At 32.5% G+C, this 144179-nt stretch overlaps 6 protein-coding genes, 1 long non-coding RNA gene and 1 pseudogene across 7 annotated transcripts; 6 read left to right on the top strand and 2 right to left on the bottom strand.

The window, feature by feature from the left end:
* Positions 1-38106: 38106 nt before the first annotated feature.
* Positions 38107-39515, top strand: LOC135128879 (odorant receptor 94a-like). Its single transcript, XM_064055954.1, has 6 exons — positions 38107-38632; positions 38687-38885; positions 38948-39047; positions 39100-39204; positions 39256-39411; positions 39468-39515. The coding sequence occupies exons 1-6, from the start codon at positions 38107-38109 to the stop codon at positions 39513-39515; spliced, it is 1134 nt and encodes a 377-aa protein (XP_063912024.1).
* Positions 39516-81131: 41616 nt separating this feature from the next.
* On the top strand, positions 81132-82647 carry LOC135128877 (odorant receptor 94b-like; annotated as a pseudogene).
* A 516-nt stretch (positions 82648-83163) lies between these two features.
* LOC135128615 (uncharacterized) lies at positions 83164-96257 on the top strand. Its single transcript, XM_064055541.1, has 3 exons — positions 83164-83315; positions 87921-87962; positions 88014-96257. The coding sequence occupies exons 1-3, from the start codon at positions 83307-83309 to the stop codon at positions 95199-95201; spliced, it is 7239 nt and encodes a 2412-aa protein (XP_063911611.1). The 5' UTR covers positions 83164-83306; the 3' UTR covers positions 95202-96257.
* LOC135128876 (uncharacterized) lies at positions 95836-101669 on the bottom strand. Its single transcript, XM_064055953.1, has 5 exons — positions 101661-101669; positions 99912-100130; positions 99100-99488; positions 98823-99042; positions 95836-95931 (listed from the first exon to the last, which is right to left on the bottom strand). Exons 1-5 carry the CDS (start codon positions 101667-101669, stop codon positions 95836-95838), a joined length of 933 nt encoding a protein of 310 aa, XP_063912023.1.
* Positions 101670-103288: 1619 nt separating this feature from the next.
* LOC135129015 (odorant receptor Or1-like) lies at positions 103289-104962 on the top strand. Its single transcript, XM_064056099.1, has 6 exons — positions 103289-104049; positions 104107-104299; positions 104356-104455; positions 104505-104609; positions 104663-104818; positions 104877-104962. Exons 1-6 carry the CDS (start codon positions 103524-103526, stop codon positions 104922-104924), a joined length of 1128 nt encoding a protein of 375 aa, XP_063912169.1. The 5' UTR covers positions 103289-103523; the 3' UTR covers positions 104925-104962.
* Positions 104963-111254: 6292 nt separating this feature from the next.
* LOC135128875 (odorant receptor Or1-like) lies at positions 111255-112826 on the top strand. Its single transcript, XM_064055952.1, has 7 exons — positions 111255-111348; positions 111403-111786; positions 111835-112036; positions 112091-112190; positions 112244-112348; positions 112403-112558; positions 112620-112826. Exons 1-7 carry the CDS (start codon positions 111255-111257, stop codon positions 112665-112667), a joined length of 1089 nt encoding a protein of 362 aa, XP_063912022.1. The 3' UTR covers positions 112668-112826.
* Positions 112827-119284: 6458 nt separating this feature from the next.
* Positions 119285-120588, top strand: LOC135128874 (odorant receptor 22c-like). Its single transcript, XM_064055951.1, has 5 exons — positions 119285-119813; positions 119862-120063; positions 120162-120216; positions 120267-120371; positions 120421-120588. The coding sequence occupies exons 1-5, from the start codon at positions 119285-119287 to the stop codon at positions 120586-120588; spliced, it is 1059 nt and encodes a 352-aa protein (XP_063912021.1).
* An 11063-nt stretch (positions 120589-131651) lies between these two features.
* LOC135129016 (uncharacterized) lies at positions 131652-132914 on the bottom strand. The gene is made up of 3 exons (XR_010280493.1): positions 132893-132914; positions 132634-132772; positions 131652-131812 (listed from the first exon to the last, which is right to left on the bottom strand). It is a non-coding gene; the product is annotated as an uncharacterized LOC135129016 (long non-coding RNA).
* Between the last annotated feature and the right edge of the window lie 11265 nt (positions 132915-144179).

The following is a 144179-nucleotide window of genomic DNA, read 5'->3' as shown; positions in this document are numbered from 1 at the left end:
TCGTTTTTTCCTGTACAAATGAAAAAGTCTAAACTTAACTAAATAAATAACGTTACCGAACTCTAGAAAAATGTTTCTACAAAGAAGAAAGTGTGTCAATATCAGCAAGCGATCCAAAGGTAAAATGTTTTGTTATAAATTAATCTATTAACATTTTATTTGTTGTTACATTTGTTCATGAATATCAAGACTGGTTTTCGTCTGTGGTGTTAAGTCAGTTTGGAGGAAGTAATTTTGTGATTGGAATACTTTGTTTCCAAATCAACAAAGTGAGCTATAACTTAAATGGTTTATTTTTTTAATAATGTTGAATGATTTCGTTGTGATTTTTTCCCAAATATTTTTTTTTTGTTACTACGGAACGCTGTTTCTATTTTTGTAGAACAAAGGTCTGTTAGATGCTGTCTATACGACTCGATGATATTGTTACGTTGATCCGTGAATAAAATCGGCGTGGGTAAAACTCAACAATTTATTTCTTACTAAGTCGAATTTACACGACTAACTATTACAGCGATTATGCATAAAATAATTCCGGCGCAACTTGTCACAGTTTTCTCGACACTCGCTGGACTCGACTTGCCTGAATGATAATCGTTCCCGTCTTTCTGGAATCCATCGCGACTTCCGCTTCCAGGCCTTTCTCTAGCGAGCGCCAGCCGCTGTCATCGATGAGTCATCTCTGTATACACTAGAAAATTACGACATTCAGTGTCAAAAAGCTCTGATTAAGCTTGTCAGAAGCCGATGGTTGTTATAGCAGGCAAAATTTGTTCGTTATCTCTTGACGCATTTACGGCATAAAAGTGACACTTTTGCAGCGTTGTTTTAGATTTTCAGGAGAGCTTATTTTCTACTGGCTCTTCTGAACAGTTATTAAGAAACCAATAGTATTTATTTTAGTATAGTTTAAATAAGAAATGTAGTATAAGAACAAATTAAAATTTTAATTTACCCGAAATTGTTGCGTACTGCATTATGACGTCCTAAGTATCTGGCTTTGTTGTCAAATAATCCAAAAATAATAATATAAATCGTTATTAGTAAATTTTATGGAGTTTTAATACGACCAAATTTGTTAGTTTTTGTTACTATAGACAAAAAAATATTGTTGTCTTTGTTTTATAGTATCTATTTATTGTGTTCATTTGTTGCGTTCTAAAGGAAACAATTATATTTTCAATTATTGTACAATATTTTAATTGTTTCTGGCTTTCCACTGAGAACACGACATCTGAAGAAGTTTTGTTTTTTTTAATTAGCTCCTATATATTTAAATTGTGCTACGTCTTCTTATCCGAACACTCTGCTTTTGTAACTAGGTAGTAGTACAACGTACTCTTCCACAATTTTCAAAATGATCATATCCTCTGAATAATGATCCAGTTAGATATAAAAGTTACTACAATTCCACAAATAAATTGTGCGCACATAAAATCGTGCGGAAAATAGTTTTCAAGATTTATCGTGGACCTTATGCATTAGTAATCCATTCTATCTAAATTATAGATGCATATATTTGCACATTTGCAACAGTCTTTCTTTGGACATTTATCTATTTAAATAAATAAGAGTGTTCGGATGACAAGATGCTGTACTATGAAACAGGTTAAACGATTTTGTTGCGACTAAATTCAGGGAGTGTGATTATTTTGAAAATTGTTTGTGGAAATAAGAACTATAATTGATTTCCAACATCGACAATTTCAGTAAACTATTTTGGCCTAACATTGTTTTCTAAAAGTACAACAAAGGCGTTTAAGAGTTTTGAAAAATTTTGAATGTTAGGAAATTATGCTAAGTGAGACATGTTAAACCTAAACAAGTCAAATAAGCTTTACGCAACGACAGAAAGACAGACTTTTACGACTAAGGTGTATTATTTGTGATTACTCAAAATTAAAAACTCATTTAGGTGTGGTCTCCGTTTCCCACACATTATTCTTAGCAATCTTCGGAAAGTCAAGGGAAAAACAGAGTTCACTCCCCAGCAAATTGTTTTTATTATTAGCACAACTCTCTTCTAGTACATGTATCATACATAATTTAATAACCGACGTTTTGAAAAAAAATTTCCCTGGAAACATCAATAAAATTAAAGGTTAGGAGTAATCTAAATTGCAAAATTACATATGCTCGATGTACGTTTTCTTATTACTTAGAGGATTTTCTTCCAATAAATATTTCATACGTAATTTTATAATAACGTTTGATATTACATTCGCTTTGAAAATAAAAAGAAGCTAAATTATAAAAGAACATACACGTACAATATTCCTCAGTTCCGCTCTCAACATGAAAGGTGTTGCATATTTGTGTTTCAGTCTCAACATAACTGTGTTGAAATTTATCGGTGTTTATTCCATAGAAAATCATAAAATTTTACATAAAGTATACGGCTATACCACATATGTTGTGACAATGCTCCCCGTGGCAATTTTTTCGTCAGTTCACTTTATGTATTTTTCAAATCTTACCGACTTTGAAGCTAACGACTTTGTGATGGTGGCTATGATAGGTTTCACGATTAAATTTTTGCCGTGTCTGATGAAACGAAACGAAATTAAAAAGTGCATTCATTATTTTGACCATTTCGACCGCAGTTTAAGAAGAGTCGAGCACAAGAAAATTATCGAAGAATGCATTTCGACTTGTCGAAGAAACGCAAATGTCTACTTTATGGGTTGCGTTGTGGTTCTAGGTGGTTTTTCTGGAGAACTACTTATGAATCTGGAAGAGTTACCTTTCAACATGTGGTTGCCGAATTTTGTACGAGAAAACCCATTCTGGTTTTATACAGTGCAGTTCCTCATTTTATCAGGTATTAGATTAGATTCGTTGTTCTTAATTTGTAATGTGTTGATTTAACATTACAGATATTATTTATTCAGGAGTGTTTTGTGGTTCGATTGATACTTTAATGTGCGGACTGTGTTATCGTGCCTCAGCTGAAATACGAGTTTTAAAACAAAGTTTGCAAGATAATGATGAGCTGATTTTTCTGTGTGAAGATAAAGCAGCAGAGTCTGGAAGAATGTTTTCAGAAATAAAAAAGTGTATACGCCATCACCAACTGATTCAAAAGTAGCGTGGTACATTTTAATTACGAACAATTTTATTTATTAATTTTAAATTGTAGCTTTGTAAAATTCTACGAAGAGTGTTTTTCAATGGTCTTGTTTACTCAGATCATGGAAAGCAGCCTAATAATTGCGTTTCTCTGTTTTCAACTCAACACAGTGCTAAAATCCGTAAAACAACGTCTGTACAAAAGTTTTCGTAATAAGATAAAATTTGACCGACTTTCGTTTCAGAAATTAAGACAAAACTTTGGTTACAGACGTTGAAAATATTACTTAACTGATCTATTATTTTCAGATGACAATGGATCTTAATTTTTATACATTCGTGAATGATTTAATTCTGCAAATTTTTCAAATATTGTTCTACTGTTATTATGGAACTCTGCTTATGGAAGAGGTTGTAAACACAAAAATCAAATCTTGACGTAAGATGTTCGTTTGTAGAGTCAAACCCTACCTGATGCTATCTACATGAGTCGTTGGTACGAGTACGACATCCAGTGCAGGAAAGCCCTTATCCTTTTGATGGAGGGTTCGAAGAAACCTATGATTATTACTGCAGGAAAATTGCTGCAGTTAACACTTGAAACATTTACACTGGTAAATTAATAAAAATATTTTTACAATCACTTTGATACAATCCTACTTGGTTTCAGATTTTAAAAAGATCTTACTCTTTCTTAGCGGTCCTGGAGAGCTTTTAACCGACTTTAGGTATTTAGAATAAGCTCATACTTATCATATCAAAACTCGTAAGTAATGTGTTTTAACTGTGAATAATCGATAGTATAAAACTAAATGTGATTATCCTGTTGAATTGTTTTTGGTAAAGTCACATTCGATTTAAAGTCTTCAGCAACTCCAAGTGTTTCAACGAATTGGCAACACCTTCGCAGAATCTTCTATACAGGCTGAGTCACTAAACGCGCCCTATTTTTTATAATCAGGGTTGATTGTTTTTGAAACTTTTTACTGTTTTAAAGGACACACCGACAATAAAATAAAGAGAGAAAAAATAGTGTAAGGTGATGAAATATGAAGTGAAAATTTTAATCTTTTTTATGAACACTCCCTATATTAAAATTTAATTTAATTGTTACCAGAACAGAACTTGTAAAATAATGTTATTGAGAGATTTTTTTTGTGGTCGAAAAGAAAACACTTTGTAGGGTTGAAAATAATATAATTGTATGTCAATTTTAGCCTCCGGCTTTTGTACCATTACTAATAATGAACGACAGCTTGAGGACTCCAAACTTAGTGACTCATCCTGTATATGTGGAATGTTTTTTCTTAAGTACATTATACATAACACATTGTTCAGTTATAAATTTCAACAAATTTTTACAGTCTTTTGGTCTTATCTAATAAATCTTGTATGTTATAGATTGTGAAAGCTGAAGATTTATTTCGACTATTGTTTTACTATACGCTTACATTTTGACAAATTTATTGCATGTAGAATTTTTAGTCATAAATAAACAATGTGAACATTGCTTTATGTTTTTATCATTGATGTCTCAACAATATTTGTTTTATAACTCCTAAACATTTTTCAAGAATTTGTTGGGTTTGTGACAAAATACACAGTGACTTCGTAAATTCTGCAACTGTGAAAAAGTTTTGAGGAGTAGTTTTGAACGAAACTTCCGAACTCAAGCTTTTATTAGATATTTTAACGCAAAACAAAACTAGATTTAGAAAATAACAGAAACATTGTGATAGCCCAAACATCCCGCCTTAAATTGACACTTGAAAAAGTTTGAAAAGCCCGCGGAAATTTCAAAAATTCAAAATTTGGCCTTCGCTGTGAAAGCCTGACAAAATGGAACCTACGTTGTGTTTTTTTTTTGTGACGGAATGCGTTCAAATTCTACCGCACTTTCCACGGTCTTTTTCCAGAGTGGGGCAACGTTAGATTGATTTAACTGCCGTAAATGAACTATTAGCAATCTTCTCTGAGGAATTAAGAAGAGTTATAATGTAATAAGCATCTAGAAACTTATTCATAACTTTGTAAACAAAGGGTGACTAAGTAAATTTCATGAAATCTCCTAGTAGACGCTGGATCTAAATAAATACCTGATTGTTGAACTGTGTTAGATCTAGTTAACGTTAAACTCCTAACATGAACGGTGCATTTACAAACAATAAAACAAATTTACACACGTGTTAGCGATGGTCGAAAATTCAGTTATTTCCGCTTGGAAAAAAACCGCACGAATTAGCTACGCCTGTTGGGGAAACGCGATTTCGCGCCCCTCTTAATTTTTTCTCAGCGCGAGATTTTAATTAAAATTCGGCCACCACAACATATTGGCTTAAATAACGCACTAGTTTTAATAAATGTTTACAGAAATATACAGGGTGAGTCATTTAGAAATATAAAAAGGACCAAAGTTGTAAGGTTCTACACTCCAAAATTATTTTTAACTATACAGAGTGTATATTTTTACTTACTGCAATTGAACTCTTCTTAGGTTTTGTAGTTCCAGTTTATTTTATGTTAATCCAATTTTCTTGATTTTTTTGGCAATGGATGCTCTCACAAAAAAATCAATAACCAGGGCGATTTTTAAAAAATCTGTGTTATACCATTTCGTAGTCAGATAAAGAAAATTAAACAATTTGTAGTGGTTTGTGGTAGCAATTAAATCAAATATTAATATACAGAGTGTTTATAAAAAATGTTTCAATTGAGTTTTCAAATATCGATATTCCAATTTTTTTCAAACAGAACACCCTATATTTTATTACTTCGACTTATTGTATTTTGGTGGTCTTCTTTTGCTGAGTATTTTCTATATTTAAAGGTTAGTTACTATGTTTTTAAGTTCTTTAAGAAACCAATCTACATATAGAACAATGAAGACACAACACAGAGTAACATGCAATAACAAAATACAGGGTGTTTCATTTTGAAAAACTGAAATTTGAAGTTAAAAAAATTTAAGAGTATAGTCGTCGAAGAACCGTACAACTATGATCTGTGATTTTTCTGTGTCTCTAATATAATTAATGACATATCGAGGACAGTGCGCTTAGTGACTCACCCTGTGTACGAAAGTGAAATAAATTTTGCTGTTCATGTTTACCACTACGTAAATATTGTAACTAATTACTAAACATTTAGTCTCTTTTTTATGATAAGAATTATACTAAAAATTGAGGTTTTAATATCGTCTTCAAAAGCATTGCATCTGACTACCGTTATCACGTTTAATAATAACCCTCTATGACTAAGAAAATTCTTTCATTTAGGGAAAAGGAATGAAAATTTTATTAGTTTTCGCTGCACCGTTTTTAACGACACTGAAATCGAATTACGATCGTTTGATCTTACTTTGATGTAAAATTAATGTAAATCAAGTGAAACTTTCCGTGGCTAAGAATTCAAAACGATTAAGGAACATATAAGGCCTATGAATGGTATCAAATTGTTTAGTTACCTTCCCAAATGGAAAGAGGTGCAGAGTACAGTTTCAGTCTCAACATAACTGTCTTAAAAATTGTAGGTTTTTATCCTGTAGACAGTTACAAAGTGGTGCATAAAATGTACGCTTGTCTTCTATATGCTTTGGTATTGATCCCAGTAGCAATTTTCAGTGTGCTTCACTTCGTTTTTGCTGAAGATTTGACCGACTTTAAATACAACGATTTTATAATGGTAGCTATGGTATTTTATGCGTTTAAATTTTTTCCGTGGTTGGTACAAAGCAATAAATTTAAACACTGCATTCACTACTTCGACGATCTTCGCTACGTTGTAGAACAACAACACGAGAAAACTGTTAAAGAATGTAGTGGTATTTGTAGACGAAATTCGCAAATTTTCTTTGCAAGTTGTTTGGCTGCGGTTATTGGTTTTGTTGGTCAAGCTTTCATGAATCTGGAAGAATTACCCTTGAACGTATGGGTGCCGACATTTGTAAGAGAAAAACCACTTTACTTTGGTTTTATACGTTTTTTGCTCTTATTGGGTGGTTTATTTTTAATTTTTGTTGCAACGCATTAATTTATTTATTATTTGTAGTTGGTGTGTATGCAGCATTAGCAACTGGAACCATAGATCCTTTAATAAGTGGATTGTGTTATCATGCGACGGCGCAGATACAGATTCTTAAAAACAAATTACAGCACCTTGATAGCGATATGAGTGAAAGTTTGTCATCTAGCGGGTTAACAAAGTTTGGACAAATATTTCGACAACTAAAAAAGTGTATCCGACATCACCAAGCCATTCAAAAGTGAAGTATTTTATAATAAATTAAAATTTTACCAAGCATTTCATTTGTTGTTTAGGTTTGTACAAGAATATCAAGATTGTTTTTCGTCAGTGGTGTTTAGTCAGTTTGCTGGAAGTAGTCTGGTGATAGGAATACTTTGCTTCCAAATGAGTAAAGTAAGTACGGTATAATTGAAACTAAAAATACTCCCGTAAGTAAGTACAATATTTTTCAGGTCACAGTTGGTGTTAGTTTTTTTATAATGGTGAATGATTTGGGTGTTGCATTTTTCCAAATACTTTTTTATTGTTACTACGGGACGCTGCTTGTTGAAGAGGTAGCCAAAGAAAAATTAAAAAGTTTAATACTGGTATTTTTTAATTTTCCAGAACAATAGTCTGTCGAATGCTATCTATATATATGAGTCGCTGGTATGAATATGATATTCAGTGCCGAAAAGCTCTTATCATGTTGATGGAAGGTTCCAAGAAACCGATGACTCTTACAGCTGGGAAACTGTTTCCTTTATCTCTTGAAACATTTACAACGGTACGTCAACGAAAATGACACTTTTGCAGCGTTATTGTCACACTTGTTTCAGATTTTGAGAAGAGCTTACTCCCTAGTGGCAGTTTTGAAAAGTTACTAACACTCAAGTGATGTTTATTTCAGTACAAGGACATATTAACATTTTTATTTGTCTGTAGTTCTATAAATAATGTAAGTAAGTGATTCAACAGGTGAATATCGTCAAAAATTAAATAAATTTTACCCAAAAAATATTTTCTTTGTGATTATGTACCCAACAGAAAATTATTAAATCTTTGATGGAACCAAGAAACATCCGTATTTTTTTATTTACCTACAACAGTGTCGACCTAATGATCATCTACAACCTTACGTCTCCCAGTGGTTTATTAATATTAACATTTTTTAAATTTGTTTGAGCTTAGAACTGAAAAACGTGTTTAAAATAAAAAATATAAAACAAGAAAGTTGGGTTTATTATAATACTTTAAACGATGCCTGCAGAACATCATGCAAATTTCAAATTTCTATCATTAGCAATTTGAGCTGGACGTTGCAAGGCCAGTCGTGACATTACCTTTTATATATATATATATATATATATACATATATATACATTATACTTACAGTTCTGCTTCAAAATTTATATCTTACATACAGTTTGACATCACAACTACAGTTCTACATCATGAGGCGAAAGTATATATATATTATACTAACAGTTTTGCATCACGAAACAAATTACGAGTTTACATTTTGGCTTCATCTACACGTTAGCCCCACCCATAACTTCCGGTACTTCCGGTCCATCTTCTCAGCTGTAATACTGGTTGCAGATCATGAAACATGGTTTGTACACGGGCCGAGAGATCAAGCGAAATTAAAAATAAAATAAATAAGTACCTAGATAGAGAGAGATAGGTAAATAATTCACGCATTATAACTTCCGGTCAGCAGCTAAAAGAAAAGCACCACAACTTATTTTAATGCAATTTCGAATCATTATATCAGAATCTGAATTAATTCAGCGGTATCACGAAGATATCAGTTTTATGACTGAGAAAATATTATTTTCTCGTTTTCCTTCGTAGTTTAGTGGAAGTAATATTATCTAAGACAGATTTTGTTACGAGAAGTAATACTTTAAATATGTATTATGAAGAATTTGTATTAAACTTGAGTCCGTTGTAAATTTATATTTTATCAACATACAAAAAGCATAGTTGATAAGGAAGTAAGGAACCGATTTTATTTACAGTTTCGAATCATGATTCAAAACTGTTAAAAATAATTTTAGTCTAGAATCCTCAAATTACTGTACAACTATGGCCTTTTAATTTTTTTCTGTCTCTAAAAATTAATGAGAAATCGAGGACCGCGTGCTTAGTGACTCGCTCTCTACAATGCATATTTGATAAAGATTTAAAGATATTTTTAATAAAATTTTGAAACATGGCTCGAAATTGGGATATAGCAGTTTTAAATTGTTGAATATTTTTGTTTATCTAAGTATTGTCCAAATTGTTGTGCAATAATGGTATTCACATGTGCTATAAGGATTTTGGATCGCTTTTGCCTCTGGTAGATATGAAATAATTTATTCAAGTCATATTAGTTAAAAAAATAGATTTCGTAACACGTAAAAGTGACATATACACTTTTGATAAAGATTCAAAGATATTTTTTATACAATTTCGAAACGGAGAAATAACAATTTAAAATTGTTGAAGTTTTTTTTGTCTAAGTAGTGTTCAAACTCTTATACAATTCACTTAGTTATTAAGATTTTGGTTCTATAAATGGTGAATTATCATTACTTCGCTTTGAATCGCTGGTTGATATGAAATAAAATACTTGGAGCATATTTGTTAATAATGATAGCTTTCGTAACAAGATGGAATAAGAACACATGAAAAATTAAATTTGGATTAAAGATAAGTCCATTGTACAAATCTCTGTTACATGAGAGTATCTAATTCATATTTGATAAAGATTTATATATTCTTTTAATATCTTTTCGAATCATGATTCGAAACTGATGAACAACAATTTTAAGTTTCCATGTTTTTTTCCTAAAAATTCTACATACAAACTGTTACACAAAACTAGTATTCACCACTATTGTAAAACTATAGGTTTTTGATAGCGAATTCCCATTACTTCGCTTTCAGTATCTGATAGATATGGTATAATTTACCCAGAGTATACTTATTTATTATAAAGGATAGATTTCGCAAGAATATATTACAAGAACACTTGAACAGAGAATTATAAGTTAAAGATGAATAAAAAATTCAAACTTTTAATAAATGTTTGATAAAAAATCACAAACACTTTCGAATCATGAGTCGAAACAAAAAAATAACAATTTTACAATGATTGTTCTTCTTGCATAACAATTGTGCAAACTGTAATGCAAAACTAGTAGGTATTCATCACTGTTTTTTATTTTATTTTTTTAGTCGGTGCATACGTTTTAGAAAACAATAGATTTCGCAACAAGATGTAAGGATACATGAAAAAAGAAATGTAGGTTAAAGTCTACTATGGAAACTTCTGTTGTAAAGGCATGAATCTATAAATGCATATTTGATAAAGATTCATACATATTTTTTTTAAACAATTTCGAATCATGGCTCGAAACGGAAGAACAACTTTAAATTTTGTTGTTTTTTCTTTATCTAAAACTTGTTTAGATTGTTATTCAAAACAAGTATTCACGATTTTTGCAAATGTGTTAGTTTGGTAATTGGTGAATGAGCATTCGCCTGCAGCCATTGGTAGATGTGATACAAATTACCTGCAGTATATTATAATATATTATGGTATAGTTATTTTACAATTAATATATCATAAGAGTACATAAAAGGAAAATTATGTGCTAAAAAATAGTTCTATTGTTCAAACCTCCCTTACTCTTACTTACTCTTAATGTTTAATGCATATTTGATAAAGATTCGTATGCATTTATTTAATACAGTTTCGAATCATGACTCGAAACGGAGGAATAATAATTTTACATTGTTATACATATTTTTTGCGCAAATATTCTTCAAACTGTTACGCAAAATTGCTATTCACCTGAGTTCTAAAGATTGTGGTTCTATGACTGGTGAATGACCATTACTTGGTCTTCGGCTTCTGGTAGATATGAAATAATTTACCTAAAGCATATTTATTAGAAACAGACAAATTTCCCAACAAGATGTGATAAGGGCACACGAAAATCGAAGTATGGATTAAAGATGAGTCTTTATGCAAATTGCTTTTCTATTAGAACATGTAATGAAGAGTTGATAAAGATTAACATATATTTTTTTAAATACAGTTTCGAATCATGACTCGAAACTGAAAAACAAGAACTTTAGATTTCGATGTCTTCCTTGTCCAACAATTGTGTAGAATCTTATCTAAAACTAGTTTTCAGCAATATTGTAAAGCTATTTGTTTCATGTCTGACAAATACCATTACTTCGCCTTCAGCCTGTGATGGATATGAAACAATTTAGCTGGAGTATGTTTATTAGAAAACGATAAATTTTCCAACAAGATGTCAGAAGGACACATCAAATGAAAAACATGGAATAAAAAAAAAATTTATTGTGCAAACCTCTGTTGCATTAGGAAATCCAATCCAATATTTTAACACACATTCGAAACAGAAAAAAAAAAATTACTAGTTACAAGAATTGTAAAAACTGTAATGCAAAACTAGTATTCACAACTGTTTGTGAAACTATGTCTTTGGCTGGCGAATTACCATTACTTCACCTTCAGTGTCTGAGGGATTGATATAATTTATTCAGAGCATACGATTTATAAAACAATAAATTTTGCAAGAAGATGTCATAAGAACACATGAAAAAGGAAATGTGGGTTATAAATGAGTCTAGAGCAAAAACTTCTGTTGTACCAGAATATGTAATGCATATTTGATAAAGATTGATACATATTTTCTTAAACCAGTTTCGAATCATGACTCGAAACAGAAGAACAACAATTTTAAATTTTGTTTTTTTTTTTACCCAAAAATTGTTTAGAATGTTATGCAAAACTAGTGTTTACGACTTTTTTCAATAGGTTTCGTGTAAAAATCTCTTTTACATCAGAATGTATAACGCATATTTGATAAAGATTCGTATGCATTTATTTAATACAGTTTCGAATCATGACTCGAAACGGAGGAATAATAATTTTACATTGTTATACATATCTTTTGCGCAAATATTCTTCAAACTGTTACGCAAAATTGCTATTCACCTGAGTTCTAAAGATTGTGGTTCTATGACTGGTGAATGACCATTACTTGGTCTTCAGCTTCTGGTAGATATGAAATAATTTACCTAAAGCATATTTATTAGAAACAGACAAATTTCCCAACAAGATGTGATAAGGACACACGAAAATAGAAGTATGGATTAAAGATGAGTCTTTATGCAAATTGCTTTTCTATTAGAACATGTAATGCAGAGTTGATAAAGATTAACATATATTTTTTTAAATACAGTTTCGAATCATGACTCCAAACTGAAAAACAAGAACTTTAGATTTCGATGTCTTCCTTGTCCAACAATTGTGTAGAATCTTCTCTAAAACTAGTTTTCAGCAATATTGTGAAGCTATTTGTTTAATGTCTGACAAATACCATTACTTCGCCTTCAGCCTGTGATGGATATGAAACGATTTAGCTGGAGTATGTTTATTAGAAAACGATAAATTTCCCAACAAGATGTGATAAGGACACACGAAAATAGAAGTATGGATTAAAGATGAGTCTTTATGCAAATTGCTTTTCTATTAGAACATGTAATGCAGAGTTGATAAAGATTAACATATATTTTTTTAAATACAGTTTCGAATCATGACTCCAAACTGAAAAACAAGAACTTTAGATTTCGATGTCTTCCTTGTCCAACAATTGTGTAGAATCTTATCTAAAACTAGTTTTCAGCAATATTGTAAAGCTATTTGTTTAATGTCTGACAAATACCATTACTTCGCCTTCAGCCTGTGATGGATATGAAACGATTTAGCTGGAGTATGTTTATTAGAAAACGATAAATTTCCTAACAAGATGTGATAAGGACACACGAAAATAGAAGTATGGATTAAAGATGAGTCTTTATGCAAATTGCTTTTCTATTAGAACATGTAATGCAGAGTTGATAAAGATTAACATATATTTTTTTAAATACAGTTTCGAATCATGACTCCAAACTGAAAAACAAGAACTTTAGATTTCGATGTCTTCCTTGTCCAACAATTGTGTAGAATCTTATCTAAAACTAGTTTTCAGCAATATTGTGAAGCTATTTGTTTAATGTCTGACAAATACCATTACTTCGCCTTCAGCCTGTGATGGATATGAAACGATTTAGCTGGAGTATGTTTATTAGAAAACGATAAATTTCCCAACAAGATGTGATAAGGACACACGAAAATAGAAGTATGGATTAAAGATGAGTCTTTATGCAAATTGCTTTTCTATTAGAACATGTAATGCAGAGTTGATAAAGATTAACATATATTTTTTTAAATACAGTTTCGAATCATGACTCCAAACTGAAAAACAAGAACTTTAGATTTCGATGTCTTCCTTGTCCAACAATTGTGTAGAATCTTATCTAAAACTAGTTTTCAGCAATATTGTAAAGCTATTTGTTTAATGTCTGACAAATACCATTACTTCGCCTTCAGCCTGTGATGGATATGAAACGATTTAGCTGGAGTATGTTTATTAGAAAACGATAAATTTCCTAACAAGATGTGATAAGGACACACGAAAATAGAAGTATGGATTAAAGATGAGTCTTTATGCAAATTGCTTTTCTATTAGAACATGTAATGCAGAGTTGATAAAGATTAACATATATTTTTTTAAATACAGTTTCGAATCATGACTCCAAACTGAAAAACAAGAACTTTAGATTTCGATGTCTTCCTTGTCCAACAATTGTGTAGAATCTTATCTAAAACTAGTTTTCAGCAATATTGTAAAGCTATTTGTTTAATGTCTGACAAATACCATTACTTCGCCTTCAGCCTGTGATGGATATGAAACAATTTAGCTGGAGTATGTTTATTAGAAAACGATAAATTTTCCAACAAGATGTCAGAAGGACACATCAAATGAAAAACATCGAATAAAAAAAAAATTATTGTGCAAACCTCTGTTGCATCAGGAAATCCAATCCAATATTTTAACACACTTTCGAAACAGAAAAAAAATTTACTAGTTACAAGAATTGTAAAAACTGTAATGCAAAACTAGTATTCACAACTGTTTGTGAAACTATGTCTTTGGCTGGCGAATTACCATTACTTCACCTTCAGTGTCTGAGGGATTGATATAATTTATTCAGAGCATACGATTTATAAAACAATAAATTTTGCAAGAAGATGTCATAAGAACACATGAAAAAGGAAATGTGGGTTATAAATGAGTCTAGAGCAAAAACTTCTGTTGTACCAGAATATGTAATGCATATTTGATAAAGATTGATACATATTTTCTTAAACCAGTTTCGAATCATGACTCGAAACAGAAGAACAACAATTTTAAATTTTGTTTTTTTTTACCTAAAAATTGTTTAGAATGTTATGCAAAACTAGTGTCTACGACTTTTTTCAATAGGTTTCGTGTAAAAATCTCTTTTACATCAGAATGTATAACGCATATTTGATAAAGATTCGTATGCATTTATTTAACACAGTTTCGAATCATGACTCGAAACGGAGGAATAATAATTTTACATTGTTATACATATCTTTTGCGCAAATATTCTTCAAACTGTTACGCAAAATTGCTATTCACCTGAGTTCTAAAGATTGTGGTTCTATGACTGGTGAATGACCATTACTTGGTCTTCAGCTTCTGGTAGATATGAAATAATTTACCTAAAGCATATTTATTAGAAACAGACAAATTTCCCAACAAGATGTGATAAGGACACACGAAAATAGAAGTATGGATTAAAGATGAGTCTTTATGCAAATTGCTTTTCTATCAGAACATGTAATGCAGAGTTGATAAAGATTGACATATATTTTTTTAAATACAGTTTCGAATCATGACTCGAAACTGAAAAACAAGAACTTTAGATTTCGATGTCTTCCTTGTCCAACAATTGTGTAGAATCTTATCTAAAACTAGTTTTCAGCAATATTGTAAAGCTATTTGTTTAATGTCTGACAAATACCATTACTTCGCCTTCAGCCTGTGATGGATATGAAACGATTTAGCTGGAGTATGTTTATTAGAAAACGATAAATTTTCCAACAAGATGTCAGAAGGACACATCAAATGAAAAACATGGAATAAAAAAATAAATTTATTGTGCAAACCTCTGTTGCATCAGGAAATCCAATCCAATATTTTAACACACTTTCGAAACAGAAAAAAAATTTACTAGTTACAAGAATTGTAAAAACTATAATGCAAAACTAGTATTCACAACTGTTGTGAAACTATGTCTTTGGCTGGCGAATTACCATTACTTCACCTTCAGCGTCTGAGGGATTGATATAATTTATTCAGAGCATACGATTTATAAAACAATAAATTTTGCAAGAAGATGTCATAAGAACACATGAAAAAGGAAATGTGGGTTATAAATGAGTCTAGAGTAAAAACTTCTGTTGTACCAGAATATGTAATGCATATTTGATAAAGATTGATACATATTTTCTTAAACCAGTTTCGAATCATGACTCGAAACAGAAGAACAATTTTAAATTTTGTTTTTTTTTTACCTAAAAATTGTTTAGAATGTTATGCAAAACTAGTGTTCACGGCTTTTGTCAATCTGTTGCTTTCGTAACTGGTGAATGAGCATTACCTCGCCTGCAGAAATGTCATAAGACTCATAGGAATATGACATGACATGACATGACATGAATAAAGAAATGTTGGTTACAAATGAGTCTACTATGGAAATTTCCGTTGAGGCAAAATATATAATGCATATTTGATAAAGATTCATACATACATTTTTAAACCAATTTCGAATAATGGTTCGAAACAGAAGAACAGCAATTTTAAACTTTGTTGTTTTTTTTTTAACTAAAAATTGTTTAGAATGCAAAACTAGTGTTCTTTGCTTTTGCAAATCTGTTGGTTTCATAATTGAAGAATGAGCATTACCTCGCCTGCAGCCGCTGGTAGATATGAAACAATTTACTTGCAATATATTATAATATAGATATTATAGTTTTTGATAAGAATCAGAGGCAGTGAATTGTAAAAGAACAATATATTAGTAAGAAACAGAATTTAGCAGTTCACCCGTTACATCTTCTTTCTACAACGGACCATATATCAGAGAGGGAAGTAATTTCATTGGTGCCGATCACAGGGCATCCTTACACCAGTTACTTATTACTAAAGTTCCTAAATACAGAAATTCAAATTGTGGCGCCAAACATGCACCTGTCAACACCCTCCCACAATTTGATTTTTCATAACCTTAAATAATATTTACATGTCATTTTATCGTTAACAGTTAACCTTAAAATTAAGACAAACAAAAAGAAACGTAATTGCGTTTACCGCGGCCTAACACCTATTTTTGTACAAAGTTTACTAAATTGATTCGTTCCCAGCGCCTTAGTAAGGATGTCGGCCTTCTGATCTTCGGATGGGATGTATCGAACATCAATGGTTTTGTTCTGGTACAAATCTCTCAAAAAGTTGTACTTCACGTCAATGTGTTTCAGACGTTGGTGTTCCCACTTGCACAAAGTATGAATACAGGACTGATTATCTTCGTACACTACAATTGGTTCTTCCACATGTATGCCTAAATCTCTCGCAATATTTCTCAACCACAGGAGTTCAGTAGTGGCAGTTGCTAGGGCTACATACTCAGCCTCCGTAGATGATAGGGCGACAGTGGTCTGTTTCTTGGTTGCCCAACAAACGATGGCTCCAAAAACTTCAATTAGGAAGCCTGAGGTGGACTTCCGGTCTGCTCCTCCTGCCCAGTCGGATTCTGCATAACAGGTTAATGGTGGTCTCCCTTCTTTTGGGTAGAAGAGACCATGATCTGCTGTACCTTGGAGATATCGCAGAATGACAACGTTTTGGATTACTTTGGAATCGGCTGTAGAAATTTATCGCAGCACTGATGTCGGGTCTGGTGTTTAGCATGAGGAACATGAGACTTCCAATTAACTCTCGATAGGGCTTCTCTGGAACAGATTCATTTTCTCCACCGTCATCTCCAGGTTTTATTACCATGGGAGTCCTTACTGCTTTGCACTCTTCCATCCCGAATTTCTTCAGTATTTGTCGAGTGTACACTTGCTGGCTCAGGAACATACCGTCATCAGATCGATTTATTTCAATGCCCAGAAACATTCGCAGTTTTCCAAGATCTGTCATGTTAAACTCTTCTTTAAGTTTTTCCTTAACAGTAATCAGAGATTCATAGTCGTTTGCCGCGAGGATAATGTCATCAACATACAGAAGAAGATAAATTTCATTCTGGTCAGTCTTCTTCATATAAAGGCACTTGTCGTTCTCTGACCTTTTAAACGACAGCTTCTTTATGTAGTCGTCAAAACGTGAATTCCACGCGCGAGGGGCTTGCTTCAACCCATACAGGGATTTTTGTAACTTGCACACTGAGTTTGAGGCAGTGTTGAGTCCTGGGGGAGGTTTCATATAGATTTCTTCATCAATGTAGCCATGTAGGAAAGCATTTTTCACATCGAGTTGTTCAGCCACTAAACCCTTTTCATTTATTAGTGACAACAATATTCTCACAGTGTTCAGACGAGCTACTGGCGCATACGTCTCGCCATAATCAAGACCTGGTCGCTGGGAGCAACCTTTAACGACCAGCCTTGCTTTATATTTGCCTAAACTTCCAAGCCCATTTTGTTTTATTTTGAACACCCATTTGCAGTCTATTGCTCTTTTTCCTTCAGGTAATTTTTCAAGTGTCCATGTTTCATTTTTCAATAGTGATGTCATTTCTTCACTAACTGCTTTGTACCAGCTCTCAGAGTCAGGTCTTCCTTGGATGTCGTCATATGTCAGTGGTACATCATCAACGGATGCACCCAGGGCAACTGTGGAAGTATCGTAGTCTTCCAAATACTTTGGTGTAGTTTTCTTCCTGCTACTGTGTCTACGTTCAGTTTCTGATGTTTCTTCGAAATCTTCAGTGGCTTGCTCCATGTCTTCCTCAATAGTTTCTTGTGCAACTTCTTCGATTTTTTCTTCAGGCTTCTGTTCTTCATAGAATGTTGGTTCTTCGGCTGCAGACTTCGTTTCATCAAATGTAATATCTCTACCAAAAACAACACGTTTTTCTTCTGAGCACCAGAGCCGATAGCCATTTGAACAATATCCTAGCATGAAGCAGGTTCTGGTCCTAGAGTCTAGCTTCCCCTTTATGAGTTCGTTTGGCAGTCGTAAATATGCTATACATCCAAACACTCTAAGTTTGTTCAAATTAGGCTTCTTACCGTACCATAGCTCTGCAGGCACTTGATCTTTTAAGGCTAAAGTTGGAGACCTATTTATTAGATACGCTGCTGTTAAGATGGCTTCAGTCCACAAGTATTTTTCCATCTTAGAACCAAGTAGCATACATCTCGCCTTTTCCATCAGAGTGCGGTTCATTCTCTCCGCTACTCCGTTTTGTTGTGGAGTGTATCTAATGGTTAATTCGTACTGAATGCCTCTGTTCTTGAAATATTTAATCATTTCGCTTGAAAGATATTCTCGCCCATTGTCACATCGAAATCTGCTTATTTTTCTTTCAAAGTGGCTGTTGACCATGGCTTCATATTCTTTGAAACGTTCGAAGACCTCAGACTTTGCATTGAGCAGATAAACTACTACTACAAAACTTACTTAGGTCATGTTAAGTTTTCTAATAGGAACCAGGTTGGTATTTTAAAAATCAATTCCAGTTTATTTTATCGTACAGAACAAAAAAATTACGGAATTATAACAACATACAATCAGTATACAATAAAACAATTGGTCGAAGTTACTTGGACAGAACTGCTTCGCACCTGAACTACAAGTGCAGCAATGCTAAAAATTTGAATTTATTTAAAGTGAAAACTCAAGACGAATTTATACATCACAATTGCAGGAATATCTTATTTTATAAAATTAAAAAAATATATTATAAATTTTGGATATGACATACACAATCATACCATTGGTGGTGAGGGTGATTAATCAAATTTTGGTTAGCATTTTGTCATAAATACATGATAATCCCAATATACATACTAAATTTGACAACAATCGGTCTAGTAGTTTCGGAAAAGAACTGTCTAATAGAAATCGACTAGAAAGACAGACAACCGGACGGGTAGACAGATAGACGGCAGACAAACGAAAACGGAAGACCACTTTTTTTCATGCACTAGGGGTCATGAACCGTGGAGAAAACATGAAAGTGGCAAGTGGCCTCATAAAGTCGATTACTATACTTCTTTATCTTATGCTCAGAAAGTAAAATGTATGTTAAGTTCATTACATATTGCTTTGCAAACAATTATTTTGGCACATGGCCTTCTGACAAGCAATATGTAACAAATTGAATGTTTTTATATTATAATATTTTGTTCTTTACGATAAACAAAATTCAGATTGATTTATAAAATGTTAGACTAATCTTATCCAAATTTCATTTAAAAATGTCTCCTAACAATTTACTAACACGACTCAAATTTTTAGCACGTAAATCTCTATGCTAGCGTTAAAAAAATGCACAGTAAAAACGACTAGTAAAAACTCAACAACTTAAATAATGTATTACAACTATAGCGTAATGTGCATAATAGCAATTTTTCTTGGCATACAACCAACTGTACAGATATTTTTGAAATACAGTACTGATTCCAAACGGTCTTGTACACTTTGAAATCACAAAGCCGGAACTAAATAAATTTGCTTCCGTGAACCCAAACTGTGAGTATCATGTATATATATATATATATAAATTAAAAGTATATTTTTAATAAACATTATTTAAACTATTTACTGTTTACATTTTTTTATACATGTATATTAAATATATTAGAAGTCAGTATCGGTCAAATTCCACTAATTCACGCAATCTACAGCTTCACTTGGGACAGAGTTATCAGAGGTGCAAGAAATTGCGGCTCTCTGCGTGATCCGCTCGTCGTTCCTCGGCTTCGTAGAAGAAAAGTGAGAGGTTTGAGTTGATTACTACAAGTTTCTTGTTGTGGAAATAAGTCTACACATACTAAAAAAAAACAGGTAAAATGTAGCCCCGCCCACCCGCCCTATCTCAATTGTTATGATCTTTTTTATTCGTCGTGGGACAAGGGGACGGAGTTTAACTGCAAAAATGTTATTTCTCCATGAGAAATTAAACACTTGTTTTTGAGTATCGTGTTGTTCAAAGAATACTACGTATATTAAGAAAAAATAAAGTCAAAATTTCATTCGTTGGCAGACCTAGGGGCGGAGCCAAATTGCACAATCCATATTTTCTTACAAATATTTACTATTTTAAACGTGTTTTAAGTTTCTAAGAATTAAAAAAAACATCACAACTGAGATGGTGTGAGTGGGTGGGGTTAATATTTTACCTTTTCTTCTTAATATACATAGTTTTTGTTGAACAACACGATTTCTCATTTTTAATTTCTTGTAAAGAAGTAAGTATTGTGCAGTTAAGCTCCGTCCCCTTGGTTCACGGCGAATAAAAAAAATCATCACAATTGAGATAGGGCGGGTGGGCGGGCTTACATTTTGCCTCTTTGTTTTACTATGTGTAGACTTCTTTTCACAACATGAAACTTAAAACATCCTTAAAATGGAAAATTTGTGTAAGGTAATATCGATTCTGCAATAGACTCTTCCCCAAAAAGGCAAAATGTATACCTCGCCCACCAACCCTATCTTCTGATTCGTCGTGCGACAAGGGGAGGAGCTTAATTGCAAAATCCTTAGTTCGCTGTACGAAATAAAAAACATGTTTTTGAGTATCGTGTTGTTCACAGAATACTATGTATATTAATAAATAACAAGCCAAACATTAAGCACCAGCCATATCCAACCCAAGCTCAATTGTGATGAATTTTTCATTCGTTGTCAGACCGAGGGGCGGAGCCTAATTGCAAAATCGATACCTTCCTACAAAAATTTACCGTTTTAAACATTTTCGTGCCTCCACCGCCCCCCCTTTACGCCGCCACTGGAGTTATACATGAAACATCACAGTTATATTTTTATTATATTTATGATATGTAACAAAATTATAAAAAGTTTACATGACGTTAGAAAATAATGTTGCATTACAGTTATATAACACGAGTGTAGCGTGATGTTATGTAGCAGCTATAAAATAAAATTGCTATAAGTTTTCCATAATCGTCCAATCAGTTCTGGCAATTTCTGGGATTAAAACTAGAACAATTTGTTGTGGATTTGTAGGCACTTTTTTCAAAAATTCAGTTTTTCAAAATAAAAATTTTGATTTTTCTCCTTCGAAAATTACCTGAAAACACATTTTTATAGATTACAACCTCCAGAAGTTACATTCGGTTTCATTTCTTAGAAAATAGAAGTAGCTAGAATTGAAGTTGAATATTTCGGAATTCTTCCTTCAGTACCATAAACATCCTATATTTTTCCAAACAGGGAGTCAAAATCTATAACAGAATTTTTTCAGTATTTCCCCTTATGAAAATTTCAACCATTTTTGACCACGTTCGAACATTACCTAATGTTTTTTTTTTTGTAGATTTCGAAGTCCAGAAGTTACATTTGGTCCCATTTCTTAGATAAATCCTACCATTTCTCCAGAATCGTCCCATGAAATAAATTTAACATTTCTAAAATCCCGTTGCGGTATATTTTTCAAATCAGTACGTCGAAATCTACATCCCAGAATCTTTTGTTGATTTGTAGGCAGTTTTTCCAAAAGTTCAGTTTTGGATATTCGCCATACTTATATGAAAATTTTGACCTTTTTTCAACTTTCGAAAATTACCTAAATACATTTTTTGTACATTTCGACCCCAAGAAATTATATTCGGTCTTATTTCTTCGAAGACACCTATTTATTTTACCACAGATTAAATTCTCTACGATACCTTAAGTTATTGTTTAGAACATATTTCAGAACATTTAAAAAAAAAATTGTATAAGCACTTACCTAAAGAATTTGTCTGAAATTTAATTACTTCCTTCACGCCCATAATTTACGTTAAATTAAAAAAAAATATTTTTTGTATTGAATGCATATTATTATTTCATATTTATCATCTAATTAACATGTAATTAATTTTTCGTTATTATTTATCTATTTGTAGTGCGAATGTGAACATGAGGTTATTTTAAAACAATGAAGATTTTTTTTTCATAGTTCTTCAACATTACCATCAACCTTCTAAAACAACCGTAACTTTTTGTGATAATAAATTTCCATTTAAGGAAACTTAATGAAAATTTGATTAGTGTTGACAGAACCCTCTTTGAGTTAAATTTTTTACTTAATTCGATTACAGTCGGTTTAATCTTACTTTGATGCAAAATTAATGAGCTAAAGAAAGTTCGTTTGAAACAGAATCTATCCACTAGGTATATAAGTAAAATAAAAATGAACTAAAGAAGGAAAATATGAAATTGAAAGAACATGTAGTAAAACAGAAGGACAGCTTAGAAAAGCTGGAAAGCGAGATAAGGATTATGAGACAACAATGGAAAAAATACGTAAGTAAAATAGTGAAACAGATGAAGCAAGAAGAAAAGGCAAATAGAACGAAGGAAGAAATAGAGCCGTTTTGGTAAAGCTGGTGATAGTAAGTTCAAGACAAAAAAATTTGTTTAAAGGACTAGGACATATGGATGGATGAAAATTAATTGAAGAATATTCAAGAAGAAACGCTACAATTAATAATGTATCTGAAAGAAGCAAAAACGAAGAACACTTATGGTACAATAAATTGATAATAAATCACGAAGTGTATACAATGAAAGAAACAGGGCAAGACAAGCAAAAAACAAATTAAAAAAAAAGGAAAAATAGGAAAACTTAAAAATAACAGTATTCAATAGGTCACCAGAAGAAGATATCGTGCAAAATCACATAAAGAAGATAAGGTGACGAATCAGACTACGAAAATAAATGCGAATAAGGAGAACGAAAAAAAAAACTGGTGAGGGAATAAATAAGTGTCACGTGGCGATGACTATGTGGAATACAAGAGGAATAAAGGGAAAAGACATGGAAATAAAGAAAGAGATGAACGAAGCGAAGGTGGATATATTTATTAGAAACAAAAAAATGCTAATTTAAAAACATTTTCACAAAAAATGTTTTTTTAATTTATTTAAATTTTTATTTTACTATAAAATTGAGAAAAAAATATTTATTGTAAAGTGGAAATTGAATTCTATTTTGACAAGCGGTAGAATATAAGATTTTAAATAATATCAAAAGTAGCCCACCCATCCATATTCCATTTTGATCACTCATTTTATTGGCTCTGAGACGGAAGTTCGATTTTATATTTACACATAATACAATCTAGGATTATACATTGTTTTAATAAAATTTTGCTTATAAGATATTGCTTCCTTATTGTAGAAAAAAGTCAAAATTAGCCCCGCCCACCCACCCGTTCTCTCATTTTTGTCTTTTGAAATAGGAACTAAATCTTATAGCATATAGTATAACAAAAACGTTACGACAATCTACCGAATAATTAACTCCGCCAACCCACGACGCCTCCATTTCGATGATTTATTTGATGCGGTGTGAATGAAAGGTGGATCTTTTACTGAGCAGAAATAAAATCGTTACAATGAGAACAATGTGAGTGGGTGGGACTAGTATCTGCTAAGATAAGACAAATTTTGGCAGATGATACAGCCTCTAAGAAACTAGAGGGTGGGTGGGCGGGGCTAATACTTGCTATGATAAGACTGAACAATATTATGGGTAGTTACTAGAATGAAGTGCTTGCTTATAAGACTGTAGAGAATGACTAAACTCAACCCCGCCCACCGCCTTTTTTCCATTTCATCAACTTCTTTTATTGCCTAGAGAATGGGAATTGAATTCGTTGACCACCGGTAAAATTGAAGATTTAAAACAAAGTTAAAAGTGGTGCCGCCCACCCACCCCTATTCCACTTTGGTCATACATTTTATTAGCTCTGAGACAGAAGTGCGATTCTATATTGGCAAATAATAGAATCTAGACTGACATTCTTTTGTTAATAAAATTTTATTTTTTACTAATTTTTTTACAAAAACTACTTTGCCGCAAATATACATAATGAGGTACAATAATTATAAACTGCGCCCCTCCTCTTTTCCGAAGTGATTTATTAAGGTGGAGCTTTTGCAAGTGGGAGGAGCATCTTTGTCGATACTTCGTTTAACAATTTATCTGTTTTCTCACCAACAGTTTAACGGATTTTATTAAGATTCTAATAAAATAATAACTTGATATCAATTAATAATATTAAGAGTAAACACCAGAATGAAGAGGAGGTGGGTGGGTGGGGCTATCCTCTGTTCTCTCATTTTTTCTTCTCTGAAATAAGAAATAAATCTTATAACAAAAAAAGTTATGATTAGCGCTTTTTTTCTTTTTTTAAAAGCCTACCTTCTTCTATTTTCAAATCCCACTAGACAGAAGAATATAATTAGCCCCGCCCAGCCATCCCGCCTCTATTCCAGTGATTTATTGAACAGAAATAACATTAGTCGTTACAGAACGAGAATAGCGCGGGTGGGCGGGGCTAGTAGTTGCTAAGATAAGACTAATTTTGACAAATGACAGTCTCTAAAAAACTAGGGGGCGGGCGGGGCTAGTACTAAATCGCAAGTCATCACATTTTACAGGATTTATTTGGCAAACTTTTGGAATGACGTCATCAATTTTTGAGGGGATCAACAGATATAGATACTTTGATTAAAGATTCACGATGCTTACGATAATTTTAACGTCTCTAAGATTTCAAAGTGTTCGATTTTGTAGTTCCAGATTTAAACAATAAAATAAATTGTCCCATTCATTAATTTTTTTGAGTCACCCTGTATAAGCAGTTTTCACATTTTCGATATGCGGCAAAATTTTGAGGCGAAGGTTTAGATTTAGCTTGTTTACGCAAATTTTAAAACATGTGCAAGGTTTCGGAGCATTCGGTTTTGCAGTTTCAAAGTTAAATTAAAAAGTGTTATGCAATTGTGATTTTTTTTTAGAAGAATTTGGATACCTGGGGTAAACACTCTACACAGGCTTATAAACTGCGAGTGAGGCAGTATGTTATTATAAAATTTAATTAAAATTGACTATTGTAAATTTTAAGAATGACGTTATCGCATGGTGGTGGAGTTGATTAGACAAAATTTGAAAACAATCGGTCTGGTAGTTTAGATGATTATCTATCTAATAATAACAGACACAGACGCGGACAGACGGGAGACGACAGACAGACGGAAACGAGAGACCTACGCTTTTGTATTCTAGGGAGCATGAAACGTAGGGAAAACATAAAGTAGGAGTCGCCCGCTCGGGAAAGTAAAAAGGAGAAGGTTCGAATTGTAAAAATATACGATAAAGTATACGAAAGAATTATAGAAAAAGCGGCAGAAAGGAAAGATATGAATAGGTATTACAAAGATTTACCAATTAACACTTACATATAAATTTTATTCAATAATGCCATCTTTTTGTGGACATCCCCAAGCATCAATTCAGTGGCACACATTTTGTGTAACAATAAATATACAAATCAGGAAAACAATCATAAAACAGCTTCTTTTCAGTACTTTCAGAATTGGCGCAGTTAATTGTTAGTTAAAATTATGTAAAAATTTGAGTAAAATATGAAACGGGTTCAATATTTTAAAAAGAAATTTTTTTTGAAAGCTCAAAATATTTAGATTTGAATACTACGTGCTGTGGATTTATTTTTGTTAAAATATCTCCGAATCTGGTTTCGTGCTTTTCGCCAATTCGTGCTAAAATAAAGGACAAGGAAATTTAATAAGGGAAAAATATTAATTACTTACCCCTTTAGATTACACCATTTCAAAATAGAGAGTTTGCTAGCAAAATCTGACTAAATATGCCTTAGGAAAAAATTATTCGTGTTCCTTAATAAAATTCAAAATGAACTGAAATTAATGTACTTAGTTAAATTAAACAATAAGTAGAACCTTATTTCAGTAGTTCATTGTGATGCTTTAAACATCCTTTTGGAAAATATCACTACCAAGGAGGATTCTTAACAGACTCAAATCCAGTAAATTGTTAGCTATACACCAGCAGGAAAGCGCTAAAATTATTACTTCTAATGCTACTAATTTTTACAAAGACATACCTTTACCAACACGGAGACCAACATAATATGTGGAGTAATAATTTATTGAACTGGAGGCAGCAAAATAGATATAGGCAAATCCACGTCGAAAAATCATACTAACTTGACAACAATGTGGGCAACACACTCGTAGTACAAACACTGAAATTTGGCGTTATTTGACATAGCGCCACACTATTTTATTGAAATTGTTTCATTCTTACCTTGAGATTCAAATTTAACAACTATGTTGAAGTAACCCATGCAATATTTAGTTCGGCCACTCTTTCCAATAAAAGGCAATAACTTCAAAACAAAGCATATCGTTTCGCACAAATATAGAACTTGTGTCATCTCATAACATTTTCGGATCCACATTTCCACAACCACCAGAATAATAACCATCACCACCATCAATATCATTTTTATGTAAATGTTAAAACTTTGCTTCTTTGAATTTTCCATCGATACGCGAGTTAGTTTTATCTACTGCCACACTGCTCTGAGAAAATAGTCAACTCTTGGGGGTTTTTATATTATTGTGCAGTGTATGCATCGTTGCAGTTGCATTTTTCTCTGTAATTAAAATGAGTTAAATGAATTTTTAATCAAAGAGAAGATTGGTAGACATCAGGGATATTAACTGTGATCAATTTTAAAAGAATAATCTTTAGATAATTACTGAGCGGCGCAACAAAGAGATTAATATTATATTATTTTCTGGTATAAAAATTTTCAAAGAAACGTATTTATTTAGTTGCATCAGGGTGCCCGATCTGAATGCAAAAATTTACATTTGTGGAGTTCAGTGTGTAAATTAAATTTTAGGTGAAATTTAACAGTTAGAACTTGATGAATCAAACAAAGAAAGCGTAACATAAACTAAATTCAATGAAACGGAGTTTTAAGGTGAAAATTGGAAAAAAGAGCTAAAACTTGGGTTCCAAGTTTCAGGTATGTTTTACACTTACATTTATTTGTCAAGAAGTCTTTGCCAGGTGTGGAATTGTTCTTCAGTGTATCCATAGAACACCTAAAAAATAAAATCTTTCTCTGTCTTCTCAAACATATTTGCATAAAATTATTGTACATCGTGTAGTAAAAATTTTACACTGGTTTTACCAGTTTTAAATATGGCAAATTTGAATTTGTCATTAAAAATCCATTAAGGCCAAAATTCAAGTTACATTTTTTACAGACTTATCAAAATTAAAACATAATATAGCAAAATTAACACAGTATTACGTTTTTATGAAAATATGAATTATCATAAATTTCTGCAGGTATGTAATAAGAATGCAATTTGACGAAATTGTACAAATGGTCTTCCGTTATTTAATTGACTTTGTTTAGGACATTGTCAAGTTGTTTAATATAATTTAACTAAATTAGGAGCTTTGTGGAACGTAAGTATTTTATTATTTCACACTTTCTACGAAATAAGAATTTATTTATGAAAGATAATTTTATTTTTTATATAGTACATTAGACAGTAACATAGTGTATACATAATTAAACTAATCTAACGTTATGTAACAGTGTATTGAAATTTTCCATTTTCTTCATTTTTGCGTGTCTTTGATGAGTGGACTCTGGTTTCGATCGCACGATTCCCCAACACTCGATTTCTGCGGTCGGTCAACACGAATTTCCGAATTACGACGGTAAGAAGAGGCAGAAACGTTAAACAGGCACAATTTTAAGGAAAGCACAAAAACCAGACGTAGATTTCGGTAACATAAATATTTGAATAGAAAATTTTTCAGTGCGAGAAAACTGATTTTTTACTTACAGTCGTTTTTTCCCACATTTATCAATCACACTAGGGTCACTAGGAGAGGTTTTTCGTTACTGAAAACACTGTAATGGTAATAAATGGCTATATATTCAGAAGCCGGATCAATCACACGTACTTCCGTCGGCAACAGAACGGGAAATATCCCCGACCCACCCCAACCGCGCAACTCGATTCGATCGTCTCACCCTAATATGTGCAACCAGCAATTATTAAACACGGAGAAAAAACCGGAACATTCTTTCTGTGGTTGTTTATATTAAGAAAAAAATTCTCGTAAAACAATGAATCGATCGAATTCATGAGCATCCAGACTAGAGTGCAATGAAACTAAAACAGAACCAATCAAAACACGTAAAAATACCGACAAACGATCGCTGAAGAATTATTACAAAATAAATTCTAATTTTTGTCCCTTAATCAGTCTTTGATTTTCTACCAAACACATTTATAAAAAGCCTAAATAGCATACAGAGTTTTGACAAAATTTTATTTTTACAATCAGCCGTTTTTCCACAGTGACATTAACGATTTTTTTAAATGGTAACTCTAATTTTTTTTTCTGATTCTGGTAGATTTTTATTGTGGTGAAATGATGGTAGAAAAAGGTGGGTATCTTATGAAAGCATCGACCATTTGGCACAAGAGTAGGACTTGGTATTATCCGTTCAATGGTATCTTGGTGACATAAATGCCCATTTCGATTCGAATTCGGTTCTTGGGATGCTCCCAATCGTTTGGAGATTTGAGATTTTAACACAAAAAATCAAGGGCCATTAAATCTGTTCTTCTGTAAATAATTTGATAACAAATTTGTAGAAATCTTTTGAACTTTTAGTGTTTAATTTTTTATGAATTTGAAAAAATCTTGAGTGCCGCGGTGTTTTTTTTTTTAATTGGGGGGAAAATTCTAACCTGACCTGTTTTTGAGTTAATTTTGAGACCCAGGTTTTTTTCGGAAAAATTTAAAACAAACTTGAGGCTCTAGGTATTTCTGTTTGGAAAGACTTGAAAGTGCTTTGAAGCCTCTAGTATCTTTTCTTATAATTTATGTTATTTGCCAAAATCAGCCTTACCTTAGCAGGTACTAGCGGCGCCCACCCACCCTATCTTTTCTTACAGAGTCTCTCATTAGCTAAAATCAGTCTTAACTTAGCAGCTGCTAGCCCCGCCTACCCATCCTCTCTTTTCTTAGAGGGTACGTCATTTGCAAAAATCTGTTTTATTTTAAGGGGTGTCTCTGTCTCATTTGCTGAAATCAGTATTATCTTAGCAGGTACTAACCCCGCCCGCCCACCCTCCCTATTTTTAGACGATACCTCATTTGCCATAATCGATCTTACTTTACCAGCTATTAGCCCCGCCCACCTACTCTCTATTTTTCAGTTTTATTTGGATATCCTATTTTCTGCTTTCACGGTTGCTTTAGTTGAGATGTAGTTCAGCGACACAAGTAAATTTTTTGGAAAGTGGCCAACAAAATTTCCAGAGGTCTTTGTTTATTTAATTCATTACAATGTTGCAGCTGATTCTAAGTTTTTTTTGTTAATTCGACTTTATATGCTAGACAGTGCAGACGTTATTTGCAGAATGCATTAAGTTACCGATTTAGTTCCATAATTCACAGTTGGTACATCTATAGCATATTTCAAGACAAAATGGTAGGAATTTTTGTTGAAATGAAGCCGAAAACAATTTCTGGATATGGGAATTATTTTAATTCTCGAAATTTATTAGGATTTACTTGAAAATTTGAACTTTTGGTAATGTTACCAAAAAGATAAACAAAAAAATGAGACAACATGAATTTTAACGAATTGAATGGAAAAACTGTAAAAAATTCAAAAACTGTCATACTTTATTTTGGCGATTTTGGAAAAATGGTTCGAATTTTTGAAAAAACGTGGTGGAAAACAACTTCTGCATTTCTAAATCAATAACATATCTTTTAATAATTTTCGAAAATACTAGAGAAAAAGTAAAAAAACAAAAATTCAAGGGGGGTTTTGGAAAAACTGAAATTTTGGCGAAGTTGCCTAAAAATTCGGTTTCAAGTTGAAACTTTTGAAAATTCCAAAAATTCACATATTTTATTTTGGCGAGTCAGGAAAGGAATCCTTGGAAAATGTAGCCGGAAGCAACTTCTGTAGTTCACAAACAATAATGACTTGTGGTTTATTATATTCAAAAATACTCGAAAAAAAGTCAAAAATTTCAAAATAAAAAATTAAACTTTTGATGAGGTTGCCCAAAAATAATGCACAAAAAAAAATTACTACAGATTTCGAAGAGCTGAATCAAAAACATAATTTGTTGATGGTCCCGGATTAAGATTTTCGAAATATTCGATTTCAAATTGACGTTTTTTAAAAATTCCAAAAATTGCCGCATTTTATTTTGGCGATTCAGAAAAATAGGGTATGAAGTTTTGAAAAAAATACTTTAGTGATTTTTTAAAGGTGCTTGGGAAAAGTCTAGTCTAAAATAGAATTTTTGACAAAGTTATCTGAAAATCCGCACACAACTTGGTGAAGGTTTCGAACACTGACATTAGAAAGATTCGGTTACTTTGAAAATTCCCAAAATTGACATGTTCTGTTTTGGCGAGTCAGGAAACATTATAGGAATTTTTGAAGAAATGTAGCCGAACAACGTCTGCAGTTCAAAATCAATAATGGCATGTCTTCTGATAATTTTCGAAAATGCTCGAGAAACAGTCAAACATTTCAAAGGGAAAAATTGAACTTTTGGTGAGGTAGGCCAAAAACACACAAAAAAATAAGACAAATTTCGGAAAGCTGAATCAAAAAACATAGTACATGGTACATTTAAAAAAAAAATCCTAATTATTGCCGCTTCTTTTGGTGATTCTGAAAAAAAAGGCACCAAGTTTTGAAAAAAATGAAGCCAAAAACAAATCTGGAATTCGAAATAAAAAAAAAATATTTTAGTAATTTTTTGAAAGGGGTTGGGAAAGGTCAAAGCCAAAAAAAAAGGACATTCGAAAAAGTTGTTTAAAAACCGCGGAAAAGAACTTTTACAAAAAATGATCAAAATTTAGAAACATTACGAACTTACTTATAAGCACAAGGCAAGAATTTTGTACATCTTCTCTGGTGTTCAGTTGGTAATGCTTTAATGGATTTCTCTTTTGTTGGTTTTGTTTTCGTTTATAATTTATAAATATCCTGTTAAATGTTTTTTTTTGGTATATTTATAAATGAAAAATGACAGCTTGTTTTATTAATAATAATGGTTGTTATGCTTATTGCCTTAAAAAAATAAAAGGTGGGTTTCAGTCATCATAGTTACTAACAAATCAGAAAGTAAGCCGGAGGTATTGACGCATTATGCGTGCAGTGTTGCCAATTTTACTTTTATAAAATGACGTTTTTTTCGTAATCTACAACATAAAGCATTTTTTTATTATTTTTTGGGACTTTCAAAACTCCCGTACATAACGTACTGAAGAGTTAATCTGCCATTTCACAGACACCCGGTTAGTATTATTATTATTAGTATTTCATTACATGTTGATTTTGTCAGCACAAAATATTGTTATTTAAAAACTCACTTTATCTATATTGTAATAGTTCATATGGTTCTATTTTAACTTATAGGGACCGTCATTAAAAAAATAAAATTCGCAAAATTAAATTTTATAATTTTCCTAAGAATCTGTATTCGTTCGCAGGTACCTCAGGAGCGTCCAAATAACTTTAGGTAATTTCTTTTGTTATGACCACGTAGATACTCTTTTGTTGAACAAACGAAACTCATATTTTGGATACCATGGCTTCAATAGGTTAAAATCCCTCATCTCTTCCCAGTAAAAATCGAATTTTTGTTGTTCCAAATGTAATAGCACTTTACAAAACAAACAATTTAAAAAATCCTTGATGACGTAACTGCAGGACTTTTCGAAAAAACATCAATTAACGTAATTATGAATTTTGTGCGGATCTTTATCAACACTTTATATAAATAACAACTGTTCACAAGTAAACCACTAACATAAAATTATTAAAAAATTTATAATCAATGAAAAAGGTATGAAGTTGCTTTTGCGAGTAAAATTTCAAACATGTTTTTCTACGAGCATTCTGTAAAATTGGAGATAATAATATATCCTTGAAATAAAAAGATTTTTAATTTTTAATCTGAGAGACTGATGAAAACTTTCCAACAACACAAATTATTATAATTATTCTTTAATAGCGATTTTTTTAACCATTAAATTATCAAAATTAACGTTGTTCTTCATCATTTTTTATAAAGCTGGTTAATTAAGCTACTAATCACATGGATTTATTACATAATTTAAAATATGTTTATTATCACTTTGAATGTGTTGTATTCACAATCTCATACACCATAATTATAATCTTTTTCACCACAAAAATCTGAAAATAGAGTTATTAATTCATATTACACTATTAAAAAAAACATAGATACCATCTTATATGTAACTTATACTTATACTATACCAGTATTTTAACAGTACATTTCAGTGCTTTAGGGCCAATAGTAACAATTATAACTGCTTCTTGTACAATAAACTCCTGACTAAAAATTCCGTTTGGGGAAACGCACTGAAAATTTTATTAGTGTTCACTGAACCCTCCTTTAATGAAACTTTTTCTTAATTAAATTACAGACCGTTCATTTTTCCTTTGATCTAAAATTAATACCTGAAAGTCCACCTTGAAGAAAAATTAAACGTAAATCAGCAGCTATAAAAGTTACACGAATTGGTATCATCCTGTAGTCAAATCACAATGGAAACAATCGCAGGACGTAGTTTTAGTCTCAGTATAACTGTGCTAAAGCTCGTTGGTTTTTATCCTTCTAATAACCATAAGCTGTTACATAAATTGTACGGAGTTATTTTATACATCGTGGCCATGATTCCTATAACAATTATGGGTTTACTTCATTTTGCGTTGATGACTGATTTGGCCGACTTTAAATCGAACGACTTCATTATGGTTGCGATTATTTTCTACACGTTTAAGTTGCCTCCGTGTTTGATGAACAGAAACAAAATTAAAGATTGCATTCACTATTTCGACGAGAATTATTCCAGTGTGGTGGAAGAAGAACATAAAAAAATTATGGACGAATGTGTTACTATTTGTCGGAGAAATTTTAAAATTTTCTTCGTTACTTGTATGTTGGCCGCACTTGGTTTTCTGATACAGTCGCTTCTAAATCTGGAGCAGTTGCCACTAAATGTGTGGCTACCAAAATCAGCCAGAGAGAACCCAGTGTATTTTCACTTCGTTCGATTTTTGATTCATTTCGGTAAGTGAAATATTTTTTTTGCAAGAAATTTACTGCTTTATTTTCAGTTATTTTCTACATTGGATTAGCATGTGGTACAATTGACCCTTTAATTGCGGGATTGTGTCATCAAGCGACAGCTCAGATTCAAATTCTCAAAGAAAATTTGCAGTGTCTCGGCAGAGATGTCAAATTTTCTTCGACTAGAAAGACGTTAATTAGTTCTGAGAAAATTTTTCAAAGAATCAAAAAATGCGTTCAACATCACGAAGTAATCCTCAAGTATTATTATTTACTAACAGTATTATTTCCATGATAATTTTATTTTTTAGTTTTGTACACGAATACCAACACTGTTTTTCCTTCATCATGTTTTGTCAGTTGGCAGGGAGCAGTCTTGTGATTGGACTGACTTGCTTTCAAATGAGCAGGGTTTGTAAAGTTTTCAAGCTTAAATCCGGTTTGTGTAAAACCTTTCTTTCAGATGAAGGGTGGCGTTGGTTTTATATTACTGGTGAATGACTTAGGGGCGTTATTTTTTCAAATATTTTATTACTGTTACTACGGAACGCTGCTTATTGAAGAGGTTGGAAACGACGATATTAGAAAAAATAATGCAACATTTTTTGTAGAGTGATGGTCTGTCGAGTGCGATTTACTTGAGTAGTTGGTACGAATGTGATATTCAGTGTCAAAAAGCACTTTCTGTTTTGATGGAACATTCGAAGCAACCGATTGTGGTAACTGCGGGAAAATTATTTCCTTTGTCTCTTGATACATTTACTACGGTAGGTGTATAATTAAATTATCTTGGCAATGTTAATTTAATACTGTTTTAGATTTTAAAAAGGGCTTACTCTCTTTTAGCAGTGTTGAATAATTATTAAATAAGTGATATATTTAGACAGACTTTTTAACTTCATAATTTTTTTTTTATAATTATACCACTTATTTTTGATTTGCGAACTTTTAATGTAACATTTATAAAAAAGAATAGGAATTGGTAATTTAAGAGGAATTTTTCTAAACGTTAATTCTGCATCCAAAAATAGTTTTGTAATACATTTTTATCACTGTTTTTAAATTATTTTTAAGAAAATAAATTATTGCTTTTTATTGTTTTCTTTTATTTAGAATCGAAAAAAACCTGTCTGTGTTAATTGCGAAATAGTCAGCTGTTGTTCACTATTTTTTTTTTAGCTTCATATAATAAAGTTAAAGATGTACGTTGCTAAATGGGGTTTGACAATTGCTAGATTTGCTTAGCGAAATTTTAAAATGACGTAATAAAATTTCTGGTGGGAATGGACGGATAAACTTTGGTTAACGTCTTAATAGATAAGATAAGACCGATTTTCATTTTTAGATTTTAATTACTACTTGGTATATCAAATTTAATAAATAATTTTTGGGTTAGGTAGCCTTAAATTGCCAACTTTTCTTGTTTCCGAAAGTATTTATATATATTTTTTAATTTTAAAAGTACATACTTATAAAAAAAACTAGTTCTTATTTTCATTTTTTTCGTAAAAATTAGAAATAATTGACCCATTGTGGTGACCAAATGTGAATTAAAATTTCGCACTGGAAAAGAAAAACAACGGCGCGAAATCGCATTTGAATAATTTGTATTAAAAAAATTTTTTGGCTTTTCGTCCTTCGTCCTTCGTCCTTTATCATTCATCTTGTACAATCGTCCTTGATCCTTCGTCCTTGATCTTTCGTCTTTCGTCCTTTTCGTCCTTTTCGACCTTCGTCCTTTTCGATCTTCGTCCCTTCCGTCCTTTTCGTCCTTTTCATCCTTTGTCTTCTGTTCTTCGACCTTCGTCCTTCGTTCTTATCGTCCTTTTCATCCTTCGTCATTTTCGTTCTACGTCCTTCGTCTTTCGTTCTTCGTCCTTTTCAGCCTTTGTCCTTCGTCCTTTTCCTCTTTCGTCCTTTACCCTTTTCGTTGTTCGTGTTTCATCCTTCTTAATTTTCATTTTTAGTCCTTCGTCCTGCGTCCTTCGTCCTTTCCGTCCTCGTCGTTCTTTTCGTCCTTCGTCCTTTTCGTCCTTCGTCCTTTTCGTCCTTCGTCCTTTTCTTCCTTCATCCTTTTCGTCCTTCGTCGTTTTCGTCCTTTTGGTCCTTCGTCCTTTTCGTCCTTCGTCTTTCGTCTTTCGTCCTTACCGTAGTTCCTCCTTTTCGTCCGTTTCGACCTTCGTCCTTTTCAACCTTCGTCCTTTTTGTTCTTTGTCCTTCATCCTTTTCGTCCTACGTCCTTTTAGTCTTTCGTCCCTCGTCCTTTGTCCTTTTTGTCCTTGGTCCTTCGTCCTTCGTCCTTTTCGTCCTTCGTCCTTCTCGTCCTTTTCGCCCTTCGTCCTTCGTGTTTCATCCTCTTCTTAATTTTCATTTTTCGTCCTTCGTCCTTCGTCTTTTCGTCCTTCGTCCTTTTCGTCCCCCGTCCTTTGTCCTTCGTCTTTCGTCTTTTTCGTCCTTCGTGCTTTTCGTCTTTCGTCTTTCGTCCTTTTCCTCCTTTTCATCCTTCGTCCTTTTCGTCCTTCGTCCTTCGTTTTTCGTTCTCTTCTTCCTTTTCGTTTTTCTTCCCTCGTCCTTAGTCCTTCTTCCTTCAACCTTCGTCCTTCTTGTCCTTTTCGTCCTTCGTTTTTCGTCCTCGGTCCTTCGTCCTTCGTCCATCGTCCTCCGTCCTTCGTCCCTCGTCCTCCGTCCTTCGTCCCTCGTCCTCCGTCCTTCGTCCCTCGTCCTCCGTCCTTCGTCCTTCGTCCATCGTCCTTCGTCTTTCGTCCTTTTCGTCCTTCGTCCTTTACGTCCTTCGTTCTTTTCATCCTTCTTGTCCTTTTCGTCCTTCATCCTTTTCGTCCTTTTTGTCCTACGTCCTTCGTCCTTCGTCCTTTTCGTCTTTCATATTTCGTCCTTTTCGTCCTTAGTCTTTTTCGTCCTTCGTAATTTTCGTCCTTTTCGTCCCTCGTCTTCCGTTCTTCGTCCTTCGTCCTTCGTTCTTTTCGTCCTTTTCATCCTTCGACCTCTTCGTCCTTTCGTCTTTCATCCTTTTCGTGCTTCGTTCTTTGCGACCTTCGTCCTTCGTTCTATAGATGGACATAGGGGAGTATGGGTACGTATAGACGGTTGTACAAGAATATAGAAGAATATGTGGACGAATGTAGAAAAGTATATATATAGAAGGATATACAAAAATCTAGACCGATATAGAAGGATGTACAAAACATGACAGAGTATGGACGATTATGGAAAAATATAGATGGATATGGTAGAATATAGACCGATATAAAAGAATATATGTAGACGGATATATTTCCACATTTTACCGTTAGTAAATTCAAGAAATTCGTTACGAAATTCTTGAAATTATACTTTTCAAGTTTTCTTGTGTTTTATAGCGTTTCTGGCACCCAATGTGACCGATGATACCAAAGAAAGTTTCAAAGTTTAGACAGAAGTCTCATTTTTGCCAAGTTTTATGAGTTTAGAAGTATATGTCTACTTTTTTAACGATTCTTATAGTCATGACGCACTTATAAACAACTTAAGAATAATATAAATATGTAGATTGATATAGAAAAACATAGACGGATACAGAAGTGCTTTGTAAAGAAGAACACATACTTGCTTCACTGAAAACCTTCTACACGGTAAGACAGAGTGACCGGATAAGTAATTAAATTAAAAAAAAATAATTTGTATTAGTAAATTAATTAGTGAAGATTTCAATTACCGATGATATCTGTCGAATTATTTCTGAAAACATAAAAATACATATTTTGACTTTCAAAATTATACACCGTGAACAAAATATGCTTAAAATTGGACAGAAATCCGCTCGTAGACGTCAAACATATGAATCTAGGACGGTAAATCTCTAAATTAATTGTACAGCTGAAATACTATGCGAAGAACACGTTGACTCACCACAGTGTCACTTACGCGTGATTAATGATGTATCGCTTGTGATTTGAAATGGGAGCAATCTAAAACAGATTTTGGATTTTTCAGAACTGTTCTTTAAATGTGGAAAAACTGAATTACGAAAAACGAATTTTCTTAGCAAAATAAAAATAGAAAATTTGCAGAATGAATTTTTAATTTTTTTACTGGTCCTATTTTTGAATTGTTTATTTCATTGAAATTAATCAGTTCTAAAATTCTTTAACAATCTTAATATGTCTGACAAGATCTAGCTAATCGTCAGTTCTGAAATAATAGCCAGTGTAACTCAGTTATGTTTACGTAAAATATTGATGACATGGTTGAGAATCTAGGTCGAAACACAGATTTAAGTTGTGAATTAGATTTAATTTATTAAAAAGTGCTCACTTACACTAATTACCATAGGTGTGAAATAATTTCAATCAGAAGACGTACGAAAACATAAAATTTAAAACACGTTACGTGACATTCCCTGAGTGTTTAGAACAAACTGCACAAAACAGATTTCAACAACAATTGATTTTATTCAATTATTCACCAATTCACTCGCATGTACTCGTATTCTCGAACACCACATCAGCTTTGCTTTAACAGCACACTGAAATTACTAAACATAAAAAAAGCAACTACTAATTAAGCCCTCTGTAACTAAAAACAGCCCACAGTTGCATGTTTAATTCTTACCTTTGCGGCTTTGATGCTATTACATACCAGCACAGAAACCGCCTGAAAATTTTATTAGCATCCATTGAAGTCTTTTTTTAATTGAAAGTCAGTCGATTCGACTCGAATCACGTTCGTGTTTTTAGAGACTTTGATGTAAAATTAATGTAATTGAGGGGAACGCAGTTGAATTAAAAAAAAATTCAATGAGCGAGTTATATAAGGTACGTGCTTGCAACCAGTCATTTAGTTCCCAGTGAAAATGGAAAAAGTGGCGGCGTATAGTTTCAGTCTTAACATACGTGTGATGAAAGTCATCGGACTTTATCCATCCAATAGTCATCAGAGTTTACATAAAATCTACGCTCACGTTATTTATATTTTAGCGATGATTCCGGCGACGACTTTGGGTTTGCTGCACTTCGTGTTTACTGAAGATATTACCAATTTTACTTACAACGACTTTATAATGGTTGCTATGGTGTTCTACACGTTCAAATTTCTCCCGTTTGTGAAAAATAGTGCTCAGATTAAAAACTGTATTCACTACTTCGACGATCCGTTCTACACCGTGGTTCAAGAAAAACACAGAGAAATTGTCGAAGAATGTGTGGATGTTTGTCGCAGGAACTCCAAAGTTTTTTTTGTGGGGTGTATTGCGGGTTTGACCGGATTTATTGGACAAGCTGTCTTGAATCTGGAGCAGTTGCCACTGAATGTCTGGATACCCAAATTTGTGAAAGAGAGAGCCCTTTGTTACCATATTGTACATTTTCTGGTTATGTTGGGTAAGAACAATTTTTAAATTTTAGGTGGAAATTACTTTTAAACTTTATTTTCAGGTGCCGTATATGCAGTCCTGGCATGTGGCACAATTGACCCTTTAATAGGTGGATTGGTCCATCAAGCTGCTGCCCAAGTCCAAGTTCTGAAAGAAAATTTACAACATCTGGATGCTCAAGTCCACAACGAATCCGTTAAATATGAAGCAGTTTATTTTCAGCTGAAAAACTGTGTTCAGCGTCATCAAAAAATTCTCAAGTAACGTATACATGTATTTATAATTATGTAAAATTTTTAATTTTAGTCAATTTTTCGTTTAGTTTTGTCAAAGAATACCAGGAGTGTTTTTCGCCTGTGGTGTTTAGTCAGTTTGCAGGAAGTAGTCTGGTAATCGGTCTTCTGTGTTTCCAAATTAGCAAGGTATTAATTTTTGTATTTTTGTGCTTATTTGTAGCAATAATTGGTGTTTCAGTTGTTAACTATCGATGTTACTGCCCTCATTATGATGAACTATCTTAGTGTGTTGTTCTTTCAAATATTTTTTTACTGTTACTACGGAACGCTGCTCATTGAGGAGGTGGTTTTCAATTAAAGGTAACATATGTGTGTTAAGTTTAATTATTTTTAGAGTAAGACTTTACCGAATGCTGTTTATATGAGTAAATGGTACGAGTGCAGCATCGGTGCCCAAAAAGCTCTAGGTATTTTGATGGAGAGGTCCCAGAAACCCATGGTTGTGACTGCTGGAAAATTATTCGACTTGTCTCTTGTAACATTCACAACGGTATAGTCCAACTAAAAATATTCTTGTAGTTAGTAGTTTATTATTTCTTTTTTTAGATTTTACGACGAGCGTATTCATTGTTGGCTGTTTTAAAGAACTATTAGTCCAAGTGTAGTATATAATAGAAGCAAAAATGGGTATTTATTGTAAAATAGTTTAGACTATTTTAAATGTCACAATAAAAATGTAAAGTTGCAAGTATATCAACAACAATTTGTATTCTCTTTAAATATTGCCGTCTAAATTTTGTAAATTTTTTTTGTTGGGAATGTACTGTGCCTGTGATAAACAAACGGTAGTTAAGTAAGATGTTTGTTTTTTTTTTTAATTTATTATTATATCATTTATTACTAAAAACTTTTTTTAAATTATTAAAAAAAAAAAAAGAAAACGGTGTTTTGAAAACATCAACAATATGGTCTTTTTTTTGGATCACAATCTAGGACAAAAATACAACTCAAATGCGCCATTTTTATCTAATAAATAAATAAAATAAATTGGTTCATTAAATAAATTTTAAGTCGGTCATTCGGTTCAAGTAAGTTATAAATTTTTGTAAAGGATAAACCAATATTCTTAAAGCCTATGCAAAATTTCAAAATAGTAAAATTTTGTCACAAAAATTTGATTTTTTCCAAAAACTTACGAAAACTAGGTTGAAATTTAAACCAGACAACAGGCAGACGAAAACGGGAAATCTATTGTTTCATATACCATATCATCAAAGAAAAGGTCCTTAAAGAATCTTGCGTCTTTATTTTGATCTCGGCGACCACGGGTGTTTTGATTTTCAAACAGTTTAAAAGAATCTAGGAGACTCCTATTGTTTTGTCTTCGAAAAAGTTTAAAAAAATCTTGGCTCTATATTTTGAAAAAAATTAAAGGTTCTCAAAGGCCTCTAGTATTTGATTTTGAAAATATCTGAAAGATTGTAGGAAATCCATGGTATATATTTTGTTTTTGAAAAAAATTTAAATAATATCTGGGGCATCTGGTGTTTTAATTTTGCAAATGTCTGAGAGAATCTGGGGGATCCCAGGCGTTTTAATTTTGACAAAGTTTGAAAAAATTTCGAGAAGCCTAGTGTTTTGATTTTAAAAAAGTTTAAAAGAGGCTCGGGGACTCCTGACGTCTAGGTTTGAAAGGATTTTAAAGATTCTCGGAAGCCTCTTGAGTTTTAATCTTGACAAAGTTTGAAAAAATGGCGGGAATCCTTGCTGTTTTGCTTTCGAAAAATTTTTAAAGAATCTCTGGGGAGTTTGATATTTTGATTTTGAAAAAGTTTGAAAGAATCTCCAGAAATGTTGGTGTTTTAATTTTGAATAAGTTTGAAAGAATTTCGGGAACTTCTGGTGTTTTAATTTTGAAAAAGTTTAAAAGAATCTCGGGGACTCCTGGCGTCTAGGTCTGGTGTTTTGGTTTTGAAAATGTGTGAAAAAAATCGGGAATCCCGAGTATTTTGATTTTGAAAATGTCTGAAAGAATGTTGGGGATCTTTGGTATCTTGTTTTTGAAATTATTTTAAAGAATATCTGGGGACTCTGATGTTTTCATTTTGACAAAGATGTTGAAAGAATCTCAGAAAATCTTGGAGCTTTAATTTTGAATAATTTCAAAGAATCTGGTAAACCCGTGGTGTTTTAATTTTGAAAAAGTTTAAAAAAGTCTCTTAACATTTTTTTAAGATTCTCCGGGACGTTTGGTGTTTTGGTTTCGAAGATGTCTGAAAGAATCGGGCATCCCGGGTGTTTTGATTTTGAAATATTTTGCAAAAATGTCGAAGATCCCTGGTGTATTGTTTTTGAAAGGATTTTAATGAATTTCTCGAGCCCTTAACGTTTTGATTTTGACCAAGTTTGAAAGAATCTCAAGAACTCTCAGTGTTTTGATTCTGAATAAGTTTGAATGAATCTTGGGAACTGTTGATGTTTTGATATTGGAAAAATTTTTAAAGAATGTCGAGGCCCCTTTTTCTTTTGTTCTAGGGACCCCGACATTTTAATTAATTTCTAAAGAGTTTGAAAGAATCTCGGGAACCCTTGGTGCTTTGATTTTGCATAAATTTGAAAAATCGCGCGAATCCGGTTGTTTTGATTTTGAAAAATTTTAAAAGAATCTCGGGACTCCTGGTGTCTAGTTTTTGAAAGAATTTAAAAAAATCTCGAGGACCCCTGGTGTTTTGATTTTGAAAAGGTTTTAAAGATTCTCGGGGGCTGTTGGCATTTTGATTTTGAAAATGTCTGGGGACCACGGGGGTTGTAATTTTGAAAAAGTTTAAAAAAATCTCAAAACTCTTGTGGTTTTGAGTCTGAAAAAGTTTGAAAGGATCTCTTGGACTCCTGGTATCTAGGTTTTGACAAATTGAAAGAATGTCTGGATCTGTGGTGTCTTGCTTTTGAAAGAATTTTAAAGAATGTCTGTGGATTCTGATGCTTTGATATGGAATAAGTCTCAAATCGTCTTGAGGACCCCTGTTGTTTTGATTTTAAAAAGTTGCGCTGGTGTGTTGATTTTGAAGAAGTTTAAGGGAATCTGGAAGACCCTTGGTGTTTTGATTTTGAAAATTTTTAATTTTAAAGATTCTCAAGGGCCTCTAGTATTATGATTTTGAAAATAGCTAAAAAAATTTCGGGATCCTTCGTATCTTGCTTTTGAAATAATTTTAAAGAATATCTGGGGACTCTGATGTTTTCATTTTGACAAAGATGTTGAAAGAATTTCAGAATCTTGGAGCTTTAATTTTGAATAATTTCAAAGAATATGGTAAACCCGTGGTGTCTTGATTTTGCAAAAGTTAAAAAAACATCAGGGACTTTTGGCGTCTAGGGACCTCCTTTGTTTTAATTTTGAAAAAGTTTGAAACAATCATTGGTGTTTTGCTTTTGAAAGAATTTTAGGAAATGTTAGTGTTTTAATTTTAAATACGTTTGAAAGAATCTCGGGGATTCGTGCTCTTTTGATTTTGACAAGGTTTAAAAAAGTCTCGAGGACACTTGGAGTGTAGGCTTTTGGTGTTTTGGTTTCGAAAATGTCTGAAAAAATCGGGGATCCCGGGTGTTTCGATTTTCAAATATTTTGCAAAAATGTCGAAGATCCCTGGTATATTGTTTTTGAAAAGATTTTAATGAATATCTCGAGCCTTTAACGTTTTGATTTTGATCAAGTTTAAAAGAATCTTAGGAATCCCTCAGTGTTTTGATTCTGAATAAGTTTGAATGAATCTCGGGAACTCTTCGTGTTTTGATTTTGAAAAAATTTTAAAGAATTTCGAGGAACCTTTTTGTCTTGTTTCAAAGAATCTCATGAACCCTTGGTGTTTTGATTTTGAATAAGTTTGAAAGATTGCGAGACCCCTGTTGTTTTAATTTTGAAAAATTTAAAAATAACCTGGTGTCTAGTTTTTGAAAGCATAAAAAAAATCTCGAGGACCCCCGGTATTTTCATTTTGAAAAAGTTTAAAGATTCTCGGGAACTGTTGTATTTTGATTATAACAGTGTCTGAAAGAATTTCAGGGACCACAGGTGTTTTGATTTTCAAAAAATCTAGGAGACTCCTGTTTTGATGTCTAGTTTTTGAAGGAATTTTAAAGAATCTAGAGGACACCTGGTGTTTTGATTTTGAAGAAATTTTAAAAATTCTCGCGGATCTCTGGTATTTTGATTTTGAGAATGTCTGAAAGAATCTTGAGAAACACGGGCGTTTTGATTTTGAAAGAGTTTGAAAGAATCTCGAGAACTCCTGTTGTTAAGACTTTGAAAAAGTTTCAAGGATTCTCGGGGACCCGTGTACTCTATATTTTGAAAGGATTCTAAAGGTTCTCAAGGGCCTCAAGATTTTGATTTTGAAAATATTTGAAAGAATGTCAGAAATTCTTGGTATCTTGTTTTTGAAATAATTTTAAAGAGTATCTGGGGACTCTGATGATGATGGTTTAATTTTGACAAAGATTTTGAAAGAATCTGATGAAATAGAAAGGAAGGAGAGAATACGGAAGAATTCGAAAATAATTCGAAAGAATATGAGAGAACTCTAGAAAATTATTAAAAATTCGGGAGAATCCGTAGAAATCCTTGTGAATGCGAACGAATGCGAGAGGATATGAAAGAATCCCACCAAAATTTAAAAGGATTACCGAGAATCGGGAAAAATATGATAAGCCAAGGAAAAATCCGAGAGAATACGAAAGAATCCGAAAATAATTCGAAAGAATATGAGAGAGCTCTAGAAAATTCGAGAGGAGACGAAGAAATCCGTGTGAATCCGACAGAGTATGAGAGGATATAAAAGAATCCACAAAATTCCGAAAGGTTCACGGAGAATTTAGAAAAATACGATAGAATATCTGAGAATCCAAGAGAATACGGAAGAATCCGAAAATAATTCTAGAGAATCCAATATAATCCGAAAGAATATCGCAACGAACACAACACATTTCGAAAGAATATGAGAAAATTCGAGAGTATCAGAAGAAATCTGTATGAATCCGAAATAATACGAGAGTATATGAGAGAATCCCACAAAATTCGGAGAGGATCACAGAGAATCCGGAAAAATACGGGGATAAGGAAAAATCCAGGAAAAAATACCGCAGGATATGAGAAAATTCGGAAGAATCCGAAGAAATCCGTGTGAATCCAAATGAATCCGAAAGTATATGAGAAAATCACACAAAAATCCAAGAAGATCATAGAGATTCCGGAAAAATGCGAGAGAATACGGAAGAATCTGAAAGAATTCGGAACAGTCCAAAAGAATCCGAGAGAATGTGATGGAATCCGGAAGAATCTGATGGGATCCGAGAAAATCGAACAGAATCCGAAAAAATGAGACAAAATCCGACACAATCCAGAAGAATCCGATTGAAGTCGATACAAGCCGAGACAGATCAAAGAACTTAGGGAAACCCAGGAACATATATAACGGAAGGAACACACGGTATTAAAAAAAACACAAGTTTTAATTTTGAATAACTTTTAAAAAAACCTCGGAAACTCCTGATGTTTTGATTTTGAAAAATTAAAAAAAAAACATCCAGGGCTTTTGGAGAATTTTGAAAACTCTCGTGCGACTCCTGTGTTTTAATTTTGAAAAATTTTGAAAGAATCCTTAGTGTTTTGTTTTTAAAAAAATTTTAAAGAATCTCTCGGTGCTTTAATTTTGAATAAGTTTGACAGAATCTCGTGGACCCCTGCTGTTTTGATTTTGAAAAAGTTTAAAAAAAGTCTAGAGGACTTCTGGCGTTGAAAGAATTTTTAAGATTCTCGCTCCTAGTGCTTTACTGATTTTGAAAAAGTTTAAAAGAATCTCGTGGACTTGCGGCGTCTAGTTTTTGAAAGAATTTTAAAGATTCTTTGTGGTGTTTTAATTTTGAAAAAATTTGAAAGAAGGTATAGGTTCTTTAGTGTCTTGCTTTTGAAAGAATCTCTGGGGATTTTGATGTTTTGATTTTAACTAATTCTGTTAGAATCTCGGGGACCCTTGTTGTTTTGATTTTTAAAAAGTTGTGTTGGTATGTTGATTTAAAGAAGTTTAAAAGAATTTCGAAGACCCTTGGCGTTTTGATTAAAAAAAGATAAATAAAACAGTCTTGGCCTCCAGACTTTGAAAGAATTTTGAAGATTCTCGGAGGCCAATGGTGTTTTGACTTTAAAAATATCTGAAAGAATCTCGGGGACCCCTGGTGTTTTGATTTTCATATTTTTTAATTCCAAAGGTTCTCAAGGGCCTCCAGTGTTACGATTTTGTAAATTGCTGGAAGAATGTCGGCGATTTGTCTGGATACTCTGGTGTCTTGATTTTGACAAAGATTTGGAAAGAATCTCAGGAAACCTTGGAAATTTAAGTTTGAATAAGTTTTAAGGAATCTCGGAAACCCCTGGTGTTTTGATTTGGAAAACTTGAAAAAAATATCAGGAACTTTTGGCGTCTAGGTTTTGAAAAATGTTTGAAAATTCTCGAGGGCCTATGGTGTTTTAATTTTGAACAAGTTTAAAAGAACGGCGAGTATCCTTGGTGTTTTGCTTTTGAAAGAATTTTAAAGTATCTCTGGGGACTTTGATATTTTGATTTTGACAAAGTTTGAAAGAATTTCAGAAAATGTTGGTGTTTTAATTTTGAAAGAATCTCGGGAACTCCTTTAGTTTTGAATTTGAAAAAGTTTAAAAGAATCTCGTCGAATCCTGGCGTCAAGGTTTTGAAGGAGTTTTAAAGATTCTCGACAGCCTACAGTGCTTTGTTTTTGAATAAGTTTAAAGGAATGTCGGGTGTCTTTGGTGTTTTGCTTTTGAAAGAATTTTAAAGAATCTCTTGGGAGGTGTTTTGATTTTGAAAAAGTTTGAAAAAATATCAAGAAGCTTGGTGCTTTAATTTTGAATAAGTTTGAAAGAATGTCGAGAACCCTGGTGTTTTGATTTTGAAAGAGTTTAAAAGAAGCTCGGGGACTCCTAGCGTCTAGGTTTTGAAAGAATTTTAAAGATTCTCGGGAGCCTCTTGAGTTTTAATCTTGAAAAAGTTTGAAATAATGGCGGGAATCCTTGGTGTTTTGCTTTTGAAAAATTTTTAAAGAATCTCTGGGGTATTGTCTTTGAAAGGATTTTAATGAATATCTCGAGCCTTTAACGTTTTGATTTTGATCAAGTTTGAAAGAATCTTAGGACCCTTCAGTGTTTGGATTTTGAAAGAATTTTAAAGAATATCAAGGACCGTTTATGTCTTGTTTTAGGAACCTCCGACATTTTAATTTCGACAAAGTTTGAAAGAATCTCAGGAAACCTTGGTGTTTTGATTTTAAATAAGTTTGAAAGATCGCGAGAACCCTGTTGTTTTGATCTTAAATTTTTTTAAAAGAATCTCGAGACCCCTGATGTCTAGTTTTTGAAAGAATTTAAAGAAATCTCGAGGACCCCTGGTGTTTTGATTTTGAAAAGGTTTTAAAGATTTTCGGGGGCTCCTGGTATCTTGATTTTGACAGTGTCTGAAAGAATCTCAGGGACCATGGCTGTTTTGATTTTGAAAAATATTAAAAGAGACTCCTGTTTTGATTTTGAAAATGTTTTAAAGCATCTCGAGCACCCCTACGCCCTATATTTTGACATATTTTTAAAGATTCTCGGGTTCTCTAGTGTTTTGATTTTAAAACATTTTAAAAGAACCACGGAGATTTTTGATGTCTAGTTTTTAAAAGAATTTTAAAGAATCTAGAGGACACCTGGGGTTTTGACTTTGAAAAAATTTTAAAGATTCTCGGAGATCTCTAGTATTTGGATTTTGAAAATGTATGAAAAAATCTTGGGAACCACGGATGTTTTGAGTTTGAAAAAGTTTAAAAGGATCTCGGGGTCCCGTGGCCTCTATATTTTGAAAGAATTTGAAAGGTTTTCAAGGGTCTCTAGTGTTTTGATTTTGAAAATATCTGAAAGAATGTCGGGGATTCTTGGTATCTTGTTTTTGAAATAATTTTAAAAAGTATCTGGAGACTCTGATGGGTTAATTTTGACAAAGATTTTGAAAGAATCTCATGAAATAGAATTCGAAAATAATTCGAAAGAATATGAGAGAACTCTAGAAAATTCGAGACAAGTCGAAGAAATCCCTGTGAATCTGACAGAGTATGAGAGGATATAAAAGAATCCCACAAGATTCCGAAAGGTTCACAGAGAATCCAGAAAAATATGAGAGAACATCTTAGAATCCAAGAGAATACGGAAGAATCCGAAAATAATTATAGAGAATCGAATATAATCCGAAAGAATATCGCAAAGAACACAACACATTTCGAAAGAATATGAGATCTTTTTAGAATTTCCGAGAGTATCAGAAGAAATCTGTATGAATCCGAAAAGAATATATGAAAGAATCCCACAAAATTCAGAGAGGATCACAGAGAATCCAGAAAAATACGAGAGGATAAGGGAAAATCCGGGAAAGAATACTGGAGTATCCGGGAGAATACGGAAGAATCTGAATACAGTTCTAGAGAATCCGAAAAAATACCGCAAATAATAATTGAACAAATTTTGAAAGGATATGAGAAAATTCGGGAGAATCCGAAGAAATCCGTGTGAATCCAAAAGAATCCGAAAGTATATGAGATAATCGCACAAAAATCCGAGAAGATCATAGAGATTCCGGAAAAATGCGAGAGAATACGGAAGAATCCGAAAGAATTCGGAACAGTCCAAAAGAATGCGAGAGAATGTGAGGGAATCCGGAAGAATCTGAAAGAATCCGAGAAAATCGAACAGAATCCGAAAAAATGAGATAAAATCCGACACGATCCAGAAGAATCCGATTGAAATCGAGACAAGCCGAGACAGACCAAAGAACATAGGGAAACCCAGGAACCTATATAACAGAAGGTACACAAGGTATTCAAAAAAACACAACCTTTAATTTTGAATAAGTTTAAAAAAACCTCAGAAACCCCTGATATTTTGATTTTGAAAAAATAAAAAAAAACGTCGATGGCTTTTGGCGTACGGGTTTTAAAAGAATTTTGAAAACTCTCGGGCGCCTCCTGTGTTTTAACTTTGAAAAACTTTCAAAGAATCCTTGGTGTTTTGCTTTAAAAAAATTTTAAAGGATCTTCAGGTACTTTGAAATTTTGGTTTTGACAAAGTTCGCAGGAAATCTCGGTGCTTTAATTTTGAATAAGAGAGAATCTCGTGGACCTCTGCCATTTTGATTTTGAAAAAGTTTAAAAAAATCTCGTGGACTCCTGGTATCTAGGTTTTGAAAAATTGAAAGAATGTCGGGATCTATGGTGTCTTGCTTTTGGAAGAATTATAAAGAATGTCTGCTGATTCTGATGGTTTGATATGGACCAAGTCTCAAATAATCTCGAAGACCCCTGTTGTTTTGATTTTAAAAAGTTGCGCTGGTGTGTTGATTTTGAAGAAGTTTAAAAGAATCTGGAAGACCCTTGGTGTTTTGATTTTGAAAATTTTTAATTTTAAAAGTTTTCAAGGGCCTCTAGTGTTATGATTTTGAAAATAGCTAAAAAAATGTCGGGCAAAGAACTCAGGGAAACTCAGGAATCCATATAACGGAAGGAACACAAGGTACTCAAAAAAGCACAAGCTTTAAATAATTAATTTGATTAATTTTAAAAAATTTTGGAAACCCCTGATTTTTTGATTTTGAAAAACTTTGAACCTTGGTGTTTTACTTTTGAAAGAACTTTAAAGAACCTCTAGGTACTTTGATATTTTGATTTTGGCAGAAATCTTGGTGCTTTAATTTTGAATCAGTTTGGCAGAATCTCGTGGACCCGTACTGTTTCGATTTTGAAAATTTTTTAAAAAGTCTTGAGCACTCCTGGCGTCCAGGTCTGGAAGAATTTTTAAGACTCCCCCTCCTGGTGTTTTATTGGTTTTGAAAAAGTTTCAAAGAATCTCGTGGACTCCTAGCGTCTAGGTTTAGAAAGAACTTGAAAAATTCGCGACCGCTTGTGGTGTTTTGATTAAAAAAAAAAAACAGATTGTCGGGGATTTTTGAAAGAATTTAAAAAAATATCTGGAGATTTTGATGTTTTGATTTTTACTAAGTCTGAAAGAATCTCGGGGGCCCCTCTTGTTTTGATTTTTAAAATGTTGTGTTGGTGTGTTGATTTGGAAGAAAAATAATTTTGGGAACAGATTTTGAAAGAATTTTTAAGATTCTCAGGGGCCTTTAATGTTTTGACTTTAAAAATGGGAGAATTTGGGGACCTGTCGTATTTTGATTTTTGAAATGTTTAATTTGAACGGTTCCCAAGGACGTTTGGTGTTATCATTTTGAAAATAGCTGTATCTTGTTTTTGAAATAATTTTAAAGAATATCTGGAGACTTTAATGTTTTCATTTTGACAAGGATTTTGAAAGAATCTCAGGAATTCTTGAAGCTTTAATTTTGAGTAACTTTCAAGAAATCTCGAAAGCGCCTGGAGTTATGATTTTCAAAAAGTTAAAAAAAACACCGGGGGCTTTTGGCATCTAGGTTTTGAAAGAATTTAGAAAATATTCGGTTGCCTCCTGTATTTTAATTTTGAAAAATTTGAAAGAATTTCGGAGATAGTTGGTGTTTTGCTTTTGAAATAATTTCAAAGAATTTCTGGGGACTTCGATATTTTGATTTTGACCAAGTTTCAAAGAATGTCAGGAAATGTTGGTATTTTAATTCTGAATTTCGGGGACCTGTTCTGTTTTGATTTTGAAAAAGTTTAAAAAGGTGTCCAGGACTCCTAATGTTTAGGTCTTGAAATATTTTTTTAAGTTTCGGACTTTTGATGTTTTAGTTTGGAAAATGTCTGAGGTCTGAGCAAATCGGGGATCTAGGGTGGTTCGATTTTGAAAAATTTTGAAAGATCCCTGGTGTATTATTTTTAAAAGTATTTAATAAAAATCTGCGGCCCCTAACGCTTGAATCTCAGGAATACTCAGTGTTTTGATTTGGAAAAAGTTTAAAAGAATCTCGGAGATTCTTGCTGTCTAGGTTTTGAAAGAATTTTGAAGATTCTCGACGATCTATGGTGTTTTGATTTTGAAAAACTTCAACAGAATGCCGGAGATCTCGCTTTTGAAAGAATTTTACAGGGTCTCTGGAAACTTTGATGTTTCGATTTTAACTAAGTTTGAAAGAATCTCGATGACCTCTGTTGTTTTGATTTGTAACAAGTTTCAAAGAATCTGGGAGATCAATGGTGTGTTGATTTTGAAGAAGTTTAAAAGAATTTCAAAAACTCTTGATGCTCTGATCTTGAAAAATTTTAAAACAATCTTGGGAACCAGTGGCGTCTAGATTTCGAAAGAATTTTAAAAACTTTTGAAATATTGTTGTAAATTAATTGCGAATCGATGACTTTCACAAGCCGCAACCTAAGGAAAACACACATGTTTAGTTTTATAGCAGATTCGGTATGGTGGAGTTTAATACAAATTCTGTGTTAATTTATTTAGAACGTAACAATTTTTCTAGAGATTTAAAGAAAACCTGAACTGATTCCTAAAAAGATTAATGTCTAAAATCACAGTTTCTTCATAAATACGAACAATTTCGGTCATCAAACATTTTTTTTTGTAAAGCGTTTATTGTATAATCTTGTATTTTTTTTATGGAAATTTAATATACTGATCTGTATGAAATTAAAAGTAACAAACAGATTTTTTGTACTAAATTGTCCTTTCATGATGATAGAAAACAGAAGAGAATTATTTTGTTTTTGTAATAAAAAAAAGTGTAATTGTACCATTAAATTAAATATTCTGGCTTCAGTGACATAAAAAATTAATACAAAAAACCACACTTCATATTTTACTTGAAAGATTAATTAATATATAACGAAAACAATGATAATAGTGTAATAGTGATAATAAAATAAATATTTGGCAATTTTAGCAAGCGCACAAAATAAATCTCTCTAACAGTTATTACTTAAACCGATAACCAACCTGTATTCGAATTTCCGCAAACATTGATTCCAAGTAATTATTTATTTGCAAGCTGTTTTCGAACAACACACTCACTCCACTTCACAATAAACCCACCATCACCAAGACAATGAAAGCAACTATTAATTACGCTTTTTTCACTAAAAGAAATAAAAAAATGCAAGTTGAAACGAATCCTTTGTGACTATGATATCATTGCATACCAACAGCGGAACTCCATGAAAAATTTATTACAGTCCATTGAAGTCTTCTTTTAAATAAAATTCTTTACCCAACTCGATTTCAACCACGTTTCGTGTTTTTCAAGACTTTGATGTAAAATTAATGTAGTTGAAGGGAAGCCGCCTTTAATTAAAAAAATCAAAAGAGAATAACGGGTATAAGATGATTAAAACGTCGTCATGTTGTTTAGTCAGCGTACGAAATGGAAAAGGTTGCGACGTATAGTTTCAGTCTGAATACGAATGTGTTAAAAGTGGTCGGTCTTTATCCTGCTGACGATAAAAAATTTTTGTATAAAGTGTATTCGTACGTGGTTTACGTTTCAGCGATGTTTCCCATTACGAGTTTGAGTGCGCTTCATTTTCTACTAAACGAAGAATTGACCAGTTTTAATTATAACGACTTCATGATGGTTGCAATGATATTTTACACACTGAAATTTCTTCCGTTTGTGACGAACCTGGAGAGAATGAGGCGTTGTATTCATTATTTCGACGACCCGTTTTTCAACGTGGTTACAGACAAACACAAGAAAACTATCCTGGATTGTGTCAACATTTGTCGGAGAAATTCAAAGATTTTTTTTGTTGGGTATCTGGTGGGCTACACTGGTTTCGTGGGACAGGCAATTTTGAACCATCGACAATTACCACTCGACGTGTGGATGCCCAAGTGGGTGAAAAACAAAGCAGTGTATTACTACACTGAGTTCATCCTGGTTTTACTAGGTAAATAAAAATCTAGAAAATTGTTTCCTCATTTTTGGTTTTACAGAAAGAGCTTCAAAAATTTTTGAATGACTAAAATTCTTTAGAAAAGTCTCTGCATTTAATGCATAATTAAATATTTCCGTTATTTCGTTCATAATAATGTACAATTTTACAACACTGATATTAGAGTGCAATTTGTATAAAAAGCAACGTTTACCTCATAAGTTCAGGACGAGAAATCTAACCTAGTTATACACACTTTACAAGCTTATTTTGTTGTAGGGGTTGCTTATTCTGTACTAGCCTGTGGTGTGATTGATCCTTTAATCGGGGGCTTGGCTTACCATGCGACGGCTCAGTTGAAAATTCTCAAAGAAAATCTACAACATATAGACCTAGATGGAAATGGGTTTATTGACACAAAAACTGTAAACAAATATAGAAAAATTTACCTTGAAATACAAAAATGTGCACATCACCATCAAACCATAATAGAGTAAGATAATTAAAGTCTATATAATTTTTTCTTAGTGACAATAAGTTTCTGTTTAGTTTTGTACATGAATATCAAGTCTGTTTTTCTCCAGTGGTGTTTAGTCAATTTACAGGAAGCAGTCTCGTTATTGGGCTTTTGTGCTTTCAAATGAGCAAGGTTAGCTAAAATATTCACACCTATTATTATTTGTTTCTACTAATAATAATATTTCAGAGGTTGAGTGTTGATTTCAGTTTCTTCATCATGATTAACTATTTAGGTTGCTTGTTTTTTCAAATTTTTTTCTGCTGTTACTATGGAACACTGCTGATTGAAGAAGTAATTGTAGAAATTTGGCTATATGAATTTGGTAAAGTAATTTTTTTTTTGTAGAGCAAAACTCTGTCAGACGCAGTTTATTTGAGCAAGTGGTATGAATATGACATTCGGTCTAAAAAAGCTCTTATTACTTTAATGGAGAGGTCGAAAAGACCCATGATTGTCACAGCCGGACACCTGTTTGATTTATCTCTAGAAACTTTTACTATGGTAAGTTTAGTGTGAAATAGGATAGATTAATAATAATTTAGTATGGGTGTGTTAATTTTAGACTTTGAAAAGAGCGTATTCGTTGTTAGCAGTCTTAAAAAATTATTGACGTACAAGTTATCACTAAGAAAAAAGCTCATAGGATATTTTAAACCACACTGAAGAACACTGAACAATTTTTGTTTTGTTTATAGTTATCTTGTAGTTTATATAAAAAAATATATATTATATAATAGCAGCTATATCACTGCATTGTATCATTTAAATATAATATGTGTATTTATAACCTCATTGTCTTCTTATTATTCTTCTGCCGAAGAATAGAAAGGAAACACTCTTTTCCTATGCTTCAATATTCTATACTTCGAAGAATGTGAATCACTCATCAGAAACAAGTATTTCTGCTAATCATCCCCACCAATGTCTACGTAACATTCTTTCGATGTATAAACATAAATAAACACTTGAGCTTCAGATTGCGATTATCTAGTGCTAAAGGACATTTTATCCCGTTAGTTATGTGTTTTAAATATATTTTAAATTATCCGTATGAGGCAAGGGTTACGGGGGTGTTATTTATGCCGCTGGTTTTTACCGTACAACGGTTATCACAAAACGAAAATCGTAAAATCAAATTTTGTAATTTTTTTAAAGAGTTGGATTTGGCGAATTATACTTACAGCCCTCGACCAATTTTTTATTAATCAAATTAAGAACCTCTTTTTCTAGAAAATCTGAGAATACCCACGTCTTTATTTCATTATGATCAAAAAATGATAGCAATAATCATATTGAAAATATTTTGTTCCATTGTGGTTTAATTAATAATTTTAGCTCCTGTTTGGAGGAGACAACTCATTCAAATTAAACAAAATTCTACGTGACATTCTTTCGATGTATAAACATAAACATTCGAAATTAAGTACATACGCTAATAATAATACACTCTTTTCCGTTGGTTATTTGCTTTGAATTTATTTCATATTGTCCGTGTATCTGCTGCAGGCACCCAGTTGAAATTTGTCATTTACACCACCGATTTTTACTATACATATAAAGCTTAACAGAAAACAATTTTTTTAATTTTTCAAAAAAGCGGAATTTGTTGGACTGTACTTAAAGGGCGAAGAAAGTTCTGTAGAAATAAGCTTGGACCAATGTTTTTATTTCTCTTTGGCGGATTTCATAACTGAAAACCCAAAAGTGACAGACACTCTAAAAAGTCTCCTAATTTGGTCAAAAATGAGCTACCTTCTTTCTCCCAATAAAATGAAGCGATTACTCAGGACGTCCTGCACGCTTAGCCTGGGTTAGAATATCTGACGCCGTCAAAGACAGGAAGATTTCTGTTGATCTTGCTAAGATAAAACTGATTTTGGTAAATGGCATAGCCTCTAATAAAAGAGAGGGTGGGTGGGCGGGGCTAGTACCTGCTAAGTTAAGAGTGGTTTTATCATATGACGTATTCTCTAAGAAATTTAATTAGATTATTATAAGGAAAGACAACCACGGGTGTTTTGATTTTGAAAGAGTTTAAAAGAATCTCGGGGACTCATGTTGTTTTGAGTTTGAAAAAGTTTAAAAGAATCTCGGGGACCCGTGGACTCGATATGTTGAAAGAATTTTGAAGGTGATAAGGTCTCTAGTGTTTTGATTTTGAAAATATCTGGAAGAATGTCGGGGATTCTTGGTTTCTTGATTTTAAATCATTTTAAAGAGGATCTGGGAACTCTGATGTTTTGAGTTTGACAAAGATTTTGAAAAGATCTCAGGAAATAGGAAGGAAGGAGAGAATACGGAAAAATCCGAAAATAATTCGAAAGAATATGAGAGAACTCTAGAAAATTCGAGAGAATCCGAAGAAATCCGTGTGTATCCGAAAGAGTACGAGAAGTATTACGGGAAATCCAGAAAAGCACGAGAGAATACCGGAGAATGTAAGAGAATATGGAAGAATTCGAAAAAATCCATGTGAATCCGAAAGAATATGGGAGGATATGAAAAAATCCCACAAAATTCCGAAAGGATCACGGAATACTCGGAAAGAATATCGGAGGATACGAGAGAATACGGAAGAATCATAATTCTAGAGAATCCGAAAGAATACCGCAAAGAACCAAACAAATTTCGAAAGAATATGAGAAAATTCGAGAGAATTCTAAGAAATCCGTTTGAATCCAAAAGAATACGTGAGTATATGAGAGAATCCCTCAAAAATCCGAGAGGATCATAGAGATTCCGGAAAAATGAGAGAGAATTCGAAACAGTCCAAAAGAATCCGAGAGAATGTGAGGGAATCAGGAACAATCTGAAAGAATCCGAGAAAATCGAAGAGAAAAAAAAAACATCAAACAAGACAGACCAAAGAACTTAGGGAAAGCCAGGAACCCATATAAAACATTTTGACAGAATTTTAAAGAATCTCTAGGTACTTTGATTTTTTGATTTTGACAAAGTTTGGGAAAATTTTAAGAAATCTTGGTGCATTAATTTTGGATAAGTTTGACAGAATCTCGTGGACCCTGCTGTTTTGATTTTGAAAAAGTTTAAAAGAATCTCGAGGACCTCTATTGTTTTGATTTTCAAAAAGTTGTTTTGGTATGTCGATTTTCAAGAAATTTAAAAGAATCTGAAGAAGAAATTTTGGTGTTTTGATTATGAAAAATTTTAAACCCAATCTTGGGCACCTGTGGCGTCAAGAATAAATGAAATAATTTTTAAGATTGTCGGTGGCCTGTGTTATTCTGATCTTTAAAAATATCTGAAAGAATCTGAGGGACACAAGCTGTATTAGTCTTTAAAATTTTTAAATTTAAAGGTTCTCAAGGGCCTCTAGTGTTATGATTTTGAAAATAGCTGAAACAATGTCGGGAATACTTGGGATCTTGCTTTTGAAACAATTTTAAAGTATATCTGGGGACTCTGATGTTTTGATTTTGACAAAGATGTTGAAAGAATCTCAGAAGATCTTGGAGTGTTTTAATTTTGAATAAGTTTCAAAGAACCTCGAAGACCGCTGGTGGTTTGATTTGAAAAAGTTAAAAAAACATCGTGGACATTTTAGTCTAAGTTTTGAAAGAATTTTAAAGATTCTCCGTGGTCTCCTGTGCTTTAATTTTCAAAAAGTGTGAAAGAATTCTTGGTGTTTTGCTTTTGAGAGAATTTTAAAGGATCTCTGGGGACTTTGATATTTTGATTTTAACTAAGTTTGAAAGAATCTTGGAGACTCGTGCTCTTTTGATTTTGAAAAAGTTTAAAAAAGTCTCGAGGACTCCTGGCGTCTAGGTCTTAAAGAGTTTTTAAGATTCTCAGGGTTTGGTTTTGAAATATTTTGCAAAAATGTCGAAGATCCCTGGTGTATTGTGTTTGAAAGGATTTTAATCAATACCTCGAGCCTTTAACGATTTGAGTTTGATCAAGTTTGAAAGAATCTTAGGAACCCCTCAGTGTTTTGATTTTGAAAAATTTTTAAAGAATATCGAGGACTCTTTTTGTCTTGTTCTAGGAACCTCCGACGTTTTAATTTCGACAAAGTTTGAAAGAATCTCAGGAAACCTTGGTGTTTTGATTTTAAATAAGTTTGAAAAATCGCGAGAACCCTGTTGTTTTGATTTTGAAAAATTCTAAAAGAATCTCGGGACCCCTGATGTCTAGTTTTTGAAAGAGTTTAGAAAAATCTCGAGGATCCCTGGTGTTTTAATTTTGAAAAGGTTTTAAAAATTCTCGGGGACCGCTGGAATTTTGATTTTGACAGTGTCTGAGAGAATCTGAGAGACCATGGGTGTTTTGATTTTGAAAAATGTTAAAGGAATCTAGGAGACTCTTGTTTTGATTTTGAAAATGATTTAAAGCATCCCGAAGACCCCTAGCCCTTATATTTTGACGGAATTTTAAAGGTACACGAGGGCCTCTAATGTTTTGATTTTAAAACATTTTAAAAGAATCACCGGGAGTTTTGATGTTTTGTTTTTGAAAGAACTTAGAGAACACCTGGTGTTTTGATTGTGAAACAGTTTTAAAGTTTCTCGGGGATCTGTGGTATTTTGATTTTGAAAGTGTGTGAAAGAATCTCGGAGAGCAGGGGTATTTTTTTTTTATTTTAAAAAAGTTTAAAAGAATCCCGAGAACTCCTGTTGTTTTGAGTTAAAAAAAGTTTAAAAGAAACGTGGGAACCCGTGGGCTCTAGGGTCTCTAGTGTTTTGATTTTGACAAAGATTTTGAAAGGATCTCAAGAAATATGGAGGAAGACAGAGAATCCGGAAAAATACGAGAGGATACCGGAGAATCCGAATGAATACGGAAAATACAAAAGAATACGGAAGAAGCTGAGAACAATTCCAGAGAATCCAATAGAATCCGAAAGAATCCCTCAAAGAACCGAACATATTTCGAAAGAAAATGAGAAAATTCGGGAAAATCCGAAGACATCCGTGTGAATCCGAAAGAATAAGAGAGTATATTATGAGAGAATCCCACAAAATTGCCAGAGAATCACAGAGAATCCAGAAAAATATGAGAAGATAAGGAAAAATCCGAGAGAATGCGGAAGAATCCGAAAACAATTCGAAATAATGTGAGGGAATTCTAGAAAATTGGAGAGAATCCGAAGAAATCCGTGTGAATCCGAATAAGAACGAGAGGATATAAAAAATCCCAGAAAATTCCGAAAGGATCACGGAGAATCCCGAAAAACAGGAGAGAATACCGGAGAATCCAAGAGATTACGGGCGAATCCGAAAATAATTCTAGAGAATCCGATAGAATCAGGAAGAATAACGCAAAGAACCGAACAAATGTCTAAAAAATATGAGAAAATTTGAGAAAATCCGAAAAAATCCGAGAAGATCATAGAGATTCCGGAAAAATGCGAGAGCATATGAAAGAACCCGAAAGAATTCGAAACAGTCCAAAAGAATCCGGAAGAATCTGAAAGAATCCGAGAAAATCGAACAGAATCCGATAAAATGAGATAAAATCAGACAGGATCGAAAAGAATCCGATTGAAGTCGAGACAGTCTGAGACAGATCAAAGGACTTAGGGAAACGCAGAAACCCATATAAAGGAAGGAACCCAAGGTACTCACAAAAACACAAGCTTTAATTTTGAATAAGTTTAAAAAACCTCAGAAACCCCTGATGTTTTAATTTTGAAAAACTTTGAAAGAATCCTTGGTGTTTTACTTTTGAAAGAATTTTAAACAACCTCTAGGTACTTTGATATTTTGATTTTGACAGAAATCTTTGTGCGTTAAGGTTTTTTTTTGAATAAGTTTAATAGAATCTCGCGGACTCCTGTTATTTTAATTTTGAAAAATTTTTAAAAAGCGTCAAAGACTCCTGGCATCGAGGTCTTGAAAGAATTTTTAAAATTCTCCCACATGCTGTTTTATTGATTTTGAAAAAGTTTAAAAGAATCCCGTCGACTCCTGGCGTCTAAGTTTTAAAAGAATTTTAAAAATTCGCGACGGCCTGTGGGGTTTTGATTTTGAAAAAAAATTGAAAGAATGTCTGGGAACTTTGGTGTCTTGCTTTTGAAAGAATATCTGGGAATTTTGATGTTTTGATTTTGAAAGAATTTAGAGGACACCTGGTGTTTTGATTGTGAAACAGTTTTAAAGATTCTCGGGGTTCTGTGGTATTTTGATTTTGAAAGTGTGTGAAAGAATCTCGACAACTTCTGTTGTTTTGACTATGAAAAAGTTTAAAAGAAACGCGGGAACCCGTGGGCTCTATATTTTGAAAGAATTTTAAAGGTTCTTAAGGTTCTCTAGTGTTTTGATTTTGAGAAAGATTTTGAAAGGATCACAGGAAATTGAAAGGAAGGAAAGAACGCGGAATATGAGAGAACTATATAAAATTCAAGAGAATCCGAAGAAATCCGTGTGAATTCGAAAGAGTGCGAGAGGATATTAAAATCTCACCAAAATTTCAAAGGGATCACAAAGAATTCGGAAAAATACTAGGGGACACCGGAGAATCCGATAGAATCAGAAAGAATACGAGAGTATATGAGAGAATCTTACAAAAATCCGAGAGGATAATAGATTCCGGAAAAATGCGAGAGCATACGGAAGAACCCGGAAGAATTCGGAACAGTCCAGAAGAATCCAGAAGAATTTGAAAGAATTCTAGAAAATCGAACAGAATCCGAAAAAATGAGATAAATTCCGACAGGATCCAAAAGAATTCGATTGAGGTCGAGACAATCTGGGAAATCTTAGGGAAACGCAGAAACCCATAGAAAGAAAGGAACACAAGGTACTCACAAAAACACAAGCTTTAATTCTGAATAAGTTTAAAAAACCTCTGAAACCCCTGATGTTCTAGTTTTGAAAATCTTTGAAAGAATCCTTGGTGTTTTACTTTTGAAAGAATTTTAAACAATCTCTAGGTACTTTGATATTTTGATTTTAGCAGAATCTCGCGGACTCCTGCTGTTTTAATTTTGAAAAATTTTTAAAAAGTGTCAAGGACTCCTGGCGTCGAGGTCTTGAAAGAATTTTTAAAAGTCTCCCACATGCTGTTTTATTGATTTTGGAAAAGTTTAAAAAAATCTCGTGGACTGGCGTCTAAGTTTTGAAAGAATTTTAAAAATTCTCGACGGCCTGTGGTGTTTTGATTTTGAAAAAACTTTGAAAGAATATCTGTGATCTTTGGTGTCTTGCTTTTGAAAGAATTTTAAAGAATATCTGGGGATTTTGATGTGTTGATTTTGACTGAAAGAGTGTCGGGGACCTCTGTTGCTGTGTTGGTGTGTTGGTTTGGAAAAAGTTCAAAAGAATTTCGAAGACCCTTGGTGTTTTGATTTTAAAATTTTTTATAACAATATTGGGAACCGGTAGCCTCTAGATTTTGGAAGAATTTTAAAGATTCTAGAAGGCCTCTAGTGTTTTGATGTCTGGCTCTGATGTTTTCATTTTGAAAACGATTCTGAAAGAGTCTCAGGAAATCTTGAAACTTTAATTGTAAATGAGTCTGAAAGAATCTCGGAGATCGCTGGTGTTTTGATTTTGAAAAAATAAAAAAAAATCTGGGACATTTGGGGTCTAGGTTTTGAAAGAGGCCTCCTGTTACTTTTGAGAGATTGAAAGAATCCTTGGTGTTTTGTTTTTGAAATAATTTTAAAGAATTTCTGGGGACTTTGATAGTAACAAAGTTTGAAAGAATCTCAGGTAATGTTGGTGTTTTAATTGTGAATAAGTTTGAAAGAGTCTCGGGGACCTGTGCTGTTTTGATTTTGAAAAAGTTTAAGAAAGTCTCGAGGACTCCTGGCGTATAGGTCTTGAAAGAATCTTTAAGATTCTCGGGGGTCCCTGGTGTTTTGGTTTTGAAAGGATTTTAATGAATATCTGGAGCTTCTAACGTTTTGATTTTGACCAAGTTTGAAAGAATCTCAGGAACCCTCAGTGTTTTGATTCTGAATAAATTTGAATGAATCTTGATGCGAAAAAGTTGAAAAGAATTTTGTGGACTTCTGGCGTCTAGGTTTTCAAAGAATTTTGAAGATTTTCGAAGGCCTGTGGTATTTTGATTTTGAAAAAAGTTTGAAAGAATTTCGAGGATTTTTAGTGTCTTGCTTTTGAAAGAATTTTGAAGAATCTCTGGGGATTTTGATGGTTTGATTTTGAATAAGTCTGAAAGAATCTCGGGGACCCCTGTTGTTCTAATTTTTAAAAAGTTGTGTTGGTGTGTTGATTTTGAAGAAGTTTAAAAGAATCTCGAAGAGCCTTGGTGCTTTGATTTTGAAAATTTTCAACGCAATCTTGGGAATCTCGGGGATCCCTGGTGTTTTGATTTTGAAAATTTTTAATTTTGAAGTTGCTCAAGGGCCTCTACTGTTACGATTCTGAAAATAACTGAAAGATGTCGGAGATTCTTGGTATATTGTTTTTGAAATAATTTTAAAGAATATCTGGGGACTTTGATGTATCGATTTTGGCAAAAATTTTCAAAGAATCTCAGCAAGTCCTGGAGCTTTAATTTTGAATAAGTTTCAAGGATCTCGGTAATCTCTGGTGTTTTGATTTTGAAAAAATTAAGAAAAACATCGGGGACTTTTGGCGTCTAGGTTTTGCAAAATTTTGAAGGAATTTTAAAAAATCTTTGGGGACTTTGATGTTTTGATTTTGACAAGTCTGTAAGAATGCCAGGATCGCTATTGTTCTGACTTTTAAAAAGTTTGAAAGAATCTCGGGGATCAATGGTGTGTTAATTTGGAAGAAGTTTAAAAGAATTTCTATTCCATAGTCACAACTGTTAAACTTTTGAAATATTATTGTAAATTAATTACGAATCGATGACTTTCACAAGCCGCAACTTATGGAAAACGCACATGCTCAGTTTCATGGCAGATTCGGTATAGTGGAATTTAATACAAAGTCTGCGTTAATTTGTTTAGAACGTAACAATTTTTCTAGAGATTTAAGGAAAACCCGAACTGAATTCTAAAAAGATTAATTTTAAAATCACAGGGTCATCACATTCGGTCGCGGAATAGTTTCTTTATATTTCTCGTGCTAAATTGTTCTTTCATTCTAATAGAAAACAGAAGATAATTATTTTGTTTTTCTAATCAGGAAAAAGGGTTCTTGGACCATTAAATTAAATATTCTTGTTTCAATGACAAAAAAAATTAATCGGGAAAAACATACTTCATATTTTACTTGAAAGATTGATTAATTGATAATAGTGTATTAGTGATACTAAAATAAATATTTTGATAAATAACCTGTGTTCCAATTTCCACAAACATTGATTCCAAGTAATTATTTATTTGCGACCTGTTTTCGAACAACACACTCACTCCACTCCACAATGAACCCACCACCACGAAGACAATAAAATCAGTAACTATTAATTAAAGGTTTTTATTGAAAGAAATAAAAAAATGCAAGTTCAAACGAATCCTTTGTGACTATGTCATCATTGCATTCCTACAACGGAACTGCATGAAAAATTTATTACACTCGATTGAAGTCTTCTTTTAAATAAAATTCTTTACCCAGCTCGATTCCAACCACGTTTCGTTTTTCAGGACTTTGATGTAAAATTAATGTAGTTGAAGGGAAGCCGCCTTTAATTAAAAAAATTAAAAGAGAATAAAAGGTATAAGACGATTAAAAAGTCGTCTTGTTGTTTAGTCAGCGTACGAAATGGAAAAGGTTGCGACGTATAGTTTCAATCTGAATACGAGTGTCCTAAAAATCATCGGTCTTTATCTTGCTGACAATAACAAATTTTTGTATAAAGTGTATTCGTACGTGGTTTATATTTCAGCGATGGGAACCATCACGAGTTTGAGTGCGCTTCATTTTATATTAAACGAAGAATTGACCAGTTTTAATTATAACGACTTTATGATGGTTGCAGTGATGTTTTACACTCTGAAATTTCTTCCGTTTGTAACAAATATGGAGAGAATGAGGCGTTGTATTCACTATTTTGACGATCCGTTCTTCAACGTGGACACAGATAAACACAAGAAAACCATTCTGGATTGTGTCAAAATTTGTCGGAGAAATTCCAAGATTTTTTTTGGTGGGTGTCTGGTGGGTTACACTGGTTTCGTGGGACAGGCAATTTTGAACCATCGACAATTACCACTTAACGTGTGGATGCCCAAGTGGGTGAAAAACGAAGCAGTGTATTACTACACTGAGTTCATGCTGGTTTTACTGGGTAAATATAAATCTAGAAAATTGTTTCCTCATTTTTGGTTTTACGGAAAAAGCTTCAAATATTTTTTGGATGAGTAAAATTATTTAAAATTTATCTGCAATTAATTCACAATTAAATATTTCTGTTATTTCTTTCATAATGCACAATTTCACAGTGGAGTGGAGAAGATTCACTAAAATATATATCGTAAAAATATTATTTACCTGTTTATTTGTCTAAAAAGTAACGTTTACCTCAAAAGTTCAGGACGTAAAGTTAACCTGGTTATAATTGATGACATTTTACAAGCATATTTTGTTGTAGGGATTGCTTTTTCTGTGCTAGCCTGTGGTGTGGTTGATCCTTTAATTGGGGGCTTGGCTTACCAGGCGACAGCTCAGTTGAAAATTCTCAAACACAATTTACAACATATAGACCCAGATGGAAATGGATTATTTACGGACACGGAAACTGTAAACAAATATAGAAGAATTTACCTTGAAATAAAAAAATGTGCGCGTCACCACCAAACCATAATAGAGTAAGATAATTAAATACTTAATTATTTCTTAAGAAAAATAAATTTCTGTTTAGTTTTGTACATGAATATCAGGTATGCTTTTCGCCAGTGGTGTTTAGCCAGTTTACAGGAAGCAGTCTCATCATTGGGCTTTTGTGCTTCCAAATAAGCCGGGTTAGTTAAAATTTTCACAACTATTATTATTTGTTTCTATTAATAGTAATATTTCAGATGTTGAACGTCGATTTCAGTTTCTTCACCATGATCAACTATTTGGTTTGCTTGTTTTTCCAAATTTTTTTCTACTGCTATTATGGGACACTACTGATTGAAGAAGTAGCTGTTAACATTTGTCTGTATGAAGATGGTAAAGTCGATTTTTTTGTAGAGCAAAACCGTGTCGGATGCAGTTTATCTCAGCAAGTGGTATGAATATGACATTCGGTCTAGAAAAGTTCTTGTTACTTTAATGGAGAGGTCGAAAAGACCCATGGTTGTCACAGCCGGGCAATTGTTTGATCTGTCTCTAGAAACTTTTACTATGGTAAGTTTAGTGTTAAATAAGAAAAAATAATAACAATTTAGTATGGGTGTGCTATTTTTAGACTTTGAAAAGAGCGTATTCGTTGTTAGCGGTCTTAAAAAATTATTGACGCAAAGTTGTCATTAAGAAAAAAGTTCATGAAATATTTTAAACCACAGTCAGTACTGAATAAGTTTTGTACTTATAGTTATTTTGTAGTTTATATAAAAAAATATATAATATAGTGTAGCTGTAGCACTGCATTGTAGATATCATTTAAAAATAATATGTGTATTTATAACCTCATTGTCTTCTTATTATCTACTGTCGAAGAACAGAACTCTTTTCATATCCCTCAATAATTCAATATTCCATTTCTCCAAGTATTTTTTTTTTATTTCTCTTTGACGGATTTCATAACTATTAACCCAAATGAACCAACACGCTAAAAAGTGTCGTAATTAGATAAAAAAAATTTAAAATCAAAACACCAAGGATCTTCGAAATTATTTTAAACTTCTTCCAAATCAACACACCAACACAACTTTTTCAAAATCAAAACACCACAGGCTCTCGAGAAGTTCAACATTCTTTCAAAACCTAGACGTCAGGAGTCCACGAGATTCTTTTAAACTCTTTCAAAGCGACACACCAACGGGCCAGGAGTCCTCGAGACTTTTTAAACTTTTTCAAAATCAAAGCAGCAAGATTTTCTAAGATTTTTTCAAACTTCGTCAAAATCAAAATATCAAGGTACCTAGAGATTCTTTAAAGTTCTTTCAAAAGCAAAACACCAAGGATTCTTTCAAACTTTTTCAAAATTAAAAAACAAAAGGCTCCCGAATTTTTTTAAATTCTTTCAAAACCTAGGCGCAAAAATCCCCGATGTCTTTTTTAACATTTTGAAAATCAAAACTTCAAGGGTCTCCGAGATTCTTTGAAACTTATTCAAAATTAAAACTTCAATAATTCCTGAGATTTTTTCAAAGCCCTTGTCAAAATCAAAATATCAGAGTCCCCAGATATTCTTTAAAGGTATTGCAAAAACAAGATACAGCTATTTACAAAATCATAATACTAGAGGCTCTTGAGGAGCGTGAAAATTAAAAAATTTCAAAATCAAAACACCAAGGGTTTTCGAAATTATCTTAAACATGTTCCAAATCAACACACCAACACAACTTTTTTAAAGTCAAAATAACAGGGGTTCCCGAGATTCTTTCAGACTTTTTTCAAAATCAAAACACCACAGGCTCTCGAGAAGTTCAAAATTCTTTCAAAACCTAGAGGTCAGGAGTCCACGAGATTCTTTTAAACTCTTTCAAAGCAACACACCTACACGCCAGGAGTCCTCGAGACTTTTTAAACTTTTTCAAGATCAAAGCAGCAAGATTTTCTAAGATTTTTTCAAACTTCGTCAAAATTAAAATATCAAAGTACCTAGAGATTCTTTAAAGTTCTTTCAAAAGCAAAACACCAAGGATTCTTTCAAACTTTTTTAAAATTAAAACACAAAAGGCTCCCGAATTTTTTTTAAATTCTTTCAAAACCTAGGCGCAAAAGTCCCCGATGTCTTTTTTAACATTTTGAAAATCAAAATTTCAAGGGTCTCCGAGATTCTTTGAAACTTATTCAAAATTAAAATTTCAATATTTCCTGAGATTTTTTCAAAGCCCTTGTCAAAATCAAAATGTCAGAGTCCCCAGATATTCTTTAAAGTTATTTCAAAAACAAGACACAGCTATTTACAAAATCATAATACCAGAGGCTCTTGAGAAGCGTAAAAATTAAAAAATTTTAAAATCAAAACACCAAGGGTTTTCGAAATTAACTTAAACTTGTTCCAAATCAACACACTAACACAACTTTTTTAAAGTCAAAATAACAGGGGTTCCCGAGATTCTTTCAGACTTTTTTCAAAATCAAAACACCACAGGCTCTCGAGAAGTTCAAAATTCTTTCAAAACCTAGACGTCAGGAGTCCACGAGATACTTTTAAAATCTTTCAAAGCGACACACCAACAGGCCAGGAGTCCTCGAGACTTTTTAAACTTTTTCAAAATCAAAGCAGCAAGATTTTCTAAGATTTTTTCAAACTTCGTCAAAATCAAAATATCAAAGTACCTAGAGATTCTTTAAAGTTCTTTCAAAAGCAAGACACCAAGGATTCTTTCAAACTTTTTCAAAATTAAAACAGAAAAGACTCCCGACTTTTTTTAAATTCTTTCAAAACCTAGGCGCCAAAAGTCCCCGATGTCTTTTTTAACATTTTGAAAATCAAAACTCAAGGGTCTCCGAGAGTCTTTGAAACTTATTCAAAATTAAAACTTCAATAATTCCTGTGATTTTTTCAAAGCCCTTGTCAAAATCAAAATATCAGAGTCCCCAGATATTCTTTAAAGTTATTTCAAAAACAAGATACAGCTATTTACAAAATTATAATACTAGAGGCTCTTGAGAAGCGTGAAAATTAAAAAATTTTAAAATCAAAACACCAAGGGTTTTCGAAATTATCTTAACTTTGTCAAAATCAAAATATCAAAGTACCTAGAGATTCTTTAAAATTCTTTCAAAAGCAAGACACCAAGGATTCTTTCAAACTTTTTCAAAATTAAAACAGAAAAGGCTCCCGGCTTTTTTTAAATTCTTTCAAAACCTAGGCGCCAAAAGTCCCCGATGTCTTCAATAATTCCTGAGATTTTTTCAAAGTCTTTGTCAAAATCAAAATATCAGAGTCCTCAAATATTCTTTAAAATTATTTCAAGAACAAGATAGAGCTATTTTCAAAATCACAGCACTAGAGGTTCTTGAGAACCATTAAAATTAAAAATTTTTTGATCTAAATACCAAGGGTCCTCGAAATTTTTTCAAACTTCTTCCAAATCAACACACCAACACAACTTTTTAAAAATGAAAAACCAAGGGTCCTCAAAATTTTTTAAACTTCTTCCAAATCAACACACCAACACAACTTTTTAAAAATCAAAACAACAGGGGTCCTCGAGAATCTTTCAGACTTTTTCAAAATCAAAACACGACAGGCCCTCGAGAAGTTTAAAATTCTTTTAAAACCTAGACGTCAGGAGTCGACGAGATTCGTTTAAACTTTTTCGAAATCGTTAAATCACCAGGAGGTCATAAAAATTCTTTCAAGACCTGGAGTCCTCGAGACTTTTTGAAACTTTTTCAAAATCCAAACAGCAGGGGTCCACGAGATTCTGTCAAAATTATGCAAAATTAAACCAGCAAGATTTCCGGAGATTTTTTCTAAAATGTTGTCAAAAGCAAAATATAAAAGTATCTAAAAATTCATTAAAATTCTTTCAAAAGCCAAACACCAAGGATTCTTTCAAAGTTTTTCAATATGAAAACACAGGTGACCCCCGAAAGTCTTCAAAATTCTTTTAAAACCCATACGCCAAAAGCCCTCGATGTTTTTTTTTTAATTTTTCAAAATCAAATCATCAGGGATTTCCGAGGATTTTTAAACTTATTGAGAATTAAAGCTTGTATTTTTTTGAGTACCTTATGTTCCTTCCGTTATAAGGGTTCCTGGGTTTCCCTAAGTTCTTTTGTCTGTCTCAACTTCTATCGGATTCTTTTGGATCCTGTCGGATTTTGACTCATTTTCTCGGATTCTTTCAGATTCTTGCGGATTCCCTCACATTTTCTCGAATTGTTTTGGACTGTTCCGAATTTTTTCGGATTCTTCCGTATGCTCTCGCATTTTTCCCGAGTCTCTCTTATACTTTCGTATGTTTTTGGATACACACGGATTTCTTCGGATTCTCTCGAATTTTCTCATATTCTTTCGAAATTTGTTCAGTTCTTGGTGGTATTCTTTCGAATTCTCTAGAATTATGTCCAGATTATTGCGTATTCTCTCGGATCCTCCGGGATTTTTTCGTATTTTTTCTAGTTTTCCGTGATCCTTTCGGAATTTTGTGGGATTCTTTAAATCATTTCCGGTTATTCTAAGATTTTAATTGAATTTATAAATTAAAATAATGTGGTTTCAAACCTGGCCTTAATTTGTGCTTTTTTAATTTTGGTCCATCATATGTTACAATTTTTTGTCGCCCATTGAATTATTTACGACATCTAAAAGGTAAATAATTATTAAAGCTATTAATTCTAACCCAGAAACAAACACTCTTTTAAAAAAAAATGTGACCTGACCTGACCTAGTCAAAGTTTTTCAAAGGTTCGTTCTTTATCTTATCGAGAAGATGTTGGCAAGCAGACAATTTATGGATGTAATAATATTGTGATTATTTATTAATTTTATTTCAATAATCTACGTTAAGCAGATTACACCAAAATGAGAAACAGTGTTCTGGTTGCGTCGTGATTTTTTTAGGCGTATAGCTTCTCGTGAATCACCCCGTATACTTTAAGTAGATATTATATAATTAAAAACTCATCAAGGTCTATCACAAAAAGAAAAAATAGGCAACAAATTTCTTACGTGCGAGTATATTTAGCAACAATAAAATTAATTACATGTTAATAAAATCATACAAAAATTATTGTAAATTTTAAATAATATTAATAATGTGACCTTTATCAATCTAAACATCATTCCATAATTTAAATAACATGTTCGTAAAAGCGAGGCTATGGACAATATAAGGTATAATTATGATCTCTGCTATTCCACTTTATATCACAATATCTTGCCGAAAATACTAAAAATCAAGTACCGAATTAAGTAAAAAAAAAAATAGGCTAAAGTCTGCAATACCATACCTAGTTCTGCTAGTCTTTTTATCTATTTCTATTTAGACAATATCTGAAAATGACCAACAACGGTATAAAAATTTAAGAAACGAGCACCTGTAAATTAATGTTTTTCATGTGCCTAAAAACAATGTAACTAACTAACAGTTGCATGTTTAAACCTGAACTTCGGACTTACCTGTGGAAATCTACTGAAAATTTTATTAGGTCCTTTAATACATTTTTTTAAATAAGTCTCTGAATGGTTTGAGCGGAATCAGTTTTACTGGGCTCCAGAAGCTTTGATGTAAAATTAATAGCCACAATGAAGGGAGCGTTACTTAATTTAAAAAACTACAAAGAGAATTCGTAAGAAACTACAAAGGAAATGACCGAATCTATATAAGATGCATCACAATTCGTCACGTCGTTCTTTGTGGCTCAAAATGGAAAACGCAAGATACAGTTTTAGTCTTAACATCAGTGTGATGAAACTGATCGGTTTTTATCCGTCCGATACTTATCAATACGTCCACAAAATCTATGCCGTTACAGTTTATTTGATTTTAATGTTGCCTCCAACGATACTGGGTCCACTTCGCTTCGTTTTGGCTCAAGAAGTTACCAGTTTCGACTACAACGACTTTATGATGGTCGGTATGATATTCTACACTTTCAAATTTTTGCCTTTTGTTAAAAATGGTGAGAAATTCAAGAAATGCATTCACTATTTCGATGAATTTTATGGTTCAGTTGTGCACGATCAACACAAGAAAATCATTCAGGAGTGTGTTAATGTTTGTCAAAGAAATTCCAGAGTGTTCTTTGTGGGTTGTATTGGAGGAATAGTTGGTTTTATGGGGCAGTTGTTGACTAGAGAAGATCCGACGCAACTGCTTGTCAATGTGTGGTTGCCAGATTTTGTAATGAAGAGTCGGGTGCTTTATTATCATGTTTATGTTATTCTTATTTTGGGTAAGTTGCTATGGAAATTTATGACAGTGATAAAAAATTGCATTTCCGTTATAAAAAATATTTGTTAATTTTGTACTGTTTTATCGTTTTCAATTATTGCTCTGCATTTTTTGTTAAATTTGAATTTTAGGACTTGTTTATGCTTCATTTGCGTGTGGTACGATTGATCCACTAATAGGGGGCCTAGCTCATCAAGCTACCGCTCAGCTCCAAGTTCTGAAAAACAATTTGGAGAACTTAGGGCGACACAGCAAACAAGACTTCTTAAATTTGGAAAATATTGACGAAAACACTAAATCCAAAAATATAGATTTAGCGATTAAAAACTGCATTCGTCACCACCAAACCATAATAGAGTAAAGTATTTCCTTGTAGTTTATACGCAAAAGTGTATTTAACAGAGATTATTTCATGAAAAGTTTCGTCTGTGAATATCAAGAATGCTTCTCAATGGTGGTTTTCAGTCAGTTTACTGAAAGCACACTCACTATCGGACTACTCTGCTTCCAAATCAGCAAGGTCAGTAAATTTTTGCCAATTTTGTTGAAATTATATACATGCATAGACGCTGGAACTTGACATCTACTTTCTAATCGCGATGAACTACTTAAGTCTCTTATTTTTCCAAATATTTTTTTATTGTTACTATGGAACGCTGCTTATTGAAGAGGTAGTTGTTAAAAATGGTGATCACTGTTTACAATTTGTCTATATATTTTTTCTAGAGTAAAACCTTACCGACTGCTGTTTACATGAGCAGGTGGTACGAATACAACATTCAGACAAAAAGGACACTGAACATTTTAATGGAAAGATCCAAGAGACCGATGGTTGTCACAGCTGGGAAATTATTCGACTTATCACTTGATACATTTACAACAGTACAAGTGCTCATTTTCATAATTTTGTGACCTGTTAACGTTTAAATTTTTAGGTTCTTAAAAGAGCTTATTCTTTTGTGGCCGTGCTGAGAAATTATTAACAAAAATTGAAAAACTGCAAAAATTATCAGTGTTTGGATAATTGAGCTTGTAGTAATACGTGTTATTTTGCTTACATTTATTCCTTTTAGGTTTAAGCTTTCGTAGTTCCTTAATTACTGTTTTTGAATCATTTTTGTAAATATAAGAATTTATTTGTTGTTTTTGGTATTAGAACGAACCTATTCCAGTGTTTTTCTTTCTAGCGACTGGGTGAATATTTGTGGCTACGCAGAAATATTACTTTAAAATTTACTCAAATTGCCAGTTTAGTGAAAATTGAACAAATTATAATTATTATTTCACTATAATTTAATTTGGTGTTCTTGGAGCGCCTAGATTTATTGTAAGCTTAAAAAAATCTTAGTTGCTACTAATAGGTGGACATATTTCTTTTTATTTCAAATCAACACGACATTAATTTTCTGATTTATTAAAAAAAAAAAAATATATGAAACTTTCACAAAATACTTGCAAACATTTTGTTCATTGTATTACAATTTTTGTGAACATTTTCTCGGTACACAGGGAAAATTCTAGTTACAAAAAATATTTTGGGTATGATTTGATCCCTTAGTAAAAGTACTTCAAACGTAATCGCTTTACAGTTGAAAAAATTGTAGGTTGCTTAGACGATTCCATTAAATTCCGTAAGGATGTCTGCGCTTCGGTAGTGTGAATTCAATAAAGTTTCCACAAACACATAATTCTAAAAAAAAAAACATATTTTCAATTAATTGTTTATTGTTTCAATTATATCAAAATTTTGGCAAAAATATGCAACCGGTGGAATATTTACTTCTGTAACTTCATGTTTTCTGGACGTGTCATTACCTTTAGAGTACGAAAAAATATGTTCCCCGTTTCCGGAACTTGGAAAGAAAAAGCAGGTAAGGTAATGGTGAGATTTCGATGTGATAATGGAGAAAAAAAAGTTCCAATTGAACGAAAAGAAAAATGTACTAAATTGAAAGAGGGGAATAAAGTAAATCGCCAATCAAAATTTATCCGTTTATACCCTCCCAAAAAATTAATGACGACATCACAAAATTTGATACTCTTGCACTTCTGACGCTTACGAAAAAAAAATCTAAATTATTGTTATTGTTGGCATGGTAAATGGCAATGGAACTTTATCTCCTGCCTCTCCCCAAATTGATGACGAAATGGACAAATTTTCTCCGATACATCCCATTTAAAATGTGCAAAACAGTTTGAGTTTTTTCTTCTGGTTGATTTTTTCAGAAAAATTTTAGAAAAGGACAATAAGAATACGAGCGCAGCGAGCACGCTTAAGTGTTATTAAAATTACTCGATAGTGTCCTTGAGAAGCTAAATTATTAATAGAAGAATTTCTTATTGTCCAAAAAAGGTGAATTCTAAAAATGTTTATAATTATCTGCTAAAGTTGGGGAAACACTGGAAATTTAAACGTGCTCGCTGCGCTCATTCCTGGACACTTCTATGAGAATTAAGCTGAGTAAAAGAAATTTAAAATGCGAGCGCAACGAGCACGTGCAGATATAATTTCAACTATTATTTATTGGTGTTCCTGAGAAGTTAAATATATTTTTTTACTTCCCAACCGTGAGTTTCCGTCTGTCTGTCTGTCTGTCTGTCTGTGTGCCTGTCTGTCTGTCTGTATCCATTTTTAGTAGACAAGTAATCTACTGAAAAGATCGTTGTCAAATGTTGTATATATATTAGGAATATCATGTAGAAAGTTAAATACTAACTAAAATTTGGCTAATCATCCCCACCACCAATAAGATGACCTCATCTCCAACATTTAAAATAATTTTTCTTTTTAATTTCATAAAATAAGATACTCCTGTACATGTGGTGTGTGAATCCGTATCGAATGTTCACGCTAAACATCCAAAATTTTTGCAAAATATTCAAAACTGAATAACAATATTTTTTAATATAACTTTGAAACTGCAAACTGAATGCTCTGAAATCTTGTAAATATTTTAAGGTTATCGTGATCATGATAAATCGTTAAACAAAATTTATTCGTTTATCTCCTCCTAAAAAATTGATGACGTCATCTCAAAATTTTGCCGAATAAATCCTATCCAAAATATACAAAATATGATGACTCGATACTTGTGATTTATCACTCCATTAAAAGTTTTTAAATTTCTGATACAGGGTGACTCACAAAAATTTATGAACGGCTCGAATAATTTTCTTGATCAAATCGGGAACGGCTTACTCCGTTCTTTCGAAAATTTGGAAATACAGTATTATTATCATTAGTATTACATTACACCTATCCAAAGTGATATACGTGTCTTTGCAAAAATGTTGACGAAAATTTGTTATTTACTTTGTATTATTAAACAATTTTTTTCCACCAATTTTTTTTACAGTAATTTACCTTAAAAAAAATCGAAAAACTGACTACCCAAAAAAACAAAATTTTACAAACCGAAAAATTGAAAACCGAAATGTTAAAAAAATCGAAAGATTAAGCAATCCAAACATCAAAAAATGGAAAAATTTTAAATTTAAAAAATCGAAAAATTGAAAAACCGAAAAATTGAGGAGTTTCCAAAATTGAAATGTTGATAAATTGAGAAAATGAACAATTTAAAAATGGGAAAAATTTTAAAAATCGAGAAATTGAAATATTAAAAAACTGGAATTATTGACTAAACAGATGAATTTTGCTTAGTTTTGCTTGAGTATTCGCTTTTATCTACAATTTGAAAGTTATTGTCACAAAATTTTGATGTTTTTCCAAAAATCTGGATCTCTCAGGTCAAAAAATCAACCGGAATTCATAAACTACACTTGCAAGAGTTTACTATTTAATAAAATTTAAAACGTTTACTATGTATACTATAAAATTTGACAATAATCCATGCGACCGACACAGACGATGGAGAGACAGACAGACAGACAGACAGACGGAAATGGGAGACTCACATTTTCGTACTCTAAGGTTCGAGTTCTAATAACTTTCGACAATTTTTTTAACGAATGAAAGATCATTTCTCAAAACACAGTTCCAAACCTGGTTTCACACTTTTGCACAAACTGTGCTAAAATAAAGAAAATGGGAACTTACTAAATAAAAAAAAATGTACTTAATAAAGTAATAATTAATGTGAATTAGACAAATACAAAATCTTACTTGGGTATTTAAGTCTGATGGTTCATGCATCAGGTTAACTTTTGATGGATAGCACCTCCAAGAAAAATTGTTAACAGACACACATCAAGAAAATAGTTAGCCAGATAGCAGAAAAAAAGCGCTAAAATTGTTACTTGTCATTCTATTAATTTTTACTGCTGCAAAATACTTACCTTGATCAGCACAAAATGGAAAATAAAATGTAGAGTAATAATTTATTGAGCTAAAGGCAACAAAATAGGTGTACTTAAATCCGTATTGATAAATTATACAGCGTTTGACAACAGGCAATATAAACACTAAAATCGGTTATTATTTGACAGAAAGCAACACTTAAAATTTGTTTCTCTACTTACCTTGAGACCTAAATTCCACACAAACGTTAAAGGAACTGAAGCAGTTTTTTCTTCGTTCACCCTTTACAAGAAAGGGCAATAAATTCAAAGCAAGGCATGTTGTTTCACACAAATATAGAACTTGCATCATGTTGTAGTCTTTTCGAATGTACATTTCTTCAGAAACTGAGATAACAAAAATTAGCCGAAGGATAATTAAAATGTAATCTTCTGATGAGTAAAACGTCGAGTCATTTAGAGGATGTAATCGAATAGTTTTGGTCAATTTTATGTCAATGCTAAAACTTTGCTTCTTTGAGTTTTCCATCGAGTTAGTTTAATCTGCTATTACATAGCTCTGAAAAAATCGTGCACAAGGGGGAGTTTTTATATTATTGTGCAGCGTATGCATCCCTGCAGGTGCATTTTTCAATAATTAAAATGAGTTAAATAAATTTTTTATCAAAGCGAAGATCAGGAGAGAACACGCAAATTAACTGTGATCAATTTAAAAAGAATATTCTTTAGATAATTATAGAGCGGCGCTGAAAAGGGATTCGTTTATAATAACTGCTGGGATAAAAATTTTCAAAGAAATATGTTTAGTTGCATCAGGGTGCTCGGTCTGAATGCAAAAAAAGATTAGAGAGTAAAGTTTAGTCTATCGTTTAATTTTTATGCCAAGTTTAACATTTAATCAAAACTGTGTGACACATATTTGTGTAATTAAGTTGAATAAAAGGAGAGGTAAGTTTTATACATTCTTTACTTTTAGGAGTAGGGTAAATGTGTACAAGAGTGCGCATATGTATAAGAGTACGCACTGATGATTTCTGGTTATTAGTGCCATCTCGGTAAGATGTAGTTATACCATTCAGGATTTAATGCTAAACCTGAGATAAAGGTGCAAAAGTGACCTGAATATAGTTTATAGTTTGGTCGTACTGACGATTTTATGTTCACACGTTGTGTGGATGTAATTTTTACCGCTCATAGTTTTAGTTTTTTGTAAGGTACGTACCAGTTCTTTTATTTTACAGTAATAATTTTCATTAGTTGTAACTTTTAAGGTGTCGTTATACACTAACAGTTTTACACTTTCTGTCCATCAAAAGCTTTTAACTTTGAAAACATTAGGTTATGTACAAATGTACAAGAGTGCGCAGCGAGGTATTGTATAAGAGTGAGCATTGCTTGCAATACGTAGTCTAATAGTCTTGGAAATACATATCATACGATAATGAATTATTTAACTCTACTACTTTGTACTGCTTCTCAAGTTGTGTGGTGGTGGTTATGGTGATTTTTTTTTTATTTTTACTTCCTGAGCGTGTTGTAATCGAGTCCGTCGACCGACTCTCTATTTTTACGTTTTCTCGTCTTTTCAAGACCCCTAAATTACGAAGAAATAGGTCTCCCGTTTTATGTGTAGTCTGTAGTCACTTATTCCCATTTATTTTCACCTTAGAAACAAATATTTTTTCATAAAATGTAATGCGTACTCATAAGCGTTCAAATGCGCACTCTTGTGCAATGAACTGTCTAAGAGTGCGCATTTACACATGTTGACAAAAATTGAAATTACTCTTAAAATATAGTGGTGTTGGGGCGTACAATTAAATATATCTGATCTCTAAACATGTATATAACGAACCTATATCATAAAATTTGTCTATCCAAAAAAATTAAAAAGTTGTTGACAGTTTTACACTAAGTGCGTACTCTTGTACACATTTACCCTAACTGTTATCGAATTTGCAGGATTGAAAATTTATATTATACTTGCTTTTATTTAATTTATCTAATGGTGTTTTATATGGGAAAAAGAAAATAATGCGAGCCTAATTGGAACGAAAGTTTCATCAATTTGTGAAGAACGATTTTCAGGTACGAAATTGTTCTTTCAGTTAGTGTCTTCTAGAAATTTCCAGATAACGAAAAATTGTACACAGTATAGCAAAATTTTTATTTTTAAAGCATAAATAAACAGGAAAATGAAAAATTTATTTGTTAATAATCTTTACTGAAAGCTTCAGACATACTCTCTTGAAGTAGATTCCCAGCTGATGTTGCAGAGTCGTGGTGCGATATTTTGTTTTCCTCTTTTCTGATTTTACAGTCCTGATCTCTCTGGAAATAAATTGCAGATAAATAGATGAGTGTGAATGAAATTTGACAAAATTTGACAGAATAGGTGGAAATACTTGTTTGAAATATTCGAAAAATGATGTGTATTGTTCAGATTGGTTTCAATAAGATGGTGGTCTGTTGCATCATTCTTGTGGTAGTCGACACTTTCATTTAATAATTTTTCTTCTAGCTGGTTTGCTAAATCGAGGATCCATAGAATGAATGATAGAAGTCTCAATTTAACGCAATTATAGTTATTTTTGCAGCAATAAATTAAACAACGAGTGTAACAAAGCAAGTCTCTGGATGGAAATTATAGAAAATTAGTGATGAAACAGAAAGTGTAGCAATAGTTCTACGTTTGTTTAAGGAGTGACCAAAATTGTTTAAGGTAATTTAATTAAAATATTAATATTAAATACAAAGTAACGATGTACTGATGAAAAGAACTTTTCATTATTTTGCTTGATTTTTTCTCTATTTCGTCCTGTTTTTAGAACAAAAACTGACAATTTTATCAATTTCTGTTGTTCTTATCGTTACGTGTGATTCATGAGTTTTAAATACATTTTCAGAAGATAATACCTTCTTTATTAACACACTTAAATTATTGTTGTAAAATCTTAAACATAACTTGTCCACAACTTTTTCTATATAATGCAAGAGCAGTTTTTTAAAGAGTTTATTATTTTATTATTGTGAAATTTTTCAACATAATAATTATTGATTAAGTTCACACTGTTTTTAGGATTATAGATCGTAGCAAAAATATAGTCCACAATTTTATACAGTACAAGTAAGTTGTGTTGAAGAAGTAATTTTACTGTGTCTAATTTCCGGCCAAAAACTCGGGAATGCTGTTTCTAGGATTTATGGGGCAAACTGAAACAGTGGAGAAATTGCCATAAATAATTCCGATACACACTTTTAAAAATACGTGACACTGTTTAAAAAACTGCAAATAGACAAAATTATGGATAAGGTATATTTAAAATTTCATAACAAAAAATCTGTTAATTGTGGAAACTTTAATTGCACTCCTCTATAGTGTATTGAACCACAAGAATTAATAAAGTTCAAATAATTCGTTCGAAACAAAATAAAAGCAAAACTGAAAGCACTGTTTAAACAAAATTTTGCGACAACTTTGGATAATTTTCATTTTTACCTTAATTTGTTTTCTTTGAAAACATCTTCATTCAAGCACAGTATTGATAAACAGGCGATGACTGGGCGTCCGTCGGTGGGTAACTATTTTTCGAACTACAACAACAATAAAACGAAAAGGTGGACACAAAAATTTCACTACAGAATAAGGCAAAAACCAGTTGCAGACTTATTTAACACAAAATATTTCAATGTTAGGAAACCGAGATTTTTGTACATTAACAGACTGTGGGACATGTTTTCGTTACCGGGCATTGTAAAGAGTAAAATGACAATATTTTCAGTAGCAAGGTCAATCACACACGGTTACGTCGGCAGCAGAACCGGAAATATCCCCGACCCACCCTAACCGCGCAACTCGATAAAATCGTCTCGCCCTAAGCGACCAGCAATTATTCAACCACAGTGAATGTAACGAGAGAAAGCACGAGCATTTTTTATGTAGCAATAAAAAAATATTTTAAAAATTCTTGTAAAACAATGAATCAAACTCGATTTTGTCTTTCGTTAATAAAATGTTAAAAACTATTAAAGTGTAAACACAAATATCAAAACAAAGTGGAAATGAAAGAAATACGTTTTAGAGGAGTTTAAATCAATATGCTTTTTCTCTTTTCAGTCTTCCAACTTGTTTCCGTGGTTCATCTACTTCAATATCGGCCTCTCTTTCTCTGTCACCATTCTCGATTTTACTCTTTTACGTACAATTCTCTCCTCATTTCATTCAACAGTTTCATAAAAGACTTCTTCGCTTTTGCTCTAATCTTATGGCATTTATTTTTATTAGTTGTTTTCTTGTGTTTCGTCAAACCGTTTTCTATATTTATTTTTTGTCTAACAGTACTTTTATTCTATTTTTAAATCTCTGCATCAGCTTTCAAGCCATTTGTTTCTCTTTTCTAAGTTTTTCATTACAATTCCTTTCTCATTGCTGCTTTTTCACTCGCTCTTTATAATATTTACCCATTTTTAAAAATGGAAGATTTCATTTTATATATAATTTTTTAGTCAGCTTGCTTCAAATGCAACACCTCTATTTTTTATAGAGTAGATCATTTGGCAAGAAAAAGTCTGCAAAAATCAGTCCTATGTTAGCAGGAAGTGACCCCGCCCACCCACCCACTTCTCATTCTAACGACAAATTTTATTCCTGTTTAGTATACGTTCCACCTTTCATTCAGAGCAGATGAAATAATTACTGAAATGGAGACGGGGTGGGTGGGCGGGGTAAATTATTTTTTCTTCTGTAGAGTGGGATTGAGAAATAATAGTACCTAGACTGTAAAAATTAAAAATTCAGTTGAGCCATTTTTTAATATGGAAGATTTCACTTTGTATTTAATTTTTTTGTCAGCTTGTCTCAAATGGAACACCTCCTTCTGTAGAGTGGAATTGAGAAATAATAGTACCTAGACTGTAAAAATTAAAAATTCAGTTCTGCCATTTTTTAATATGGAAGATTTAATTTTATATATAATTTTTTAGTCAGCTTGCCTCAAGTGCTACACCTCTAGTTTTTAAAGAGTATGTCATTTGCCAATAAAAGGTCTGCCAAAATCTGTCCTATCTTACCAAATAGTGACCCCGCCCACCCACCCTCTTGTCATTCTAACGACAAATTTTATTCCTGTTTAGTATACGTTCCACCTTTCATTCAGAGCAGATGAAATAATTAATGAAATGGAGAAGGGGAGGGTGGGCGGGGTAATTGTTTTTTTTTCTGTAGAGTGGAATTGAGACTGTAAAAATTAAAAATTCAGTTCTGCCATTTTTTAAAACGGAAGATTTCGTTTTATATATAATTTTTTAGTCAGCTTGCCTCAAGTGCTACACCTCTAGTTTTTAAAGAGTATGTCATTTGCCAATAAAAGGTCTGCAAAAATCAGTCATATGATAGAAGGTAGTGACCCCGCCCACCCACCCTCTTCCCATTCTAACGACAAATTTTATTCCTTTTTTAGTATACGTTCCACCTTTCATTCAGAGCAGATGAAATAATTACTGAAATGGAGACGGGGTGTGTGGGCGGGGCAAATTATTTTTTCTTCTGTAGTGTGGAATTGAGACTGTAAAAATTAAAAATTCAGTTCTGCCATTTTTTAAAATGCAAGGTTTCATTTTATATATAATTTTTCTTTTTCCTCCGAATTCGCCTTCCATTTTTTTATAATGCTGAATTTATTTTTCACTCCATACCCAAATCTTCTTCTTTTTGTCTATTTCTTTACTTCCTCTTCAAGCCTTCCCTACTTCTTTCGATTTTTGTATGTATTCTCCGTCACATTCCGGACTTTTGTTGGCTTTTCTAGCGTTAAAATCCCCTCCTATCAGGAAAAATTTTTCATTGGCTCTTCAGTTGTTTTTTGAATTTATTACTTCATGTTTCTCATTCCTTTGCCACAGATTGTATAAATTCTCCATTTTTTTTATTTACTATTAGCTTCCACCCTTTATGTTTTTTGGTCGTTTTGTGAAATTTTTAAATTTTTTCTTCTTCTAATGTCCAACGTTATTGATATACCGGGTGATTTACTAAGAGCGCGTTCCTCGACATCTCATTAATAATAATTAAAAATGGAAAAAAGCGGAAGGCCTAAGTTCTACGGTCTCTTGAGAAGGACCAAAAAGGACGAAAGGAACGCAAATGGACGAAAAAGGACGATAAAGGCCGAAAGAGGACGAAAAAAGACGGAAAAGAACGAAGAAGGACGAGAAAGAACGGAGAGGACAAGAAAGGACGAAAAAGGACGAAAAAGGAGGGAAAAAGACGATTGGCCGAATATTAGTCGAAAATTTTGCATATTTTTATATATTTCAAAGTACGATTGTGGAAAAACCATTGGAGTTATCGAAGAAATGAAAGTGGATATAACTTCTACAGATCGAAATCTACAAGAAAATGTATTTAGTGAAATTTTGAAAATTTTGTTGAAAATTGGTCGAAAATTGGGGTATTTTGTACATTTTTATTTATTCAAAGAACGATTCTGGAGGAACCATTAGAATTATCGAAGAAATAAAAGCGGATATGACTTCTGCAGGTCGAAATCTACAAGAAAATGTATTTAGTGGGCGAAAAAGGACGAAAAAGGACGAAAAAGGACGAAAAGGACGAAGGACGAAAAAAGACCAAGGACGAAAAAGAACGAAAAAGGACAAAGAAGGACCAACAAGGACGAAGAAGGACGGAGGTCGAAAAAATCGAAAAAGGACGAAGAAGGACGAACGGCGAAAAAGTGCGAAAAAGGACGAAGGACGAAAAAGGACTTACTTTTAAATTTGTATCTTTACAGAGTGTTCAATTTTGAAAGCGTAACGCACAACTTGTATTTTTAAATGAAAAACCTTACTTTACTTATTTTAACTGACCTCTTCTTAGGCTTTACAGTTACGGTTTATTTTTGAAAATCCGATGCAATGTTGCCACGTTATTCCAATTTTCTTGAAATTGTTTAGCAAATATTTTTAAAGTTTGTCTTACAATATCAGAGTGTTTACAAATACATGTTGGTATATTGTGAATGAGTTTACATTGCTCAAATTTTTCCAAAAAAATGGTAATGAAACGATTTTGGAATATGAACTAAAAATATACAAAGGAATCGAATGGTATAAATCTCATTATTCTACGTCTCTGATTTCAGGTAAAATTAGTTAAATAGTAATCACCCGATAGCAAAAATAGATTATTTATTTATCTCTCCAAAAAATATTTTGACACAAATTTTAAAAATAACCGTATTGTGTTTTTTGTGAACCTCCAAAAATTTCAAGAAAACTGGAATAACTTGGCAACGTCGCATGACAGTTTCAAAAATAAACTGTGATTGCAAAGCCTAAGAAGGGGTCAATGAAAATATATAAAGATGCATATGGTGTTTCAAAGAGAAAAACTATGTTGTGTTACGACTTAAAAGCAGAACACTCTGTATAGTATAGTAATGATTAATGAGATATCGAGGACTTAGTGACCCACCCTGTATATATTTTTTTTAAGGACGTATACAAAATTATGCAACATAATACTATACAAAACTTCTAATTTTTATTATGATTATTGAAACATTTTTCAAAAAAAAATTGTACCTAGTTCGATTTTAATCAGCTTTTCTTTGCTCCAGGTACCTTGATGTATAGTAAACAACCATAACTAAATTAAAATTATAAAGAGAATTACTTGTGATTCCAAATGGAAAACGCAGGATACAGCTTCAGTCTTAATATCAGTGTGATGAAATTAATTGGTCTTTATCCATCCGACACCTATCAGCACCTCCACAAAGCTTATGCGGTCACTCTTTATTTAATATTTATGTTACCTCCAACAATTTTGGGTCTACTTCGCTTCGTATTCGCTCAAGAACTTACCAGTTTCGACTACAACGATTTTATGATGGTCGGTATGATGTTCTACACTTTCAAATTTTTACCTTTCCTGAGAAATGGTGAAAAATTTAAGAGATGCATTCACTACTTCGACGATTTCAAAAGTTCAGTTGTGCACGATCAACACAAGAAAATAATTCAGAAGTTTGTTAGAGTGTGTCAAAGAAACTCCAAAGTGTTCTTTGTGGGCTGTATTGGAGGAATAGTTGGTTTTATGGGGCAGTTGTTGACTAGAGAAGACGCAACTGCTTGTCAATGTGTGGTTGCCAGATTTTGTAATGAAGAGTCGGGTGCTTTATTACCATGTTTATGTTATTCTTATTTTGGGTAAGTTGCTTCAGAAATTCATGGCAGTGATAAAAAATTGCACTTCCGTTATAAAAAATATTGGTTAATTTTGTACTGTTTTATCGTTTTCAATTAATACTCGAGATTTTTTGTTAAATTTAAATTTTAGGACTTGTTTATGCTTCATTTGCGTGTGGTACGATTGATCCACTAATAGGGGGCCTAGCCCATCAAGCTACCGCTCAGCTCCAAGTCCTGAAAGATAATTTAGAGAACTTAGGGCGACACAGCAAACAAGACTTCTTAAATTTGGAAAATATTGACGAAAACACTAAATCCAAAAATATAGATTTAGCAATTAAAAACTGCATTCGTCACCACCAAACCATAATAAAGTAAAGTATATCCGTCTCATTTATAGGAAAAAGTGTATTTAACAGAGATTATTTCATGAAAAGCTTCGTCTATGAATACCAAGAATGCTTCTCAGTGGTGGTTTTCAGTCAGCTTTCGGAAAGCACACTCACTATCGGACTACTCTGCTTCCAAATCAGTAAAGTCAGTAAATTTTTGTTAATTTTGTTTTTAGCATAACGGAATTATTTACTTGCATAGACGCTGGAACTTGACATCTACTTTCTAATCGCGATGAACTACTTAAGTCTTTTATTTTTCCAAATATTTTTTTATTGTTACTATGGAACGCTGCTTATTGAAGAGGTAGTTGTTAAAAATGGTGATCACTGTTTACAATTTAACTACATATTTTTTGCAGAGCAAAACCTTGCCGACGGCTGTTTACATGAGCAGGTGGTACGAATACAACATTCAGACAAAGAAGACCCTTAACATTTTAATGGAAAGATCCAAGAGACCGATGGTTGTCACAGCTGGGAAACTATTCGACTTATCACTTGATACATTTACAACAGTACGATGTACATTTCCACAATTTTGTAATTAGTTGACGTCCAAATTTTTAGGTTCTTAAACGAGCTTATTCCTTAGTGGCCGTGTTGGGAAATTATTAATAAAAAAATTAAACAGAAATTGTTAATATTTGAAATATTTAGCTTGTCACACATTTCTGTTCTTCAAATTGCACTATTTTTTGCCACTGATGTTTTGTTTATCGTCCTACTTTACTGTTTTTTTTATTAAAACTTGTATTTATTTAATACAATTGTCTTTTTTTGGTAAGAATATGAATCCTTTTGAGTTTGAACTTGCCTAACCCGACGGCTATCCGCTGTCTAGTATTATAATAATTAATTATGATATTTCTATATGGTAAATATTATAAAAAAAAATTGCTAATTAAATATCTCCAATTAAATTTCCCGTCAGATACGCCACTGCTTACCATCAATCGTGTCTCCATCTCGAGTATATTTATACACGACGTCTGATTCATTCCAATCCAGTGGCCAAACGTGCGAGAGAGAAAGACTGAATAGTGCAAAAATTACCAACTGAATATAGTTACATTTATTTCCGCAGATTGGCAACACTGGCTAGGATCAGCTGTTACGAATAGAAATAATAAACTTGGGTTTGGTTTTCCCGGCCGATAATAATGACGACATGTAATTTATTGCGACGATTATCTCTCGTTTGAGCACTCGTAGAAGCATCAAAATTGTTCGTGTTGTTGCGAAAAAATAACTCAAGGGATGTTCGGTGTGGTCAGATGGCTTCAGTAAGTTTATTTTTTATTCTTGTGCTCAACTTACTTAACTCTTGACTTCGTGAAGAGCTTATATATTTTTTGAAATGAGGAAGTAACTACTCCGAGGCTTATCATAATCAAACGTCGTTATCGGTCAGTGCTCTAGGAAAACCACACTTTTGATATTTCTTTTAATAATAATAGAGGTTACTCCGATCTCGCAGTACTTCTAAATATTTATGTTTACAATCTCAGTTTTCAGTGTATATTTGGTTACATATATACGAGTATATATTACACACTGCACTTGAGAGATAGTGTCAGATTTAGATTTTTGTAGTACTGGTATGTATGTAGGTACTCTTGCTTTGTGGGCAATATTGTTGGTTAATTAGTCCTTTCCTGGATACACCTAAAATTATGTTATATTAACTTGATTTCAAATTTTGTCTAAAAATCCACAACAGATTCTGGCAAACGAATCTCGACACACTGATTCCAAAAATATAGCGTGTTTATGGTCCAGGAGAAAGATTTCAGAAGTACCTATAGGTATATTTGATTCGAAAGTAATTTTTTTGAAAATTGCCTTATTTTATTAGTCGATTCTGAGAAAATAACTGAAAACAATAATAGAAAATCTGAGCTTTTGAAAAAATTGTCAAAAAATCCACAAAAAAAAATTCGGATATCCACTTATGGAATATGGACATAAATATGGAATATTTAGAAATGTTCATAAAATTTTTCAATGTGACGATTTAAGTTACGAAAACACTTTGCACCAGAAAGAACGCTTTATTTTAAACATTTGTGGTAAACAATTTTTTAATTTTTATGAGAATATATTTGTAAAAAAAACATTTTTTTTTTGTGTTACGAAATAATAAAAGGAACTTGAAATTTTACGTTTTTGGAAAATCTTTTTATTAACATTTTGTTTTTTAATTTTTTGAGGATTTTTAGGCAACTTTTCAAAAACAAAAACAAATGTAGTCAAAAAAATGTCGAAATTTTCATACCGTTGGGGTATAGAGAAATTGAGCTTTTGGAAGATTTGCTTAAAAAATTCACAAGAAATTCGATTTGAAAGTCAATTCAATTTTTAGGTACTTCCCGACTATAAGCTACTTTCATAATTTCTCTCCCTTTCATTACTCCTAGGGTACGAGAAAATAGGTCTTCCATTTTCGTTCGTCTCTCTCTCTGTGTGTTTGTCTAAGTCGATTTGTATTACACATCCTAATCTCCGTAACTACTGGACCGATTGTTGTCAAGTTTTTGCATGTATGTTAGAAATATTACACAGATGGTTAATCGGTAACCGAAATTTTTCTAATCATCCTCACCAACAATGGCATGACGTCATCTTAAAATTTTACAATAGTGAATGTTTATGAACTTGTGGTTTATCGACATTAAAATTTTTGGAAAAAAAAACAAAATTGAATAACAATTTTTCGAATTTTTAACTCTTCGATTTTTCGATTTCTCTATTTTCAATTTTTCGAAATTTTAATTTGCGGATTGATCAATTTGTCGATTCTTCAGTTTTTGGATTTTTCTATTTTCAATTTCCCGTTTTTATATTTTTCATTTTCCGACTTTCCGTTTTTTTTTTATTTTTACTTTTTCGATTTTTCAATTTTTCAATTATGTAATTTTTCAATTTGTTGTTGCTACCTATAATTTCTTAATTTCTCAATATGTATTTTAATTTTTCGATTTTTTTAATTTCAGATTATTTCGATTTCTCGGTTTTTCGATTTTTGTTATTGTTCATTCTCGATCCTCAATTTCTCGGTCTTTTTCAATTTCAGTTCCTCGATTTCTCAGTTTTTCGATTTTACTAATTTTCGACTTTCAATTTTTAGACATTTCAGTTTTGGAAATTTTCAAATTCTCGATTTTTCAGTTTTTTGATTCTTCAATTTTTCGGTTTTTTAATTCCAAATTGTTAGATTTTAAAATTTCTAGTTGTTTTTTTATTTTTTCGATTTTTTAATTTTACATTTTCAATTTTTCCATTTTTCGAATTCACGATTTTTTGATGTTTCGATATTCTAATTTAAAAATTTTTAATATGTATTTCAATTTTTCTAATTTTCGATTCCTCGATATCTCCGTTTTCCGATTTTTGAAATGTTTCAATTTTTCAATTTTTTGATTTCTCTTATAACTTCTCGATTTCTTGATCTTTGAAGGTCCCGATTTTCCAAATTTTCGATATTCAATTTTTGAATATAGATTTTAGATTTCAGTTTTGGGATTTTAAAATTTCTCGAATTTTCACCTTTCGATTCCGCTATGTTTCGATTTTCCAATTTTGAAATTTTAGATTTTTCAATTTTCGGATTTCTAATTTTTTTGATTCTTTAGTTTCTTGAATTTTTATTTCTGCAGTCTCGATATTTCCATGATCCGATTTAGCGATTCTGTTGATGCTCCGATATCTCTATATAAAATTTTTTAATACGAATTTCAATATTTCAATTTTTCTAATTTTCAATTTCTCGACATCGATTTTTCGATTTTGGAAATTTATAAGTTTTTCAGTTTTTCGATTTTTTAGTTTAACAATTTCTCGATTTATCGAGATTTCGATGTTTCGGTTTTCCAATTTTTCAATTTATTCTATAACTTCTCGACTCTCGATTTCTAGATCTTTTTCAATTTCGATATCTCGATTTCTTGGTCTTTCGAGTTCCCGATTTTCCAAATTTTCGATGTTCAATTTTTGATTCAATTTCTCGATTTTTCACTTTTCGATTCTTCAATGTTTCGATTTTTTTATTTTTTAAATTTTAGATTTTTCGATTTTCCGATTTCTAATTTTTTAGATTCTTTAGCTTTTCGAATTTTTGTTTCTGCATCCTCGATATTTCCATTATTCGATTTAGCGATTCTTTTTGTTTCGATATCCCGATTTAAAATTTTTTAATACCCATGTACTTCAATTTTTCACATTTTCGATTTCTCGACATCTCGGTTTTTCGATTTTTGAAATTTATCAATTTTTCGGTTTTTCGATTTTGCAATTTAAAAATTTCTCGATTTATCGAGATTTCGTTGTTTGCATTTTCCAATTTTTCGATTTATTTTATAACTTCCCGACTCTCGATTTCAAGATGTTTTTTAATTTCGATATTGCGATTTCTTGGTCTTTCGAGTTCTCGATTTTCCAAATTTTCGATTTTCAATTTTTGAACATACATTTTCGATTTCAGTTTTGGGATTTTTCAATTTCTCGATTTTTCAGTTTTCGATTTCTCAATGTGTCGATATTTCAATTTTTTAAATTTTAGATTTTCGGTTTTCCGATTTCTAATTTTTTAGATTATTTAGCTTTTCGAATTTTTATTTCTGCACTCTCGATATTTCCATCATTCGATTTAGCGATTCTTTTTATGTTTCGATATCCCGGTTTAAAATTTTTTAATATGTATTTCAATTTTTCAAATTTTCGATTTCTCGACATCTCGGTTTTTCGATTTTTGAAATTTATGAACTTTTCGGTTTTTCGATTTTGCAATTTAGAAATTTCTCGATTTATCGAGATTTCGATGTTTCGATTTTCCAATTTTTCGATTTATTTTATAACTTCCCGACTCTCGATTTCTAGATCTTTTTTAATTTCGATATCTCGATTTTTTGGTCTTTCGAGTTCTCGATTTTCCAAGTTTTCGATGTTCAATTTTTGTACATAGATTTTAGATTCTAGTTTTGAGAGTTTTCAATTTCTCGATTTTTCACTTTTCGATTCCTGAATGTTTGGATTTTGCAATTTTTTTAATTTTTGATTTTTCGATTTTCCGATTTCTAGTTTTTTAGATTCTTTGGCTTTTCGATTTTTTATTTCTGCATTCTCGATATTTCCATTGTTGGATTTAGCGTTTCTTTTGATGTTCCGATTTCCCGATTTAAAATTTTTTAATAATTATTTAATTTGAAATTTTTACATTTCAAAATCTAGGTACTGTTGCCAATACACACCCCTTTTTCATTTCAGAGCAATTAAAATCAATCATCTAAACAAGGAAGGGCGTGGCTAGGTCCAACTTTACGTTTTCTGTTTCGATTTCACTGTTTTCTATTGCACCTCTAACTGTATTGGCTTTAAAATGAAAGGCGGATATTACAATAGCAACCATAAAACGTAAGAAAACGCGGTTAGACCAGTTAGACCCGCCCACCACATCTTATTCGTCGTAACAACTGCGTTTATTGGCTGGTAATTAAAGGCCAATCTCATCATGGATGTTTTGTTTAGAACTTACCCATTTAGAATTGGATTTTAAAGTCACAGTAAATAAAATAAAACATGTAAAAAGGGGGGTTTATTAGCGAACTAATAAAAAAGAATGGGTGGGAGGGGCTGATTGAAAATTTTTATATTATGTACTCGATTCAATCAACGAAAATAAAATAAGCCAATGAAACGCAGACAGGTGGGATGGGTGGAGTCAGTTTTGCTGTTTATTTTCGGAATATAAGCCAAACTAGGGAAGTATTGTAGCAATGATGGGTTCCATTTGATGAGTCATTAATTTCACAACTCCTAGAAAATGAATAAGACGTCTAGATTAGGAAAAAATTGTCTTCAGTATTTGACGGTAATTAACAATTTTTTTTTAGGTTAGCATCCAAAGCACCAGCAATGTCTTTAAGCTTGCATCTGTAAGTAAATATATATTATTTCAACACACCCACCACTCCTTCAACTTCCAGGAATTCCAGAAGAGAATCGGCACCACAGATCGAGGAAAGGACTACGAACACACCTACATAGCAATTTTGATCTTGAAACTTCTAAACGACGACAAAGTCGAAAACTTCCTATTGTCATCAAACGACTCGAGATTCGGTGCCTTCGACGACGTCGTCGTCGAGATCAAACTTCAACACGAAACCCAAACCCAACTTTACGCCGTCCAGCTGAAACACAGCGAAAACCAAATTGTCAAAAGCAGAGATTTGGTTTCACCGAAAGGAAATTTCAGCATTCCGAAGTACCACGACGATTTCCACGACAACAAGAAGTGTCTAAGTTCGTGTGATAAACTGATTTTGTTCACGAATTGTAAAACGTTTTTGGATGACAAGATCCAGTTGACCACCAAGGGGAAAACTTCAGAGGTTGTTGTTTCGTCTACGACGCAAAATGATTTATTGGGGACTTCACCCAATGGTGTTTGTCATGAGTTTGTTTCTTGTGATCAAGACGAATTTCTTGGAAGTTTTGTTGTGTATTCGAACCAAGCAAACGTTCATAAACTTAATTTGGATGCGACTTTATTGTTTCGAACTTTGTTTGGTACAGAAGAAGCGTCGTTTAATCAATACATGAATTTTATAGTTGAGTGGAGCTACAAGAAGGGGAAAAAATACACACTAGATAAGGATTGGATGCAGAGGGTTATTTTTTTACAAGTGGTGTCTCCATTCATAAGACCTCTATCGTTTTCGTCACAGTCGCAGTCGTCTACAAATTCCACTATAGTTTTTCGAAATATAGTTTCAGAATTTCAATCAACTATTGTCAGTAAAAACAGCTACAAAAATATCAAGGACTTGTGGTCAAACGTTGCCGAAAATTTTAACCAAAGTGACTTTCAGGAAATCAGTGATGTCAAAAAGAAGTACCAGTTGAGGTTAAAGTGGATCGGTGCCAAAAACGACTTCTATGGTGAAGATAAAGAAGTGAGTAAGCTCGTTTGGTTACTAGGGAAGTGTCCACTGGTGGTAGACGGATCTCCAGAAATCTACAAAGCAAAGAAAATTTGCAACGGAGAAAATTTAGTGATTCTAGACGACATTGTCGACAATAGTGACGTCCAGTTTCAGAATTTGTCTGATTTGAAACGTCACACCCAACTTTTTGAGGACGTCTTGAACTCTTGTACGTATTCACTGGAAGGCCAGAAGGAAACTCCGTTAAAAAGTTTGATAGAGATGTGTGACGACACAATCGACAAGTTGATTACTGCTGACAAAATTCTGCAAATGTTAAATGGTCCTCTAGTCATCGGAAAAAAGAAAGAAACTTTGCCACCTAGTCACATACAAAGACGGCTAACCAAAGTTTTAATCGAATTTGGGTTCCTGGAGACGATAGATGACGATAGCGTCGCTGTAGTGGGTGGCGTTCCAAACATTTCCAAGTTCAAACAACGTCTACATAACATAGAAGTTATTGACATTAACATTGTCCACGAGGACCCGCTCGACAAAAAATTCATCTACGTCAGTACGACTGACATATCGCAAGAACAATTCGATAACTTGTGTCAAAAAAAGTCAACAGTGGCGTTCCACCTTTTGAGATTTCTTGACAATAACTGTCTCGAGTGGAAAAAAAGTGCCAACTGTGGTGAAAATCACCAACTTGACGATTTTGTTTTCAAGAACGAAAACAGTGACTATAATATCCACGAGTCTGAGTTGGGTGCAGACGAAGACGACATCACTCTGATTTGTGCTAACCCAGGTATGGGCAAAAGTACTCTGATGAAAAGTCTGAAAATTGGTACCTCGTCGACGTCTTGGGTTATTCTGATGCATGCCAGGAACACCGCTTTGAAATTTCGGAAAAATCAAACACAATTTGAACAGTTCAAAGAACACATTTTACTCGAGAGTGACAATGACGATGTTTGGTATAGTGAAGTCGTGAAGACAATGATCAATTGTCATAAGTTTCAGTTGGTGTGGGATGGACTGGATGAAGTTTCTGATCAGTCCTTGGACGCTATTTTACGATTAGTGGAGACGGTTAGGAAAAACGGGATCAAACAATTCTTGACATCTCGTACCAACCTGAAGCAACGACTTGAACGAAAATTCAGTTGTTTTGCTAGAGACATAAAGGAGTTCAACGATCAAGAACAGAAAAATTATATAAGAGAACGTCTTCAGATTCCTTCGGAACAGATGACTGAGACGTTTGGCAAAATCAAAGACAATATTACCACCTTTTCGAACAATGATATTTTGGGGATTCCTCTGCAGATCTACATGTTGACGGAGTTACTTTCCAGAAATGAGCAAAAGTACCTGGGCTTGATAGACGGCGTTTTCACAATTTTGGATCTATACGAACATTTCGTCGAAGAGAAGTTTCTTATATTTTACCAAGACAAAAATAAGCAAGACTTGACGATCGACCACAACTATCAAAAGTACCTAAACAAGAAAATTAAAACTGTCAATAATTACGTAAATGTAGCTTTTCATTTATATTTGGCAGACGTGTTTACCAAAATAGTGACTAGGTTTTTCGGCTACAGCAACGAAGTGAGTAACGTTTTGAAAAAGATTGGAACCAAAGGGGACTCTGTGGGGTTCTTACAAGCCAATAGTCGAAACGATTTCGAGTTCACCCATAACTCCTACGGTGAATATTTTGCCGCTTTGCATCTCTTCAAAAACCAATCTCGTAAAGCCAAAGACAAAACTTTCATTTCTGACGGTCGTTTCAGCAATATCCGATTTTTCTTAGACTTGATGTTGACCAAAAAGAGTAGAGGATTTGTGGCGGTTTTGTACAAAAATCCAAAACTTCTGGCACAGTGTACTCAAGACGACTTAAATCACAAAGACGTCATTGGTCGTGATATTTTGGAAGTATCTTGTTCGTGGAGTAGGACTTATCCACTTGTCAAGATAGACGACTTAATGATTGACGATTGTTTCAAAGACGAGTGGATATCAGGTAGCAACATTCGTACCAAGAGTTTAGATCATCGTTCCATATCCAAGTTGTTCCTCCAAGTTCAAAACACTCTAGCCCTATCTACGAAATTTTTGCTAATTTTCCTACCATTTCTGATACCTGTTTTTGACAAAGACGACTTCCAGCATGACTATTTACATTCGGTTTTGTACTACGCGGTTAGGTTTGATGTTTCCGCGGTTCTAAAAAGTGACGACGATTCGTCTTTGGTCAATGCTTTCCACAAGGTTAATCCACAAAGCGTTCTAACTTTAGCCCTCCGTTACCGATCCCTGAATGTTGTAAAAGACATGTTGGAAACTAAGTGCAGTTTTGACGATTTGATAACCAGTATTGACTTCGTCTTTGCTAATTTTAGAACCGAATTTAATATAATTGTGGTTTTTTTGAAGCGACTTCCAAATTTCGGGGTGCAGCTGATGAAATATCTGCGGAACAAACCCTTGAGTGGTTTCTTGGAGCTACTGTTGGTGATTAGTGCCGAAGTGAAGGAACTCGATTCGGATGGTCGGTTACCTATACATTACGCTTGTGAGGAAGAAAGGGTGGATCTATTGAAACTATTGGTTGAAAATGGTGCAGATGTGGGTGTTTTTGACGGACATGGGAGTTTGCCCATACACCTGGCGTGTCAACGGAAGTGTAGAGAAATCGTGGAGCTCTTGGTGGGTCATGGTGCACACTTGAACATTCGTGATGTGAATAACCAGCTACCACTACACTACGCGTGTGAGTCTAAAAGGGTAGATTTTGTGCAAATATTGGTTGAAAATGGTGCGGATGTTGACGCTCCGGACTCAACTGGTTGCCTACCTATACATTTTGCGTGTCAACACGACTATAAAGAAATATTGAAGCTCTTGGCGAAACACGGCGCAAATTCGAACACCCGGGACACCAACAATAGATTACCAATACACTACGTGTGTCAGAATAGATGGACAGACATATTACCATTCGTGGTAACAAATGGCAATGTTAATGAAAGAGACACCAACAACCTTCTACCTATCCACTACGCATACACAGGTTGGACTTCCGATATGTTAACAATTCTGGTGACCAGTGGTTCCGCAGTGGACATTCCAGATGTCAATGGTCGACTCCCAATTCACCAAGCTTGTGATTCTTCTTACAAAGGAGAAGAAGTTGTAGCACTTCTGATCAAAAACGGTTCAAAAATTAACACCCCTGACGCAAAAGGTAACCTTCCGATACACCTAGCGTGCGAAAATGCCAACCCAGAGATCGTCAAAGTCCTATTAGCAAATGGTGCCAAAGTCAACCGTCTCAACGCAAACGGCGACTTGCCAATTCACCACATTTTCGCCAAGACAAGTTTCATTGTCAATCTAGAACCAATGATAAAACTCCTAGTGGAAGCTGGTTCCAGTGTTAACGCACCGAATGGAATTGGTCGTCTACTAATCCACGACGCTTGCCACAGAGGAAATCCGGACACAATCAAGCTACTTGTAGCCAATGGGGCGAAAGTCGATGTTCCAGACGCCAACGGTTTGCTCCCCATTCACAATTGTTGCGACATGTCCCTTGGTAACGACGTTCCGCGGAACCAAGTCGAAATGGTAAAGTTGCTCGTGGACGAAGGTATCGACGTGAACGTTCCAGACTTGGACGGTTCACGACCCATACACTACGCTTGTATCTTCTATCGTACTAACAAAATGTTGTTCCATTTTCTTTTGGACAAGGGAGCTGATGTGAACCTTCCAGACATCAATGGGCGGTTGCCCATGTACTACGCGATTCGAGCAAAAGACGTCATTTTGGTTGAAATGTTCGTGGAAAACGGTGCTAAAGTGAATCTTCCTGTTTGTGAAGGTCGACTGCCTTTGCACTATGCGTGTGAAGAAGCTTCCTGGAAAATAGTAGATCTTTTGATGAAGAATGGGGCAAAGGTGGATGCTCCTGATGTCAACGGGAAACTACCAATTCATGACGCTTGTTGCAAAACAGAGTTAAAAGTACCACAATTGCTACTAAAGTATGGTGCCAAAGTCAACGTACGGGATTTTCAAGGGCGACAACCCTTGCACTACGCTTGTGAAACCTCGGACTCAAACATGGTGAGTTTTTTGGTACAAAACGGGGCAAGGGTTGATGTTTTTGACGCTCAAGGGTGGCTTCCGATGCATTTCGCTCTCAAAAATCTGTCATTTTGTGAAGAAGTTGTTTCGTTTTTGACTGACAAAGGGCAAAGTGTTGATGTTTCGGGTGAAATCGGGCGGCAACTATTGAACCACGTTGTGACTAATGGGCAGGTACAAACAGTACGGTGGCTTTTAGAAAATGGTGCCTTAGATGGAGATGGTGAGCACATTTTACACTACGCTTGTAAACACCAAAACCTAGACGTGGTCAAACTATTGCTGGCAAAAGGAGCTAAATTGAACCTTCCAGACGCAAAAGGTAAACTGCCAATTCATTACGCTTGTAAGAACCTGGAAGCAGAAATCGTACAGATGTTGTTATCAAGTGGTTCCGAAGTAGACGTTCCAGACGCTAAAGGTAGATTTCCAATTCACATTGCGTGTAAGAACAAGCGGGTTAATATAGTTGGAATACTGTTAGCAAAAGACGCAAAAGTCAATATTCCAGACGCTAAAGGTAAACTTCCAATTCACTACGCTTGTAAAAGCTGGGACCATAACCTGGTGCGCTTGCTCTTGGAGAACGATGCCAAAATCAATGTTCAAAGCGCAAAGGGTAAGCTCCCAATTCTTAAGGCGTGTGAATATTGTCACCCTCCTACTATCAAACTCTTACTAGAAAAGGGTTCAGAAGTCAACACTCAGGACTCACGAGGACGATTGCCCATACATATTGCATGTCGGGGAGACTGGCCAACTGTAACACAATTACTACTAGAGTATCACTCTGAAATTAATATTCCTGATGGTGACGGTTATTTGCCTATACACTTCGCCTTCGAGAGAAGAAACGTGGAAATAGTTAGAACCCTGGTGGAAAATGGTGCCGACTTGAACATCCCCGACCCGAGAGACCAACTATTACCCATCCATCACGCTTGTAAGAATTGGTTCACCAGCATGGTCGATTTTTTGGTGAGCAATGGGGCTGAAACAACCATTCCAGACGCGAAAGGAAAACTACCTTTGTACTATGCCTGTGAAAACGATGGTTATTGCCAAGAGATAGCACAACTTTTAATAGAAAAGGGTTGCGATGTGGAAATCCCAGACAATGATGGTGTGCTACCATTGCATTTGGCGTGCCAAAGAGAGAACACCCATTTAGTTCAATTGCTGCTAGATAATGGTGCAGAGGTGGATGTTCCAGATGGTGGTGGTAAGTCGCCTTTGCACTACGCTTGTCACAAAGAAGACCCAGCTGTAGTAAGTTTGCTGCTAGCCAATGATGCAAAAGTGGATGTTTCAGACCAAAATGGTTTGTTGCCCATACACCACGCCTCTGAAAAAAGCACGAAGCAAGTAGTCGAGGTGTTGGTAGGTCATGGTTCGACGATTAACAATCTGGATGCACAAGGTCGACTACCGATTCATTACGCTTGTAGGAATTGTCTTCATGGTTATGATATCGTCAATTATTTGGTGGAAATGGGTACGACGATGAATCTAAGTGACACGGAAGGGGTGTTACCCATTCATTACGCTTGTGATTATTGGAAAAGAGGCGTAATTCAGTTACTTGTGACCAATGGTGCGGAAGTTAATATTCCAGATGGAAGTGGCTTATTACCTGTGCATCACGCTTGTAGAAAACGTGATCTAGATATGTTGAAATTTCTGGTGACAATGGGTGCTCAAATGTGTGTTGGTGATAGCAATGGTAAGCTACCAATTCATTACGCGTGCGAGAATTGGCACCAAGATATAGTACTGTATTTGGTTCGGAAGATGGATAAAGTTGATGTTCCTGATGATAATGGTCGGCTGCCGATTCATCACGCTTGTCAGAAAGGTAACATGGACGTAGTAAAAATCTTGGTGGCGAACGGTGCGAAAGTCCATGTTCCAGATGCGGCAGGTCGACTGCCTCTCCAATACGCGTTTGGTAATAGTGGGAGTGGTTTAGAGGTTCTAATATTTCTGATAGGTGAGGGTGTCAAAATTGATCTTGATATGTTTCAGAGATATATTGTAAAGCGTCTTATGTACGATGTTATAAATTTGGATTGTTAGTTGCGTCAATTTTTGTGTGTCTATTGTTTGATACATTCGTCGAATTTATGTAGCGCTATTTTCATTTTTTTATATTTTTGTATTTATTTGTACATATATACTAGTTTAGGAAAATGTATTATTTCGCCGTTATGATTCGTTGCTACTTTATTAAAATTGTAAGGATTATAAGTATTGTGATAACCCAAACATCCCGCATTTTTTTTGACATGTGAAAAAATTTGAAAGCCCGCGAAAAATTCAAAAATTCAAAAATTTGGTCTTGGCTGTGATCGTCTAACAAAATGGAGCCCTTCATTGCGTTTTTGAAAAATGGCGTTCAGTTGCAAGTGGTGGACCCCAAGGCAATCGCACTATCTCAGTTTCATTCTAGAGCACAGCAAAATTACTCATAGGTCGCGTTGTAGCACGAGCGAAGTTTGGGGCTCCTGGTCGTGGCTGTTCTCCAACCCACGACGATGATTACTGCCACACAGCACATCTCCATGACGAATATACCGTACGAGCAGGCCGTTACCGTCGTAAACTCGTGGTTGGGCCAAGTCGACAACGTCACGTCATCTCGACCGCCCTTGATTTCTATACAAAGCCTGCATCCTTTGTTCAGATGGGGCGATAAATCCCGCCAGCTCGACTAGGAACCGCGCCCTCCGCTTCTGCCAAGTGTTTCTGTGTTACTTAACCTCAATTCCATTTCAAAATGTTCCATTTCTGTGACTCTGATATTAAACTACAACTGCACCAGTGTCAAGGTTTTAAAGAGCAATGAACAACATTTAAATTCGCCATAAACTCTCGTGAAATATTTAAACAGCAAAGAATTCTCATCTGACAATAAGATTGAACATCAGACAATTTATATGATGGAACACATATTAAAACAAAAAGGAAATCATACCCATACCCGCTCAGATCTCAATTCTCAATTGTGATGAATTTTTCATTCGTTGTCAGACGGACGGGCGGGGCTTAATTGCAAAATCCATCTTTCCTTAAATCCTTAAGGATTTTGCAGTTAAGCTACGCCCACTTGGCTCAGGACCAATAAAAAAATCATCACAATTGAGACAGGGCGGGTGGGCGGGGCTTATATTTTGTCTTTTTTTCTTAATATACATAGCCATCTTTTCGCAACAAGAAACTTAAAACATGTTTAAAATGGTAAATTTGTATAGGGAAATATTGCTTTTGCAATTACGCTCCGCCCCTCGATCTGACAACGAATGAAAAATTCATTACGATTGAGATCGAGACGGATGGGCGGAGCTTCTCTTCTGGTTTTCTTTTTTAATTAATACATTTATTAGTTTTCTTTGCATAACACGATTACTTAAGAACACATTTTACATGGTAATTTATCGTAGAAAAATAAAGATTTTACAATCAAGCTCCGCCCCTCGGCTTACGACGAATAAAAAAAATCATCAGAATTGAGATAGGGCGGGTGGGCGGGGCTTAAATTGTTTTTTTTTTTGTTCATATACATAGCCATCTTTTCACCACAAGTAGCTTAAAACATGGTTAAAATGGTACATTTTTGCAAGAAAATAGGGATTTTGCAATTATGGAGCGGAGCCTAATTGTCAAATCTTATACTATTCCATTTTAAACATATTTTAAGTTTCATGTTGTGAAAAGAAGTCTACAAATATTAAAACAAAAAGAGAAAAAGTAAGCTCGCCCACCCGCCCTATCTCAATTGTGATGATTTTTCTTATTGGCCGTGAATCAAGGGAGCAGAGCTTAACTGCAAACTCCTTATTTCTTTACAAGAAATTAAAAACATGTTTTTAATCGTGCTGTTTAAAGAATGTTATGTATATAAAAAAGCGAAATATTTACAAAACAAAAAACTAGCAAAGATTTATACAAACAAAAAGATCTTATGTGAAATAAAACTTGTGCAGATAAAAGCTTCGTGAGATTAGAAACTCCAGAGCATGAAAGTTTACGTTCCATTTAAATTATGCAGCAAAGAAAATTACTGAGGCTAAAATTGTGAGATATACAAAATTACATGAGTTTAATATTTTGTGTCCATTCGAGTTATTGTTTAAATTTTCAAAAAGTGGAGTTATTCAGCTGCATTTTGGGCCATCGTTTTACATTATCCTAAACATACACATAAAAATGGTGTCGGACGAATGCATCGTTCCAAAAAAAAATGTCTCCTAGAAATGCAATCAATCCTGCGGCGTTGTGCAAATAATGATCTTAATCAAAGAAATAAAATGCACATAACCCACAAGGTTGTTAATTTGTCCAATGAGTAGTAGTAGTAAGTGTTTATTTTTTACCCTACGGGCTTAAAAAGATTCTTGACACTACAATTTTTCCCTAGTTAACAAAAACCAAATAAATACATTTTATAAACTAAATAACTAATTTTTCTTTCCTTTACCCCATCCCCCCTTGCCCCAGCCTTACTCTTGTCCTCTCCACTTCTTTCATCCATTCCACCCCTCTTCCGTCTTCATTCAATATCTCTGTCACACTCTCCTCTCTTTCTTTGCTCTCCTCATAGTCATGCAGCATGTGCTCTATCGTCTCTCGCCCTTCTCCACACATCCTACACATTCTCTCACCTTCGCTTACCCAAAACTTATTATTTCTTTCTTCATTTCCACACCTAAATCTCGCAATTATTTTTTTTTCTTTCGCGCTTTCTCTGTCTAGGTACTTTGGTATTGTTTCTGTTATTATCTTTCTATAGTCCGCATTGTACCTAGAATTACTTACACTCGCTCTTCTCTCTTGTTTATCTATCCATGCGGTATCCCAGTCTTTCATAATATCCATGTTTACCCTTGTAATGTTCTTTCCCTGCTTCCTTTTTTTTTCCTTCCAGCATTCATACAATATCCTACATTCCTCTCTTTCTTTCAACCTTTCATCATACTTTACAGCTCTTTTCCCAGTGTATACTCTTGGTTTCTCTCGTTTACATTCTTCTCTTACTATATAGCCTGGCGTCTCTTTCCGTAGCCCTAACATCCACCTCAAATATTTTTCTTGTGCTGCTTCAATCTCTGCATATTCCTTCCATCCCCATATCTCCACTCCATACATTAATACACTCCTAACTAAACTAGCAAACATTTTCGTCCTTCTTCTTAGGTCATGTCCAAATATTCTCTCACCTATACTCCACACCATTCCCATTTTCTGCATTGCTTTGACTCTTCTTTCTCTTATGTGTGTTTTTACCGTGTTAGTTGTTGTAAACTTAAATCCTAAATATTTAATCTCCTTTACTGTGTCTATGATTCGATCTTCCCAACGCCACACTTTTTCCTCCCCTTTTCTCCCTTTTTTTCTAAACACCATCATTTTTGTTTTTTCTACATTTACCCCCAGTTTCTTTCTTTTAAAGTATCTTTGCAGATTTTTTTTCATCTCATTCATTCCACATTCATCCTTCGCCAATATTACCAAATCATCTGCAAATGCCAAACACCATACCTTTTCTCTCCCCACCACAATTCCTCCCGCTTGTACTCCTCTAAACATTTCCTCGATATCGCTTATGTAACAAGCAAACAGACTGGGACTTAATGGGCATCCCTGTCTCAATCGTTTCGTCGTCCAAAACATTTCGCTTTCTATTCCTCGCACTCTCACACTAGTCACTGTCTCTCTATAAATCTCTCTTGCTGCTACAACTAACTTTTCACTCAGTCCTCTTCTTTCCATGCATTCCCACAAACACTCTCTGTCCACCGTATCAAACGCGGCTTTTAGGTCTACAAACAGTGCATATACCCGACCTCCTTCCTTTAGCAACTCTTTTTCTATTAGATGATGCAGGATATATACATTGTCCATAGCCCCTCTACCTCTTCTAAATCCCGCTTGACTTTCCGGTAATATACTCTTTTCGTTCATCTCTGTGACCAACCTTTCATTTAACGCCATTGCGTACAGTTTATATGCCGTATTTATAAGAGTTATTCCCCGATAATTCTCTACTTTTTCTTTACTACCTTTTTTTGGAATTGGGCATATTTGTCCTACTCTCCATTCCCTGGGAAAACCTTTACCCGTCCACACATCATTCATTAACTCGCTCAATCTTTCAATCATCCCATCCGTTCCAAATATCCACACTTCGTTTACCAACCCATTCCTCCCCGGTGCTTTTCCCCTTTTCAGTCTTCCTACTTGTTTTCCTGCTTCCTCTACTCGAATCTCCGCTTCCCTTTCTCTACCACCAATCCCGGTTTTACTATCTTGCACTACAATTCGCTCTTCCTTTCCATTCAACACTTTCATAAAATGCTTCTTCCACTGTATTATAGGTATGTCTTCACTAATCGTGATTTTGTTCTTCCGTTCTTTATTTATATACTGCCATACCTCTTGCTCAGTTCTTATGGCTTTAATTTTTTCTTCTTCTTCTTGCTGTACCTCTTCTTTCTTTTCTTTGCATCGTTATCTATAATTATTTTTTGCTTGCCAGTACTCTTCTTTTATACCTTTCCCCTTTTTCCACCTTCGTAAACATTTCCTTGCTTCTGTTTTTAAATCTCTGCATCTGCTATCCCACCATCTGTTTCTCTTTTCTGAATTTGTCGTTACAACTTCTTTCCTTATGGCTGCTTTTTCAATTTCTTTTTTTAATTCTTCCATTTTTTTTTTCAGTTCCTTTTTCTTTAAATTCCACTTCCAACATTTTTTTTTATAATGCTCAATTCCTTTTTCATTCCATACCCATATCTTCTTCTCTTTTCCTACTTCATTCCTTAAGCATCCGCTCCCTCTACTTATGCCCCTCACTTTTATTTCTAGTTGCATGTGATCGGAGTCCACTCTTTCTCCTATCTTGAATGTTTCTACCTCTTCTTCTGCTAATCCGTTTACTATTACGTAGTCTATTATCGATTCTCCTCTTTTACCTATCCAGGTAAATTCCCCTTCCTCGTCCCCTTCCTTCACCCCATTCAAGACTTCCCAACCTCTTTCTTCAATTAATTCCCATAGCAATTTTCCGTCTTTATTTTCTACTTTATTTTTAGATTTTCGTGTGTTTTCCCCGTCTTTTTCCCTGCTTTTGTTCCCTATTCTGGCATTAAAGTCCCCTCCTAACAATAGAAATTCTTCTTCGGACTCGATTTTTTCTTGTATTTATTGTTTCGTGTTTCTCATTCCTCTACTATATATTGTACAGATTCTCCATCTTTTTTTATTTACAATCAGTTTTCTTTCAACTAAGCCTTCCATTTCTATTGCCCCCTCTCCTATTTCTTTTATATCTTTCTTCACTCCTGTTATGATTCCACCTTTTGCTCTACCCTTGCGTTTTTCTTTTTTTGCCCCTTGCAATTTCCACTGAAATTCCTTTGGCAATACGTCTTTCAGTTTGTTCCAGTCTCTCTCTAGTATCCATGTTTCTGTTAGTCCCACAAAATCAAAATTTTTCACGTAGTTCCAAAATAAGTTATCTTTCTTTTTCAAACCCGCAATATTCCAAAAGAGTAGTTTTAAACCACTTTTATCTTCCCCATTCTTCTTTCCCATTCCCCTATTATGTACAAAATCTACATTCTTAAACCTAAAGTCTTTATTTGTCCCATCATTACTACCCCTCCCCTTTGTGTTTCTTTCTTCAGTTAGTGCTGACTTGATTTGAGAAATTTTTCTTCCAATTTTCTTTTATTTTCATTCCATATATACATTTTGTCCCCTACTTCCAGCTTCTTATATCCCACCCTTGTAGTGTATCCTTTTTTTTCTTTCCTCTTTAGCTATCTCCCTAATTCCTTTTTGAATTTTTTGGTCTTGTACTATCCAATCATTATCAATATATATTCTAGTCTTAATAACAAGAGTTCTCGAGATTCTTTTAAACTCTTTCAAAATCAAAAACACCCGTCGTCCCCAAGATTCTTTCATATATTTTCAAAATCAAACTACTAGAGATCCCCGAGAATCTTTAAAAATTTTTCAAAATCAGAACGCTAGGTGTCCTCTAGATTCTTTAAAATTCTTTCAAAAACTAGACATCAAAAGTCCCCGTGATTCCTTTAAAATGTTTTAAAATCAAAACACTAGAGACCCCCGAGAATTTTTAAAATTCTGTCAAAACAGGAGCCTCCTAGATTCTTTTAATATCTTTCAAAATCAAAACACCCATGGTCCCTGAAATCCTTTCAGACACTCTCAAAATTAATACCAGCAGCACCCGAGAATCTATAAAATCTTTTCAATATCAAAACACCGGGGTTCCTCTACATATTTTTAAATACTCACTAACGTGGAATTGTGTTTGCTCTATAAGACCGCTGTGACCCAGTTATGTAAAAATAGCATAAAATGTAATGAAGGGCCAAAGCAGACACCGGTGTCCAATTTGGTTTTTTTGAAAAATATGTGTCAAAATTTTCGAATTTCAACAAATAACCTATGTTACCATATATAAAAGTTTATATAGAACACGTACTTGCCTATGACTGTACGTACATGCATCATTTTGACTTGCGCTTAACGTGTTAACGATTAAAATCCTAACATGAACTGTGCATTTGCAAACAATAAAACAAATTTACACAACGTGTTATCGTCGGTCGCAAATTCGCCTATTTCCGTTTGAAAAAAAAACCCAAGAATCGGTTATGCGTGTTGAGGAAACTGTGTAATTTTCGTTAAACAAATGCTCTTCCTTTTTATTAACTACCAAACCACTTAAACTTGACCTAGCTAACTCACCACGTGCTTACACTCACAACAACAAACCAAAAGTGACCTTCTCTCCACCTTCTACAAAGCAAGCCAACTTCTCGCTATGGGTCCTCTCACTACCAACCCTCTTAACTAAAACTTCCTAGCAGAACTACCAGCTACCAGCAAGAACTAAACGTGCACATGGTTGCCTATGTTTGACGAATTTTTTGGTTGAATTTTTTTTTAATTCAAATTATTCAAATGCGATTTTTTGCACGAAATGTTCATTCAAATCTGGTCACCACAGTATGCAGTTTTTAGATAACTTAAATAGTTTGTTATGTTCATGACCTAATAACTTTGTTCAGTAGAAACTGTAAGTATTAAATAAAATGAGACAAGTATAGTGTCGCAGATACTACAAGGTTATATGGCTGTTGTAAAATTAGGATATTATGAAGACGACAATGGAGCAGTTAATAAAGCAAACCCACAGTTGTAAATTGTGTTTGTGTTGGTTTAATGTCTCAAAAATGTTTAAGCAGATTAGCCAGCAATTATATTGAGGCGGCAAGACATTGAGACAAATGCTTGATTTATTATTTATTATATTGCTAGGATTGAGTCGGTAACCAGCCGCACAAAAGAAATTATAACATTCCATTATTAAGTTTAGTGGGGCCATATAACCTTGTAGTATCTGAGACACTATACAATGTGCTAGTAAACTGTACTGTGTTTAGTAAAAATAATAGATGTTGGGTGTCTGGTTGACCTAACTGGCGATTTTAAGATTTGTAGCAATAAGTAAGAAAACAATATTTTTAATAAATATTTTGTGTTGAAAGACAAGGGGTGTTATTTATGCCTCTGGTTTTTATTTTACAGCGAAAATCGTAAAATCAAATATATATAAACCTTCTCGGAGTCACCAATTGTCGTTTTTTTTTTTTAAATGTGAAACCTTGTCGAAGCCCCAAATATCTTTTTTTTAAGAGGTTGAAAACTTTTTTTTTCTTACACTGTGACTAGTAGTTTTTATATTGTCTTTATTCCTTCGTTATAGGTTATCACAAAAAATTAAAATTTCGCATAAATAAATTTTATAATTTTTCAAAGAAGCAAAGATGTGTTGGACAGGTTTATTTTTGATGATCAGATCTAGAACAAATTAGAATAAAAAAACAAATTAATTAATTATTGGAAATAAATATCTTTCCCTACTTGAAGTTGAACTGCATAAAAAAATCTGCTGTTTCTTCTTGGATATTTTTCTTCTCAGTACAATCTACACCTTTTAGACACTCTTTGGAATTGATTCTCAACATTCATATTTAAAACAATGTTTACGTGAAGGTGACTATTCTACACACATATCATACACTTAAACAGTTTTGTCCACCTTAAGTCTAGAAAAATAAAAAATAGACGGATTTTCACCCACTTTCACGTTTCAGTTACACACAAAGAATATTATATTAAACCGGCGACTAACAAAACTTACCCCCTTGCAGGCTTTCGTGATGATTATAATTTAATTATTACCTTTGATGTAATTTCGCTTTGACCCTAACTTAATTAAAGGGATGCGTGATTCCTTTGAACTTGTCCTCGTAATAAAATTAAACACGGTTACTTCATTCCTGCACTGTCCGAGTTAAGATGATCAGCATCATCTGGCAGAGTTTTAACACAAACATCAAAATAATGAAACTGTTCGGGTTATATCCTCCAGAAAAACCGACACGATTATTTCGCATACGTTCTTATTTGTTATACTTTGTAATTCTAATTCCAGTGCCGGCGTTGGGTGCTTTGTATATTTTTTTGGAGGAGGACCAGACGAGAATTGGTGATAACGGTTTTGTTGTGGCCGAAACAGCGTGTGTAATTATCAAACTAATGCCTTTTGTTGTGAATGGGAGTCAAATGAAGCGATGCATTCACTATTTGGAAGATTCGTCCTTTGAAGTGGCACCAGACAATAGAAAGATTTTAGAAAAGAGCATTTATATTTGTCGGAGGAATTCTAAAGTGTTTATTGTTTCCATCGTTGTGGGTAATATAAGCTTTAACTTGAAGCCGTTTCTGGGAGAGGGGAGAATTCTTCCGGTGGATGTGTGGTTTCCTTGTAGTCCCACTGAAAACACGAAAATCTACTGCATAATATTTTTAATGTTGTCTTTAGGTACTAAAAATTTGGATAATTGTACAGTACTTTTCTTAAGTCGGTTATTGTTATTAGGTATTGGTTACATGTCTCTTAGTAATGCCGCGATTGACCCTCTGATTGGTGGGCTTTGCTGTCTAGCGTCGGGGCATCTTCAAGTTCTCAAAAATAATTTGCAAAATCTTCACACTAAGTCTGCCGAATCCTCTAGTGACACCATGAAACGAAATATTAAAAAATGTGTGAAATATCACAGCGCAATCTTAAGGTGAGTAAACTTGAAAAACAATTAATTTCTAAATTTTATAAATTTACTAATTGTAGTTTTATCAAAGAGTATGAACGCTGCTTTTCGAGTATCGTTTTCAGCCAATTTTTAGCCAGTGTTGTGGTTGTATGCTTTTGTTGCTTGCAATTAAACAAGGTAAAATTATTCTCCTAATCCGCAATCAATAATAATCACTTTGTTTCAGCTGCCACCAATGACTATAACTTTTTTCAACACTGTAGGTTATTTGATTGTTTTTCTGGCTGAAATATATTTTTATTGTTACTATGGGACCATACTGTATGAAGAAGTGTGTATGATTGCAATAAGTGTATGTAAATTTAACTGGAATTAAAATTTTAGAGCAATTCTCTGTCGAATGCAATTTATATGGGAAACTGGTATGATTACGACATCAATTCAAAAAAAGATTTGATTTTTCTGATGGAACGATCTAAACGGCCAATTTCTGTGACGGCTGGAAAAATTCTAGATTTGTCTGTGGACACTTTCGTGATGGTTAGTTTTATATTATAGTTTGTTTGCAAAATTAATACAAATGAGAAATTTGTTGCAGATTTTACAACGTTCCTATTCACTTCTTGCTGTTCTAAAAAATCAGTAATTTAGTGTTTACTAATTATTTGCGTCAATTATTACGTATGTAGGTATTTATTTAGGGTTAAATGTCGTTATAATTGTTTTTCTAACACATTTGCAAAATCAGTGTAGTGTAACTGTTTATTTGTATAAAATTGTAAAATCCATCTTACAATAAAAATTGCAAAACTGTTACATCATCTTAGTGATTCTCGACGAAGTCCATTGTGAAATAAAGGAAACAAACATTTGTTCAAGTTTATTTTTGCTGTAAAACATGTTTAAAATACTTACGAATAAATGCCTCATTCTGATTTTATCATAACTTTTTCGAAAAATTAAAAAAATTATTTTGTGAAATTTATAATGACACTATATTTTTGGAAATGCTTCTAGAGCTTATTTTTCTGAATACATATATCATATTTTAATCACCCATACTCCGCCAATGTCTATGATTCGAACACATTATGTTACGAAAACACACTTGTTTATATTTAGTCTGGAGTGTGCTTGTTCTTAGGAAACGAACAGGGGGGGCTTAGGAGATGGAATTTTTTTGCAAAAAATTAAATTTTAGAAACATGGAGCAAGTCAAAAATATGTGAAATTCAATAACTTTAAAATTGAGATTTCGAAAACTCGAAAATCGATATTTTCCAAAAATTTAAAAGCCAAAGATCGAAAATTCGATGAACCGAATATTCGAAAAATGGAAAAATCGAAGAATCGAAAAACGAAATATTGAAAATTCGTAATTCAAAAAACCAAAAAACTGAAAAGTAGAAATAACGAAAAATCAAAAATTGAAACTTTCAAAAACCAAAAAATTGAAAACTCGAAAATCACTATATCGAAAAAACGAAAATTCGAAAAACGGGATTTCAAAAGCGGATACTCGAAAATTCCATAGATCGAAAATCGAAAAATTTAAATATCGAAATACCGTTAAACAAGAAATCGAAGATCCAAAATTTGAAAAATTGAAAAATTGAAATCGAAAAAATGAATGTCAAAAATAAGAAATTTGAAATTTTTCATTTTTGACATTTTTGATATTCCATTTAAATATAGAAAAATCGGGAAACTGTAAAACGAAAAATCGAAAATTCAAAATTCGAAAAATCAAAAATTTGAAAACCCGAAAAAAGCGATATTCAAAAATTGAAAATTCGAGAAACGAGATTTCAAAAACGGATATTCGAAAGTTCCATAGATCGAAAATCGAAAAATGGAAAAATCCAATTAGCGTAAAACGAAAAATCGAAAATCTAAACCTCGAAAACCGAAAAGTTGAAAAATCGAAAAAAGGGAAGTCAAAAAAAAAAAATGTGAAAAAGCAAAAAAAGACACGAAAAATCGAAAATTCAATACTCGAAAAACCGAAATCTCGTAAAACGAGATTTCAAAAACGGATACTCGAGAATTCCAACGATCAAAAATCGAAAATTGTGAAGATCGTAAAACGAAAAATCGAAGATTCAAAATTCGAAAAACCAAAAAATTGAAAAATTGAAAAAAGTCGAAAATTAAAAATTTCAAAAACCAAAAATTAGAAACTGAAACTCGAGATGTTGAAAAGCAAAAACTCGAAAAACCGAAAACTCGAAAATCGATTTATCGAAAAGAAAATAGTCGAAAAACCGAAAACTCGAAAATTCGAAAATTTGATGGATCAAATGTTTGAAAAATTGTAAAACGAGGTATCGAAAAATCTGAAAATCGAAAATCGAAAATTCAGACGTTGAAATACAAAAAAAAAATCATAACTTTGTAAATGGAGATTTCGAAAATTCTAAAAACCGAAAAACAGGAAACGCTAAAATTGGGATTTATGGAAAAATTGAAAAATCGAAAATTCCATAGATCGACAGTTGAAAACTGAAAAATTAAAGAATTCCATGAATCAATCATTCGAAAAATCAAAAAGTCGAAATATAGAAAATTTGAAAAATCGAAAATTCGAGAGATCGAAAATCGAAACACCAAAAATTCGAAAATTCTATGAGTCAAATATTCGAACCATTAAAAATTGAAAAAATGAAAACCCGCAAAGTCGCAAACTCGAAAAATCAAACACTCAATACATCCAATATTCGAAAAATCGAAAATCAAAAACACATGAAACCTCACAAAATCGGAAACTTGAAACATCAAATATTCAATACATCAAAAACCGAAATATCGAAAATGGAAGTTCGAAAATTAATTAAATCAAATATTCCAAAACTGAAAATGGAAACATCAAGACCTCGAAAGTAGAGATTAAAAAAAAAAGAAAATTCGAAAATTCAGTAAATCAAATATTAGCAAAATCGAAAATTGGAAATAGAAAACTCGAAAATCGAAATTTAAAAAAATCAAAAATTCCAAAAATGGATCAAAAATCGAAAGATCGAAATTCGAAAAACCGAAAAATGTAAAACTCGAAAATCAAAATTTCAAAAGATCAAAAATTCAGAAAACTAGAAAACTGAAAACTCGAAAAAACAAAATTTGAAAAAATAAGTAACCAAAATTGGTGAGATCGATAATCCAAAACGCGAAAAATAAATATCAGAAAAATCATGAAGTAAATTTTACAACAGAAAACTCGAAAATCGAGACTTAAAAGAATCTAAAATTCCAAACATGGATCGAAAAGATTCGAGGTTTTGATAAATCGAAATTCGAAATTTCGATATTCCAAAAAGTCGAAAATCGAAAACACGAAAACTTGAAAAAACGCAAATTCGAAAAATTGAAAAGTTGATGCGTCAAATAGGCAAAAATTCGAAAATCGAAAACCGAAGAACCGAAAATTCGAAAATTCATTGACTCAAATATTCCAAAATCTGAAAATGAAAAAATCAAGACCTCGAAAGTAGAGATTCAAAAAAAATGAAAATTCGAAAATTCAGTAAATCAAATATTAGCAAAATCGAAAATTGGAAATAGAAAACTCGAAAATCGAAATTTAAAAAAATCAAAAATTCCAAAGATGGATCAAAAATCGAAAGATCGAAGTTCGAAAAACCGAAAAATGTAAAACTCGAAATTCAAAATTTCAAAAGATCAAAAATTCAGAAAACTAGAAACTGAAAACTCGAAAAAACAAAATTTGAAAAAATAAGTAACCAAAATTGGTGAGAACGATAATCCAAAACGCGAAAAATAAATATTAGAAAAATCATGAAGTAAATTTTACAACAGAAAACTCGAAAATCGAGAGTTAAAAGAATCGAAAATTCCAAACATGGATCGAACAGATTCGAGGTTTTGATGAATCGAAATTCGAAATTTCGATATTCCAAAAAGTTGAAAATCGAAAACACGAAAACTTGAAAAACTCAAATTCGAAAAATTGAAAAGTTGATGCGCCAAATATGCAAAAAATCGAAAATCGAAAACCGAAGAACCGAAAATTCGAAAATTCATTGACTCAAATATTCCAAAATCTGAAAATGAAAAAATCGAGACCTCGAAAGTAGAGATTCAAAAAAAATAAAAATTCCAAAATTCAGTAAATCAAATATTAGCAAAATCGAAAATTGGAAATAGAAAACTCGAAAATCGAAATTTAAAAAAATCAAAAATTCCAAAAATGGATCAAAAATCGAAAGATCGAAATTCGAAAAACCGAAAAATGTAAAACTCGAAAATCAAAATTTCAAAAGATCAAAAATTCAGAAAACTAGAAAACTGAAAACTCGAAAAAACAAAATTTGAAAAAATAAGTAACCAAAATTGGTGAGATCGATAATCTAAAACGCGAAAAATAAATATTAGAAAAATCATGAAGTAAATTTTACAACAGGAAACTCGAAAATCGAGACTTAAAAGAATCGAAAATTCCAAACATGGATCGAAAAGATTCGAGGTTTTGATAAATCGAAATTCGAAATTTCGATATTCCAAAAAGTCGAAAATCGAAAACACGAAAACTTGAAAAAACGCAAATTCGAAAAATTGAAATGTTGATGCGTCAAATATGCAAAAAATCCAAAATCGAAAACCGAAAAACCGAAAATTCGAAAATTCATTGACTCAAATATTCCAAAATCTGATAATGAAAAAATCAAGACCTCGAAATTAGAGATTAAAAAAAATGAAAATTCGAAAATTCAGTAAATCAAATATTAGCAAAATCGAAAATTGGAAATAGAAAACTCGAAAACCGAAATTTAAAAAAATCAAAAATTCCAAAGATGGATCAAAAATCGAAAGATCGAAATTCGAAAAATCGAAAAATGTAAAACACGAAAATCAAAATTTCAAAAGATCAAAAATTCAGAAAACTAGAAAACTGAAAACTCGAAAAAACTAAATTTGAAAAAATAAGTAACCAAAATTGGTGAGATCGATAATCCAAAACGCGAAAAATAAATATTAGAAAAATCATGAAGTAAATTTTACAATAGAAAGCTCGAAAATCGAGACTTAAAAGAATCGAAAATTCCAAACATGGATCGAAAAGATTCGAGGTTTTGATAAATCGAAATTCGAAATTTCGATATTCCAAAAAGTCGAAAATCGAAAACACGAAAACTTGAAAAAACGCTAATTCGAAAAATTGTAAAGTTGATGCGTCAAATATGCAAAAAATCGAAAATGGAAAACCGAAGGACCGAAAATTCGAAAATTCATTGACTCAAATATTCCAAAATCTAAAAATGGAAGAATCAAAACTCGAAAGTCGAGATTTAAAAAAAATAGAAAATTCGAAAATTCGGTGAATCAAATATTAGCAAACTCGAAAATTGGAAAATAGAAACCTCGAAAATCGAGATTTAAAAAAGTCAAAACTTCCAAAGATGGATCAAAAATCGAAAGATCTAAATTAGAAAATTCGAAAAATCGAAAACTCGAAAACAGAAATTTCGAAAAATCGAATATTCAAAGACCGGGAAACTGAAAACTCGAAAAAACAAAATTCGAAAAAATAAGTAAAAATCGATAATTAAATGATAAAAGTATCGAAAATTGGACAATAAAAAACTCGAAAATCGATCGATCGAAAGAATTGGGAATTTGATAGATCAAAAAATCTAAATTCGAAAGTTTTATGTTCCAAAAAGTCAAAAATTGAAAATTCGAAAACTCGGAGAATCCGAAAACTCGATCAATCAACCAATATTAGAAAAATCGAAGATCAAAAAACTTATAAATATGAAATGAATAATTATTCCAAAAAACGAAAATGATAAAATCAAGAACTCGAAAATCGAAATTTCATAAAATTACATATCGAAAAATCGAAATATCGAAAATTCGAAAATTTGATGTAGCAGATATTCGAAAAATCTAAAAATTAAAAAATGAGAAAATTCTTCATGTCGTCAGTCGTTCTTGGAATAGCATGAGGTGAAGTTTTCGTTCGTGGATTGTCACTAGGAGAAGTGAAGTGAAGTGATTCGTGGAATGTCGTTTGTATATGTATATCTGTATTGAATTTGTATTGTATCTGTATTGTGGTTGTATTTTATCATTTAATTCCTCAGTAACAAACCCTAACGCTATCCTTTCCTGGTTAGACTTGTTCCAGATCTTTCCCTGGTTCTTGCTGATTGGCAACAAATGTAACACAAAAACCACAAAATTCTAAGCCATTCACTGAACTGTATTTGTTGATGGCCAACGTAGAGCACAATACAAAATGATAAACAAATTTATAAGTCAATTATTTAATAATACTCTTACAAAGAAAGGGTTAAAAAAATATTTACTAATAAATTGACAAATAAATTAATAAATTAACGACGACGAACCATACTATAAATTAGCACATATAAACAAATTTATGAATACATGAAAATTAACAACTGCATATATTGAAAGAAAATATTGTCGAACGTTATTATTTTCGACTTTGTCTGGCTCTTTTGACTTTCTTGAGTTTGTATTGTTCTTATTTCTCTGTGTCTTTTATATAATTATATCAACAAATTTGTTAAATATAGTATATTTCTAAAAGATTGCTTTCACAACGTCTCGTGTGTTTCCATAATTATTTACAAGAATAATAATTTTTATTTCGATACCTACGTAAATGGTGAACTTCAATACACAACTGTCGTAATACGAGTAGCTCCCGTTCTCTATTCAACGAAAAATAATTAATTTAATTTTAAAGCACAATTTTTAAGCTTCACTTACCCATAAAGAATTTTAAATGAAACCGACGACCACAACAAAAGTCGCTCACTTGCAGGCTTTCGTGATCATTATAATTTATTTATCGCCTTTGATGTAATTTTAATTTGACCCTTACTTGATTAAAGGGTTTAGAAATTCCTTTGTGCCATCTTATCGAACCCTTAGATTCACCAAAATTAAACGCAACCCTCATTTGCATCCCCGCAGCGGTCTAGTTAAAATGACCACCATCATCTGGCAGAGTTTCAGCATTAACATCTACATAATGAGAGCATTTGGCTTATACCCTCCTGAAAAACCCACAAGAAAATCGCGTTTACGCTCCTTGTTACTATATTTTGCATTTACATACCCTGTACCGGTTTTAGGAATTTTGAATTTTATTTTTGGTGAAGAGATTGACCAGATGAGGATCGGTGATAATGGGTTTCTAGTGGCCGAAACAGCTTGCCAAATTACCAAACTGATGCCTTTTGTTATGAATGGAAGCCGGATTAAAAGGTGCATTCATTATTTGGAAGATTTCTCGTTTGAGGTAAAAGAAGACAAGGAAAAATTTTTGGAAAAGTGGGTTAAGACGTGTCAGAGAAATTCCAAAGTGTTTCTTGGTTCCATTATTGCTGGTAATGTAAGCTGGGCGGTGAAACCTTTTCTTGTACAAGAAAGACAACTACCGGTGGATGTATGGCTTCCTTTTAATTTGATGGAAAACAACATTGTGTATTTTTTAGTATTTGCTTTACTTACTTTGGGTAAATTTGCAAAAAAAGCTCAATTAGTTTTGTAAATTTAGTTGGCAGGTGTTGGATACGTGTCTATTGCTAGTGCCGCCATTGACCCTCTGATTGGTGGACTTTGTGGATTAGCGTCTGGGCATATCCAAGTTTTGAAAAATAATTTACAATATCTTAACCAGTGCACTGCAGATTCCGAATCACTGAAAATATTTATCACGAGACGTAATGTCAAAGACTGTATTAATCATCACAATATAATTTTGAAGTAAGTATCGAACAAAAATAAAAATAGATTTCGTGTAATATAGAAAGTTTCCAGTTTCGTCAAAGAGTACGAATGTTGCTTTTCAAGTATTGTTTTTAGTCAATTTGCAGGAAGTGTCGTTGTTGTGTGTTTCTGTTGCCTCCAGTTAGGCAAAGTGAGTTTCTTGTTTGGATATTGAATTTCGAGTTGTTAATCACTTGGTTTTAGATACCACCGATGACTCTAAATTTTTTCATTATGGTCAGCTATTTAACTATCCTTCTGGTTCAAATATATTTTTATTGTTACTATGGGACGATATTGTACGAAGAGGTTTGTACAATTTTATTATAAAAACTGATTTTAAAGTTAATTTGAGTATTACAGAGTAATAGTATAATTAATGCAGTTTATATGGGGAATTGGTACGACTATGATGCTGAGTCTAAAAGGGATTTAATTTTGTTGATGGAACGTTCTCAAAGACCCATTGTTGTGACAGCTGGGAAAATTCTAGATTTATCTGTGACCACATTTACGACGGTAAACCCACTTGTGATTTTTTTTACATATATAGTAATATAATATGTATTTTTTTTTTTAGATTTTAAGGCGCTCTTATTCTCTTCTTGCTGTCTTAAAAAATCAGTAGTTAGGTGATTTCATCGTATATTTGTGTAAATACTTTATTAGAACTATAGTTTGTCATAACAGTTCCAGTACATTTGTGTACCTGCTAACACAAAAAAAAAAATGTAATAAATGTAGCAAATTGAGTTATTGTGAATAAATAAATAATTGTGTTTTTCAACATTTCTCAAGAATAAATGACTCCTAATTGTAGAAAAATTATAACATTCGTAACATATCGTTCGATTTGGGTTTAATTGGTAATTTTAGTCCTGTTTTGAGAAGACAAATTCATTCAAATCAAAGTAATTTCTACGTGACATTCTTTCGATGTATAAACATAAATAAACACTTGAGCTTCAGACTACTATTACCCATTTTGTTCCATTGTGGCTTAATTAATAATTTTAGTTTTCTGTTTTGGGGAGACAATTTACTCAAATTAAACAAATTTCTGCGTGACATTCTTTGAATGTATACACATAAACAATCGAAGTTAAGCATGTACACCGATAATAATATACACGTCATTAAGTTTTGGGCAAACCGGTAAATTTTGATTAGGGATTTAGTACTTTGCGATAACTTTAAAGCATTCACAAAATTTCAGGGCAACCAATTGATTGAAATTTGAAAAACGTATACCTACCCCCTTTTTTCATTAGATGAAACAAACTCTATAAAATTAATCACTGTCTAATTTTTAAAACGCTAACAGAAACTTGCCTGAACTTCCGTAGCAAAGATTTTTCAGTTATCTGATTCTTCGATTTATCGACTTTTTTAAATTTTCGATTTCCCAATTTTCCGACATTTCCGTTTACGATTTCTCGACTTTTGGATTCTTCAGTTTTTAGATATTTGAATTATTCAATTGTTGGCGTTTTTAAATTTTCGATTTTCCGATTAATCGGTGTTTTGACTTTTCGATTTTTCAACTTTTTGACTTTTAGATTTTTGGGTTTTATGATTTTCCCATTTCTCGATGTCTCGACTTTCGATGTTTCGATTGCCCGATTTTGAATTATTCAATTTTTCAATTTTTCAAGTTTTTGGTTTTTCAGTTGTTCTATTTTTAAAATTTTCGATTTTTCCACTTTTCGATTGAGTTCTCGATCTTTCTTCAGGTTTGCGATTCTTCAATTTTTCCTAGATTTTTCAGTTTTTTGATTTATAGATATAGATTTTTGAGTTTCGGAAATTATTCAAGCACTCGTAGAAAAAATCATGTGTGTAACACGACAGGAAAAAGTTTTCTTGGGACAAAAAAATCATTTCCTATTTTATGAACAAATAGCTGATTTACTCGGCTTTTCCATATTAGATTGCTCGACGTCCTGATTTCTCGATATTTCAATTTTTCATTTCCTCAAATTTTCCAATTTTCGATTTTTCAGGTTTTCGGTTTTTGCATCAATTTTTCTTCAATTTTTCAATTTTTCGATTTTTCAGGTTTTTGATTTTTGCAACCATTTCTCTTCAACTTTTCAGTGTTCCATTTGTCAACATTTCAGTTTTCGAATTTTCAACATTTCAGTTCTGAAATTTTTCGTTTTTTTGTTTAAATTTTTCCTAGATTCAGTTTTTCAAATTTTACCACTTGTAAAATTTTTGATTTTCCGATTTTTCAATTTTTCGGTTTCTTAATTATTCGATTTTTCAATTTTGCAATTTTACGATTTCTGGATCTATCGAGATTTCGATGTTTCGATTTTTCGATCTTTTGATGTTTCGATTTATTAATGTTTGGATTTTCCGACATTTAGGTTTTCTGTTTCTTCTTCTTTTCGGGTCTTCAATTTATCGATTTCCCAAATTTTCGAGATATCAGTTTTGGGATTTTTCATTTTCTCAGTTTTTCAGATTTTCCATTTTTAAAATTTTTACTTTCTTGGATTTTTCAGTTTTTCGAATGTACGAACTTATGATCTTTCGATTTATCTATTTTTTATCGATTTCTCTACATCTCATTTTTCCGATTTTTTTCAATTCTCTATTTTTCAAGGTTTCGATTTTTCAATTGTTCAAAATTTCAATTTTGGTAAGTTTTAAATTTTTGGATTTTTCAATTTGTTGACTTTAGTTATTTTTTGATTTTCCAATTTTTAACTTTTCAGATTTCGGTTATTCAAGTTTCCAATTTTTAAAACCTTTGTTTCTTCGATTTTTAGTTTTTCGATTTTTAAGTTTTCCTATTTTTAAAATTTTTTGATTTCTTCAATTATTATTTATATTCCGATGCCACAATTTTCTTTGTTAGATTTCTAGGGATTTCGTTTTTTCAGTTTCAGTTTTGTCGAAATAACTTGCCATCAATTTTTTTATAGGAAAAATCTCTTGTTTTTCTGTAGTTTTATGACCTTGTTATTTTTAGACTTATTTATTTCTCGAAAGCATTTTTTCAATTCCTGAGCGTAATTTAAATTGTAATCGAGTCCATTGGACAACTGGCTACTTCTATGTTTTCTCGACGTTTCATGACTCCTAGAATATGAAAAAATAGGTCCCCGTTTGCATCTGATTGTCTGTCTATCTACCGTCTCTCCTGATTTTTATTATACAGATAATGTCCAAAACTACTGGACGGTACCCAAAATTAGGTTGACGTCATCTCAAAAATTTACAATAATAAAAATGTTATTTAAATTCTATAAAATAAGATATTCCTACTCATGCGATTTATGAATCAGTGTTGAATTTTAATCTAAATATCCAGATTTTTGGAAAAAAAAAATCAAAATCAAAATAACTGGTTCAGCGCTTCTATTTCTCGGCAAGTGATTTTTGAGTTTCGGAAATTATTCAAGCACTCGTAGAAAAAATCATGTGTGTAACACGACAGGAAAAAGTTTTCTTGGGACAAAAAAATCAATTCCTATTTTATGAACAAATCGATTTGCTAGGCTTTTCCATATTAGATTGCTCGACGTCCCGATTTCTCTATATTTCAATTTTTCAATTCCTCAAATTTTCCAATTTTCAGCTTTTCGGTTTTTGCATCAATTTTTCTTCAATTTTTCAGTTTTTCGAGTTTTCGATTTATTTCACATTTTTTTTGTTCACATTTCAATTTTCGGATTTTTCAACATTTCGATTCTTAAATTGTTCGTTTTTTTGTTCCAAGTTTTCGACGTCCCCATTATTTACCTTTTCGATTTTTCAGTTTTTAGATTTTTGTATCTTTAAATTTTTCGTATTTTTAAATATTAATTTTAATTTTTTTTTTGATTTGTGAGATTTAGACTGTTCAGTTTTCAATTTTACGACATTTAAAATCTTTGATTTTACGATATTTAATTTTTTTGTTTATAAATTTTTGATTTTTCAATTTTTCAATATTTATTTTTTCTATTTTCGATTTTATGGCATTTCGATTTCTCGGTTTTTGTGCTTTCCACTTGTCGACTTTTCGATTTTCCAATTTTTCGATCTTTTGATGTGTTGATTCCTTTTGATTCCTTTTGATGTTTCGATTTAGCTATTTTTTATTTTTATTACTTTAATTTCGATTTCTCGACATCTCTCTTTTCGATTTTCCAAAGTTTCGATTTATTTTTTTAGTTTTTTCAATTTTGCTTGATGTTCGGATTTTAAACTTTTCAGATTTCGATATTTCGGTCCTTCAATTTTTCGATTTTTGAAATCTTAGTTTCTCCGATGTTAAAAATTTTCAATTTTTAAAATTCTTGTATTTCTCGATTTATCGACATTCTAATGTTAGGTACAATTTTTCTATTGTTCGATTCCTCGTTAATTGTTTTTTCAGCTTCAGTTTTATCGAAATAACTATCAGTTTTTCGATATTTCTGTTTTGGTATTTTTCAGTGTTTCAAATTCTCGTTTCGATTTTTCGACTTCTTACCTTTTTGATTTTTCAATTTTTCGATTTCTCAATTTTCCAACACTTTCATTTACGATTTCTTGATCTTTGGATTCTTCAAATTTTCGATAATTAAATTTTCCAATTTTTGGAGTTTCTAAATTTTCGATTTTCCGATTAATTGGTGCTTTGACTTTTCGATTTTTTGAGCTTTAGATTTTTCGATTTGATTTTCCGGTTTCTTGATGTCTCAACTTTCGATGTTTCGATTGCCCGACGTTTCAATTTCTTGATTTTTCAGTTTTTAAATTCTTCAATTTTTCTTTTTTCCAGGTTTTTGGATATTGAAAACTTTTATTTTTCGACTTTTCCACTGGATCTTTGAATTCTTCGATTCTTCAATTTTTCTTCGATTTTGCAGTTTTCCAATTATTCGATTTATCAATTTTTCTAAATTTCTCTTTGGGGTTTTTTAAAATTTTGATTTTTCGTTTCGATTTTTTCATTCAGTTTTTCGATTTTTTATTGCTTTGATTTCTGGATTTTACAGTTTTTGATTCTTCAGTTTTTCGACATTTTAATTTTTTGCTTTTTTGAACACATTTTTTGATTTCCGCATTTTTCAGTTCTTCGATTTTTTTGGTGTTCTGACGATTTGAGGATTTTGGAGTTCTGAGGAATTGAAGATTTCGCTGTTCTAAGGATTGGAGAATTTCACTGTTATGACGATTTGAGGATTTTGGTATTCTGAAGATTATTATTTTTCAATTTTTCGAATTTTTAAATTTTAAAATTCTCAATTTTTGATGTTTCGGCTTCTCAATCTTTAGGTATTTCGATTTATCGGTTTTAAATTTCTGGATTCTTCAATTTTTCGATTTTAAAAATGTTTGATTTTTCGATTTTTCAGTTTTTTGGGTTTTAAACTTTTTGATTTTTCAAATTTTCTATTTTTAAATTTTTACATTTTTCGATTTTCCGATTTTTTGATGTTTCGCTTTAGCTATTTATTTTATTTTTTAATACTTCATTATTCCATTTCTCAACATTTCGGATTTTTCAATATTTTTTAAGTTTTCGACTTCTCAGTTTTTCAACATTTCAATTTCATTTCTAGTTTTCTGAATTTTTCGAATTTTTAAATTTAAATTATTCACTTTGTCGATTTTTTGATGTTTCGATCACTAGACTTTGAATTTTCCAATTCTTCAAGTTTTCGCCAATTTAAATCTTCGTTCTCGATCATTTTCTGGATTTATCGAGAATTCGATGTTTCTATTTCTTGATTGTTCAATTTTCCCAATTTTTCAAGATTTCAGTTTTCGATTTTTCAGGTTTAGTGAGAATAGACACGCACGTTTTTATTTAATAATGATTCAATAAGAATTTTAGTAATAGTATTTACAAAATTTTGTTCGAATGTGGCGTAATTAATAATCTTAATCCTCTGTTTTTTGAGATGACAAACTCATTCAAATCAAACTAATTTCCACATGACATTCTTCCGATGTATAAAATTAAACACTTCAAGTTATTGCTGAGAGACCAAACACTTGAAGATTATACACATATCTTCATTTTAACTTGTAAAGGTTATCATAAAAAAATAAAATTCGCAAAATCAAATGTTATAATTTTTCGGAACAGGTGGATAATGTAATAATAATGTACTCTAATTTTTTAGGATTCTCGTCCAGCTTGTTTTTTTGAATTAATTTACATTTCGTATTTTAATCATCCATATTCCGTTCTGTCTATGATATTGTTACGTTGTTCGGGAATAAAATCGGCGTGGGTAAACTCAACAAGTTATTTCTTAGTACACTTATAATTATATTATTATATTAATAAAATTATTTACAAGCAAATTTATTAACAAATTTGTGTAAAAAAGTTCTGAATTAATTTATAACCGAACATATAAATTATTACAAAAATATTTACAAATAAATTGATAAAAAAACGAAGAAATTACGAATTAACAAGGACGACCAAATCATAAATTAACAAATCTAAGACAATTTATCAAAAATAATACTTTATTTCCAACAGGTATTTATACACCCATTTACAGGGAAAAATTGACAATAATTTTGAAACAGTGTAGATGCATGATTTTTTCTATAGTTCTGGTATCTAACTATTTATGAGAACAAGATTAAATATTTTAAGCAGGGGAACCACAAAAATATATGCAGAGTCCTTCTGTATAAAGCTTAAGATACCATCCGGACCAGAAGTAGATGTGTTTTTACAATTTATATATTTTTATTCATGGAACAAAAAGGATTTGGGCAGTCAGACTTAATATCCTGATTAAATCACGAAGGATATTGACGACGATAATTGAATTTTACTTTAAGTTAAGGAACAGCAACATTAAAAATTTCATGCCAAACTATAAAATGGGGAACAAATTTCGCCAACACTTACCATCAATTTTTAAGAAGTCTCAGTTACAACAATATATAATACCATGAAGAATTGGAAAATTTTGTGTATAGTTCACATCAAAACACAGAACATTTCTTAAGAAAATTCCATACTACAATTATTTTTAATTAATTCAATTCTAACGTACAATTTTTAAGCTTTACTGACACACAAAGAATTTTATATTAAAGCGACGACTACAAAAAGTTGCTCACTTGCAGGCTTTCGTGATGATCATAATTTATTTATCACTTTTCATGTAATTTTAATTTGACCCTTACTTGATTAAAGGGATTAGTGATTCCTTTGTGCCATCTTATCGACCTTTAAATACACAAAAACTGAACACCGCTGCTCATTTGTATCCACGTTGCGGTCTAGTTAAAATGAGCATCATTTGGCAGAGTTTCAGTATTAACATACACATAATGAGAGCGTTTGGTTTATACCCTCCTGAAAAACCTACAAGAATATCATGGTTACGGTCCTTGTTATTATATTTTGCATTTGCATATCCCGTACCGGTGTTAGGAAGTCTAAATTTTATTTTTGGCGAAGAAATCGACCAGATGAGGTTTGGTGAGAACGCTTTTCAGGTGGCCCAATTAGCGTGCCAAATTGCCAAATTAATGCCTTTTATTTTGAATGGACGTCGGATTAAAAAGTGTATTCATTATTTGGAAGATCCCTTATTTGAGGTAAAAGGGGACAACGAAAAAATTTTGGAAAAGTGGGTCCACACGTGTCAAAGAAATACTAAAGTGTTTCTTGGTTCCATTATAGCTGGTAATGTAAGCTGGGCGGTGAAACCTTTTCTTCTACAAAATGGACAACTGTCGGTGGATGTGTGGCTTCCTTATAACTTGATGGAAAACACGATGGTGTATATTTTCGTGTTCGTTTTACTTACTTTGGGTGAATTTAAAATAGGAGCTGAGAGAGGTTTGCAAATTTAGTTAACAGGTGTTGCGTACGCGTCCATTGCTGGTGCCGCTATTGACCCTCTACTTGCTGGACTTTGTGGTTTAGCGTCTGGACATATTCAAGTTTTAAAACATAATTTAAAACATCTTGATCAATGCACTACAGATTCCGAATCACTGAAGATTTTTGTGACCAGACGCAACATCAAACACTGTATTAATCATCACAATATAATTCTAAGGTAACTATGGCAGTAAAATCAAAAAACTGATTTCGTATATAGATCATTTTTAGTTTCATCAAAGAGTTCGAAAGTTGCTTTTCAAGTGTTGTTTTTAGCCAGTTTGCAGGAAGTGTTTTAGTTGTGGGTTTCTGTTGTTTCCAGTTAGGAAAAGTGAGTAACTTGTTTGGATATTGAATTTCGTGTTAATTGCTTGGTTTTAGATGTCACCGACGACCCCAAATTTTTCCATTTTGGTGGGCTACTTAATTGTCCTTCTGGTTCAAATATATTTCTATTGTTACTATGGGACGGTACTGTATGAAGAGGTTTGTACAATTTTGTTATAAAAACTGATTTTAAAGTTAATTGTTATAGAGTGATAGTCTAACGAATGCAGATTATATTGGGAATTGGTACGACTATGATGCTGAGTCCAAAAAGGATTTAATTTTGTTGCTGGAACGTTCCCAACGACCCATTGTTGTGACAGCTGGGAAGATTCTTGATTTATCTGTGACCACATTTACCACGGTAAAAATGTGATTTTTTTTATATAATCCGTAATCTAATAGAGTAAGTGTTTATTTTTTAGATTTTAAGGCGCTCTTATTCTCTTCTTGCTGTTTTAAAAAATCAGTAATTTGGTGATGGCATCGTATTTTTGGTTAAATATTTCACGAGGACTATTACATTTGTACACCTGCTAACACACAAAAACATGTTGTGTGTTTGAGCATTTCTCAACAATAAATTACTCTGAATAAAACTTATTGTAGATTTTTTTTTACGTTAAAGTGATAATATGGGTGAATTTATTATTATTAATTGCAGAGATGACGTCATCAGTTTTTGAACCGGCAAATAATTAGACTGACTGTGGAAAATTACATATCCTCTAAGAAAATAGAGGAGGGTGGGCGGGGCTAGTGTTTCTTAAGGGGGAACGCTAGACGAGAGACGATAATGCAGAATAATGATAATTTATGACAGCGGCCCACAACATACCTTCAGCACAGAATAATCATTTTTCGTATTCTTTTGACATATTAATTTTAATATTCGAGATAATTATTATATTATTTAGAACACTGTAGAGCAAACAAGGCTTATCAAGCCCGTCTATTAGTTTATTCCCCTAAATGTATTATTATTAATACCGTTTTCAAATTACACCAAAATTGAAAAATCAAAAATTTAATAATTGAGAAATTGAAACATTTTTAATGAAAAAAATCGGTAAACCGAAAAATTTAAAAATCTATAAATCGAGAAATTGAACAATCTGAAAATTAAGCAATTTAAAAATCGAAGAATTGGAAAACCCAAAAATCTAAACCGAGAACTTGAAAAATCGAATAATCGAGAAATCAAAACATCAAGTAAAACAAAAAAATTAACGGAAAATCTAGAACTTAAAAATTGAAAAATGAAAATACCTATCGAAAAATTGAAAAACCGAGAAATCGAAACATCAAAAAATGGAAAAATTGTAGAACCGAAACATTGCAAAATCCCAGAACTGAAATACTGAAAAACTGAAAAATGGAAAGTGAAAAAATCCAAAACTGAAACATTGAAAAATCCAGAAATCGAAAAATTGAAAAATCACAGTTGAAGAAAGAATCGAAAAAACAAGAAACAGAGAAATGGGAAAATCAAAAAATCAGTTAATCGAAAAATTGAAAAATCGAAAAATTTAGGAACGTCAAAAATTGAAAACTGAAAAATAAAAAAATTTAAAAATCGTAAAACTGAAATATCGTAAAGTTAATAAATTGAAAAACTGAAAATTTTTGAAAAAAAAATCGTATCAAAAACTAAAAATTCAAAAAAATCGAGAAATTGAACATTCAAAAATCAAAACCTTGAAATCCCTGTAAGTTGATAAATAGGAAAATTTAAAAAACAAAAATTTTAAAAATTCAAGAATTGAACTACAAAGAAATCTAAGCCTGAAAACTCATAAAATTGAATGATCCAGAACAAAAAATCTAAAATTTAAAAATTCGACAAATTGAAAAATCATCTAACTGAAAAACCGAAAAGTCGAGATATAAAAACCTAAAACTTTAAAAACTGAAAAATTAAAATATCGAAAAATTTTTTTTTCTACCGCCCACGTTTTTTGGTTTTCTAATAGAGCTATTAACGCACGAAAATGACGTCACAGCAGTTCGTTAATTGCGGAAAGGCGTTCTTTAATAGATCTGGTGTAATTTAGATCGGTAAGATTGGTAGCAATGACGAGAAATGTCAGGTGAATGTCATTGGCAAATCTAAACTTAAAATTTCCCACGTTTCCGGACGCGTAACTTCTTCGCAAGACATTTTAACCAATTTTAAATTACGAAAACTCGAATTGATTCGAATTACAATTGTTGTTGTGAAAATTCGAACCTCAAATATTTCGTGGTTAGTGTCAGACCAACCCATCACCAACCACGACAAAAGTCCCCAGATTAAAAAAAGTGCAAATTTTAATTAAATTTTGAGAAAAAACGTGTGCGGTAGAAAAAATAGTATAAATAACTCGTTCATAAGGCCATTGAGGCACTCATCCTTTATATAACTCGCGGCTTCGCCGCTCGTTCTATAAACTTGGATTCGTGCCTCAATATTTGCCTTATGAAACTCGTTCTTTAATATACTATTATAATGTATCAACTATTGAGTTGCAATTATGTAATCCTTTAATTAGGCCTGATCCGAGTCACCCTACTTTTATTGTTATTATTGATAATTTTCTTGCATGTGACTATAATTATTATTTTGAATATTTCTATGATTTCAATAATGTTAGTTACAATAGAGTTTTAAATTTTTTGATGTCCATTGACTGGAATCAAGTCCTTACTAGTATTGATGTTAATGTAGCTGTTGAAACTTTTTATATGTACATATATGAAGCTTGTCATTTGTTTGTTCCCTTTAAAAGGAAATTTGTAAATAATTTGTTCCCTCCATGGTTCTCGAAATCTTTGATTTTTCTCATAAGGAAAAAAAAAAAGTGCATAAACGTTTTAAAATGTATAATCGTAATTGTGATCTCCTAACTTTTGAAGCTCTTAGAAAACGTTATAAATCTGAAATTAAGATTGCTCATAGTATATATTTAGCTGGCATTGAAAATGATCTTAAGTCTAATCCCAAAAATTTTTGGAAATTTGTTAGCAAAAAATCTAAACTTAATTATACACCTTCGCCTATGTTATCTCAGGACTTGCATATTTTAAGTGATGATAAAACCATTTGTGAAGCATTTAATGAATACTTCTTTACTGCATTTGATTTCAATAATTTTGTGAAATGTACTTTGCTACCTGATAAGTCTGTTAATGTTGGATCTATTTCTGTTAGTTTTGTTGAAATTGAAAATGCTCTTAATAAGTTAGACGTCAATAAGGGATCCGGGCCTGATGGACTGCCACCTAAATTTTTAAAAATGTGTCATGAAGCTCTTGTCTTGCCTTTGCAAATTTTATTTAATCTTTCTCTTTCATCAGGAGTCTTCCCTGATACATGGAAACACGCGTTTGTAGTCCCAGTATACAAAAATGGTGCTAGAAATCGTATCAATAATTACCGTCCAATTTCGTTGTTATCTACTATAAGTAAACTGTTTGAATCTATTGTGTTAGAGAAACTATTTCCTTTGTTTAAATCTGTAATTTCTCCATGTCAGCATGGGTTCTTTCCAAAGCGCTCTGTAATCACTAATCTATTTCATTATGTAAATTCTATTCTTGAATCCATGGGTAATGGTCTGGACGTTCACGCCGTCTATAGTGATTTTTGTAAGGCATTTGACAAAGTCAATCATTATATTTTAGTACAAAAATTAGCTGCTTACGGAGTCTTCGACCCTCTCCTTAAATGGTTTGGTAGTTATCTGGATAGTAGAGCTCAGCAGGTTAAAATTAAAAGTATCTTATCTGACAGACGATGTGTGCCTTCGGGGGTTCCTCAAGGATCTATTTTGGGACCATTTCTGTTCTGTTTATTTATCAATGATGTTGGAAAGAATTTTAAATGTAATTACAGTTTATTTGCTGACGACTTGAAAATTTTTTTTAATATTAATAGTAACAGTGACTGAATTAATGCAAGCAGATCTTAACAGTTTATATCGTTGGTGTGTTGATAATAGCATGAATTTAAACTTGGAAAAATGTTACAGTATATGCTTTACTCGGAAAAAAAATAAATCGATTCCTCGTTACTTAATTAACAATACTGTTTTAAAATCTGTGCCCTGTGTTAAGGATCTCGGTATATTTCTTGACAGTCAGCTGAATTTCCCTTTTCATATTGATCATGTTATTAACAAAGCAAGTAAGGTACTGGGATGCATCAAAAGGTATTCAAGAGACTTCCTTGATTTTACAACTATTGTTCATTTATATAAAACTTTAGTCGTACCCATTATTGACTATGGATGTATAATTTGGGCTCCACATTACAAAACTCACCTGGAGCGTATTGATTCGATATTAAAAAAATTTTTACATTTTGTCAAGTTTAGATTACCTTCAAATATAAATTGCTCTCTAGAGCTTATGCTGTCTTACCTTCATTTGTCTACCTTTTGTACTAGGAAAACTTATTTTAGTATTTGCTTCATTTATAAACTGCTTAATAACCTTATTGATGTGCCTGATCTACTTAACATGATCAAATTTAGAGTGCCCCAACATCTGACTAGGATTAAGTCTCTATTTTATATTGATTTTGCCGTAACTAATTATGTTAAAGCTTCACCTTTACATGAAATTTTGAATGTTTCTAACTTGTATTACAATGAAATTGATTTCTTTTGTTATGCTTCATTCAACTCTTTTAAACATAAATTACGAATTCCTCTTCTTATATAATAGGTAATTATAGGTGTGTGTATTTTTTACTCTATGTATCCTCCGTCTTTGTAAATCCATGTACTTAAAGCTATTTTGGCGTTGAAATAAAGTATTATTATTATTATTATTAAAACAATTTCCTTACTTGCCTGCTAGTCCAGACAGGGTTCTAGAGGAAAGGAGTGCATTAGTCGAAATTTAATGCCCTTCAAAATCGCAAGATTTGTCTCCCGAAGAAGCGGTTAGAAAAAAATAATCAAGTTTTGTACATTGACAGACAGAGAATTGAAACTAAAAAAAAATCATGATTACTACTTTCAAGTCTAGGGACAAATGCTTGTTACGGGTATTTCACAAGTTTATTTTGTTGTGTGGAGACCCAAAGAAATAAATATAGAAAAAATTTATAAAGACGAAGAAATATGTAAAAAGATGGCAGATAAACTTGGCAGATTTTACTTTGGCGCATTATTGCCCGAAATAATTATAATTGATTCAAGAAGAAAGAGGAACCTGCCTTTGCGAGAGATTTTTTTTAAATAAATAAAATTTGTTTCTATTTTTTTAAGTACTTTAATAATTTATTAGGAGTACATTTTTCCTCACCAAGACTTGCATATTTTTATTATAAATATATTTTGAAAATAATCTCTCGGCAAATGAAAACATATACGAGCACTTTTTTCGAGTAAACAATGAAGGGAGAAGTTACTGGGCGTAGGGCTTTTTTAAAACACCTCCTTTCTGGGATAAGTAGCAGATACACTTAGCCACTTATACGTGTTAAACAAAAACTGTGTTTTATATATTTTTTATTATTATTATAAATATGTTTATTAGTTTTATTAATTAACAAAGCAAAATATATATTAACAACAATATTACAATGAATTTTTAGTAATCATGTGTATTGAATTCAGGATCCTGGATGGAGTAAAAATATTATAGTTCCCCAGTTTTAATTCGGTTTTATGATAGTACCTCATTGCGCAAAAGTTAATTTCCTTAACAATAGATTACTACGGCCGGTCCTGGCGGCTTGTTATAAAACTAAGTTCCTTGCCATAAATTAGAAAAATCATCCGAGAACTCTAACAATCAGCGTATGGTAGAGCAAGTGATAAGGGTTTTAACTGGAAAGTCGCTTCCGTAATTTTAAAGGCGCTCCTATCGGCAAAGTACTGAACTAATTGCTCAAATTCTGTCGAATTGATACCCATTTTTTCCAATAATTGTTAGTTTTTGTTAAAAACTCTGCTAACCAATAGATCATTAATTTTCCTCTGATATTCCTGATAAAATAATTCGACGTACCTATTTTGCATTAATTTGTGGTATATTTTGATTTTAATAAACACATTATTATTTAAACAAATTGTACCACTAACAAACATTTAATGACTCTGCGCCATGTAAAAAGTGATGTTTTATCCATGTGCGAATTTTCAAGCAATTCTATGATGGTTATGACTCAAAAAACTTGAAAAGAAAACATACAATGGCGCTTTTTTACGATATTTCTCAGGCATATTTTTTTAATTGATTAAACTGGTCTCTGCGCTCTAGAATATGAAAAAAGCTGCAGTTTAATGTATGATACATCTATATTAATATCATTTTTTCATACAAAAAACTAAAAAATGTTATACCTCGTCTAGCGAGTCCCCTTAAGATAAGGCTGATTTTGGTAAATGACTGAACAATATTAAAAGAATTCACTGGAATGAAGAGGGGGTGGGTGGGCGGGGCTATTGCTGTATGTAAACACAAGTTTTCAAAGCAGTCGATTGGTTGACGGTTATTTCGACAAACCTTAACGTTTCTTACTTTAAGCAGCCATATTCTGCCACTCCAAAAATATGAATGCATCATGAACTCCTTTATGAAGCTTACTATGAAATTAATAGTCAATTTAAATTGTCAAAATGGAATAAAAAAAATAACATATATAAAACCTTCACATAATACTTGCATACATTTTATTCATTGTTTTACAACTCTTGTGAACATTTTTTCAGTACTCAGATAAAATTTTAATTACAGAAAATATTTTGGATTTGATTTCTTCCATCAGTAGTACTTCGATCCTAATCACTTTGCACTTGGGAAAATTGTAGGTTTCTTGGATGATTCCATTAAATTACGTAAGGATTTCTGCAAAAATGTACTTTCAATTAATTGTTACCTTCAGTTACGTCGAAATTTCAGCAAAAATATGAAATCCATTGAGTATTTCAAAAAGAGCTTATGGTAGTTAGTGGAGTATAATTTTCACTTCCCTAGTTTCATTTTTTCTGGACGTGCCATTACATCTAGAGTACGAAAAAATACGTCCCCCGGTTCCGGAACTTGGAAAGAGAAAGCGTGTAAGAGGAAAATAATGGCGAGACTCCGTTGTGGAAATGGCGAAAAAGGAAACAAATTCCGCTGGAATGAGAATAATAGACTGCGTATATTGTGTATGGAAGAAGGGAAACTTGTTAAGAGAATGTACTAAGTTGAAAGAGCATAATGAAGACACAAGAGTAATTTTGGATGAATAGAGTTAATCTCCAGTCAAAATTTATCCGTTTACCCCCTACTGATACTCTGAAAAAATCAAAATTATTGTTATTGTTGCCATGGTATAGCAGTGGAAATTTATCTCCTCCCTCTTCCTAAATTGATGATAAAATCGCCAAATTTTGTCCTATACAGTCCATCTAAAATGTGTAAAACTATTTGAGTCTGTCCTTGTGGTTTATATTTTCGGCATAATTATTATATAATTATAAAAATACAAACCTAAGTAACACACGAAGAAAATAAACATCGAAAACGATATGGAGGAGTTAAAGAGTATGTTAAAAACTGTCATGCAGGACGTAAGGGATATCAAAACAGACGAAAAAGCGTACCAAGAAGAGATCTGAAGTGTAAAAGAAGAAAATGCTAAATTGAGAGAGAAGCGACTAGCGCTGGAACTGAAAGTAGAAAGCATAGAAAAAAAAAGAGAGAAAAAATCATATTGTTTTTAAAGGACTGGAAACGGATGGGACGAATATAAAAGAAAAGGTAGAGGAGTTCCTAAAAAACCAAGCAGGAGTCGAAATTGGGCTGGAGATCAAGTACAAACTCAGAGGGCAAAACGTTTAATAATAGCAAAAATCAACAACTGGGAAGAGAAAATGTTAATGATGAACAATAAGGAAAACTTGAAGTGTAGCACGAAGTTTGAGTATGAAGAGAGAAATACAGTGTAAACTGAGATAAAAATCAAGAAAAAATAAGGTGATGAAGAAACCAGTGAAAGTCATGTACAAGAAAATAATAATAATTTAAAAAAAAATAATAAAATTTAAATAATATTATTAAAATTAAAATTATATAGAAAGTAATCCTCAAATGAATAAAAACAATTTGTAATGACAAAAGATCGTACTTGTTTTTTAAATTTGGGCAGTAGCAAAATACGGACATTTGGTGGCAACATATTAAAAAATTTAAGTCCGTAGTATCTTGTACAGTTTTGAGTGCATGTTAATCTATTGTGTTTCGATATTAAGTTGTTTCTATGTCTAGTATAATACTTATGGGTATCAGTGTGGCAATAATAGTATTGAACATTTTGTTTAACGTACATTAAGCTTGAAAAGAAGGAAAAGTCATAATCTCTAAATTAATAAAACTCTGTCTACAATCTGCCCTATAGTTTAATCCAGACATGACCCTTATTACCCTTCACTGTAACTTAAAAATTAAATATCTGATGTGAGAATGTCCCCAAACCAAAATACCATAGAGCAACGTGGACTGAAATAAAGTAAAATGGGCAGTTTTTAATACTGTCAAGGACACCTTGTCTTTTAGTTGCCTTAACAGAAACGTAACTGACGATAATTTGTGAGAAACAGCAATTTCCTGTGCATTCCAATTTAATTTATGATCAATATTAATGCCTAAAAATAAAGTATGGTCAGAAAACATATTACTGTATTTAACAGTAGAGGTTTTCAGTGAAAAAAGCATTCTGACGGTTTTATCTTGATTTATTGAAAGCAAATTATTGATAAACCATTCAGAAGCTCTCGTCTGCGTGTCCCTATCCTGCATTAACACGTCGTTATACTCATTGTTACTATTTAAAAGTGAGGTATCATCTGCAAATAGTGTACATTTCGTATCTTGTAAATGTAGCGGTAAATCATTAATGTAAATTAGAAAAAGTAAAGGGCCCAGGACGGATCCTTGGGGGACCCCTTTTCTAATGGTTGCCAATTCCGATAGCTCCCCACTGTAAATTACTCTTTGCAACCTATTGCCTAGAGAGGACGATATTAATCTACAACTCTCAGGAAGTAAATAGTAGCAATAGAGTTTCCGAATCAATACAGAGTGGGACACGCAGTCGAAAGCTTTCCTCAGATTTAAAAAAGTCGCGTAAGCAACTTTACCTTGGTGTAAACAATCATTTATTCCATCTACAAAATCAATGATGGCATTTGAACTACTTTTGCCAGTTCGAAAAAAAATTGGTTTCGACAAATCAGATTATTCTGTTCTAAATATGAATTTAATTGTAGATATAAAATTTTTTTCAATATTTTAGAGAATATCGGCAAAAGGGAAATTGGCCGGTAGTTACCCATATTATTTTTTTCACCCTTCTTAAAAATAGGAATGACGGTAGCTATTTTCAGACAATTGGGAAAGATAGATCGTACTATACAATTGTTTATCAATTTTGTCAGTGGGGAGATTATCACATCTTTAATACTTTTTATGAGATCCACACTGATACCATAACAATCATTAGCTTAATTGTTACGTAATTTGTCTATTATTTCACGAACATGGGTACAAGATACTACGTCGAACTTAAAATAAGATCTTTCATGATTACTTTCACAGTCACTATTTGAACATAATAAAGAAATAGGATCACAATTGGGAGGAGACATATTATTGACTATACTATCTGCTATGCTGTTAAAATTAAGACCCACCACTGACCCGGAAATGACCGGCATTCAGGCAAGACTTCTATCATTACGGGTACTAAGACCAAGTAATGATATGCATTGATTAGATTAACAGAACAACTTTCGAGATTCTAGAATTACAGCATACAAATTAGTCTGCTATTATTCTCTAATCTCACCCCATCCCCAAAAGTCCAGCGTAACTACCGACCATTTATCCGCGCATCACATGAAAAGTGACCTACACTACTCTGACCTACTGGTGCTAATCTAATCTGACTGACATGATCAGACTGTTCAAGAAACTTACGAACAATATGACATGAGCTGTAAAATTTTCAATTTTTTTGACGACGAATGTAGGAAGGAAATGCAAAAAAAGCGCAGCAACGGTTATTGACATTGGGAAACGCATATAGTACGGAATTAGTAGAGAAACAAAAAGAGAATTTATGAAGAGAGACGCTTCCGTAATTTAGAAGAGATGTATAAAAATAAGGGATTACAGAACTTTTACCAGGAGGTGAAAAACATAAGGGACGCACGGAAACAACACATGATATTTCGCCAATATACAGAAGGACATTGAATTGAGAAAAAGGAAATTTATTAAATAAAATACTTAGGTATTTAATAAAATAACAAATAATGTAAAATAAACAAGTGGAAAATCTAACTTGGATATTTCAGTGTGATGGTTCAGACATGAGGCCAACTTTCGATAAATATCATCTCCAGGAAGATCGTTAACAGACACACAAAGTAAATAGCTAGCCACACAGCAGCAGCAAAGAGCTAAAATTGTTACTTGCCACTCTATAAATTTTTACAGCAGCGAAATACTTACCTTTATCAACACAAAGATGAACATAAAATGTAGAGTAATAATTTATTGAGCTGCATAAACACTAAAATTTGTTTCTCTACTTTACTTTGAGACCCAAATTCCACAACAACGTTAAAGGAACTGAAGCCACATTTCTACACACTGAGAACAAAAATTAGCCGAAAGATGCTTAAAATGTAATCTTCTGGTGAGTGAAACGTCGAATAATTTGAAGAGTATAATCGAATAATAGTAATTTTTACGTTAATGCTAAAACTTTGCTTCGTTGAGTTAGTTTAATCTACTGGCACACTGCTCTGAGAAAGTCGGAACAATGGGGCGTTTCTATATTATTGTGCAGCGTATGCATCCCTACAGGTGCATTTCTCTATAATTAAAATAAGTTAAATGAATTTTTTATCAAAGAGAAGATCGACAGAGAACACGTAAATTAACTGTGATCAATTTAAAAAAGAATATTCTTTATATAATTATGGAGCGGCGCTGTAAAGAGATTATAATATACAATGTAGGATGGCATAAAAATTTTCAAAGAAATGTGTCTAGTTGCATGAGGGTGTTGGAACTGAATGGGTAAAATTTGGCACTCTGGAGTTTAGTCTCATTTAAGGAGTTTTGAGGTGAATATTAATTGAAACAATTTAAAGTTGCATTATTCCTCAAAGTTTGAGTAAGTTTTATGGATTCTTTATTTTTAGGGGTAATTTTTAACGTATTTAGAGGATTGAAAAATAGTACATATTATAGTTTTGTTGATTTTATCTAATTGTGTTTTTTATGGGAAATAGAAAAATAATGCGAACCTAATTCATCGCTTTTGGGAGGAACGATTTTCAGGTATGAAATTGTTCTTTCAGTTAGTGTGGTGTAGAGATTTCTAGATAACGAAAAATTGTACACAGTGTGCCAAAATTTTTATTTTTAAAACATAAATACACAGGAAAATTAAAAATATATTTACTGATACAGACTCTCTTGAAGTAGATTTTCTTTTCTTCTTTTCTGACGTTACAGTTCCACGTTTTACGAATTATTCTCACAATAATTGTGTCAGGGTGCAATTGAAGAGCCAGATCACTTAGACGTCCAACCTAAATTAAATAACGCTACAAAAAACAAAAATTAAGATGTATTTTTACAATTTTATCACAATTTGGGAATAAATTGCAGCTAAATAGGTGAGTGTGAATGAAATTTGACAAAATTCTAGAATCTGTGGAAGTAGCTGTTTGAAATATTCGAAAAGTGATGTGTTTTGCTCCGATTGGTTTTAATATCATAGTTTGATTTAATAATTTTTCATCTAGGTGAATTGCTAGATCGAGAATCCATAGAATGAATAAGTGTGAAAAACTGTGATACAACAGAAAGTATAGGAATAGTTTCGAGCTTGTTGAAAGAGTAGCCAAAATTGTTTAAGGTAATTTAATTAAAATATTAATATTATATACAAAGTAACGATAATTAATTTGCTTGATTTTTGTCCCCATTTCGTCTTGTTGTAAAATTTTAAACATAACGTGTCTACAATTTTCTATATATAAGTAATTAATGAGCAGTTTTTTAAGGGTTTGTTGTTTTACTGTATCTAATTTCCGGTCAAAAATTCGGGAATGCTTTTCCTAGGAATTATGGAGTAAAGTGAGGAAAACCGCGTTCCGAAATTTTCATAAATAATTCTGATACTGTCTTTTCAAAAAAAACGTGATACTCTTTAAAAAACTGCCTCGCATTAAATAGACAAAATTGTGGACAGGGTTTATTTAAAATTTCCTAACAAAAAATCTGTTAATAATGGAGACACTAATTGCACTATAGCGTATAGAACCACAAGAATTAATAAAATTCAAATAATTTGTTCGAAGCAAAACTGAAAGCACTGTTTAACCAAAATTTTGCGACAACTCTGGACAATTTTCATTTTTACCTTAATTTGTTCCATTGAAAACATTTTCTAAAATGTGTATTTATCTCTTCGATGAGTAATTCAAATGGGGAAGATTCGATCACAGAATTGATAGACAGGCGATGACTGGGCGTCCGTCGGTAGGTAACTATTCTTCGAACTACAACAATAATAAAACGAAGAGGTAGACACAAAAATTTCATTACAGAATAAGGCAAAAACCAGATGCAAACTTTTTTAACACAAAATATTATCAGAGAGATTTTTAATGGGTACTCACACTCACTTTTCCTACATTAACATTACATTAATTTGTTTCTTTTTTCTAACTTCTTTTGTTGTCTATTATATTTTTTATATCTTTCACATCATTCTTCACACCTGTTGTGATTTCTCCTTTTGTTCTACCTTTAATTTTTCTTTTTTGCTCTTTCTGGTTTCCAATAAAATTCCTTTGGCAACGCTTTTCTCAGTTTATTCCTCTAACTCTTTAGTATTCGTTTTTTTCTTCCCTAGCTACCTCGCTAATTTTTAATTTTTCTTATTCTAGTGTCCAGTCGTTATCAATATACCGAGTGATTCACTAAGCGCATTAAATATTACAAAACGAAAAAAGTCTACGATTCGTTGAGGAGGACTCTACACTAAAATTATTTTTAACTATATAGAGTATTCTGTTTTTAAGGCGTAACACACAACTTGGTATTATTAAATTAAACACCTTCTATATCTTTACATTCTCTAATTGACCTCTTTTTAGGCTGTATAATCACAGTTTATTTTTGAAATTCCGTATAACGTACATTAAGCACTCTAGTTACAATGACGAGTATCATCTGGCAGAGTTTCAGCATTAACATACACATAATGAGAGCGTTTGGTTTATACCCTCCTGAAAAACCTACAAGAATATCATGGTTACGGTCCTTGTTATTATATTTTGCATTTGCATATCCTGTACCGGTGTTAGGAAGCCTGCATTTTATTTATGGCGAAGAGATCGACCAGATGAGGATTGGTGAAAACGCTTTTCAGGTGGCCCACTTAGCGTCCCAAATTGCCAAACTAATGCCTTTTATTTTGAACGGAGATCGGATTAAAAAGTGTATCCATTATTTGGAAGATCCCTTATTTGAGGTAAAAGGAGACAATGAAAAAATTTTGGAAAAGTGGGTCCACACGTGTCAAAGAAATACCAAAGTGTTTCTTGGTTCCATTATTGCTGGTAATATAAGCTGGGCGGTGAAACCTTTTCTTCTACAAAATGGACAACTGTCGGTGGATGTGTGGCTTCCTTATAATTTGATGGAAAACACGATGGTGTATATTTTCGTGTTCGTTTTACTTACTTTGGGTAAATTTAAAATAGGAGCTCAGAGAGGTTTGTAACTTTAGTTAACAGGTGTTGCGTATGGGTCCATTGCTGGTGCCGCTATTGACCCTCTACTTGCTGGACTTTGTGGTTTAGCGTCTGGACATATTCAGGTTTTAAAACATAATTTAAAACATCTTGATCAATGCACTACAGATTCCGAATCACTGAAGATTTTTGTGACCAGACGCAACATCAAACACTGTATTAATCATCACAATATAATTCTAAGGTAAGTATGGCACTAAAATCAAAAAACTGATTTCGTATATAGATCATTTTTAGTTTCATCAAAGAGTTCGAAAGTTGCTTTTCAAGTGTTGTTTTTAGCCAGTTTGCAGGAAGTGTTTTAGTTGTGGGTTTCTGTTGTTTCCAGTTAGGAAAAGTGAGTATCTTGTTTGGATATTGAATTTCGTGTTAATTGCTTGGTTTTAGATGTCACCGACGACCCCAAATTTTTCCATTTTGGTGTGCTACTTAATTGTCCTTCTGGTTCAAATATATTTTTATTGTTACTATGGGACGGTACTGTATGAAGAGGTTTGTACAATTTTGTTATAAAAACTGATTTTAAAGTTAATTTTTATAGAGTGATAGTCTAACGAATGCAGATTATATGGGGAATTGGTACGACTATGATGCTGAGTCAAAAAGGGATTTTATTTTGTTGCTGGAACGTTCTCAACGACCTATTGTTGTGACAGCTGGGAAAATTCTTGATTTATCAGTGATCACATTTACGACGGTAAACCCACATGATTTTTATTTACAGAACCAGTAATTTAATACTTATGATTTTTTTTTAGATTTTAAGGCGCTCATATTCTCTTCTTGCCCTTTTAAAAAATCAGTAGTTTGGTTATTGCATCGAATATTTGTGTAGATACTTTACTAGAGCTATATGTAGTAATAGTTGCATAGCATGTACACTTAAAAAAAAATGTAATAAAAATAATAAATATAATAAAAATAGTTCTTATTACTAAACAAGCAATAATTTTGTTTATAACATTGAAATAAAAATATGGGTGAATCAAAAATGTGTGTTTACAAAATTTTGGGCAAAACAAGTCTTTAGACTCATTTAAATAATTCACTTAGTCTACAGTGCTTTGAAAAAGTCGTCAAAAAAATTTAAAAATTCTGGGATACAGATTAAAAAATATTCGATAGGGGAAGAAATGAGGCCGAAACTAACTTCTCGAGGTCGAAATCCATGAGAAAATGCCTTTGGTTAAATTCGATCGAAGTTTTCATTGAGAAAAATTTTGCTTTCCAAAAAACTGAAAAAAAAACGGAATCTATAGCTGTCGTTGAGCTAATTCCTAAAACAAAAAATTATATTTTTTTAATACAAAAAATTGCAATATTTCACTGGGCTATTCTGAAAAAATGGTAGGAGCTATAGAAAAATTGAAAGCCAAACTAACTTCGGGAGGTTGAAATCAGTAAAGAGTGTCTGCGGTTAAATTTTGAAAATTGTTAAAATTTTTGATATTGAAAAAGCTGTTTACAAAAATATATCGTGTTTATGCCCCCGGTGGAAGATTTAAAAATTGTCTGTTTGAATTTTTTCTTTTTATTCCAAAAAATTGCAATATTTCAGTGGACAATTCTAAAAACTGAAGTCGAAATCCGTAAGAAAATACTTTTAGTTATATTTCGAAAATTGAGCGAAATTTTCATGGGCGATTCTGGAAAAATGGTAGTAGGTACCGAAGAAGTGAAGCTGAAACTACCTTCTAGAAGTTAAAATCATAAGAGAATGTCTTTGGTTAAATTTCAAAAATTGTCGAAAATTGGCCGAAATTTTCACAGGCCATTGTGGAAAAATGGTAGGAGATATCGAATAAGTGTGGCGAAAGTATCTGCTGGAGGTCGAAATCTATAAGAAAATGGCTTTAGTTAAATTTCGAAAATTGTCGAAAATTGGCCTAAATTTTCATTGAAAAATTTTGCTTTCGAAAAAGTTACCAAAAAATTCCAAACCATTCTGGAATATAGATTTCGTCGAGCTGATTAAGTGATTACATACACATAGCGTGTTTATGCTCCTGGTGTAAATTTGAAAAATTTTCTGCTTGATTTTTTTTTTTTATAAGAAAAAAATTGCAATATTTCAGTGGACGATTCTGTAAAACTTAAGACGGAATCCGTAAGAAAATACTCTTATTTATATTTCGAAATTGTCATGGACTATTCTGGAAAAATGGTAGTAGATATCGAAAAAATGAAGCTGAAACTAACTTCTATTAGTTAAATATATAAGAGAATGTCTTCGGTTAGTTTTTGAAAATTGTCGAAAATTGTCCAAAATTTTCACAGGTCATTTTGGAAAAATGATAGGAGTTATCGAATAAATGAGACCGAAACTAACTTCTGGAAGTCGAAATCTATGGCTTTAGTTAAATTTCGAAAATCGGCCGAAAATCGGCCGAAATTTTCATTGAAAAATTTTGGTTTCGAAAAAGTTACCAAAAAATCCCTAAAAATTCTCGGATATAAATTTCGTCGAGCTGATTACAAACACATAGCGTGTTTATGCTCCTGGTGCAAGATTTAAATATCTTCTGTTAGAATTTTTTTTTTAATAAAAAAAATATTTCAGTGGATGATTCAGACAATTGGAGTCGGAATTCGTAAGAAAATATTTTTAGTTATATTTCGAAAACTGACCGAAATTTTTATGGAGAATTCTGGAAAAATAATAGGAGATATCGAAGAAATGAAACGGAAACTACCTTCTAGAAGTTAAATCCATAAAAGAATGTTTTTGGTTAAATTTCGAAAATTGTAGCAGCTACAGAAAAATTGAATGCGAAACTGACTTCTGGAGGATGAAATCCGTAAAAAATGTCTGCGGTTAAATTTCGAAAATTATCAAAATTTGGCCGAAATTTTCATATTGAAATATTTTGCTGTAGAAAAAGCTGCCAAAAAAATCCTAACACATTCTGGGACACAGATTTCGTCGTGCTGATTACAAAAACAGCGTGTTTATGCTCCCGGTGTAAGATTTAAAAATTATCTGTTTGAATTTTTTTTTAATCCAAAAAATTTCAATGTGTGGGCGATTCTAAAACAGTGAAGTCAAAATCCGTAAGAAAATATCGTCAGTTATATTTCGAAAATTGGCGAATATTGGCCGAAATTTTCATGGACGAATCTGAAAAAATGGTAAAAGAAATCGAAGAAATGAAGCCGAAACTAACTTCTAGAAGTTAAATTCATAAGAGAATCTCTTTGGTTAAATTTTGAAAATTGGTAGAAATTTTCACGGGCCATTTTGGAAAAATGGTAGGAGATATCGAATAAATGAGGCCGGCACTAACTGCTGGAAATGTAAATCTATAAGAAAATGCCTAGTTAAATTTAGAAAATTGTCGAAAATTGTCCTAAATTTTCATTGAAAAGTTTTGCTTTCGAAAAAGTTACCCAAAAATCCCAAAAAATTCTGGGATGTAGATTTTGTCGAGCTGATTAAGTGATTACAAAAACATAACGTGTTTATGCTCCGGGTGTAAGATTGAAACAATTTCTGTATGAAAATTTTTTTTTAATCCATAAAATTGCTACATTTCAGTGGACGATTCTGAAAAACGGAAGTCGAAATCGGTAAGAAAATATTTTTGTTATATTACGAAAATTGAAATTTTCAACTACGATTCTGCTAAAATGGTAGAAGAAATCGAAGAAATGAAGCCGAAACTAACTTCTATAACTTAAATCCATAAGAGAATGACTTTGGTTAAATTTCTAAAATTGTCGAAAATTGTCCAAAATTTTCACAGGCCACTCTGGAAAAATGATAGAAGTTATCGAATAAATGAGACCGAAACTAACTTCTGGAAGTCGAAATCTATAAGAAAATGGCTTTAGTTAAATTTCGAAAACTGGCCGAAATTTTCATTGAAAAATTTTGATTTCGAAAAAGTTACCAAAAAAATCTCTAAAAATTCTCGGATATAAATTTCGTCGAGCGGATTACAAACACATAGCGTGTTTATGCTCCTGGTGCAAGATTTAAATATCTTGTGTTAGAATTTTTTTTTTTAATAAAAAAAAATATTTCAATTTTGGAAAAATGGTAGCAGATAACGAAGAAATGAAACCGAAACTACCTTACAGAAGTTAAATCCATAAAAGAATGTCTTTGGTTAAATTTCGAAAATTGTCAAAATAAAATTAGAAAAATTTTGCTTTCGAAAACGTTGCTAAAAAAATTCAAAAAATTCTGAGACATGGAGTTCATCGTGCTGATTCCAAAAATATAGCGTGTTTAGCTCTCGGTGCAAGATTTAAAAACATTCAGTGTGCAAATATATTTTTTTTAAATCGAAAATATTGCAATATTTCAGTGGACGATTTTGGAAAAATACTAGGAGCGACCAAAGGATTGAAGGCGAAACTAACTTCTGGAGGTCGAATATCGAGTTAAATTTTGAAAAATATCGAAAATTGGTCAAAATTTTCTTGGGGGGGGGACCATTTCGTGAATGTTTATTATCAATCTTGGCCTATCCTATCGATCTTTAAGTTCTCTCATCCTTATATACGACATACTCAAAATGATGACGTCATACAACAAAAATGAGGTCGGTTTGGTGTTTCTGGTGATCGTAAGAAAATGATATTCAGTTGAACATTACAATGGTATTTGAGTTTCATAAGTTTTAGATATAATCTTCAAAATTTTCCCAAAAATCTTTAGATACATGGTTGCAAATATCGGTGCCTTATATACTGTACTGTAATACTGCCCACATTTAGATAGGATTTATGTAACAAAATTTTGAGATGGCATCGACTTTATGGAAATAACAAATGGATAAATTTTGAAATTTATTTTAGTTCTCACAAAATTCAAACGTCGGTTTTGTATTTTCTAAGATACATATACAATTTTTTTTATAAAATTTGTATTTTTTCCAAAAACCTTTCAAACTAGGTGAAGATGGATCAATAAATTACAAGTATATGAAAATATTATTTTGTGAAATTTAAATAGTATTAAGTTAAGCAAATTTTGAGATAATGTCATCAAATTCTTGGTTGTGATGAAGAAGGAAATTTCTGTTACATGTTTGTGAATAAAAAAATGACTAAACAGATTACCTGGTTTTCCTTTAAGTAAAATTGAAACTGTGAAATCACTACTTGTATGAATTCACACTTTAGTTTACAGATTGAATAAAATAACAACTGGATTTTGATTAACAGTTTATAATTACCAAAATTGCGTTATTTATTGTTATTTTTTAGTTATTTATTTGCTTTATATTAAAAGTAAGTATGAAAAGTTTGGTAGCACCGTCACTACACCCCTAGAAAACTCCGTAATTCACAAGAATAAATAATAAACCTACGTTATAATTTTTCTTTTACTGAATCTGAAAACCATCTCATCAAATATTAAACAAATATCCGCAGTTCTTCAAAGCAACAGTTTTATTCTTTCTAACATAAGTTCAAAGCATTAAGTTATAATAAATTTATATTAACGTATTCATCACAGAGATCGAGAATTAATCGAAGTCGGAATAATTAAAGGGATGTTACTCAACTCCCGTTCTAAAGAAGTTATATAAGCAGACTTACGTCCTTGTTGCAGCAGTTTTCTTCGAACCCTGACGCTAACAAATACGTTTAAACCCACAATGCAAAACATAACCCAACGAAGTTTCGGCATAAACCTGATTTTAATGACTATTTTGAATTTATATCCCCCAGACAAGTTAACTTTTTCGTTCAAAGTGAGGGCCTACAGCATCTTCCTGATTTCAGTTCCGCCAATTCCAGTGTTCGGTGTGCTTTATTTTTTGGTGGAGAAGGGTCTAACGACTACCGAATTCAACGAAAACGCGTTTTTGATTGCCGAAATGACCTGTCAGGTCGGGAAATTTTTACCGTTTATTACTAATGGTACGAGGATTAAAAAGTGTATCCATTTTTTTGAGTCGGTTCAGTTTGCGCCACAACAGAAGAGACAGAAAGAAATTATTAATAAATGTTGTCGAACGTGCAAGAGGAATTCGATGATTTTCTTAGTTTCTATAGTCGCTGGGATTATATTTTTTGCTTCTAAACCACTTCTAATGGGAAAAGGACACAAATTACCAGCAAATATTTGGTTGCCTTTTGATTCGAAAAGTAATCCGGTTGTTTTTGGCTGTGTCTATGTATTTATCATTTTTGGTAAGTTCTTTGTATGATTTTTGTGTTGTTTCCAAATTTCTGAAATTTTAGGTGTAGCATATGCCGCTTTTGGATGTGCGGCGATCGACCCTTTGATTGGAGGATTAGTATGTTTAGCAATCGGTCAACTGAGAGCCCTGAAAGATAATTTACAATATTTAAACGAGTATGCGGAAACACAGAACGAAGATTTTCAAAGCGACAGAGCTAAAGTGGTACAGATTATCATAAGTCGCTGTGTTGATCAACACAATGCCATTTTGAGGCAAGTATTTAATACAATTTTTAACTGGTAATAAATAAATTGTAGGTTTGTCGGTGAGTACGAAGTATGTTTTTCCGTGTCTGCTTTTAGCCAGATCATGGGCAGTACCTTAGTTATATGTTTCAGCTGCTTACAAATAAGCAAGGTATGGAAAATTTTCGTATTAATTAACCGTACGGTTTAAATTTTTTTTCAAGTTAGAACCTATGTCTTTCGACTTTGTTTCCATGATAACATATTTGAGTATCGTTCTGGCACAAATATATGTATATTGTTACTATGGTACGATTTTGTTTGAAGAGGTTTGTAACAAAAAAATGTATGTAAGTACACGCTGTGTGTAACATTTTAGAGTAATTCCTTAAATGATGCAATTTATATGGGGACGTGGTATGAATGTGATCTACAAACTAGAAAATCTCTAATAGTCCTTATGGAACGTTCTAAAAGGCCACTTATAATTACCGTGGGAAAGGTATTGGAGCTCTCTGTTGACACTTTCGCTGCGGTAAGTTTTGTCGTTTATTTTCTCATTCTCATTGTTGTTACGAACATTATTTTAGATATTGAGGAAATCATATTCACTACTGGCCGTTTTACAAAATTCTTAAAAAACATTTACAAAATTCCAAAAATCACTATCAAATAAGTTAGTTATTACTTTGTATTTTTTAATTTCTCAAGTATTTACAAGGGTCCACTCTAGGTCCGTTATTATTTAAGTATTTTATAAACGATGTTATATTATAAAGTTACATTATTTACGCGTCGATCGACAAATTAATATGTGTATAATGAAGAAATTATCAAATGAGTTGTATCCGTTGAGTTTGCTTTATTGTGAATATAACTTAGATATTTCCCGTTCTGATATTCTGTGTTATTCGACTTTTATTCATTTTTTTTATCAATGTGGAGGTTAAATTATTACAATTTTCAAATATCGATATTTCTATATTGTATTTTATTTTGTTTTTTATTCTCTTTCTTGTTTGTATTCTTTATATTTAAAATTGATAGTTCTTGCAATTTTTTTACCTATTTAAGCACGAAAGCGAATAAAAAATAGAGTAAGATGCTGTAATAAATTACAGCTTGTTTTACTTCCTTGTAAAATGAAATATCGATTTCTGAAAATCGTACTATGTTAGTTTTAATTTTTAAACACCATGTATATATAAATTTGATTTTATTAATATCGCTACAAAGCGCGTTATTCTGCTGTGTCTCAATAAAATATTACAAAACTATTGCAGAGCTAAAATATTTAAGGAAAATTGAAATAAGGTGGCAACATCGCATCGGAATTTCAATGGGGAGGCTAATGAGGCTGTGTAAACATATACAGGGTGTTTCGGCTGAAGCTCAGCGCCCTAATATCTTGAGAAAGGATGGATAAACTAGAATTCTGTAAACACCATTGGTTTTAGCTTAGAGGGAGCCCTAATTTAGTACATTACAAATTTTTTTTAAATGCAAGGTATATGTTTTTAACGGATATACAACACCGGTTTTAAAAAATTGGGTTTTGTAAGATCTTGTGAATAATGCTATCACAAGTCTTAGAGAATTTCACATACACGAAATCAGCTTTTAAGTTATCTACACAGACGATTTGATGATGATTTTTTTGAAGATTTCTTAATTATATTAGTTATTGAATTTTTGGCCACTAAATGGTAGTTTTAAAAATGATTGTGTTGGCAGTTACTAAATCCTGCAGTAGAAGACTCGTAGCTCCTAAATCTTCATTTCAAAATCAAAATTCTCTGTACACCTTTATAATAATCATAATGACTTAATACTAGTAAATTTACAAGTCAGCGGTGAGTAATCATATTTTGCTAAAAGCAGAGATACTCTAGACTTAAAGAAAGATCAAAATCAGTTGAAAAAACATGAAAGCAGCCATTCAGCGGAAGGACGCTTAGTTTAGATTTTATTAATTATGGGGTCTAGGAAAGGTTTTATTCATGACATATCGCAATTTTTTTTAATTTAAAAAAAAACTATATTTCTAATCGAATTTTACGAAAATATGGTTATTTTTGGAATCAGCAAGTCGAGGTCTATATCTCAATTTTTTCTGAGGATTTTTAGGAACTTTTTCAAGAGTAAAAATTTTCCAATACAATCCCCTTCTTGAAATTTCCATCCATTTTCAACCATTTTCGAAACTTAACTAAATCTATTTTGTTGTAGATTTCGAGCTCCAAGCGTTTGTCCACAATGGTTCATTGAATTATAACATATTTTGCAGTTTTTACAAAATTTTGATTTTCAAACCAAATATTCCAAAAATATTTCTCCGGGACAATAAACGCCCTATATTTTTGGAATGAACACATCCGGATCAATATCCCAATATTTTTTGAGAAGTTTCAACCCATTTTTTTTTCAAAGGTGAATTTATTCCAATACTCCCCCCTTCTTCGAATTTCGTAATGATGCTAGAAAATTTTGCTCCGTGAACCCAAACATTCTATATTTTTGGAATCAGCGAGTCGAGATCTACATCGCTGATTTTTTTCTGAATTTTTAGACGACTTTTAAAAGTGAAATTTTTCTAATGGTCCCCCCTTCTCCAAATTTCGGCCAAATTTTGACATTTTCGAAACTTAACTAAAAACATTTTCTTGGAGATTTCGAGCCCTAGAATATGTTTCGGTTCTCGTTTCTTTGATAACTGCAACCGTTTTTCCAGAATCGACCGTTGAAATATCTAAATTTTTAGAAATCTTTAAAAATTCGCATTTCGTATCGATTCTAGCGAAAATTTTGCTCCGTGGCCCCAAACATTCTATATTATTGGAATCAGCAAGTCGAGATCTACATACTTGAATTTTTTCAGAATTTTTAGACGACTTTTTTAAAAGTGAAAATTTTGCAATGATCTCCCCTTCTTCAAATTACGGCCAAATTTTGACATTTTCGAAACTGAACTACATAGATTTTCTTGTAGATTTCGAGCCCTAGAACACACTTCCGGTCTCTTTTCTTTGATAACCGCAACCATTTTTCCAGAATCGACCGTTGAAATACCGAAATTTTTAGAAATCTTCAAAAATTCGCATTTCGTATCGATTCTAGCGAAAATTTTGCTCCGTGATCCCAAACATTCTATATTTTTCGAATCAGCAAGTGGAGATCTACTTCTCTGAATTTTTTCAGAGTTTTTAGACGACTTTTTTAAAAGTGAAATTTTTCCCTCCTTGAAATTTCGGCCAAATTTTGACATTTTCGAAACTTAACTAAATACACTTTCTTGTAGATTTCGAGCCCTAGAATACACTTCCGGTCTCGTTTCTTTGATAACTGCAACCGTCTTTCCAGAATCCACTGTTGAAATATCGAAATTTTTAGAAATATTCAAAAATTCGCATTTTGTATCGATTCTAGCTAAAATTTTGCTCCGTGATCCCAAATATTCTATATTTTTGGAATCAGCAAGTCGAGATCTACATCTCTGAATTTTTTCAGAATTTTTAAACAACTTTTTTAAAAGTGCAAATTTTCAAATTTCGGCCAAATTTTAATATTTTCGAAACTTAACCAAATACATTTTCTTGTAGATTTCGAACCCTAGAACACACTTCCGGTCTTGTTTTTTTGATAACTGCAACCGTTTTTCCAGAATCGACAGTTGGAATATCGAAATATTTAGAAATCTTCAAAAATTCGCATTTCGTATCGATTCTAGCGAAAATTTTGCTCCGTGACCCCAAACATTTTACA

This window comes from Zophobas morio, unplaced genomic scaffold (genome assembly GCF_036711695.1).
Source record: "Zophobas morio isolate AGI-343-1 ecotype UQ-CSIRO unplaced genomic scaffold, CSIRO_AGI_Zmor_V1 ptg000014l, whole genome shotgun sequence".
Classification (NCBI taxonomy): domain Eukaryota; kingdom Metazoa; phylum Arthropoda; class Insecta; order Coleoptera; family Tenebrionidae; genus Zophobas; species Zophobas morio.
Note: the sequence above shows the minus strand (reverse complement) of the source record. Positions and strands in the feature narration are given on the sequence as shown.

Coding starts and splice junctions, on each gene's coding strand:
- LOC135128879 (XM_064055954.1), top strand. CDS start 38,107: ATGGAAAAAGTGGCGGCGTATAGTTTCAGTCTTAACATACGTGTGATG. Junction 39,048..39,099: donor TGTGTTTCCAAATTAGCAAG/GTATTAATTTTT, acceptor TTGGTGTTTCAG/TTGTTAACTATCGATGTTAC. Junction 39,205..39,255: donor GAACGCTGCTCATTGAGGAG/GTGGTTTTCAAT, acceptor AATTATTTTTAG/AGTAAGACTTTACCGAATGC.
- LOC135129015 (XM_064056099.1), top strand. CDS start 103,524: ATGATCAGCATCATCTGGCAGAGTTTTAACACAAACATCAAAATAATG. Junction 104,050..104,106: donor ATTTTTAATGTTGTCTTTAG/GTACTAAAAATT, acceptor TATTGTTATTAG/GTATTGGTTACATGTCTCTT. Junction 104,456..104,504: donor GTTGCTTGCAATTAAACAAG/GTAAAATTATTC, acceptor ACTTTGTTTCAG/CTGCCACCAATGACTATAAC.
- LOC135128876 (XM_064055953.1), bottom strand. Junction 99,043..99,099: donor GCAATGGCGTTAAATGAAAG/GTTGGTCACAGA, acceptor AGCGGGATTTAG/AAGAGGTAGAGGGGCTATGG. Junction 95,932..98,822: donor ATAGAGAGACAGTGACTAGT/GTGAGAGTGCGA, acceptor GTGCAGTTGTAG/TTTAATATCAGAGTCACAGA.
- LOC135128615 (XM_064055541.1), top strand. Junction 87,963..88,013: donor ATGTCTTTAAGCTTGCATCT/GTAAGTAAATAT, acceptor TTCAACTTCCAG/GAATTCCAGAAGAGAATCGG.
- LOC135128875 (XM_064055952.1), top strand. CDS start 111,255: ATGACCACCATCATCTGGCAGAGTTTCAGCATTAACATCTACATAATG. Junction 112,191..112,243: donor GTTGCCTCCAGTTAGGCAAA/GTGAGTTTCTTG, acceptor ACTTGGTTTTAG/ATACCACCGATGACTCTAAA. Junction 112,349..112,402: donor GGACGATATTGTACGAAGAG/GTTTGTACAATT, acceptor TGAGTATTACAG/AGTAATAGTATAATTAATGC.
- LOC135128874 (XM_064055951.1), top strand. CDS start 119,285: ATGAGCATCATTTGGCAGAGTTTCAGTATTAACATACACATAATGAGA. Junction 120,064..120,161: donor CATCACAATATAATTCTAAG/GTAACTATGGCA, acceptor TGTTGTTTTTAG/CCAGTTTGCAGGAAGTGTTT. Junction 120,217..120,266: donor GTTGTTTCCAGTTAGGAAAA/GTGAGTAACTTG, acceptor GCTTGGTTTTAG/ATGTCACCGACGACCCCAAA.